Genomic DNA, 144,179 nt, shown 5'->3' on the forward strand with positions numbered 1-144,179 from the left:
TAGTTAAAACCGGTATAAAGGTTTCACTGGTGAAAAGTCAAAATAATACTTTAGAAGCTTCTAAATAAGACTATATCATGCAACTTCATCATTATTTTATATATTATCATTATTATTATCCCAGATGACTAAACAAAAGGTGTATGCGATTATCTAATGTGAGAAGATATTTGAGAAGATATGGGATCTATAGATTTATTTTTTAAAGTGTCTTCTTCAGATAGAGTTGTTTTTGCAAATCCTTAAACTCTCCTGTCCCAGGCACTAAGGCATTTGCATAATTTTCTCATTCCCACACTTATATTGTTGCATTTCTTATTTTGGTCTTTCCTCATCCTCATCTCACTTTACAGATAGGAAGTTCATTTCACTGTTCCTGTGGGTGTACCTTGTTCCTTCTGGTTTTGCATTCATAGTCCTGGGTATAGCACAAACTAATTATTGTTCATCTTTTTTCCTACAAAACATTGCCCCTGTTTTAAGAAATTGGGATTGCCATTATTATGCAGAATGAGAAGCACAAAAGTAAAAATATATTTTCACAGTAGGTGTGGCAGGAAGAAATATGTACTTCTCCATTTTCTTATGAGCAAATCTAATTCTCCATGACCAAAGAGGACTCCCAGTGCATGTTGCTGACTTTACCGGTTCAAGAATATTTCTTCACTTTCCTGATCTTTAATCAGCTACTTTAGTTTTGCACTCTTGCTTTGCTATTACTATTCCATAAACATGGCTTTGCATTTGTTTAAGTTTGCCATTGCTCTATAAAACTTTTTATATTCTATTGTTTATTGTAAAATGTTTGAGAACCTGAATATTAAAGCCTTTGGAACCCAAAACAGCTGCTGCTATTTCTTTTGCTGCATTAGGAAAGATAGGTCAGTTTAGGAAAGATGATAAATGGCATTTTTTCTCTGATTCAAAAACTTCTATAAAATATCTGGATAGAGGAAGAAAAATTTTAGTGATCTGCAAATACCAGAGACAGTCATGTAGCTGGATTGGAATTTGAGACTCCTTTCTTTCAAAAGAAAGTATTTATGACTTGGCAAATGAGCCACCTGCAAAGAAGGTTGAGGCAAATCCAGAGATGGCAAAATGTATGAAGTACAGGTCTAAGATGTCATTATGAAAGCTTAATTTTAGAAAAATATGAATATAATCTCCCACTGTGAAACAAGGAGCTGAAAATGAGACTGTGGAGCATTTAAGCATTTGAATTTTTCAAATTAAATATTAGTATAATTCTTACACATATGCAGTCCAACTGCAGTTCTCCTTTCATCTTTGAAAAAAATTTCAAGGAATGCATGACTTCTAAGAAATTGTTCACTAAGCTAGTCTAAATAATACTTTCAAATCCTTACACCATTTCTTGATGGTTTTCTACATCTGCTCTTTCCAAGATTTGAGAAATCAGCTACGATCTCTACAAGTGAGACTGGTTGCCAGTGAATTTATAGAAACACATCTTTTTCTCCACTGGTAGACTCCACCTAACTTTGGAGGCCCTGCTGCACGTCATTCATGCTGAGCACAGCAGCACCTGGGCACAACTCATGACGCCAAGCAAAGAAAGATGGCTACATAATGGATGTCTAGCAGGAGAGAACAAGAGGAGAGCTGTTGCTACCTTTTTTCTGAATGAGTAGTCAACTCCGTGAACTGTCAGCAGACACATCAGTAAGCTCCAGATTGTGGAGTGCTGGGGAACATCACGCTCAGGTAACTTGCATCAGTCTTGCTCAAGAAGCTCCAATTATCTAATGAGAGACAAGGCCAGTGGCTGCTGTCTTCCAGCTCTAACCTACACTGCTAAGTTGAAGCTTGCCAGGCCGGTTTCCCAAAGAACTCAAAGCTGCAGCGGAGGCAATACTAGAGTTTAGGCCGCCACACTTTCCTAATGAAAAAGGGAAAGAACAAAGTGCATGACTGATAATTTTGTTTTTAATGCATATCTTTGAGAATGTTCAAGCTATATGAATTGGTCAGAACCAGTTGTAATATAATTTCTAGATTAATATCAAAAGCACCATTAGAAAGGAATGAAAAAACCCAAACATCTAAAAACACGTATTAACAGCTAGTTATGGCTTTTCTTAGTAAGTACCAGTATTTCTAACCTTGTTGTATAAAAAAAGATTTGTAGAAATCATTTCCTGATCAATTAACATTCAGAAATGTGTTCAAACATTTTATTTTTTCTTGTGGATGTATGCAGTCAGATTTTGCTCACAAAGGGAACTTTCCTTCTGAAAGGCTCAGAATTGTTTACTACAAAGCTAGGTCTTTGGAAGTCATACTTTCTTTTCTCACAGATATGATATTGTCATTATACCTATTTCTAAGCACATCATAGCATCTGTTTTTGTGATGGCAAATATATTGATTTTTTCACTATTTCAATAGATACTCAAAATAGCAGCATGTCTGGTAAAATGAAAGTCCAATTAGTAAGAAACAGCTAAACAAGCTCGTCACAAAAGAGTAGCAATCAGAGACTCTCACTCACACTTAATGTTATAATTAACCATGGCAAAATAAAATATGAGTAAGTTAAAATAGCTACTAGTAAAATATTTCTAAGGAAGAGTAGCCACACAAAACCTTTTTAGTCTCATCTTCTACAAATGTATTTTCATCTAAAGCAGAATTGTAACAGCTTTCTACAAATAATAGGAAAAAATGCCAAAAAACATAGTTTCTTTGAAGTAGACACATATTAATGCACTGTTACATCCATTATCTGACAACAGCTCATTTTAAATCACAAGAGCTGTGGCAGAAACTAAATATACATGGCGCTACAAAAGATGTGACAAGACTGCAAAAGGAGATCTTATTGCAGTAATGATGAGATATAAACACTTTAGGAAGAAAAAAATTAATGCCATTAGAAATATTATTTTTCTTGCTCCCTACTTACATATTTCATGTTATTTCTTACCAGCAATTTCGCTAAAAGGTTACCATTCCTATACATACATACTCAAACACTCAAAATGTGTATTAGAGTTTACGACCACACTTTTTACTATTCCGAAAAAGAAGTTGAAACTGCCAGTAAGAAACATTTCAGTCCAATATTTAAACCATGTGACCAATGTTGTCTTGCTTTTTGAGAGTGTCTCTAAATCAGCAAAATCTACATCTGGTGATTCTTATCCAGAATAGATCTTGCTTTCTTCTCATCTATTCTGCACTGTATGGGTCAAGTAGGAGATAAAACCAGATTAACCAGTTCATCTCATTTCAGGCTTCACTTGGCTCTAGTGTTGGAGACTGTCCCACTATTGAGAATGAATTACTTAAAAAAAATGAAACGATCTATTTTTTTTTCCACTTAGACTAAGTCATTTTCCATGTTTCATTAGTTTTCTATTTCGAATTTGTATCACTTGGAAGTTTTGCTTCATATGTTAGTAGGCACCAATGGATTCTAATATGGCTAGATGGGAGTTTCTGAGTGTATATCAAGGAGCATAAAGCTATCTTTACACAATTGGACCAAAAATAATTTCTATTACACAGTATTCATTTTCAATTTTCTGATATTCATGTTCTTGACAGTAGAAGGAATAATTCATGTATTTGATAGGTGCTGCTTTTCTATCAGGAAAAGATTAGGATAATCCTGATCCTCTACTGATGTCTGCAGTACAGATGACACAACACATCTTTGTCCCATTTTCCTTACATGGGAGATTTAATGTGTTTTTTCTTTGAACACAAAGAAACAAAGCCTGCCTCTGAACCGGCAAAATACTGTAACTGCTGTTGTACCTTGATTGAAGATCCTTCTCCAAAAGCAGAGTATCTTCAATCTTGCCATAGGAGTTAGTTTCCTCCTTCAAATCTATCTCAAGGCACCTCCATAGCTTTCTAATGCACACACTCCCGAAGAGACGTACATGAACTCTTTTTCTCAAAATCCAGAAGACTAACTCCTTGCTTTCAAAACACAGCTACCAGAGGCTACAGCATCTTGGACTACATTTGTTATTTGACTCATTTTACTTAAGAAATATTAACAACATATATTCTATCCTAGTTAGAATAAGATTGTATCTTTGTCTTCTGGTAAGCTATACAGAGAGTTTTAACCTGTTGGAAATACAACTGCAATGGTTCTCATAGATAATCAGATCAATTGTATCATAGCACAAATAATGACTTTGACAATATGTGATTTTACAACAGAGAACAAAAGTCAGGGCAACCTGCTCTAGTACTTGAGCAGGAAGGCTGGACTAGATCATCTTTAGGGGTCCCTTCCAACCTCATCTGTTCTGTGTGATTTTGTGACAAAAATATTCTTATATGGATACTCTTTACAAAATACAGGATGAAAGAGAAGGAGAAGAAAATAGTTTTTATTTACAAGTGTAAACACAAGAGTGTTATCTCTAAAATAGCGCTCTCCAAATCTTGATTTATAGTTTGATTGTTCTTGCTTATCTAGAGAAGATGGCACAAGGCAGAACTTCAGTAAGCATTAACAACTATTTCATAAATCACACACTGTCTTATCTCATCACTTCATTAATACCAAATTACTAAATTCCATTCAATATTTATGTAGCCACCAATTTTTTGTATGTGTGTAATCTCTGTACATGTATTACATCCCTGGAACTATCAACTTTAAAATAAAACTGAAAGAAAACCATCTTCAAGGGAGAATCATTGCACATGAAGATCCCTGTGCACATATACGTAGCTTCTATATCTGAGACATTTGGAATAAAACCTTCCAAGCTGATTTGAAATCTTATTTACATCAGTAAAAGTGGGAAACTGCCGGATTACTGACAATGATCAAATGAATGAATGACCCGAATGACCCGAATGAGAAGCAAACAAACAAACAAACAAATTATTTTCTCCCTACCGAGACTGAGGCTAAGGCACCATCCCAGCGAGCCACACTGTGCTGGAGCCTGTGGGAGCTGCCCTGCTGCTGCTGTCATTTTGCTGCCTTTCTGCTGCCTGGTGCCTTAGGCAGCGGTTTGCTCGACCTGTGCCTAAGGCTGCCCCTGCCTTGGCACATATGCTCCATGCAAGTCTTATGCCAGGTTGAGAAATTTAACCAGTGTTGTCATCTCACTGGTAGTAATATTTTCAAGTGGTAATACAAATTTAAAATACTCTGTTATTTTGTAAGATTATCAAACCCAAAATACTCGCTTGTTGGTAAGATAAAGCATACAATCACTAATGTTTGCCTAAAAATACTTTACCATAAAAAATAGGAATTATAAGCAATTCCATATCAGAGCAGAGGATTTAAAAAAGAATATGCGCTGTTTATAAGCCACTCAATAAACACTAATTGAACTGGCCTTTTTTGTTAAGAATGTTAAGATGTTAAGAATGAAACAAATATTGTATAATTAATTGCTTTCAATTTCCCTGATTAATCATTTAACCTTTTTTCTTCGTTCTATGTTACTCATAGAAACACATAAATCTTTCATATAAAATTTCAGTAAAGGTATTAAAGATCAAAATCTAATCCCAGCTAGTAAGTCTGTAAGTCTATAACTTACATTCAGGTTCTTCAAAAGACATAATTATCATGGTCATTCTCTGCCACATCCCAGCAAATATTCTGCTTTCTCTGCACTAAAGACCTCCCAGTGGTGTTTTAGATTATATTCACAGCAGCAAAGCTGTCTCTGCTGTACATCCCTTGCTCTCTCCCTATATCTTGCAAATAAAAAACACACTTTCTTTAAACTATCTTTCCATTACTCTTGCTCGGATTGCATGAAATGGAACACAAATCTCTGTCATGTTTCATCATGCTACATGATTCAGTTCAGGTAGCTTTGCTATGTAATGGTTAATACAAATCCCATTGCAATATTCTGTAAACCTCTGTTCCCCAGGGAATGCCCATGAACATGAGCTCCCTGAGCTTGGCTCTGTCTTGTTTCCTGTGTATCTGGACCAAGGCAACAGGTTGTTAAGTTAATTCCAAAACATATAAATACCCACTGTGATTGGGCAGTTGGAATAGGAATTAATAAAAACTGTTTCTTTAGGAAACCATCATAACCAAAATGTGAGCCCACCGCAAAATTATTAATAGCCAAAACAATAAGTACCTTAGAAAGTAAGCAATAAATAAGCTCTCTAAATTGAAATACTGTGTATGCTGCAGGAAGAAAATGTGATTTTTAACAAGACCTCAGTCCTATTGAATAGATTTCACTCCACAGGCCAGATAGATAGATAAAAGTGTTGCGTAACAAGTGCAGTAATAGAGCTCGGTGACAGCAGATGACACTGCCAAATTGTTTGTACTTAGGAAGGTTTAAGGATAGAGCTGGACTCTGCTTCTTGAGAACAACCATGAAGATTATATATGGAGAATAAAGTTAAACACTATAACTTTTTTTCTTTTTTTTTTTCCAGAGTTGGGCATTATATAATGCAACAATTATAGACTTTATGTGCATAATAATCTAACTTATTAGAATAATATCAGCTTTGCTTTCATACTAGTATACTAAAACAGTTGTTTAAGTTAAGCAAATGGATGTGTTCTCAGGTCTTTCTTTAAATGAAGACTTGAGCATCTTCTATTATTTGGCTTTGTTCAATATTTCATCCCCAGTGATTTCCAACTCTACTGGAGATATATCCACTTACATGTCAGAATTTGACACTAGTTTCTCAGATTTATTTTATTACTCCTGGGCTTACAAGCCTTATTTTGTTTCACATTGGCCTTCCCCCAAGCACAGATTGAAATGGATTAAAATTGAATACCATCACTTGTGACAAATCCCCTGTTAAACATGCAAAAGAGCAATACACTTGGGATGACTGAGTTTGTTTCTAATAAAGTTATGGCTAAAGTGGTTTCTGAAAATAACATTTACTGATTTAAAACTTTTGGACAGAATTATATTAATTCATTTATCTCCAATTGCTCCTGATGAATGCTAATAATACCACACTGGGCTAAGTCGTGGGGGTTGCATGAACTTTCAGAGTTCACTCTGCTAAGACACTGCTTGTAGGGATGAGGTAATGTTCAGCTCCGTCAATTTTGCTAACAAACCTCATTATATTAGGAAATTGGTATCTCTAGGATTATTTTAAAGATCATAAAAAGCAAAGCTGCTGCTCTGGATTCTCTCTTGGACTCAGATCCTCTTTGCTCCAGGTACCCTGCAGGGCAGGCAGAGTCTGGGCCTCACCAGGAGGTGACGTGAGGTGAGGTGAGGTGAGGGGGCTCCCTTAGAGCTTTGAGCTTCCCTTTTTACAGAGTCACATACTTCAACCTGAGGATGCATAATCCTCTCACTGGCTTTGTATAACCTGTGTTTCCTCTACTGGCAGTGCAGCCTTACAAGCACTCTGTTTATTTTCACCAATTTTACACCTATAAGCGTATACTTTTTTAATTACTTTTTTTTCACTTGCCAGATTCATGAAATAGGACTTTGAGGCCTTCCATATCTAGCTGAAATTGCTCAAGAGTGTGAGAACATTGTCTAATTAAAACTGAGTATTCTCTGCTGCTGCTGCCAGAGGTCATCCCACATCACCACTATGTATGCAGTTGCCTTAATGTGCTTTTAAAAGAAAAAAAACAGAAGCAATTCATGATTTATATATAAATTGGTGTGATTTTTCCTATACAGATATAACTGATGCCTAAATAATTAATCTGTTAATTCATTTATAAGCATGTTACAAAACAATTCCTAGTATAAATTGTAATTGTTCAATTTCTTAAGGCCATTTATAAATATTAAAGTATGTAATGTATAGGAGAAAAATATCTTTAAATACTTTGAACATTCATCGTTTACATGGAAAATCTCTGTCCTCTCCAAATCACAGTTGTTATAGTGGTGCACAGAATAGAATTATTTTTATGTAAGAAATCTATTTTGTCATATTTCTGTGGCTAAATTAGCATTTCTTGTTCTTACAAAGGCAAAAGAGCTAAGTATTGCCATGAGTATAGGATGCATGATTTATTTTGAAATTAATACATAGTTTTCTAGTTTAAATCCCAAGAAAATATGGCCATTTCCAAAAGCATTAAAGGCCCAGTATACTCTTTAAAAGTCTCTTTATAATGGGGTCTTATGGTCAAATAAGAGGCAGGTATCTAATATGGCTGTTTAAATACTTGCTGTCAAACTTGGCATACTAAATTCCATGTGCTCTCTTTTCTGTCACAAGACTTGCCTCAGTTAGGCCAAGCCTTGACAAACATAAGTAACTGAGGGGATAACTCATATTTGAAACATAAGGGCATTTGTTGCTGAGTCTGTGGTCTCAAGCTTGTTGACTTTCCTGGGACTTGCTAGCTAATAAAATGACCAAGAAGGAGCCTGTGACATTTAACACATGTGCTGGGATCTGGTGTTTTCAGCTTCACATCCTCCTCCTGCTCGAACAGACTTGCCTCCGCATTTGTCTATGAGAGTAAAAATGACTTATATGCCAGGCTAGCAAGCCAAAAGATCACAGTTTCTCCTGGTAAGGATGTTCCATTTTGTATATAATAAATTGCATTGAAACAGTGACTGGGTGCTTCTGTCTCCTCCCTTCCAAGAGCCCTGGCTGATCCTACTGCCTTAAGAAATGGATCATACAAGTGGAGAGGAAAAAGAGCAGAGAACCAACCCTCATGCAGCTGACTCCTTCCCCTTCACCAGGCTGCAGGTGACTGTCCCTCTCACTCCAGCTGCCACTCTAGACTAGCAGGAATGTAGGCTAAAACAGACTTTGGTGGTAACGGATCTCTGGTCTCATCAGAAGACAATTTTATTTCACACCCCAGATGACTGATTTCCACTGAATCGCTTGTCAAGAGGAGGACAGTTGGTGAATTGGCTTCTTCTCCCTCGCCCGTAGTCAGGGAAGGCACAAATTCTGAATTTTGAGAATTTCTGAGAGTGATGAGAATTTCAAGCAGAGAAGTATTTAGTTTCCTGAGAGAAGTGAGGCTTCTACTCCGGGATTCAGCAACCCCTCCTGATGAATGGACTTGCTGTTTAAGAACCCATACTTAGGTACCTAACTTTGCATGAGTTGCTGTGCCTTGTGTAAGAGTCTGTATTTGGTCAGTCTTCTGTCATACTTTGCATTCCTGTGAGCTACACACGAAGTTTATAGCCACAGTCATAAGCCAAATTATAATTTTCTTTTATTTTTCTGTGAATACAGATTAGCTCAGTGAATTCTCCTAGACTTGAGACGAATTCACAGTAGAGCTCATACTGAAAAAAAAAAAATCATACCTAAAGTCCTATCTAGCTAAAAGGAGCTCTTCTTTAAATGTTCTTACTAATTTCAAGTGCAGTATTAATAAACAATGTGAAAATAGTCTGTAGACTATTTCTCATGCCTCCTATTATTAAACTGTATCTGAATTAAAACTTACTATGAAATTTCTAACTTTTTTTTGCATTGAATCATGCCAATTTAAATGGATATGTAAATTTTTATGCATATTTCAATTAAAAAACAAACTTCCAAAGTGACATCATCAACCTATTGAAATATTTTGAAGTAGAAATTCAAAAATATTTCTGAAATTAAAATAATAAGTTTAAACAAATGACAGTGGATAAGTGGATAAAAATATAAATAAAAATAAATTATGATGTTTAACTTACTAAAATAGTTTTCAGGTTTTAAAGTCATGAAAATCTAAAACATTGATTCTATCATCATTTAAGATTTATGTATCTATTTTCTAAAGTCTTGCCAAATTGACCAAATATGCAAGATTGTGCTTATATAAATATATAAATAGTTGTAGCTTATCTGATATCTTCCAAAACTGTGAGCTGAAAATCAAGACATTGATTTGCATCACAAAAATCTTTTCTCTGTTTAATTTACATTTCCAACTTTTTCTTCCAAATACCTCTGAAAAATGACATGTGTGCAATATGACATATCTTCTGTTTATCGTATATTATTTCTGTCCTTTGCACTTTGGGGGATGTTTTGCAATTGTTATATTCACAACATGAACACAGACCTGCAGTCTGGGAGTTTATAAATGTGCTTCTCTCTTGTAGCTCGTCTCTAACATTATGTTAGTAATGCACGAGAGGGCAGTATATCACAGGGAAATCTAGCATCGGATTTATAAAAGCACATGGCTGCTGGTTGAAGCATAGAAATGTTCTGGGGCTGATATATCAGCTCAGATTTTCTAAATTCCATCACTAAGCCAACTTAATGAGGCCAGAGAACAGCACAAATTAAACACGTTTTCCTGAATTTCTTTAGTCTTTACAACTTTGTTTACTATGTAGGCTTTTGCACGTGTTATTCCATAGTATGGCACATAGGGCAGCACACACATACAGCACAACATTAAAGCCTTGCCACGAGCTGCAGCCAATGCATGATGATGGCAAGAGTCGACTCAGCAGCCTGTGCTGGCTCTTGCCCTTCAAGGTCACCTTGCAGGAGCAGCAGACTGCCTTCCAGATGCAGGTGCTCAGCCTTCCAGTGGGGCTGGAGCTGAGCTTTTCCTCTTGAAATTCAAGAGACAGAGAGAGATTTGTGAGGAATATTCAAATCGAATATTTTATTTTTCCTAGCCATAAAACAATTTTGCATTGTGCCTGCAACCTAGTATGACAAGTTAATATACGCCTAACGAAATGTATAGGTCTCCTAAGATACCAAACCACATAATTATCACTGCATAGTCTACGCAGTATTTTACATATTGTGAACATTTGTGCAATATGGTAATGACTTGCTTAATATATCTGCTTTTATAATATGGAAGAGCTAGTGTTCACAATGAACGTGTTTATGCTGCAGGTCTGCTGAGCAATGTTCTGAAATTGTGCACGGGTTTAAAGCAGCTTGGCAAACTTTTGCTACATCATATAATAGCAAAGAACATCAACATTGCTTGTCCTGTCTTGAGGTCTGTTCTACAATGACCAGTGACAGGGATATTGCAAACTGGCATACAGATAAATCAAAACAGTAGAGAGAGGAAACTTATATACTATCTTCCTGCAGTGTCTGGCCCAAACTAACACTGTTATTTGTAGTACATTGAGCTTACTTCCAATTTAAAAACAAAGGAATATATATGCAAAGTGAACTAGGAGATGGGTCCATCTACTGGAAAACAAACACATAAACAAAACCAAAATTACAGAAGTATAGAGAATTTACATGTGACATAAAAACAAAACAAAAATAACAGAGAAATATCTTTGATGTATAGCTTATTTACTTTTAAAATATCATATTTCCTAGACTTCTCCCTTCATGGTATGTGGAATCCTGAGAATAAGAATGCTCCTAAGATTGCTCGAGCCATGCATAATTTCATACTCTGGAGTTCCAACTTGCACTTTGCAAAAGAGCATTGGCCCCAAGCTTTCAGCAGAGAGCAGGGCTGGGGAAAGAAAACCAACGTTCCAACATGTTTTGCTGTGTCTCAACTTTCTATGTCTATAGTCATATCTTCTATAACACAGCAGAGAGAGCACAGTCACAAAACATCCTTGCCAACCTCATAAGAGTATCCTATGGAATACTAACTTGAAAATATTTTCATTGAGCAAGAACCATCACTGGTGTAACTTTTCTCTTTTCCATTCAGCTCTTTCCAAAGGACAAAACCTCAGTACTGATAAATTTATTTTGCCATATACAAATACCTGAGTCAATGTTGTTCATATGATATCATAGCATCAAAAGTGTCCCCAACAATCAACAAAATGTGTGCTTAAAAGCACATTAAGCTTGCATTCTTAAGTACTACAAAACTGGAATGGCTTTTCTCTTAAATTTCCTAATTCAAGAGTTTTCTAGTCTGGTTGAAAAGGCTGTCCATACATATTTCATAAAATATTTCTGCCAACATTTTAACATCAGTGGGTTTTAAATAATTTGAGGTACACTGAAACTGTAGAAATGGAAGTCCCTGAATGATTAGAAATGTAGGTCAACCATTAAAAGAAACACAAGTCCAGTAAAGTAAAGGGATTTTAAGTTAAACTTAATATTTATATTTCTTTCTGCTTGCAATTAATTAATTTCATTGATGTTATTGTTTTGCAAATATTTTCAAACATAGTTCTGTGAGTTTTTGGGGGGGATATTCCTTTACTTAAGAAATAATTATAATTCTTACTCTATTTTTTTTACTTATTTTTTTACCTTTTTTTTTACCACGTGATACATAAACTGTCAGTTTCTTTCTTCATAACCTCAGCCAGAGACGTGATGAATCATAGAATCATGGAATCATAGAATACTTAAGGTTGGAAGGGACCTCTAGAGGTCATCTAGTCCAACCCCACCCTAGAGCATGTGGCACAGGACTGCATGCAAGCGGGTCTTGAAGATCTCCAGAGAAGGAGACTCCACAACCTCTCTGGGCAGCCGGTTCCAGTGCTCTGTCACCCTCACTGTTAAGAAATATTTCCTTAAGCTCCTGTGGCACTTTTGGTGCTTCAGTTTGTGGCCATTACCTCTAGTTCTGTCGGCGGCCACCAGTGAAAAGAGGCCAGCACCATCCTCCTCACTGCCTCCCTTGAGGTACTTATAGAGACTGATCAGATCCCCTCTCAGCCTTCCCTTCTCCAGCTGAACAGGTCCAGCTCCCTCAGTCTCTTCTCACAGGGCAGATGTTCCAGGCCCCTGATCATCCTTGTAGCCCTGCGCTGGACTCTCTCCAGCAGCTCCACATCCCTCTTGTACTGTGGAGCCCAGAACTGGACACAATACTCCAGATGCGGCCTCACCAGGGCTGAGTAGAGGAGCAGGATCACCTCCCTCGGCCTGCTGGAGACGCTCTTCTTAATGCACCCCAGGATCCCATTGGCCTTCTTGGTCACGAGGGCACACTGCTGCCTCATGGTCAACTTGTCGTCCACGATTACACCCAGGTCTTTCTCTGCAGAGCTGCTCTCCAGAAGGTCGGTCCCCAGCCTGTAGTGGTATCTGGGGTTATTCCTCCCCAGGTGCAAGACCTTGCACTTGGCCTTGTTGAATTTCATGAGGTTTTTCACCACTCAGTTGTCCAGTCTGTTCGGCTCCCTCTGGATGGCAGTGCACCCCTCTGGTGTATCAGCTACTCCTCCCAGTTTGGTATCATCAGCAAACTTGCTGAGGGAGCACTCTGTGCCTTCATCCAGGTCATTGATGAATAAATTGAACAGGACTGGACCAAGGACTGACCCCTGGGGGACACTGCTTGCTACAGGCCTCCAACTACAATCTACACTGCTGATCACCACTCTCTGGGCCCTGCCATCCAGCCAGTTCCTAATCCATCTCACTGTCCACTCATCTATCCCACACTTCCGGAGCTTGCCCAGGAGGATGTTGTGAGGGATGGCGTCAAAACCTTGGTGAAGTCGAGATAGGCAACATCCACTGCTCTCCTCTCATCTATGCAGCTGGTCATTCCATCATAGAAGGGTATCAGGTTAGCCAAGCAAGATTTCCCCTTGGTGAATCCATACTGACTACTCTTGAGCACCTTCTTGTCCTCCATGTGCCTGGAGACAACAGCCAGTATGAACCGTTCCATCACTTTTCGGGGGAGAGAGGTGAGGCTCACTGGCCTGTAGTTGCCTGGGTCCTCCTTCTTCCTTTTTTGAAGACTGGTGTGACATTGGCCTTCTTCCGGTCTTCCGGCACCTCCCCCGTTCTCCAGGATCTTTCCAAGATGATGGAGAGCGGCTTAGCTATGACCTCTGCCAGCCCACGCAGAACTCTGGGGTGCATCCCATCAGGGCCCATGGATTTGTGGGTATCGAGTTTCCTTAGGTGCTCTCTGACCCAATCTTCCTCTACCCAGGGCAAGTCTTCCTCTCTCCAGGCTTCTTCTCTTGTCCCTAGGGCCTGGGGCTCTAAAGGGCTGCCCTTGGTAAACACCAAAGAAAAGAAGGCATTCAGCAATTCTGCTTTTTCTGTGTTATTTGTAACCAGGGTGCCCACCCCATTCACCAAAGGGCCCACGTTTTCTCTGATCTTCCTTCTGCTGTTAATATATTTGAAGAATTTTTTCTTGTTATTTTTAACATCCCTTGTCAGATTGTGTTCCAAACGTGCCTTAGCTTTCCTTGTTGCATCTCTGCGTTCCCTGACTATGTTCCTGTATTTCTCCCAGGGGGCCTGTCCTTTTTTCCACATTCTGTATACCATCGCCTTCTGCTTGAGCATTGCCACAAGCTCCTTGCTCATCCACACAGGTCTCCTGCCCCCTCTGCCTGACTTCTTACAAACAGGGATGCACTGCTGCTGGGTGTGGAGGAAGTGCTGCTTGAAAACTAACCAGCTCTCTTGGGCCCCCCTTCCTTCTAGAGCTCTAGCCCATAGCATTCTTCCAAGAAGGTCTCTGAAGAGGCTAAAGTTGGCCCTCCTGAAGTCCATCGTTGCAAGGCTACTTACTTCCTCCTCCTCGTTGGATCGTGAACTCCACAAACTCACGGTCACTGCAGCCGAGGCTACCCCCCATCTTCACATCTCCTACAAGTCCCTCTCTATTTGATAGCACGAGGTCCAGTACCCCACCTCTCCTCGTTGGCTCCTCCACAACCTGCGTCAAAAAGTTATCATTGATGCTCTGCAGGAACCTCCAGGACTGTTTGTGCCTGGCTGTGTTGTCCTTCCAGTTGGTGTCGGGGTAATTGAAGACCCCCATGAGAACCAGGGCCTGTGACCGTGAGGCAACATCCAGCTGACTATAGAAGGCCTCATCAACTTCTTCATCCTGATCAGGTGGCCTGTAGCAGACACCCACCACAGTGTCTTCCACATTAGCCTGCCCTTTAACCCTTACCCATAAATGAAGATAATCTCAACATTCCTAATGATCTTAAAAAGTAGATCACCTCTAAACTTTCTTTTGAGTTTTGTCAGTTTTTAAGAACTGAACTTGAGCTGAAAGAAAATCAAATCAAAATGCAGATGCATGCAGCTCTTCCTTCACTTTTATTAATTCGTTATTTAAAATCAAATTTGGATGCAAATTTAACAGCATTTACCTCAGCTCCATCTACCACAATTTGTAATACAGATAAGTCTGGTATATATCTTATAGTGCGCTCATTGTGCAAAAATATTCAATACAAAATTTATTTTTACCCATTACTAGCAAATGCTTCATATAACTACAACGTAAATGTCAGTCAGTGAAGCTTCATAAAAATATTATTATATTCTGATTGAATAAAAGCTTGAGAACATATTTCTAGAGCAGTGATTCTTACAATTTACAGTGGATTTTTTCCTTTTGCATACATGCATTATAAAGCAACTATTGTTAGATAGGTAAAACATCTCACAGACCTTTTAAAACCTTTTCAAAAGCACTTTTAAACATCTATTATTTTAATTGGGAAAGTTTTATTGGAAAATATGTGTTTTCAATGTCAGGATTCATTTTTTTGTTCCAGGAATAAAAATCTTCTGACTTGAAATATTTCAGAAACACTGACACACTCCTACTGCCCCATTTCTGGATTCCTCCTACTGTCCTCCTCCTTCTCCCAGTTATCTGCATTGATAGCTCCAAGGTGGCAGGCCAACAGCAGCCTCCAAATCTTGGAAAGTGCGGGAGTGGTAGGATCTCCAAGGAGTCTCGGAGCTGAGACACTTGCTGGACGTGAGCCCAGCAGCACACCCATAAGAACTGAATGTGCCTGGTAAAACCAATGCTTCTCCAGAGACCAGCTCAATTCTGTGGATTTTTCTAATGTTTCTGATACATTGATGTGTTTTCAATTCTCTGTGCCTTTTGGATAAGGAAACAGCCATTTTGAATCCTACAGCCTAATTACCACATCAAGCTTGATTAAAACAGTTATTTGCTATGAGTTGATTTTGTAAGCACGATTCTTTGTTGCCTGACCTTGTTCTCAGTAGTAAAGTCAGAGATACTTGGAGTCAGGCCTTGTATCTCCAGTCTGTCCACTGGCATCACACTGGGTCCTGCACATCACAGTTTTCTGCATCATCCTTTGATTTGGTGATAGGTTAAGTCCAAAGATGTAGTGATGTATGATGAAATTATGAAATTATTTAAAGGTTATAAATCATAGATATATGTGCAAAAATCTTATTACTTTATTTTCCAAAATTTCATCTTTTTATATACAACTCAACCGCTTCAGAGGCAGTTTCCTTTAGTTTATCATTTTAGGCAGCACATTCCTGTTTGCTGACATTTAAGGCTTGAGCAATACTTCTTCCTCCAGTAATTGTTACCGATTTAAAAAGTATTCTTCACTATTATACTCATTATATCCAAGAAGTTAAAAAAAAGGAAAGAGCTTCAGACAAGAGCAACACATAACAACACATCACAGAAAATCTGCTGCAAAATCATGACAAATCTGTATTTACCATCTCTCCCACATAGAGAGTGGAATGGCTTAGGTACTGGTATGTTCAAAATCTGTATATCATGTGTTTGGTTCTCCTTGTCCTGTAAAAATGGTAAAAATTGCAGCTAGGTTAAGAGATACCAAATATTCCCTGTTCTATTCCCCAGTCTGGTTTGTGGTGAACTAAACTGGGTTCATTTGAAGGTTAGGACAGAACCAGTAATTCTGGAAAGTTCAGTTATCTTCAGCGTTTGCCTATTTCCAAAGCAAAAAAAACAAACTTGCTTGACCATTTGGATTTTCAGTTGTTTAGATCTGTGGATTCAAAACTACCAGACAGAAAATGCCTCAATCAAGGGTCACAGATATTTCATTAATTAGGGTTTAACAAAACGTGCTAAGCCATACAGTCACCTCAGCAAGTGCTTCTTGAAAATCTTGTGCTTCTTGAAAGTGCTTGAAAATCACTATGACCATGAAAATTTTAGTACAGTTTCTACAGGGCAATGGAAATCTTTCTTCATAGTTCTTTGGATATAGGATACTGCAAAACACTTTTGGCTTGTGTTTTCTTTACTTTTTTTCCCTCACCAATGAAATAGGAGTTTTGGCTCTCTGTAAGGCCATAAGGTTAGCAAAGCAAGCAAACTGGCTACAGGATTGACTTTGGTTGGCCAATACAAATCAAGACTGTGGTCCCTTTCTGCTTCTCCTTGTGAGCTTTAAATTGGAAGGTTCTGTGTTGATTCAGTCAGTGTGTCATCTACAAGACTGCACCTCTACCATAATAACATTATACACACTGACATATAAAACATGGTATGCTAATAGAAAAACAGGTCAAAATAAAGCTTTAATCACTTTTTCACTGTAGAAACCTGTATGACAGTGATGAGAAAATTGGCTGACAGTTAGGTTACATCATTTGTTATTTTCATCTCATTTTTTTCCACCAGGAAAGAGAAAAAAAAAGCCCACACTTTTCTTACATTTCTTAGCCTTACTTCTCAGAAAAGTACAGGCCCGTTTGAAACTGGAGGAGAATGGAGCCTGTTTTTTTTTTCCAGGAATATATAAAGTGTTTTTGTAATTTGTTCATTTTTCTCCTTCAGTTATATTTCAAAACACTACTCATTTACTTTCTTTTTTTTTCTATTTGATATTTTGTGGCTGTATTTATTTAGTGCCAGTTTATAGACAAACGGGCGATTCCCATGGTTTCTCCTGCAACTTTGCTGTCTCTTGTATTTATTCAGTTCACATCTCACTTTAAATGAAACTGACAAATTTAGAGTGAGAATAAAGACAACCAACTGTGACAAAGATGAAAATCAGGACATTCTGTACTGAAGCTGATCGTGTTACGTTTTAGTCTATCATTAACTCTTCAGTGATACAGAGGTAAAGCAGGAAGAGAGAAAGAAAGGGAGAAAAGAATGTGCAAGGACTCAGCTCGTATCAAGGAAGACAATTTAGGAGGTCACTCAAACAGGCTAACCATATGGGTAAAGTTGGAAAACATCCCTAGAGCCACTTTCTTAGAAAAAAAATGGGACTGAAAACTGAAAAGTCTATCTGTTATGAGTGCCTTGGGCAGTTAGCTATAGGACAGATCTGTATGTAATTATTTGTCTTGCCTTATTAATTGCTGAACAATCTGTAGTCTGGAATCGGGGATTCTCTTCTTCTTTAGGACTGACTTGGACCTCCCAACAAGTGGCTAGAACTTTTCATTTCATAGCTTTTTTTTCAGGATCCATCATCCAGCTGATTCTCAAGTGAAGAATAAACATGGGGACTAATGCACTTAGCACTACCTCAGACCTTGAAATGTCTGAGGTCACAGTGAAATTGTCTTTTACCCCAATGAAATAGTGAAAGACAGGACTCCTGCTATCTCAATGTCTTTAATATCTATTTCTTAAACCCTTATTTCTTAATTCCTATCCATTCAATACCTATTCCTTAGCAGTTCCATATTCCTTAATAATTCTTTCATGCCTACCCTGGACTTTCACTTCTGTCCCAAATTAGTCTACTATGCTCATGATGGCACTGACATCAGCTTTCACTCCTCAGTGTCTTCAGTTTCTCTAACCCCAGGCCTACAATGCCTCTTCCTTTTATCATCTTCCTTATTATCCCTTACTACTTATTAAACTCATAATTATGTCTTTTCTCCCCTGTCCCTGACTGGCACACTATTTTTCAGTCCAGGATTGAGAAGAATGAAGCATAACCTTTTTTATAGCATGGTTCCCACTCCTGTCATCCGTGCTACCTTCCCTCTCTAGATTACTGCCCTTGGCACTTTTATTATGCACAAGGAGACTCTGCAGGCAGGATATCCCTCAGAGGTTGAAAAAGCTGACTGATCAACAAGCATAAAAGACAGATAGGAGACGGGCTTGTAGACTAGACATTATTTTGCTCACCAGTCTTGAAAAGATACCTGAAGAGACTTTGCTGGTCAGGCTTGCAATATTTCTCTTAAGGAAACACTGAACTACTGACAATCTAGGACTCAACAAAATGGCTCTGCAGTTTTATCTTCCTTATCTTGCCTGACCATATGCTACAGCTCTTTGCCACAACTTGGCCATCTCTTCAGAAGCCTGAGCCAAGGGAACTCGGTGGGGCTGTGCCTGACCTCAGCCTTGGGCTCTTGGAGTGCAGGCAGAGCCCCCTCAGAAAAGGCTGAGAAGAATTTTAGCAAGAGAGTCAAGAAATATCAAACAAACAAGTAACTGCAAGTTAATGAAATGAATAGAAATTGTATATAAAGGAATCATGAAGTCTATTATTTCAGTTGGAAGTGCAATAAAAAAAATGTGGCTAAGTTTGAAGATCATAATTCATGTATTATAATGTTCTACTTTTTCTTCATATATTTTTTGTATTTGTTTATTTTGTATTTACAAAGGATGTGGTAATGTGCTTTCAGAAGACAATGAAATCTTCTGAATACTCTTTTGTAGAAAACAAAATGAAAAACTGCAGAGGATGGTTCATGAATTTCAAAAAGAGCTCATGAATTTGCAAATGTATCTGCTTAGTGCAGATAGTAGAAACACCTCCTCAGACATCATGCTTTATAATGCATTTCGACACGGTTGCTTGAGAGGTAGTAAATGAACTGCACCCTTGTCCAGAATGTTTGATCAAAAGGGAACGGTCACAATTCTGCCAAGCTTAATTTACAAAAAGGGCCAGAGCAAATTAATGCAAGTGCACCCAGCCTCTAAAAGGATTTCAGGAACCATTTGAGGACAGCAATCTTTGCAGAGCAAATAATCCAGAGCCTGAAAACCCATTTGAGAAAATAGGAGGCATCTATCGTTTGCAAGAGCTTGTCTGCAGTGAACTGGCACAAGAAAATTTTCAATTTGAACCACTATTAGCAGGATGTCAAAGTAGACTTTACTTCAGAATCTTCAAGACTTATGACTGTATTTTATCATAAGAAGTACAGTTAAAATTTGACCCTCTTCTCATACAGAGAGAGATTAATAACCCTATTCAGCTTGCCTTTTGCTTTGCCCATATTTTGATTAAATTAAATATTAACATACATAGCTCTATCTCAAGCTTTTCTGAGCTTCGACTCCAAAGCAGAAGAGAAAAAATTCTGAAGTGTCTCCCCTCAACTTCAATGAGAAGCAAACTCTACCTTTCCAATTATAATATTTGACTTTTAAGGTTAGCAGTTTCTCTTTTTATTTCTGAGCTCTGATTTTTTTTTTTATTTTTTATTTTTATATAAACAAACAAACAAACAAAAATCAGCTTAACGAGATGCAGAACAAAGAAGTAACTCAATGTTTTCAGAATTTGGATACCAATATAATACTTAAATGTAGGGAAAGTTCATAACGTGTATTCTGAAGATTGGTATGCAACTTGTTTTGTTTCAACATTTTATTTATTTATATGATTAAAGAGAAAAGGGAAGAACTGTATATGACATGATGAGAGTTTTGTTCATATCCACAGGGAAGAACGACAACTGCAGAAATCAGAGCAAGTCTGTCTGCTAAGAACATGAGGTAGAGGTGAGAAGTAGTAACAAGTCAGAAATCACGTAAAGATCTGCCTCACTCACTGGCTCTCCATAATTTATGTTAATCTTATTTCTAAATTTTGAACAGAGTTAAAAAATCAATGCCAACTTTTAATATACTGGTCCGAGTTTTGACACTACTAACCTCATGCTTCCTTGCAGGTGTCTAGCATGTCATTTTTAAGCTCATGCCATCTACAAGATAGCAATTCTGCAAGAATGAATTGAAGGTCACAGCTGGAAGATGATTGGGGTTCATGACCTCTCCTTTTGATCTCTGCAGCCATCTGAAGTTTCTCAGGCTTGCACTGCTTTTGCAGGTCCAATAAAAGGAGAGAGAGGCATGGAAATATTTGCTTTGATTTTCAAAGGGAAAGAAATTGCTTACTGCCCTATTGGGATTTGCAGTTTCACCTCAGTTTATCATTTTCAGCATCCATCAGGGCCAGTTTTGAGGTAGTAGCATCTGCTGTATTAAGGAGAATGCTTTCATTGCTGTCATTAATGAGTACATTCTTCTGGGGTTTTATTGCATTTGCCTCACAGATGGAAATTTCTGATTCAAAGAAAAATAGTACGGTGACAGCCAGAAGTGGCTAGCATCTAATTTGTGAAAGGGAGTTCCTAACATTTCTCAACATGTGAATTTGAAAACACCCAGTTGAGGTGAGGAATATAGGCAATTATTTCCTGTCATGTTATTTAATTTCCATTATAATTCTTAGCACTAAGGGAAAACACCAACTAATAAGCTGTGAGGTAGACTGTTATTTTGATTTTGATGCAAATGTTAAAAAATGGGGAGAGAATGATAGGTGATTTCAGTCAGTTTTAAGAAGGTATGCTTTCAAGTCTGACTTCCTTTCTGTCTTCACTATCTGATAAGGTCAGAATTATACTAGCATCTTTTCTAAATGTAAAATTTCAGATCACTAAGTTTTTTTCCATATCCTATTCTAAGAGATTTAAACTGTGTCCTTTTTACATGACAGTGTGTGCATTAGGGACTTTGATTTTAAAGGCATTTTGTGAAACAAGAGGAAATAGAACATACATGCTTCTTAAAGGATTTTCTTAAATTCTTTCTTTAGAATAAGTATTTTGTAGCTGAATGCATACAGCATCCACATAGAAAACCAGTGATGGCAAACCTAAGTAATACACATTACAGAAAAAAACCCACAGTTTAATCAATAAGCTTTCACTTGACCATTTTAAAGGCCAATCTTTGATGTATACATATATATATATACATATATATATATATATGTATTTAAACTAGACCTATGTTTTGTTCAGAAAATAAACATCATAGCAGCTTGGTTTTCAACTCGGTGTTCAGTGTGTCAGTCCATACCTTATATGTGATCCATCATCCAAACAGAATTCTGAACAGAGTGATGACTTTGGCTACAGCTTTTCTGCAGTGCTTACCCTTGTATACAATACAAATCCTTCACAAATACTTAATATTGATTTTCACAATACTTAAAACAGTGCAAAACATTATTCTTCACATTGGAGATAGGCACAAAAAACATGATTAGTTTTAGGTTCCCAAATTGGAACATTTATTGGAGCAGAATTTTTGAGCAGCTAGGCATTTTCCAACATCTGCTGTCAAAGCAGAGCAGTATCTGTAGAGAGCTGGGAAGGTTATTTATAGGCATCAGAAAGGAACACTTAGAGGATACAAGGACAAAATCCGACTCTCCAAGGAGATCTTCACCTGCCTCAACTCCATAACCACCTTTTCACATTCTCCAGCCACTGTATTTTTATCATGGCAAATTGATGAGGCTAGGTTCCAGAGAGCTTTTTCCTTCACCATATCAACAGCCTGGAAAGAAGACAGCAACTGGTGACATGATTGTAAAATCCTGAATTATAAACTGGACATCAGCAGCCTGATTCTCCTTAGAGCTGAAGTGCCTGATCTTGCGCATTTAGTGAGCATAGGTACATACAGTCTCTACATATCTATATCCAATCTCCATAGACATAAAAGCATCTCAAGCATAAAAATACCTGTAATAGTAAAAAAAGCCGAAGGTTTTAAAATAACTACTATTTTGTATAAAGCATGACTTTACATGGTTGAAGGTAGGAAGTGAAGAATACCATGTCCAATTATAGTTATAATTGGAAAAGGACAGACCAGAGAGAACATGAGGGTGAATTATGACCAGGGTTGTTGGAGAGGACAATCCTGCTTTTCCACAGGGATCCCAGGTGCATAAGGGTAGTGAGAATCTAGCTGGAACCTCCTGCCCAAATGTTTCTCACCATTAATACCTAGAACCATAGTGACATTTCTGAAGCATCTGAATGGAAGTATCCTTAGAAAAACAAGAGCAAACAAGAAAAATGATATCATTTATGTGCAACATTTCACCTTTAAGAGGAAATAATCTTTTGTTTGTTCTGTTGTCAGAATTTGTCTACAACAAACAAAATGGAATTGTTTATACATGATGCAATGTATATATCTGTTTCTATACAGACAGATAACTAGAAGGATGACATTCAGTTAATCAAGATGTTTTAAAACCAATTCACCTCTTACATACCTTAGCATAAATGGAGTCAATCCATCACTGAAGATGATGTGGAAGTGACTTTAATGATGTATACAGTTAATTAAAATGTCTGGCCTTAGCCCTAGGAATGCTGAGGCAATTTACTTCTTGAGGTTTGAATTACTGCCTTGTCCTAAAAAGCAGGATCTGCTTGCTGAAAACAGCAGGTTACCACTGACAAGCAAGGCACAGAAGAATTCATGAACTGAATTATTTGGAATTTAGGATTACCTGACTACATCGCCCATGACAAGCTACAGAGTTTTATCAGATAAAAAGGCGTTCTCTTAGGCGTACTTCCAAGACCAGCTTTAAGGTGTTATCCTATTAAGTTTGAACCCCATTGATAGAAAGGACACTTCTTTCTACTCCTATTTCTTTTTGATACATTCTAATAAAAAGAGGAAAAATAGATTGCAGCAAATGTACCCACTGTTCCAATTACTTGCAAAACAGTAGGAGCTATTTTAATGGATATCATTTAAACTAGACCTTACCAAGCATGGCCTTCTATTTAAACCTATAAAATAGAATGCAGGAAGTCATCTGTCAAAAAAAACTAAGTAAAATGGGGAAAAAAAGAGAAAAAAACAAACCCACCAAGTTAATTATTTAAATGCAAATGTGTATAATGCACTATTGTATTAATGCAATTAAACATATTTTGTCAGAAAGTGAAACATTATATATTATTAGCTCACTTATTTCTGTATGTTTACTTAAAAAACAAAACAAAACTAACAGTAATTGGACAAATGTTTTCAGTATAAACTTTTGATATATTGTAGCAGGTGGTAAATCAACACTTATTTCCCTTTGCTGGAGTTTAAGGAATGCCTTGATTATTTATCACTGATTAGAACAGCATGTTTCATTGCAGGATGAATTTACTTCAAATAAGAGTATACCTGGGGGTATTTTGGAGCATGAAGTACATATACATAGCTTTGTATTAAATACTGCAGGAAATAAATGTACCAAGTGTACACCAATGAGAAAAAGGGAAGACATAAGATTATTAAAACAATCAAGGACACTTACTAAGTAAAAATTATATGTGTGATTCAGAAAGGCTAAGTAATAGTTAAGATGTACCCATCAATAAAACAAAAACAACTATACAATTGTTTAGAATATAATCAAATCATTTTCAATTACCATTACAAACACAAAAACTAGGATATAAAACCCTCGAATGCCTGCAAAACTTGCAGCTTATTTTGCAGATTTGCCTAAAAAGGTGTGACTAGGATTGATTATATGGTATCAGATGGAAAATCTTTGAGATTAAAGTTTGTTTATTTGGCTAAAGAAAAGACAACGCATAAGCAATGGTAACTGAGGATTTCCTAACTTTTCACTGAACTCCTGAAGGCCTTTAACGTTATCAAGCTCTTTACCTTATGTATATTAGTTAAGATAACATGATCCCAGATTGAGAGGATAAAGTGGTTTTCAGATGCAGACAACCTTAAAGGAAGGAGGCCAACCTGTAAATGAGATGAGAAGGAATTTCTTGGCATTTCTGCTTCCACGTGAAGAAAAAAACAACAAAATTTCTGCCTTATTACTTCAGCCAAGTAGGCCACATCAGATGCTGATTTACAGAACTTGTATGTGAAATATCTCATTCAAATAAGAATCTTAGAACACTCTATTCCATGGACCATATTCCACTGCACAAAATTAGCCGTACTTAATATAAATGTACAAACAGCAGTAACTTCTGCCTTTTGCTCTTGATGGTGTGCAAGACAACCCGAGAATTATTTATCCAGAATTTCTGTAGGAAGTGTAGACCCAGTCTAATAATCCCTTTCTGGGAATATTTACATTTAAAACTTCTACCTTCAAGAAGATTAAATCACAACAAAATAAGAAGGCAAGGTACAGAGAAAAAAATCTATATGTTAACACAGCTAGACAGAAAGCTTTTTGGTTTCTGGAATGCAATCGTCTTGTTCTTTTGCAACATGCCTGTACATTTACATTTTACACTTTTAATCAAGACAACTGTGAACTTCAGTCTCTGCTTACAATGTTCAGCGATATGGCCCAAAATAATTCAGAACAGTGGCAAGCCAGTCAACATTACTTTTTTCTCTTTGATCTTTATACTTTGGACTTTTGCTAATTTCCAAAGGATATCAGAATTTCTCTGAGAAATATTTCAAAATAATCTGAATAAACCAGTGTTTTTTTTTTCTATTGTGCCTTGTACTAAACATTCTAAAAAGAGGTTCTCGAGAAAGGTTACTTACGATCTAATTTGATCTGTAATGTAATGAGTACATTTGGGGAGCCAAGATAATGATGACGTGAAATACAGTTTGACATGCTCTTCTTAAGTGAACTGCTAATAGAAAAGAGATCCAAAGCCACAGAGGCATTTAATGGTATGGATGAAAAGGGAATCGAGGTTACCTTCTCAAGAGAGGATAAACCACACCTCCATCACGTCTGGTCTTCAGAACACTCAGTGATGCAGCTTTCACTGTCATATCCCACTGTCTTTGCCACTAAAAAGTATTTTTCTAATGTCTAACTCACATCCTCTTTCCTGCAATTTTAATGCCACTGCTTCTTATCCTATCTAAGGTGCTATAACCTTCTTTAATCCTTGCTTTTATGGTCATATTTGTATATATTTGAAAGTCATCACCATTTATTCTCTCTTCTTACTGAGTCTCTCAAGACTCACACTTTCTAGATCTGAGATCACTCAGCTCTTCAGTTCTAGGCCACTTTCTGATCATGTCAAATCTATCTTTGGAGGAGGGCTAACAGGAATGCAAGCAAACTTGACATTTGTTACTTGTCCGTAAGAATATTTTAAATGAAAGCACGATGCCAAAGCTGAATTAAGTAAGACGTAAGAGCAAAAATAAGGCAGCAGCATGCTCCAACACTGAAAGTTTCAATGTTGCATACACTTGGATGCAAGAAACTGCCCCAGTATAACTGAAGTTTGTCAACTAAAATATAGGAAGAGGAACAATCAAAGCAGGTCAAAAAAATAGCCTGATAGCCAAAAAAACTCAGATAAAATGGTTTCTATCTAAAGCAATTTGTTGCTTTCTGCAGAAAATACCAGGTTTTGTTCAAAATGAAAAGAAAAAAAAAACCCACATAGCTTTTATTTCAAAATTTGTTGCTATAGTAAGACTTTATGTTATGGTGCTTTCTAGCCATGTTTTCCTCTTACAGTCTATCTCAGGCAGATTTTTAAACTTGCAATCCAACCTTGATTTCATTAAAATAAAACACTTACAGCAAGTTCCAGAAAAGTCATTTGATGGGGGCAAGGTGGCTGTTTGGGCGAATCTTAAAGAAGACTAATTTTGAAGAGCTGATATGCTTCAAACATCTTGAGGAAAGTCCCCTATCTAGTGTTCCCTTCTATGTGCACATTATTACAAATACAGAAGATGAAGAACTTCACTGGGTGACTTACTTTTGGCTTAGCAAATAATCTGCATGCATGTGATGGCTCTTGGATCAAGACGAAATTATTACAATACTCCTGCCTCCTCTGTACATTCACCAAATTGCTGCACTTTATGTTTTCTGAAACAGAAGAATAGCACTTTACAACAGCGTAACACCAGATGGTAATTGGCTTCTAATAATAGAAAAAAATACAGCTGCTTAGCTGTGCTTTACCTGATGCGACAGCAAAAATGCACGATCTGGTAAATACTGCAAGAGGGATAAGAGATAAATGCAGGCCACAAAGAATGACTGTCTATGCTCCAAGACCGTGATGTGGCTGCTTCAACCACAGTACGGAAATGAGGCTAAGGGAGAAGGAAGCAAGCATGCAGGAAACGATTCTACCTTGGTTGGTTAATTTAGTCAAACATATTCTCCACAGCATATAGAAAACAAGGACTCATTTCTAAAAAGTCAGTGAAACGATGTAAAGATGCAAATACAAGGAACTGGTCTTTTAGTTCCGGTCATATTTCTTGAAATCTGAGCTGAAATTCAAAGAATTCTAGGCATCAAATACATGTCAGCTAGTTCAGCATATACCTCAAGAGAACAAAGCAGCAGGAATTCTGGAATTTCTGATCAAGAATGAAGTGATCTCCACTCTTAATTTTCCACACCACTACTTGTACTTACCTCCAACTGCCTCTTCTCACTTGCAGCAATATCCTCCCAGCTCCCCTTCTGAGCGCTCAGATACGTCAGTTTTGAGGCTACCTGCCTCTCTCCACTAGACATCATTGCCCAGGGTATCTGGTGCATGACGGACACATGCAGTAAGAAGGACAATGTGGCCATACTGCTTCTTTCCTGGTATCAGCAAGAGCTTTCTGCTGAACTCACCCAGCTTTAAAGCAACACCAGATGTTCTCAAAGAAGAAAACAAACAGAGCAGAGAACAGAACCAGGGCAGAGGGAAGGATAATTTCCCCATCTGAAGACATCTTCCTTCTCTTCTGTATTCTGTAGTGATCCTCCTGCCTTTTGAAAGGTACAGCTTAAAGAGAATATAGGACAGGAAAACAAAAAAAGATTACTCTTTCCTCATTTGGGGAGCATTAGCAGAGAATAAGAGCTATGTTGGAGTCCTTGTATAGGACAGAGGATAAATTATGATAGGCATTATTCTTTGTAATAGCACCTTTTATTCTTTAATACACATCAACAGCAACAATAATCAGTATAAATATAAAAACAACAGACTCTAATATTCCCATTTGAATGAACTCAAGGAACCAGCATGCTTAAGGCTATAAGGCTATATATCTTATGAAAAGCCAGCATGACTACGGACCACTGCAAGCCAACATCTAAATCTTTCATTTGAAACAGAAAGACTCAGAAAACTGGGATTTTGACAGTCTTTTGCTCACAAATAGGTCTCAGCAACATCAAAAACTTATTATGCTTCCTGGATAGTGCATCAGCACACAGCAGATTCCAGCACCCAGACAAATCCAATCAGTTCCATCATTTTTCCTGACTCCTTTATTTATCAAAATGATAAAAAAAAAATCTACAGATGGCCCCTTCAAGTATTTTAGGATTGCCATATAAGAATAAATGGGGGAAAACTCTCAATGTCAAAATAGATATTATGAGCACAACAGCACTAACATTTTGAAACCTTTAGAGGTCTGGGATATAGCCATAACAGTGTAAGAATGAAAATGGACTTCTGTTTCAGTACTATTTTTTTTTTTTTTTTACATTGTATAAATCTTGCATCATTTCAATAGCAGCAAGCCTAGTACTCATTAATAAATTAAAGGTAATGGTGCTAAATTTATCTTAGTCTAGCTTTGGAAAAGACAGATTTTGCAGATTTTTCTTGTTTTGTTTTCTCTGAGGGACATAATTAAAATGCTGCTTCTATCTCCCCTCTTGGCAGAGTATTATAGTCAGTTACTACTCAAAAAATTACAGTCCCAGGTGAGAACATATCACTGTATAATAGAGAGAGTTCTCCTCTTTTTCGCATGAGAAGGGTATCAGTTGGCCAATCATCATTTTTCTATACTTTCTAAAGGAAGCTACAGACAATTCTCTTCCAGGTTTTGTCTTCCTTAGTCCGACACAGAGATCTAACACACTTCCAACATATTTGTAAGGCACAACTAAATTGCTTCCAAACAATTTTTATTGCTCCTTCTCAATATTCACACTTCCATGGCATGTAAGAATCAGTTGGCAACTGTCAAGTTAAATACCCCTGTGTGAATTCTCGTTTTGTCTTGCTGGATATATATCATTGAGCTCAATACTACATTTACCTTCAGTGTGCTGTGACTTTATTCAAGGTCTGCCCTTTATTCAAGCTATTTGGAAAGTGCTTTTAATATCTTCTGCTCGTGGGATTTTTAACTTACTTCACTTCCAAATTATTTTATCTTTTTGTCATTTTTCCTAATGTCATTTTTGGATTTTTCCTACTGAACTTTCTCCTAGGAGACAACAACTTTAATCTTTTCTTTCACTTCTTTAAATTAGGTGCCTTGTTTGCCAGAGACCAAATCAAGTTAATAACTTTGCTCATCCTTTGCAGTGTGTATCCTAGCAACTATATTTTTCAAAATAAAATCAGCCAGGTAATATTTTTATGGCCAGGTCTGTTTAACATCCTTTTATGTAACTTTGCCTACTGCTTATCTACACAGCTTCCATAAATGCCATATATAAATATGTCATATGTATATATAAATGCCATATATATGCCATATATATATAAAAAATGCCATATATATATTTCTCTAACTCTAAAGTTAGGGAAAATATCTATGTAATGATTTGGATAATTAAAGAACATAGCAACTTGGTTTGGCATCTCAGCTGAAGGTCAAAGCTATCATGGCATTAAACTGCATTCTACACATCCCGATCAAGCTGTCAGAGTTCCTTCTCTGCTGAACAGAAGCAGCAGCACTTAGGAGAGGGAAGACAATCAATAGTGGTTATGTACTGCAGCAGCATCTGTGAAGAATGTTTAGGGAAAATAGTTATACATTTCCTCTCTACTCTCACTGGCTACTTCAGTTTAAAGAACAACTAATGAAGCCTTGCAGCTCAGAAATACAACATCTGAAAGCGAAAATGAGAATTTGACAAAGAAACTGCTCTGCTTTTTTGCTTGTTTGTTCAGTAATAATGCACTAACTGTGTTCTAAGATTTCATACATTGCAAGAAAGAGTAAGATAAAATTTATAAAGTTTCACTTCAATTAAGTTTCATACCACTATAATAAGCCATTTCCTGAGAGTTAAGATTAACTAGCCAAAAGATACTCATTTTGTAGAGATACTCCACAGAAACAAGAAACTAGCCTAAGGGAGAAGAAAAAAAAAAAAAGAAAAAAGAAAAAAGCTCTAGTCTAAATTGCAGAGTATTATCAGAGGAACTGAAGAAAAAAAAAAGCCTATTTTATGGAGATGTCAGAGTATAAGCTAAAACAGAATTGAATTATCAGTGGTGATGTAAGGAATTCTATCTGAAACAAAACTACCATGAAATAAGAGGAAGTGATAACTACAACTCTAATAGCCAGCTGGCAGGATCATTAAAATTGGTGCCTGCTTGAATTTCTTTCTTTCTTTACTATTGTCCTTGTTACTTTCTTTATACTTTGTTCTTTTACAGACACCCTAATAGTTTATACACTGAATGTTAGGCTAAAGGGAGAAATTGTGATTTCAGAAGTGTACAGATGACAGTACAATCCTTCAGCACAGTTACAGTGATACTTTAAAGACCAGGCTAATTATCACTAACACAGATCAACTCTTTATCAATTTTAATTACTTTAGGAAATAGCTGTAAATAAATTAGCATATACTGATTAAAAATATAAGGATAATGTACCAGTATAGCTTTTTCTTTTTGGTTTGGCTGATTGATGAGAACAGTCCTCTCCTGGGTGTACCTCCATTTATGTACTTGAATTCATAACGGAACAAATGTTATGAAGGAGACTTGCACACTTTTTTCTTGTCTTTAGATTCCTGTAGCCAGCTTTTTTGGGATCATAAATCAGTTTTAAGTACCATGCTAAGAACTTTTATAACAATAAATTTCACCAGGAAATCTGTACTGCTTTTCTAATTCACAATGTTTAAGAGAAATTAGTATGAAGGTTAACTTTAATATCACTGCAAAAAACTCTTAATGTTACATAAAGGACTATCACAAAACTTTAAGTATTTTGCAAAATAGTTTGCCAGACCTAATGTGAAGCTTAACACAGATCACAACCATTTTTTTCATGAGGCATAAAATGTGTACCTGCAATGCCCAGTCATTAAGAAAGATAACCACGAAAGTTTACCTCATCTTTTTTCCCCTGTAGTTTTAGAAAAATAAAATTATGATAAGCAGGTTGACCAAACACATGAATTTGGGTCAAAAGAAACACCTTCAGACTGAAAATACTAACTTATCTGTTAACAACTAAAAATTTGGTTTAGTAGTATAGGATTTTGTTTCTCGTTTGCTGCTCGTTTTCATTCCAGTCTGACTACCTACCTTAATGTACATCCTGGCACATGCAAGCCAAACCGGACCTACTATCACCTCACGGAAAGTTCTCTGAGGCTCCTGAATCACTCAGTCTCTTAATTTCTTCCATTAAAAAAGTCCGTACCCCAGAAGCAAGCTCAGGAAGGAATTTGAAGAGTTTTAATTTTATTCAGTTGAGTCAAAAAAGCAGCCCAAGTTAGGCTGCCAGAAACACTGTTTATAATATGAACTGCTATAGCAAACATCAAAATATTGCAGAATGGGAATTTCCAAAGCTTTCCTGTGGTTTACATTCTTTCCCTTGAATTACAGTCAGGAGGACAGCTTAATGAAAGCACTGACCATACAGCCTCTGTGGCTCCGCAACTTTCAAGAATACCTAAGGGCGAAGGTGCTTAGCACTGTGGACATCTCTGAATTGTTAAATCTCACCTTCCTTTTCTGATGTGAAAAGTGCACTCAGGCAGCACCTGACAGCACGGCAGGGCACAACAGGAGCTATTCAAAAGCCAAGCATCGCATGCTGGGGACTAAAGAAGCCCTTCTTGATGGGCTTATAAAGAATGACAGTTTAGCTGTGGAGATGTCCCTTCGGATGAGGATTTTGCAAATGAGGTAAGAAGAGAGAATCTTGATATCCTGTATGAAAGACCACAAGAATTGGAACTAGAAAAGATTAAGTCAGGGGTACCGAGAAAAGGCATAAATAATCTTGTGCATCTACAGTGTCACACAGGGAGAAGAGGGAAGCTCACATTTCTGGTAATTAACAGTATCTGAGAGTCAGTGATTTTCTCCTCATGAAGGGATGCTAAGAATGATGACACTGCTCCTGGGAAATGAATGCTCCCTGTCTGAGCTGTGTGTCCTACAAATGATCTTGTATGTACAGCTATTACTCCAGTCAGACACCGGCAGTTCTGCTATTGCTCATGGTCTCCATGAAGAATAGCACTTGTCAGGAAGTCTGAGAATGCTACGACTTCTAACAGACCTGTTTTTAGCTTGTCTGAAAATGCTGAAGAACCGAACATGGAAGACAAAAGAAATGAATACGTAAGATTACAGCAAGGGTACTCATTTCTGTATACACAGCATTAAAACATCTGAGGACCACCCTGAACACAGTTTTCTAGAGCTGGCTGTTAAAATTGCAGCTAGTTCTCCAAACACTTGTGATAAAATACTAGCGACCTGCACTCCATCACTGCGGTCCTCTTCCCCGGGAGCTGCATCGTCACGCAGAGCTCACGTGGGAGCTGCATCGTCACGCAGAGCTCACGTGGGAGCTGTTTTAGTGCTTTTTCTGACTTGCTCAAGTGAAGCAGAAGCCTCCAACCCTTCTGCCTTCCCTCATCCTATCCACCTTCATCTCAGAATTAGGTGCTGCTGATTTGCGGCATGTAGATTACTTCTTATCTTTAAGAGCAATACTGAGATGCTTCAGGTTAAGCTAAACTCTCTCTTAAGAGGAAAGAATTGTTCCAAATTCCAGAGATGTCCAAATGTGTGGAACAAGATTATCCAAGATGAATGCCTTTTACCAGAGTGCCAGTCCTACCTACAGCACCAAGGATCTCAAATGGAAGGATTTGTGGAAACCCTAATTTTATGATCTCGCTAGTCAAAAGGGAGTCTCACTGCATCTTTACTGCACCCCTACTGCTATTTCCAAAATAGAAAATAATAATAATAATTAAAAAAACCAAAAGAATGTTATGTGCTAATCTGTCTGGATCTGTCTTTTTTCCATTCTTATAGGATAAATGTATGATAAGGATAGGAAAAGAAGTTTTATAAAAATGCTTTGTGTTAGTTAAATTAACATAGCCTTGCTACATACTATCCAATTACACCAAAATTCTATTCTGATCAAACACTGACTATTCATCAGAGATTTTTTTTTTTTTTTTTTTTTTAAATAAGAGCTTCACACAGTTTCAGAACTGGGCATGTATTCAACATCAGATCTAATAACATTAGGTCTAGTAAAATTTACAATATAATTTAACCGTAATATTTGTCACTGCTGCATTTTTCAGACAAAGATCTTTAGGACAAAAGTTAAGCCTGAAAACAGATTGCAGGATTAGCTCTTAATTTTATTCATCTAGATCAAAGATTCTTCCATATGCAGCTTCATTCAAATCTATAAAATTGAATCACTGAATATAGAATGTAAGAATTTAGCGTTTTTAGTTTTATTCCCAGGAGTCAATTAGGATTGTTTCCTCTTTTGACAAAAAAACACTATAAAAATTAGATCAACAGAAGAAAACAATAATTAGACAAAAATTATTTTATGGCATATCAAAAGCAAATTAACACAGAATATTCTGAACAGCACAACATTTAGAAAGACAACTTAAACTCTATATTAGCCATTGTCCAAAATCTGTTTTGACATGAAACCCTTCAAAGTATTTCCCATTATTTCTTTAAATATTGCACTGCATTCTTTCTAGAGGAAATTGTTATCATTCCGATGGAAGCTAATTTTTATTCAATTCTGTTAGAGTGAAATAGAAAAATGTTATTGATATAAACCCTTTATATATTTTGAAAATAATCCAAGGACAGTTTTCTTTGTTTCACAGTTAGAGTATTTAATGACAAAATCAGGGTTTCCAGTAAGACTTAACAGAGCAGGTCCCACTTTTTTTTCCCCCCAGAATGGCACAAATTTATTTCTACATTTTGAGAACTTCCAAGGAATTTGTTACAACAGATATCAGCAAGTATTACAATTGTGGCATATTATAGCAAACCTACCTACCTTTAAGATCACTTTTTAGAGAGCACGTTTGTTAATATTTCACATAATGCACAACTTTTGCTAGACACAAAAGTAGCCTTTTAAGACAGATTTTGCAGTACAGTAGTCTCAAGTCTAACAATGCATTTTTTTATTCTTTGCAGAACTTTAAAAAGATAAGGAAACTATTGATCTTGTTACAATTTACAAATACATTCTTTAATATGAAACACTAACCTGACTTATGCATATGTATGTTATGTACATGGATATCTAGTAATACTATGCTGTATACACTACAAGCTAAGTTCCAGAAGGAAATCACAATGCTGTAAGATTTACCTTTGGATAGATGTTAGTACACATCTTTGATTTTTTTCTAGAAAACACCGAGTCTTGTAGTCTAATGAATAGCAAGAAGAAAATAAAAACAAGTAAACTTGTTTTATTCATCCATATCCCTTGTTTACTCAAAATTCCTGTAGCATTTGGCTTTTGATGGTTGAAAAAAAGTCCTGAGTTACGATATGCAATACCTTAAACTCAAATAGGAAGATATGTAAAACCAATGTGGCAAAACTGTCAATGGGACTAAAAATGTTTTTAAGATAGTTGAGTCCACAAAAGGTCTGGAACTTAGCAGTGCAACTGTGAACTGGACTGGTCCAGCTGATATTAAAACATGTAAACACATGAAAATCTAGGCCTTTTTATCTGAATTTAGACAACTAATTCTTTCAAGGTTTACCTATCTGGAGTTTAGTTATTTCTCCTAAATTATTGACAATCTTAAAGGACCAGCTAGATGGCAGCAGTTCAAAGCCTGTTCTATCTTTCTCTCAACAGAATCATTTAGATGGGGTTAGCAGCAGAATCACAAATAATTCAGCCAAAAACTACTTAGAGCAGAAAAAGTGACAACAGAAGACAGTTCTGTGATCAAAAATGCACCTGAGTTCTAACACGCCTCTTTTTGTTTTCAAACAGACTAACGTTTTGTCTCTAGCAGAAATGTAGTTTCTAATAATAGACTTTTACTTCTAAATTTGCAAATATCCACATTCATTACAATAGTTCTCAGAAAGCTACTGACATTTCCAGGACAAGCATTAATCATAAGTAGATCGACTAATTGTTCAGCTTAAAAAACATTGTTCCCACTTGTAATGCGTAGGTGTCCAAATTCCTTTTCAGTTGTCAGTGCAGGTCGAAAAAATTGCTAAAGGTGACCCTGAAATGATTGTATGGTCCTACCTAGAGGAGAGATTTCCTCTTCCTCTCAATCCCAGTGTGAAATAAGAAAAAAATATTGGCACAAAATAATTTAAGTTACAGAAAAAAAAAAAAGCAAAATTTGAATGCACCACTCATGTTCCACTCAGTTCATGTATTTTGTTTCATTATTTTCCAAAAGCCAAGAATTATCTTACCATATAGATATTTCCATGAGAGATTTTCAGTTATTTCATCTTGCAGTAATTATTCTCAGTTACTACAAAAGATTTCATCTCTACTCCAAGCACAGCTCTGAGGATTTTATACTGTTTAAAGTGTCATTAATAATGCAAAAATCTTAAGTCTACAATGAAAATGAAAACTACAGTACATTCAGATAATGCCAGATCTCTGGCTCTTCGGTTAGATGAGGACAGAAAATTCTGAAGTGCATTGATTTTAAAGAGCACACATCTTTAAAAGACAAAGGCTGAAATTTCTACCAGAATTTCTGCAGAATTCTGTTTTAGCTTCCTTTTTTTTTTTTTTTTTTAAAGTGCAACTTCTCTGTTTTTTGTCTTCTTTCTTTTTTTTTTTTATTTACTTTTAGAAGTAAATAAGAATGAATGCTAAAAATATAGCTGACATGGAAGAATATAGCTGTCATGGAACAATAACCATCTTATTTTTGTAAGAGAAACATCCGTAGGCAAGTTCTCTTCTAGCAATAATATATATTGAAAACTAATACACTAAGACATGCTTTTTCAAAATCCCAGTTTAAAATATCAGGACTAGCTAATAAAAGTCAGCTCATTTTCACCAGATAAATTTCTGAATTCTTCCTCCAAAATATTCTTACTGTAGAATTTATGCAGAACAGGTGACTCAAAATATGGTGCATTTTCATTTGTATAGGCTTTTAAAAGGCAGAGAATCACAGGTAAAAAGAAAATGAAATGTGTTTTTCTTTAATTAGATTGCTAAATTCTAGATTGAGTTGAGGTACAACTATGCGCACACAGATGTAAAATTCACATTTTCCCAGAACTTAAGCATACATTCTCTAAGTTTCTTTATACAATTCAAATAATCTGTCTGAAAGATAAAACATAAATATTCAAAATGCAGCAGAGTAACAGATTCCCCTATGTAATTCGGATATCCCTTACTGAAGGCTGGTAATGGCACATGAAAAACTTCCTACATTTGGAAGAAGAAATATCGCTTTCTTTCTCCCATAACAAAACAGTCTATTCTCCACTACACTTATGACCTCAGATGTTTCATTCCAACACTGGCATTCTGCTAACGCCAGAGGAAATGAAAAGAGCATAACCCTTCTTTGGATTTTATTTCCACAGCCAGTTAATTTTTTTTTCCTGTACAATACCAGGAAAAAGTACAGGGGAAGACTATGCCTAGTTTAATACTGATCAACCTATCATTTGGTCCAGCTTTCCCTGGTTGCTTTAGCTCCTGTAATACCTGAAATACAGGCTGGAAGTACTACTGCAGAATTGTGTAGCAATCTTACAAAAAATGAACAAAAATAAACCTAACAGGTAAAAAATACAATATTTTTTTCTGGCACAGAAACTGAAATAACTTATCTCCACTGAACTGGAAGGAAAAAGCTCGTGGAAGCCTGGATTCTCCTGTAAAAACTGGTGAACCTAGCTTTTCAGTTCCTCTTGGGTGGATTTTGACTTTGGGCAGCATCTCAACATTTGTGTTTCATGGCAAGCTGAGAAAGGAGAGAAAAAAAAAAAAAGAGAATTAGAAATACATCACATGTAACTACAGCTAAGCCAAGTTAATGCATCTACTCAGGATCATAAGAGTTCTGAAACTGAATTATCTAAAAGGTACCTGAAATAGGGAACTTCTTTGGAGACAGAATTTCTCTTTGCTATAATGGATATGCAAAGTCTCCCTTTGCTACGTGATATATATATTTACAATATATATTGAAGGTATCTGAAATATAGTCATTGGCAATAACTAACACAAAAGTGTTCTTTTTTTCATCTCATCTTCCCCATCTCCATTTTCTTCCCTTTAGTTAAACTGTAAGCTTTTATTTATCGAAGTCTGGGATTTCTTTTACTAATCTTTTGCCATCCAAAATAGCCTACTGCAGCAAATGAGAACTGCATACTTCAAGGAGGCCCCAGGCAGGAATACCAAAAATAGCAGAAACGAGGCAAGACACCATATATTCTCACTGCTAATTAGAATAATACTAATTTGATATTAATCTCCCCCAAACTGTTGTATTTCTTAGTTTAGCATGAGCGAGCACTGTGCTAGATAGATGAACATGACTGAGCTTTATCTCATGCTTTTTTATCAGTAGGGTGCAAATACACGGAACATTGGGATACATCTGCAGCCCTTTATCTTACATATGGTCTTGTCTCTTCTCCGGAGAGGAGTCTCTAGGACTTGATGTAATAAAATTACAATATCTTAAATTATTTACTGACACCACTGTTCATTTTTGCTGCAAGAGCATTTCTGAAATTTTATTTGGTAGCTGGCTTATAAAAAACTTAATCACACATAGGAATTCACCTTTGCCTTCTACAGTCAAATCACAACCTTTTTTCCCCACACACAAAAAAATCCCCGGGATTTCTGTTATAGGAAGATGAGGAACAACACTCCCAACACCTACACTACCTTAAGTTCTAATGGGGGTAATCTACACTGCATTTTGAGGTATCTATCCAAAAACACAGGACATATGAATTTGCAGGGAGAGAAAACACATGATTATTTTCAAATCAGCTGTAGATCAGATCAGGGTAACAGTGCATTAATCTCGATGCCAATCAGAGCCAAATGTTTCTAATATGCTTTTAGGGGGGTGTGGTTCCATGAAATTTATTACGAAATGCAGTTATCCGGAAGAGAAGCACATTTACAAGTGAATTTTACATGAAAATTGCAAAATATGAGTTTTTAAAGGAAAGGAATTATGAATTGAATACAGCTACTGCCAGGCTGATTCAGGAATGCATAAAACCTACTAAAGGGATTTGCTGCCAAAACATAATCAAATTGATCTAATTTTTTTTTTAATTTGTTTTCCATTAGCTAGATATTCACGTGTGGTGGAAATAACACACATTTGCCTTCATTTCAGGAACTCTTATATTATTTCAGTTCAAACTGAAAGGAAAAATAACAGCAAGAGTGTTTCCTGTTAAGATAAAAGATATATATTTATTGTTATTTTTTCTCACAGATTTACACTTTAACAGAAATTCAACAAGTACAGCAGTGTAGCTGAGGCCTGACTAGCTGCAAGGCTGTATATTGCACTTCTTTCTAGTGTAGTGGGATGATGAGTTTATTTGATTAGAAAGTAAATCAACGTTAATAAAGCCTGCTGACTTGCAAATGAATCCTAAGCCGATTTTGAATTGCTACACATGTCAGGAACTCACATACACAACTTACTTGTAACTGCCCTTTAAACACGTGCTTTAGAAAGGTACAGAAAAGTAACTACCTTTTTTACTACCCATACAAATGAAGTGCAAATGCAATCAATCTATGAACTGGAGATGTTATACAACATAAGTTATAAACCAAAAAAGAGGCAAATGAGGAACAGCTACCAGGGAAAGCGCAGGCTGCCTGTAAAGAGTGCCTGAGAGCAATTCTTCCTAGCGCTTATTCCCTTCAGAGCGAAGCACGGTACAGCCTGACCTACGGAGAGCCTTGCCCCACCAAAGCGTTACCTTGTGTGCAGTTTCTGCAAACTGCTGAGCGCTGTTTTTGAGCTCCTCTGACTTCTCTTCGGCTCGGCCTAACCTTTCGCCACGCTCGTTCAAAGCCTGGCTTGCCTTCTGCACCGCACTCGTCACGCTGTCCGCTGCCGAGTGGAGAATGCTGTTACCTGCAACGGCGGGAGAGACCGCTGGGACCCGCGGACAGAGCTTCCATTGCACTAGCAGCAACCATTTTCATTCATAGTGTTCTGAAGTTAATGTGTTATCCAACAGTTTGGAAGTTAATGTGTTATCCAACAGTTTGGAAGTTAATGTGTTATCCAACAGTTTGGAAGTTAATGTGTTATCCAACAGTTTGGAAGTTAATGTGTTATCCAACAGTTTATCTAGCTACATTTGGGGTAATGGAGCATGCTACTGTCTTCCCTCTCAATATTATTAACAGGTTGTAAGGAAGGACAGTATTGCAACATAATGCTCAGAAAATAAGGGAGCATTGGATAGGTGTTATTAGCATAGTGTCATCTTCTGAATCATAGAATCATTAAGGTTGGAAGGGAGCTCTAGAAATCATCTAGTCCAACCCCCTGCACACGCAGGGTCATCTACATAATAAAACAAATTACATTCTCAGTGAATTTTGCTGGTAAAGTTATAAACTAGTTTAACACAAAGCTGAACTGAGCACGACCCCGGTCTTCCTTTATTTGTTGTTCTTACTGGCATGCAAAGACGAATGAAAATATACACATTGCTTTTACTGTTAATTTTAAAGAAATAATAAAAGAAAAGAAAAAGAAAAAAGAAGTCTACCTTTTTTCATATTCTGAGGTAAAAAAAAACAAATCCCAAACTTTAATTTGATGGTTGATTTTTTAACAGTTCCTTAATGCAAAACAAGAACAAAAGACCCATTCAGGCTGTTTTTACAGTTAATAGTTCTTTCCTTGGATACTGCAAACAAATAATAGAGAATGAAACCAAAGTTAGCTCCAAGTAGCCTACAGAACAAAGCCACACGGGCAGGAGCTACCCTTACACACACATGCATGAATTCAAGATTAAAAAAAAAAAAAAAAAAAAACTAAAAAAAAAAAAACTACCAACTTCTTCTCAACAACTAGTATCAAACTACAGAGCTGGGCACCAGGGCGAGGATCTAAGAACCTACTTATATCTTGTATTAACTCACACAGAATGAGTCCACATAAGACATACCAAAGAATGCCTGATTTCATTGACACCAATAGTGTTACACTTCTCCCATTAGTGGAATGTATAGGATGCGAGACACCTACAGAATTTTGTTGTTGTCTGGAATGGAGGACTGCATTTATATTTTCCACATAAGTATTTTTAGCAGAGAAGAATGGACTTTAACACTGAAATCCATGCTTTTGTAGTCTACTGAATTCCATCTGTATTTGCAGAGGACTTGATATGGCTATGCCTAGTCCTTATAGTAGCATCCCTGCAAGCATATGTGCACCTGCTTGTACTAGATGTATTGGAGATGTACTTTTATTCCTATGGAAAAAGAAAGTAACATTTTTTCCTGCAGAATGTTTAAGCTACTCTTCAGGAAATAACCATTGTTATTCAAAATCTCCAAAACTACTTCCGTGACTGAATTATAGAAGTGCCTGAAATACATCCATCCTATCCCTTGCCATCAAGTGATAACCATCTTTAACTTTCCTCTTTTGTTTCCATGAAGAGTTTGATGTTACATATTCTGTCCATTTGTGAAATAATTTTCCAAGTTTCAATTAAGGGCAAGCACGCAGCATTTTCTGTCTGAGAGTATCTGTTTATCACAGGCTACGTGAAGGAAACACTACCAGATAACATGGGGGAAATACATATTTATATTGTGTTCAAGTATTACATTGCTATTAATGCTAGTATCAGCGAAACGTGTATGTTTGGGGCTATTTCAGTCTGAAATAAAACACATCAAAAAGGATGATGAGCTTGGTTCAGTGTCTTTCATTAGTTTAATTTTGTTTTGATGAAAACATACCAGTAATTTATTTCCAATAAATTTACCCAAGCAAGTGGCTTAACAACTGGTTGCTATTACAGCTTCTCCTGTGGTACTTTTGTGTTATTATCTGAAGTTGTCTGCCCAGAGAAAATCAATATTCACACTTCCAAATCAATTCAAACTGCTTAGCAGCAGCTGAGTCATTTTAGTTTATTTTTATAGTGAAATATAGACTCTTGGAATTAAACTGCCCTTTCCCCTTAGAAAATTAAATTAATGATCTGTATAATAATGCACAATGTGTCAGAATCCAAAGCAGCAAAAACAGTGGAAGAGCATCAGCGATCCTAAAGCTTTACTTGATAAGGGACACCAAACCTGAAGTAACAAGGCCTTGCAGAAGGCTCCTTCCAGGCTCATTTTTAACTTTTTGGTTAACATTCTTAACACAGCATACAGAGACTGCCATACACAAGAATACACAGAGACTGCCATAAATCAGGGACCAAGCTACTAGATAAATAAATTAATTGATCTCCAGAGAGATAATTGTTGCTCGTTTGAATGATCTGTTTTAACATACTTTCATAAAGGTTCATCACATTCTCTATTAGCTATGTCAAAAACACTTCAGTTCAACCCAGGGCTTTATCCGTACATCAGTGTTAAGACTTTACAGTGACTGATTTGTAAACACAGGCATTTGACTTTTAATTGTGTATATATTAACATAGCATTTAGCAACTCCCTGCTGCTGAGAAGCAAATTAATGTAATTAGCTATGAAAGTTAACGAGTTCTGCTTAACACATTTTTTTTAAAGGATATATTTATGGTTCCCCTTGAAATGCATAAAAACTGGACTTGTGTCACTGAATAAAGCAGGGTTAAACGCATGACCATCAGTTGAAATTCATCAGCAAAACCACCTATATCACAGCACATGTATTCTACATGTCTACACATACTATTCACGCTTAGATATACTGGTTCACTTTTAGTGAAAAGTTCAATAGATGTCAGGAAACAAGAATTGCGAACAAAAAATGCCTTTTTTTCTTGACTTCCATGCTTTTTTTACTGCATGTACTTTATTACTTCAGAGTCAAATGAACTGCACAATTAAAATATTAAAAAAAGCTAAAGGCCTCAAAAGAGAGGAGGAAGGTGTAGAATTATTAAGAATGAGCAGTTCCTTGAGAAAAGGGAAGCACTGCAGAGATGCTTTATAAAGTGGGAAAATGCTCTGAAAAAGTAAATAAAACTGTGCAGTATAGCATTATTTCTCCTCCTAAGTTGCGTCAAAACATTTATTGCAAAAACAGCTTAAGATTACGAAAGACAAATATTGAAAGCAGTAAAAAAAGAGAGACTAATGTTCTATGTTTCTTGTAAAACAGTAGCAAAAGAGACTTTAAGAGTTTTTCTGTTCTATTTCTAGTCACAGCTAGGTTTTAATACTGCTTGACAGTTTATCTATTGCATCCTTAAGCGGAACCACAGTGAGAACGTAGCTTCAGAAGGAACTTTTGAAAGTGAATCAGTGAATCGCCCTTCTTTTTGATTTCCATTTTATACTAATGAGGCTCCTTGTAACTTACAGAAGAGGTCACTTAAATTCTTTGCTTAGTTATAAGCAGCTTTATAATCCCTTACTAGCAAGTTAACTCAATATTGGGAAAACTTTCAGGATAAGCAGTAATTTTAGGTCAAGCTTGTGTGTTTTTTTTTTTTTATCTACCTATTCTTAACGCACCTCAGACGCACCACACAGAATCATCATTTTTCCATTCATTAAGTCTGTATTTTCCCAGGTCCACTAAAATGATGCTGTAGGAGACAATAAGGAACACTTTGCCAAAGCCAAGGAAAATAATAACAGCTCGACCTTCGTCCCGTGAGCCAGGCACTTCATCGCGGAAGGCAAATCTGTTCTACCTGTGGAATTTCTCCTCTATATAGGCAGCTAGAAAACAACTTTCACAAGGATTTGCTCCATAGCCTTCCTGAGGAAGCATGGACTGCCCTGCTGTCCTCCTCCCACCTTTGAAAGGCAGCAGGGTGCAATGCCACCGACCAGCTCCCTCAGCAACTTCACAACTGCTCCTGCTCCTCCTTTGCGACAGATATACTACTGCCTTCCCCACCACAGGCATCTATTCAATTATCTGTAATAAGAGCTCAGTAAAACAAAAGCTAAAGAACCCTTCTACTTTCTTAATATATTTTATCCAAAACAGATTAATTTTGTAATTCAAACTTGATTAGATATTTAATTAGTCTGAATGATTAATCTGAATTTCATTAAACAAGGGAAAATGTAATTTAAGACAATCAGTAATTAAAGTTTTTAAGGACAGAATTATTACTGGGTTCTTTCCATTATTAAATACTGAAGCTTCTCTATGTATGCAAATAGAATCCAAACCCAGGAGAGCACCACTTAATCTTCAACCTACACACAATATGACTTCTAGTACTGGATTTGGTTTTAGTTGTCAATCTCAAACAACAGTTTTCAAAATCCAAGTTTGATAAAAATTACTGTTGTCATGTGCCTGTTTCAAGATTTTATTTCTGTACGCGTTTATATATATTTGCTTGATGCTAACATTGGTTTACCATTTCCTCTAACTGTTCTGAGGACTTCCTCAAAAATCTACAAGTGTGACAGCTCTTTCCAGAATGAGACGTCTTCTACCTAATGTGCGCTGGTCACTGAAGGGCTGCTAATTTAGCATTCCTGTTTCTATTAGGTTAGAGGCAGAGATGAACATTTCCAAGTAGCTGTAAATGAAGGGAAAGGAACCCTCCAGTGTGGGCCAGCTAGTGCATGGGCACTTAGGAGCAACTGTGCTCATTCCAGCTACATATTTCCAGCAGCATCTGCAGAGCTTGGATGTAACTGAGCTCCACGTTCATCTGCCCATTATTAATGATTCATTTTCACTTTAATGAAGATATCTGCAGTTGCAAGTTAGATAGAAGCCAGATATTTGATCTTCAGACAACCATGCTTAACCTGTGGAATACTGCATCTAAAATTTTTATTTCTTCCCTTCCCTTACTGACTTCAGTCAGATTGAGAGATACTAACAACGACAATTAAGTTACTTCTATTTCTTACATACTTTACTCATCTATCATATGTGTAAGAAGCACAACAATTCTTTGAAATTCACAGTAAAAGTCAGAACAGTAAATTGATTGGAGGAGGACAACGAGGCTGATTCAGGCTGTGTAAAACCAGAATTGGGATTGCTTAAGAAAGATTTATGTATGTCACAAGTCTGGAAAAAATGCTTAGAATGAAACATATCTTTCCTAGTACAATCGCTTTTTCTTAGCAATTTATATATCAATTATATCTGAATGAATCTTATTTAAATCTGAGAGATGTGAATTTTTACCTCGATTTGCCTCATATCTTACATGAATACTCACGATACTTAAAAGCTCTAGCCAGCCAGGCAAAAAAAATCACTATAGTACAAGCATTTGTTCAGAGAAGAAAGGAAGGAAGATATGGAATTTCTACTTTTTCCTCTTCCAGAGAGGCACTTAGCCTGCAGTCTGATTACAGAGGGAAAGCTCAGGTTTTGCTCTCCCGATGACCTAGAAATGATATTTATTTATTTAATTTTTGAGTATTACATTTTGGAGCCAAACGAACCCTCCAAAGCATCTCTGCTGCTGAACAGCTCTTCCTTTTTTTTCCCTCCTTCACTCCCCCCAGTTCCAAGAACTTCTGGAACAGCAGATTATAGTTTAACTGGTGTTGTTTGCATCATCTTTATACAGGTTTATCTCAGACTCTTCCAACATTTACGTACTATGTTCCATTTCACTTTTGGGAAAATCTTGCACCTGAGAAGGTCACCCATGATCTACTTCGAGGTAGTCTGCACTGCAAGAACATGTATCAAAGAAAAAGCAATCCTGAATTTTTGGCCACAGTAGCAAGAGTTTTCTGTATAATGAATTCTAAAACACCAAGCTTACAGGAAGGCAAAACTTAGGCCATGGTCATGCAGAAAAAAATAAACTGCTCATGTACTACAAATGTTACAAATTAAAACATAATGTGTGTACAATCAGAAATAAGGCTAATAATAATGAGACTAGCCAAAACAACACAAAGTCTTCCATGCATTCTTACATCAATAGGAAAACTAAAAGCTGATGGACACACTAAAATCCTTCACAAGACCTTTGTTATTATGGTAGAATAAGTTAAAAACAAACAAACAAAAAAACCCCCAACAACAACCAAAAAACCTTGCTGTGAAGCCCAGGTGGTGGGGATATATACAGTGGTTACGATGTAAGGATGGCACTAAGTTTGGAACACTTTTTGCAAAGGAAACACTGATAGAATACAGCCACAAGATAGTCTGCACTTCATATATGCTTTAACGTGCAACAATATATTTTTATTGCCTTATTCATGACTTTGAATGGAAGTGTATATGAAAAAACCTGACATGTAGGATTTGACGCAGGTGAATGACTAGTGACTCCAGAGAGAGATCGAGACCTATTCTGACTGAAGCAGGAAAGAATCAAAAAACAATCAGAAAAGCAAAGATACCTCTGAAACTGTGCTCTGTCTCGTTAGCACCAGATGGCTCTGAGCAACGCACCTCAAATGACATTTTGGCACTTTCCAACAAGATGACTGGAGCACTGGCCTTTCAACAGCAACTGATATATAAAGCTTCATTTGAGTTGCCTTGTCTCAAATAACCTAAAAAATTACAAAAATTCCATCTCAAAGACTTAAATAGTTCATGTATATTAAAAAATAGGCTTGAATTCACAGGAACACGTCTCCAACAGAAGTTTTCAAAGCACTTATATTCAGTTACTACTTGTATCTTCTCTTTCCCGACAAGGAAAGGTAGCTGTATTAAGTAAAGTAACAGTAATCTAAAGAGGAAACTAAAAAGCTTTTTCTGGATTGCAGGAACACTAAGGCAGAATTTTAGACTTTTTTAAAAAAATGGTTGAACCTTCAGATGGCAGAGATTTTCTTCTTGAAGAGTCTATTTGGCTACCAAATACTACAAAATTGGTATCAATACTACAATACTATCAACACAGTACCATTATTTCTAATTATGTTCAAAATAAATAACTATTACACCTCATGGGCAAAACACACCTCAGTAGTTCTCAGTTAAGACTTACAGAAACAAGAGCTGAATAAGATACTGACTCATAAGATACCGGTTCTACTAAGAAGCCAAGAAATATATTAACTTCTTGTCAGCTAAATTGTCAGCAATTTCCTTTAAGGAAGCACAGCAAATTGACTCCTTGTAGGGAGCGTTTCAAAGATACTGAGAAATTCATTGGCCTCTATGCTAAATTTATTTTTACAAGTTACTCACTTTCACTTCTTTTCTTCACAAAACCTTTTTTTTTCCCCCCAAGGAGAACTTTCTTATGCACCAAAACCAACACTAACCCCTTGAGCCACAAACAACAACACATTCCATTTAAATGCAACTTCCAGGAAAATATTTATGCAGATGCATACACACAGTGAAAGAAAATATGCACAAGCATACAGCTTAAAGATGTTAGAACGTACCACAGTTACAACAGCAGCTCAGCACAAATGCATTACATACCAATTCTATGTTATTTAAAAAGAGAAAGAGAATGGCAAGTAAGTTAATAGACCTGCCAAATCGGATCAGACTAGGGGCCAATCTACTCCTGTATCTAGCAGCATGCATCACCACCTTGTTAAAGGAATGTAGTATTGCAATAGGCAAGCTGAAATAACTAACAACACGCTAATCGAACATCTTCTAAACCTTAAAAATTACTGGTTTCATTATTGATGAAAAGGAGAAAAAAAACGCATAATAGACTACTCTCAAATTTTGCTAATTAAAAATATTATGATTCCTTATAGTCAAAAATATACACAGTTAAGTATTAAATGATTTCCTATCAGCAGTACATTAAAGCAATGCCTTTTGCAATCCAAGCATATTTTCAGATTTGTTTCTTCCTAGCTTTGATATTTTTGTCTTGTTTTTATGATTAATAAATGTCCCTTAAAAGAGGATGAAATATTAGCTCTCTCTTTCAGGCCAATTACATTCACACACTTTATTTCCTTTTAGTGTTTCTCCTTACCATATAGTTCTGATGATTTTCAGCCTATAAGATATAGCAGCATTAGGGCTTAAAGTTTAGACAAAATTGCAGACATTAGAAATAAACAATTAAAATACAAAAAAATAAACTAAACAAAATGAAGACTAAGAGTCAATCTCACAGGTCATTTACATAATTCAGAAAATTCATTTTCTATACTTCATCTACTTAGTGATGTTTTTCAATGTTGTAATTGATGTTAGGATAGGTCTTCAACTGTATTTTGCTGATAAGCTATCAGTACAATAATCAACACAATCAATTCTTTATCAACATATTTTTTAAACCCTACAAACTGAGCAATTTACTTTAAATTTGAAACGTTTAAACACGAACCTGACAGGTACTTCAGTTGTACGAATAAATGCCACAAACTATTACCAGAAGCTTCTAAAATGAGACAATATCACAAAAACACCAACATCTGTTATGGCTTTCTAAACATCCAGACATGATAATCTGATACAAAACTTGTGCCCTAAAACTGGTAACTGGGATAATCTTGAATTCCTCTGACTTTTTCTAAAGGAGAAGGGAGAAAGGTCTACAAAAATATATTCCTTACTGATTTCTGAATATAATCTCGGTATTTTATAGATTAAAAAGAAATCAAACCTCATCTGCAATGATTAATGTCCCTTTTGATTTTAGGTACTCCTACAGTATACTCTTGTAAAAGTCGTATCTTCTTGCTCATTCACAGTTTTAGAAAGCTATTTTAGAGCTTTGATTGTATGCAATATTTCTACAGAACAAGCACTCAAATATTCATACCATCTAAATCTCGACACACTGCTTCTGTGTTAAGATAACCAAGACACTTTCCGCTAAATAAAAATGGTAAAGCTGAATGAATCTTGACTTGAATACACAGGGGAGAAAAGAAGGCACTTAAAATGGTTTTTGGCAGGAAAAAATCCATTTCTAATTTCATTCTGTAATGTGACAGTGATCTTAATTATTTCAAAGGAAAAAAAAATTTTTGGTTATAAATTGGCAAGAAATAAATCAACAAAATGCAAAGAAGTTTTCTCTATGGAAACTACAAAATAAGATTTATGTCATTAACTTTAAAATGGCAACATATCAAAATGAAGTGATACAGTACAGTCATCTGCATGAGAATTAACTTCCAATTAAACCATTTCAAGAATACACTCAACTGAGTGAGTGAAAGATAGGTAAAAATAACGAGCATTAGAAATATAAAAAGAAAAGCTAAAATCTGTTGTCTTTCTCTCCATCTTAATTCCAAGGTAAATTTTCATTCACTCAGTAAGATGTTTGCCTTTATATATATTTGAAAGAAAGATGCGATTTTTGACTTTCCAAAACGTTCTAAAAAAGCTGAACGTAAACTGGATTTTCCATATTGAAAATCCATCTTCAAATAAGCCCAGAAAATTATTGAAAACTCTATGAATGAATGTTTCTAGACAGTTTTTGGCTAAGATGAGCCAATACCTGATGAACCACCCTCACATTACCACTCTCACACTGGCAATGTATTCTTGGAAGAGAAAGGATGATCTATCAGCAACTCCTGCCAACTCTTTGGGAGAACAGGTTTTGTAGGCAAAGTAACATTTCTGCATACTCCTAAGACTATTTTAATTAAAGTGGCAGAATGATTCTTAAAACTAAAGTGTAAAGCACAAAACAAAGTTATAAGAAAATCATCATCATCCTGCAACTTGAGCTCTTGGTTCCTCTTCCAGAATTATGCATTTCTAGCATGCATCCAAAGGTGGCAGCAACTCTCTATTCATAAAGGCCCCACACTCTTGTTTAAGGGGTGCGAGACACTATCACAGGGATCTATCCAGAAATAGGAAGGTCAAGTCCTCAGCTCAAATGTTATGTGAAGAATTAGTCTGGGCTTGACTATATCTATATACTTGATCTATCTATACTTGATCTGCAGGTGGCAGAAATTTTCCGCTCACCTCCAACTGCCGGGCTAGCATATAGCTGCAGCCCTGCTGTGCCATAAACAACACGTGAAAGGCAGGCTGTTCCACAATCAGGAGGGGATATCCCAGCAAGTTTATCAAAAGCTAGTTGTTTTAGATGTGGCTTCACGATTAATAGCGGTAATACAGAAACTGACAAAGAACAATAATACAAAAAGAAAGAAATTAAAACATATATTTACTGATAGACATTTACAACAATTTTATCCTGTATTGGACTGAACATAAATGAAAACAGAAGCCAAATCTGTGTCCCTTTTTCCATGATTTTATTTCAGGTTGAATTTTGTGCATACTAGAGCAAAGATCTCTATTTCTAGAGAGGATAATGCATCCTTTTCTTTGATAAAAGGTTCATATGTGAGCTGAAATATTTGCTTTTTGGAAGATGATAGGAAGATTTCTATTAATGTCAGCATAAGTGGATTAAATAAGGTTGACATCAGATAAAGAAAACTGCATCCCTTCACTCAAAACCCACATATTTTCCCAAGATTATTGTAAACAGTTTAAAACAACAGTTTCCTCCCACATTCTTAACAGCTCTTTACTACCAACTAAAATAATCACATATAACTGCATAAACACAAATTCACTTACAGATAAATCTGACTGAAATTGCTAGCTTTTACTTCTAACAATGTAAGATTATGTAAGAATTATTATTATTATAATTATGCTCTCTTCAACTGTAATATTACAAGCCCACACAAGTTCTTTTGCTACTCCAGCCACACAGACAGTACACTGACTACAGCTACTAGGAGATACAGGCTATCATACACTAAATTACAAGGAACCTATAAACAGAACAGATTTTAAAATTTAATGTACAACCACATATATAAAAAAAGATGAAAATCAAAATAATAAAGAAACCTATAAAATTACTCCATATCAAAATCCTTAAACAAAAAGAGTACAAGCAAACCCTTATTTCGGAAGATCTTTTGCCAAACAAGTATACTGCTGTATTTCTTAATTCTGAAGCAAAAAGTGGAGAATTTTGTTCTCAATCAATACATAATAAGCAGAAAAGGTCTCTCCTGTGTGATGCCTCCAGGTGAAGCTGAAAAATTAGTGCCCTCGGAGACTTCTTTGGAATACCTGAGACTGATGTGCTGGGTCTATTTCAATGACAGCCACAAATTTATTGGAAATTTAATAAAATAAATACAATGAAGCTTTCATAGAAAGCAGCTGAGCTTTACATGATAGGTAAAGGATTCATTTCAATATTAGCCGCCTACTTTCTATTTTATTAATGACCTCCTAAATCCAGGAAAGCTATCAGCAGATGAATCCCCAGGAAGGAAATAAAGTCACTATAATCAGCAGATGAGCTAAAGGTAGAAGTCCGTATTTCACCTACAACAACATAAACTACTAATTCATTATATTTCAGGGAAATTCTTGATAACTTTTATGTCACAGATCTTCATAGTCTCTGTTTCCAAACATATCCTACATTTTTCCCTATATTTGATTATACTTATGTTAAAGCTTGCAAAGAGAATATTTTCCGCAACTAGCTATCTACATACTTCTGTTCTTGGCATTAATGAACTAACAGAAAAAAAAAAAACCTATATGGTTTCATACAACTTTGATGGGAACAAAGTTATTTTTTTCTTTTGAAAAAAAAAATCAACAAAACAAAAACTTTCCAAACTTTAGATGAGATCATACTAGGAGAGAAGGGACTTTGAAATGCAAATCATCATTTTCTGCTGCTTATGGGCAATGGATGCTACGTCCAGAGCTAAACGCATGGAAGGAGATACTGGAAGAACATGAGGTGGTGCTTGATGGCCAAATGCTGAAGCTTTACTGCTGCAAATTCTGCATACTCAGACCACAATTTCAAGCTGCAACTGTGGTGCCAGGGCACCTGAACACAGAATGGCTTGAAGAATCGAGTATCATATATATTACAGAATATATGCGCTGCATACAGCGGCGTTTCTGTCAGGTGTTTGAATAGCATCAATGAGTGATCAAAATAGCTTTGCCAGCATGTACTGTCGAACACTGCTTGGATCTCTGTCACTTTTTCACTTTTTCTGACATCTTCATTCATTTAATCTTGGCCACTGCCAAAAAATATTACACCATTATTCACTAACCAATCTGTGTTCAGTAATTATTTTTTCCCCAATGGGACAACTATTGAGGATGTTTAAAAATCTACTAAATGCCTTAGACAATGCCTGGAATTCTGGTAGAGAAAAACCTGTAAAAGGTCTTGGAAGACTTGCGTTTCAGCAAGTTCTGGAAACAATAATAAAAAGAATATGTGTCACCAAACTCTTGAGAAAAAAAAAAAAAAAAAAAAAAAAAGATCAGTGTCCCTTCCAATCCATATATAGACCAAGAAGCATAATCTGGTGACTGCAATGGTGTTACAAATACCAGATCAATTTATTCTGTTAATATATTCCTCATGGCTTTACTCAGAAAACTTTGCCTATTTCCTAGGTGAAATTATTACATACTCATTTTTGGTATTAATAAAATATCAACTGATCGAGTGACATTATCATGATGCTGATACTGCGTTAACAATATCAATTATAAGGTTATATAGTCTTTTATGAAAGGAAGTATGAAAGGTAACCAACATAACCTGAAATATTTGTTGTCATTAGAAGTGACATGAATAAACTAACATCACTTTTGGGAAAAAAAAGAAAAAAAAAAAATCACTTTGCAAGGCTAAAAAAGACCTTGACTAGGAAAGAGGAGGAAGGCAGAAAATGGGGAAAAAGCAGATACCCTGTTGAACTTAAAAATCTTATTCTGTTTTTTTTTTTTTTTTTTTTTTTTTTTTTTTTTTCAAACCATCATATTCAAAGTATTTGTGAAAAAGATACATATGTCTCAAAATTTTTATCAACTTTATGATATTTCCTTGATATAGAAATTCCTATTTTATACACAGATAATTCTTGAAATATACTACTTCAATAAGATTGAGACATTAGCTTGTTGCTGATAAAATAGCTGTAGTATCAATAACGATTGGCTCTTTTTGTGGTGGTGGTATTTGTCTATGCAGGGAGGGAGAGCATCAATGCTTGCTCAATAGGAAAGACCAAAATCAGTGGAGAATGAAAGGTAAAAATACACATACTATTTACGTGCTATACTTTTCAGAGAAAATAAAATAAAAACACGGGATCAGACAGGAAAGCTTTTTCCAGGGAAAATATTACGCTTAACTTATTAGACTGTTACAGCTATTCCATCTCTCAGCTGAATGACTGCTCATTCCTGTGACCAACCACGCTCATTCCCTTGAGCAAGCAGTTCTTTATATTTTTAATATAAATGCTTAATACAAGCATCCAGTAATGGGCTCAGAAATAAGCTGTCTACAGCAACTTCACTTTTTTCCTCCTCTGTACAAACACTAAGCGATTTCAGTTGCACTATATATACACACATATATGCGTATATAGGTGCATAATGTATGCTTCAACATATATCGACATATAATATGCAAAAGACAGATTTATAAGCTGAAAACTAATAGCAGTATTAACCAAAACATAAGACTGTGTATACTGTGTCACATCAAAGAACAAAATCAGTCTCCTACTTCTGACAGAAGTCAAAGTTGTCTATGGAAGAACACTGAGAAAATCGAGCACTAACACTTTCCTCAAATATTTTTCTCAGTCTCAGACAATTTACATTAAGTGAATATATGAACCACATCAAAGATCCCCACAGAATCCCACTGGTGATTTCATTCCTTTAAAAAGTTCTTTCCTAAAGAAGTGTGTCCTTGGATATACAATAAAAGTTATGTATGTACACACCTCCACATGTGTGGGAATCATCCCTCCATGGCCAACTGCACAAAGCATTGCAGCTTTATTTGACTTACCTCCCATAATTTTAGACTGACAATTGATAAATTCTGGCTTCTTGTCTGTAAGGTACCGCTGACAAGTGTGATGAAGAACCTGAAAGAATGTGCATTTTTCTGAGGCTGTGCTTGCTACCCATTGGTCAAAGGCATTTTCAAATAGTAAATCGAATTCTGGGGAATCCTGGAAGAAAACAAAACAAGACCAAAACTAGCATTCTAGTTTTATAAGTCATTTGAAGAAAGACCTAGAAAGACCTATTATTTTTCAAGGATTTTTGAAAAAAGTTCGAGATTACCCTGCAATAATTCTTCCTCTGTGGATTTTTTGATGGAAATTAGAGAGGAAAATTCTTATTTTTCTCAGATTTTTTTTTTTAATGAGAAATATTCAGCTCCACTGTGGAAAAAGAAACTCTAAACTTAAAACATGAATATTTTTGCCAAAAATTTAAAAAAATAGTTTAAAATTGGAATCTTATAAGAACACCTTGTTAGCTATTGCTAACTTTGTCCCTTCTACAACGGATTTTCTTTTCAGCCCATCAAAGCCTCTCAACACTTCCATGCTATCATACAGGTTCTGCTCTGGATACTCACCCAGAATAAGTGAAACCCAGAATCCTGTATATGTCTCATGGTAACATGAGCAACAAAAGCACTTCTAGAACAAAGTAACCCTGGTCCTGTATCCTGCATCAATCAAGAGACACACACACAATGCAAGTATTATTTGTATGGGTAGAAAATGCAGAAGGATCCAAGGAGAGGACTGTCCCCAAAAGATGCAAGGTTTACTGTGTGGCACAAAACTGAATCTCAGAAGCCTCTCCTCTCTATTTTTGCTTCTGTTTGCTGCTCTGCCTTACAACACAGCTCCATGGAGCTGAAGAGGACAGGGCAGATGGGACTCTTTAGTAAGAAGAGCAGGATGAAATATAGGGAAAGGCACAAAGAGAAAAAGAGGAAAATATGACGAGCTTTGCCTCCTCTGGCTTTTTCCAATGAAGTACTTCCAATGAAGTATACTTTGCATACTCCTTAAACTTCCTTTTTTTTTTTTTTTTTTTTTTTTTTTTTTTTTGAGAATTTGCACTTAAACCTATATATTTCCAGCTGCCTTTTGAATAGTGGAAAGACCGTCCGATTCGTAAATTCCAGAAATAAATTCTAGAAGAGCTCAGCTGCCCTGTTTGGGAACTGTTCAGCACACTCACCCGATTAGGGTCGATCCCATTGACCTGGCGAAGCTGCTCGAGCATCCACTGCGTTCTCCTGACGAAGGACGTGGAGCCTTCAAACTGCTTCACCTTCGTAATAGATGCCTGAGCTGGTTTCTTGTTCGTCACTGAACATATTTTAAAAAAAAAAAAAAAAAAAAGTCTTTTTATTTCAACAGTATTTAACAGTAAGGTATTTCCTACAATGTACTGCTGTAGCGCATGCATGAAAGCAAACACCTACCACTAATTCTGACATGAAAGACACTGAATCTGAACGATTCCCTTTCTCAGATAACAGTGCTTAAAAAGCACATTCAACATTGTCAAAACAGCGGTGCTACACCAAACGTGCATTATATTACTCAAAAACAGGTTTTTAAGCCATTAACAGGTTAAAGTTGCCAACATCTTGCAAAACAGAACCAGAACTAAAGTCTTTTCAGCTCCTTTTTCCACAAGCCCTTCAGTATTCTCTTTTCCCCACATCGATTACTTGAAGTCCTCATATCCAACCTCTTATTCGTTTTTTTCCTTTTTTAATCCTTTCAGAAAAGGAACAACATGACTAAAGATCTATGCCAGACGGCTTATGTACTATAGCCATATATGAACTCATTTTATTTAATGAAACCTGAACTGACTTCCACAGCGTCAACTGATTCATAAAACTACAGATTTCTCCATAAAACAATAGATTTCATAACGTGTCAAATATAGCTTAACATCTGATATTCAATTCCCAGTTTCTAGTGAACAAGCATAAACATATTGACTTACTGCATCAAGAAACCACAGGAAATACAGTCCATGAAAAAAGATAGACTTGTAAAATTTAGGAACTAGAATCCAGGAACTAGAATTCCTTTCCCTTCCCCCAAATATTACGTACAACAACCATAAATAATAACAATCTTACTTAAACAAAATAAAGACAGTTTAACACACACACATAGGGATAAGACTTACAAGATAACATAGATTTTGAAAAAAAATGCACTTTCAAAACAGTATTAAACTCATGATCAAGTTTTCAAAATGTACTTAAACATTAAAGTTAACTTTTCGACAACAGGAAAAACATGCTTCCTGTATTATACTCATTCTCTAAACAAAGATATTTCCTTTTCATCCATGTAACTGCATATACCTTAAAAATCTCCCCAAATAAGCTTTATAAGCAATTTTAATAGACATATTCAGTATATTACTTGCATATTCTTTTTCTGTTGCCATTTTTTCTTAAATCACTTCCAAAATACATTTTAGTTTTCAGAAATATTTTGTAGAACCACTGTGCTGCACAAGCTCTTAGAGCCGTTATGTTAATTATTCTTCTCTAAACTCTTTGTTTTCTGAAATCTTTTTATCCATAATGATCCTCCAAAACCAGCAGTATGGAAAGTCACTGTTCTCTGATTTCAGATGCTGGCTTTTAAAATAATTATGTCAATAGACAGATTGTGGTTTTTTTTGTGCACTCGGTTTACCCAAAATAATTAGGAAAGCCAAGAAGCCAATAGCCTGGTAGTTACATGCTGCTTTAGGATGAAAAATTATCATTTTCGCAGATCACTGTCTCTTGACGTTAAATGTACTGTGAAATCGAGTAGTAAACCTGGATTAATATACAAAAAGTTATTTTTGCTAACTCAGAACTATGTATTTCATTTTGGTGTGCATCTGAGCACATAAAAGTCCAATCTTCTCCCATTGGTAAGGGATTTTAATTTGATATTAACAGTAAAATAAATTCCAAAAAAATGGTAGTAGGCCATGAATTGTATTTAAACACACTACATAGTGGATAACTGCTTTTAAGAAATTACCTCAGAATAGAAAGCAGAGCTGGACTCAATATGTTGACTAGTTTATTGATAAGAATATAATAAACATGTTGCCAGAAATGTCTTAATTGTCAGCAGAAATACTGCAAATCAATTTGTTGTAGTATCTGATTCTGCATTGCATGTCAAATGCCACAAATCAGAGGAAATCAATGTCATGTCAGAAAGCTGACAGCAAATTTAGAGCAGAATAACTACTTAGATGTAAAGACTAAGTTTATTAAAAAAAATACAGTTGAAAAGATTCACTGACTTTACTAGTAGTATACAAAGGTTCTACCTGTAAATAAATTCAAGTCACACAAACAGACCAAAAATTTAGGAATTTGCCTTCACTCACATCCTTCCTCACAACTCAAATAGATTCTATAGCAGATTCTATAGCATCCTATTCAGATGGATATTTCTACAGAATAATAAAAAAGCAGTCTTTAGCAATGGCTCAAGTTTAAGCGCACACTATACACACACCACATTAGAATTAGAACTAATAATTTTGCAAAGCACCACATTTCAAACCAGGAAACAGGACATGGAATAATTATATGATTAATTGCTTTTTCCACAGGACCTTTACCATTTCTAATACGACAAATGGATAATAAGTTAATGAGATACACAGCCTTAAGTCTCATTTATAACAAACTTCTCATTGCCGTAAATACATGTTTTTCTCAGGCTTCTCAATAGCATACATTCTAGCGCTCTTGAAAATAAGAGTTGCAATTATTTTAAGTGAAAATATCAGATTGGGTAGTGAGGCCCAGAAGGATTAATCTCAAGATTTCCATAGCGTTTGTCCAGCTGGTTTGCTTTATTCTTATTTCTCTACATAGTACTACTTAAGACCAATGAGCAGCAATTTTGTTTTCAGCTACGCAAAAGAAGGTCACACTAAGTGCCTTAAGGCAGCAAACTCAGGAGTATTCCCTTTAGTGATCAACTATAAAGAGCTCCTGATTAGATGACTAGGTCAATATCACCACCCACCCCATAGTCATTCTGCCTAGCAGAGGCAGGGGGAGGCAGAGTCCTCATTTCCGTGGCAGCTTAGAATTGTCTGGAATATCTCAGTTGTTGTTTTGGAAATTCAGTTCACGTTACGTGATCAAGTGGTAAGATCTTGGAATCATGACAGTTCTTCCTTTAGGTCTCACACTCGTGGATTACTGCATGCAACTCAACCAGATATATTTAATTTTTTGCTTCTTAGTAGCTAAGGAAAATCCTAGCTGCAATTTCTAGAAGATTCAGAAACAGCTACCCACAACACGACCAATATGCTTTAAAACATTCATTTAACCCATGACAGCTTGACAGTGGCATGACAGTCATTATGAGCTTGCACAGACCTTCTGGCAGCTGGGAGCAGCATCCTCACTAGCTGCTCATTATGTTGCTTTGCAAATGAGAGCACTTGCAAAGGCACTGCGTAGGTGTTACTTGCAAACATGCAAAAGTATTTCTTAATCCAGGAAGAAAAAGAAAAAAAGAAAAAAAAAAGAAAAAAAAAGAAAAAAAAAAGGAAGCAGCTACATGCTCCTAACCACACTCCCTCTCTGAGAAGTTATTCGTATGCTTCAGCCAAAATCCTTCCGAATTTTTATCTACCTTAATAAAACACATGGGAAAGAAGTTATGCTTAAATTTTAGGGATTATTTTTGATAACAGAATTCACCGCTATGTCTTCAAAATAGGAAGCTTCAATAGCGTGAATAAAGCACATCCATTTGGAACCCAGTAGTAAATGGCAGGTCCATACAGTAGTTCTGCACTCCATCAGATTTAAATAAGTTATTAACAATTTAAAGAATATATAACACATATGTTAGCTTACAGATAATATACATAAACTTATAAACAAAAAACATAGAACAAGGAACAGCACGGGACTGAAGACATCAACCATTTTGCATCCTAAGTTACAGGACAAAAGTTGAGTCATACCATGAAATTTCAAGAAGGTTGTGAAAGTTTAAGTGTCAGGCACTTAAGATAAATATTTCTTCAAATGCAAATTAGAGAATAAGAGAAAAAATATTCATAGCAGAAATATTAGAGAGAAAGTCAGGTTACCAAATGTATGTGAATTTCAATCATAGATAAAATTCTAGATTATAAACTAGAATCTAGGTCCTCATTGATTTTTAAGCAGGAAACTGATAAACTCTTAAGGCTAAAGGATACAAAATTCACGGTTCCACTTCACCTGTGTGTGTATGTTTGTATATGTATGTATTTTCTGTAAAAGTGCAGTGGATGTCCATTCCTCAGCTCACATATAAAGTATGCGAGCTGTTAATAACCAAGTAGGGTGGGGGGAAGGAGGGTACTGTGATTGGATTCCACGGTCACTGTATCTAGAGTTTAATCATTTCTACATTCTTGTAGAAATATTGCCAGAAAGCAAAACTCAGTTTCTTTGTGACACTAAGCCTACAAACAGGTAAAAGTTTAAAGGTTTTCTAGATACCTTTTCCTTTACAGTAAAAATAAAATTAAAATGCAGCACATTTGTACTAAACATTATTTGATATCTAGTATAGTTTTATTTTGGAAGAGGTAATGTGATAATTGTATTACTAGCTGTGGTTGAAATGTATTTTTAAGACAGTCCTCAAAGAAAAAAAAATGCAGGTTCTGAACAGATTGTGAAAGAATTACTCCTCCATACTTTTCAGCTCTCCAGGGTTACATATTCAGAAGCTGTCTTTTCCCTGCAAACCTGTGTTTGTGCAACTAAATCTAATTCTCATTCAGCTAGACCCTTCACTCCCAGACTCCAGGGGAAAAAAATCCATATTTCACCAACTTTCAAAAACTCACGGACTAAACCTCTGACACGCACCTCCGGAATTCAAATAAGCTGCAGCTACCAATTAGTTTGAGAAACTGCTTTCTGACCTTCAAGAAACAGTGACCTTCTCACTTCCCTGTCCAATTATTACTCAATTCTATATTCACTTCCGGATTTTATATTCAGAGAACAAGATAAAAGCAGCTTGTCTTGTCTGAGGAAACCAAGTTTGAAGAAATTCAAGACAGATTTCTTTCTTGCAAATATTATAAAAATATAAAGTCTCAAACATACGACAACACCATCAGCTAGATTTCCACAATGCTTCTCTGTAAGGATTCGCCTCCATTTGCAATTCTCATCTCTCTCATCCCAATGTATCCCAAATCAGAAGACCAGAAATATTTCTCTATTCCCCTAAAATGAAGGGCTCTTTTTGACAACTTCAGTGCCATTAAACTCCTCCTTTAAAAGATATTTATATATTTATAATAATATTTATATAAATTGTTATATATAAATACAGAATTTATAACTTGATACATCTAAAACATAATATAACATATAATATGCATATTTATATTATATATATATATATATTTTATCCAATTTTCAATGAGGAACATTAAATCCATTCAAAATTAGCCTTTTGATCTGGCAGATGTTGCAAATTTTATAGGCCTTAATATCAGTATTTATAAAGCTCCAGTGATTATTTTTTAGCATTTAATGGAGATGAAACAAGCATATGATACAAGTGCCAATACTCTAAATAAAGCAGTATCCGTTTAAGAACCTTTGCTCTAAACTCTGAGCTTCTTTGGATTTTTCCTATGTTCTAGTTACTACCTACACAGTTGCTAGTTTAGCTTATTTATATGTAGAGCTAGTTAATTTATATTTATGCATTCATACAAAGATACAATACTAAGGTAAGAGCTATGAAGCAGGAAGGACAACAAAGCTTGCAGCATCAGGCACCTTTCACCATACGCATAGAGAGGAAGGAGAGGTATCTACAAAATGGTCTGAAAAATACGTAGAAATCTTTACTTCCCAGTAAAGTCTGACAATTAGTTTTATCCCTCTGTGCCCAAGAAAACCCCTTTGCTGCTAACTACTGAGCTGGGTTAGGGAGCAATCTGCATCAGCACAGCACACAAACAAAACAAAGAAACATGCTGCGACATGGAATGCCAGGAACAGCCCCAGCAATGCCAGCAAAAGAACCAACTTCCAAAGGAGATGCAGGAGACATTCAGCACCTTGTGCCACTTTTGGTAGTATCTATGGAGAGACACACAAATGTACAAGGCTGGAATGGAAGATCTTAAACTTGACTCCAGGGGTTTGGCACATACCCGTGCATCCGACCAACCAGACGCATACTCATCTATACAACTTAAAAGAAAACCATTTCCACCACTTGGAAGAAAAGTCCTGCTAAAGTTCAGACTTCTCATATTAGCCGTTAACAGGTAAATAAAGTTATATCACATTCATATTTATTTGATGCTGACAGCATGACAATTAAACACAGCAAGTTACATTAACATTAGATTAATTGCTAAATTTTTATTTAGGAGATCTTTTTGCTCAACAGAATTTGTATAATATTTAAATAGATTACCCAAAGCTATTGGAAAACACTTTGAAAATGTCACTTTACACTGTTCACTGCATAATTACACGACCACACCACAGAATTGCACTTTCTGGCTATTTTTTCGGTTAGTGTTTGTTATAATATGCTTTCATACTTAAATTTCTATGTTTGGCAACCTGTGTTTATCTGTTTCTCATCCTTCTACAATCTGTAGCATCCATGGCATACTCTGAAGAAAAACACTATGATAACAGATCAAACAAGGATTTTTGGGGAAAGGATTTATTTTTTGTGGCTAAAAATAGTCGATGGACCTCTCCTCCTCTTGAGCAACTGTATGCTGTATGCTCTACCCATATAAGCCGAGAACACCCCAGAGTCCTTATTTCACTGCAGTGTAGTAATTTTTCACACATATACAACAAATTCGTTCACACACTGTTCAAAATACAGTGTTGTTTAAATCTGTTTTCCTTCCACAAGTTGCCCTTTATTTATTGAACAGTAAAAGAAAATCCAGCAACATATAAAATCAGTTCCTCTGCAAATAAGACTGTTAAGAGCGGTAGTACCTTCTCAAGACAAAAACGAGACAAAGCAATTTGCGCAAGCCTTTGAACAGAAGAATTTTTCTGGCTAACCGTGGCAATGTCAGAACACTTGAGCAAAATATTTTTTGTTGTGCAAAAGACAGTAATGTTCCATAAGAGCAGACGGAGAGCCTATATTTTTTCCAAACATGGTGCAGAGTGAAGAACAAACCACTTTCGATAGGCAGAAGCCCCTTCCTTTCAGAGATTTGCAACTAATTTGCATTATCTTTATTTTTCATAGATTCACTTAAAAACATGTCCTGATAATAGGAACTACAGTTCTTCTAAGCCTATTCAAACATCTTATGCCTTCTCCTGTCAAAATCGAGGACAGGTTCAGTTTTCATTCCTTTTAACTTTTTAACATTAGAAAGCTAGAAGCATTGCAGTTATAAGTTAACACAGTGTTAAAACTGTTCTTCATATAGTGTAGCAATTATACTTTAGTTAATGTATTGATACCAAAGGAACTGTTATTCCTTTGGCATATTTTATATAAACAGATGCAGTTAACATTGGAAAGAACGTCAGGGTTCATCTTATAGCCTGAAAGACCCTTCTGCTTCACTGCAAATATTTGGAAAGGAATCTTGTTAAAAACATATTCGCTTCCAGAATGATGACTGAACTTCCAGGCTTTGTTGGAAGTCTTTTACTATTCCATACTGCAAAGCAGCCAACTTTCGAGTTTTTCCCACCTCCTTTTTCCTGCACAACAGATAGCTAACTGCATTTGAAGTCTCTTGAGATAGTTCCAGGAAAACATAGCAAATTTGAACATTCTATATGTTTTCATCTAAAACCTTATTAAGAGGAACAGGATGGTGCTCAGGCATCCAGCAAGACACCGCTGTGGGAGAAGAAAGGATCAGGTATTCGGGCAGGGCCCAGGAAAGAGCCGTGACCTCCTCAGAGCCAGCAACCAAAGTCATCAGCAGGGAGAGACCTCTCGGCCACCGCAGAGCTCCTATGCTCCAGAGCTAAAACATATGGGACTTCACCTTCTGGGATGTCTCACCTCATAACTAGGAGGTATCTTTCGCTGAGAATTTCAGCCTACTGCAGCATCTGCTCAGTTCACGTTTCCAGGGTAGTAAATCATTGTCACTTGCCTCAGTTTGGGCTGGAGCAACATCACAATGCTCAAATCATAACTTTCTTTCATATGCCTGTTCAGGTTTATTGAAACTGAACATCACTAAACATTTCAGAAAGTACATTCTTTAACCTTTTAAAGCGTCAGTACGTAAATCAAATTTCATTTTTAAAGCTGGCAAGGAAAGTTTTACACATGACCGTGGCTCGCTCTGTTCTGGGAGTCAGAATCAAACCAAAATATTCTACATCCCTGGGGAAAGAAGGGAAAAAATAAACCCAAAATATTCCTTCAAACTGCTCCACCTTCCACTGCCTTGATCACCAAACTACACACTATTCATCCAAAAAAAAGAATGAATTCTTATTTATTTCTCCAAGCTAAGGCTTGTTAGACCAGGTTACTGTGGTTCAAAGAGCATCAGTCTTCATCTTGAGAGCAGGCACACAGAAATAGTTTTGAACTCATCTTCAGATTACATCTCTTGCACTACTCTGCATCGTGTGCAATTTCGATCTTCTTATCTCTCTGTTCCTGAAAATGAAGACTGCATCCCACACAGCCTTTGCTGAACAGGATATCTTACATAAATAGCTCTTGCAGGCATTTGTGTGTGCTTAAGACAATCCAACTTCAATCTAGTTTAGAAATGAAGGCTCAAGATGTAGACCACAGCGACTGCCCATGTGGGTGGCTTAGGATATTGTTTTTCCTTTACCACATTCTAGTCACTTCAGCACCAGCCACTGCAGTGAACCAGTTAAAATCAACACCAGAGGAGTATTTCTGCTCTTAATAAGTGGGATTTGGCAAAGTTCCCACACAAGTTAACAGATGTGCATCCGATGCACAGAGTACACTAGGAATTACCTCACAAATCCTCTGAAAACAATGTTTGAACTTCACAGCACAAATCCCAAGAGGCAGGAGGAGGCTATGGAAAACTAAAGAAGTTCTACTTCATTACTCAGCATCTCACATTAAGAGTACTGTATGAGGAAATAATTAGCTTTCCATATATACATTTCATTAGATAACTTGGCAGTCTTCAGAATCTGGAACAAATTGACTTACTACTTTTCCAATCCTGCAGGGTAAAAGGAACTGTTGTAATGGAATAGACAGTCCTGAAGTGGCTTTCCCCCTTCTATAAAAAGTGTTTTACCAAATGGTGCTCTTTTGTTAATTTGATATTGAATCAACGACCTAGAATAAGGAGGAATCATCTTCAATGCTTGTTCTTGTACTCATGAAGTCGAACTTTTCAATGATCACCAAGCATTATAATCACATTTGAGATGAGTCACAAAATAAACAGAATTTATCAAATTCTTCACAAGAACTCCCTACAGCTTTAACTATCTGAAGAGATACAGTAAGGTTTCTTGCCAAGGTGCTCAGCAGTATTTCCAAGCGCTGCTCAACAGCAGCATATCAGTGCGAGAATTCATCTCTACTTGTTTACCTGTCGATCTGGTTTGCAAACCACTTTGACACCACGAGAGGGAAGGTAGAGCATAAGTAATAACTAAGATGGAAGTCATGAAAGAGTGATATGAAAACCAAATGAAATTGAAACCCTCATTGGGCTGACTTCAAAAGCATTAGAAAATCCATTTTACAGAAATAAGTAACTTGCTGGGCCCCTATAGTCAGGTTGTGTATTTAATCTCGCTACCCTTTCCTACTATATTTTATTCCCCTGATCTGGTTTAAATTTGTGCAATGACGACATTTCTGAAACTGCTTTTTTATTATTATTTTTTTCTTCTCCTTTCAACTACTGATTTGTTGCAGCTACACACAGACCTTGTTTCACCTTGTGAACAAGACACAGATAACTGAAGTAGCTAGAAACAAATTCAGCCATCACTTCAACAGCGGGAAACAGCCCTATACTTAGAATACTTTGCCAATGAGGAGCCCTCACAAATTAACACATCAAAAAGCCCTGCCATGATAAGCTGAGAACAACCAAACCTTTAGAAGAGTGACAAACACTGAACAATCAATTGTCACAGTATTAAAAAGACTGAAAAACTTGAAGAGGAAAAAAACAGCAGTGGAACAATTCAAACAATAAAAATGATATATTTGGTTCCCATTTCACCTGGTCAACAAAAATAACATGACCAAGCTTTCTCATGTCTCTGCTCTTGCTAAAGAGCATGTCTATACAGCTAGGATCGAGGGAAAGAAGTCCTCAAAATCTACTATGTTTCATGTCAGCAAATTAGATGATATACGTATCTATCTATGCTAAGCTAAAAGGTTGCAAAGCAACAGTGAAACAGAACTACTTCTGGTTAGAAACTACTAAGGAGAGGTAGCCTTCTACCACTGGTATGAAAATAAAACATCTCCCAAGCCATACAGCTTTTTATTTTTTCTTAAGCATTTGTGATCAACTCATGCAAAAGTGATGAAAGACACTACAAAGTCTCCTGTATGTCTGATTTTTATTTCAAAAAAGCCTTCTTCGCAGAACATCTGTAATGAGCTATGACTTAAGACAGAACTAGCCAACATTTAGTATTTTACGTGCACTGTAGTAACCAGTGACAACTGTCCTCTTACCAACATGCTATATCTATTCTTTCCATAAGTTAATGTTTCTTTCTGTATACTGGCGTAGTACCCGTACTGGAGTAGGAGAGTAAAGAAACTGTGGTGCTTCCAGTTTAAAGATTTAAATAAAAATATTTCATAGCTCAAAATATTTCACTTTAATGTACACAGTGAAATATGCACCCATCACTTCTTTTAACTCAAATAATTTCATTTCAACACATGTCATCGCAGAACTTTTCAATGATAGAACTGAAAATTTAACTGTCATTTTCTCGTATTTATTATTCTTTAGGAAAAACGTTCAGAAAATGGTTCCAAAGGTGTCAGTTAACCCTTATCTCCTAAGGATCAGTCTATCATTTCCTACAGAAGAGCCTTTCCATCTTTAAGGAGGAAAAAAAAAATATGGGTTTGTTGTAAACAGCAAGAATCAAAGGGGTGCAACAGAAGGGGAAGAGAAAGAAAGGAAGTATGGACATAATTATCAAATAACTTTGGCAGCTTTTATTTCTACAATGAGGCCCCAAGCAATCAAGGAATGCCACGTACCTCCTTACATAACAATTTTAGTGACTATCCCAACAAATAAAGGGCTATCATGGAAAATTTTTTGGAGAGAGAAAATTTTTACACAGGTCAGTCTCATTCTGATAATGCAGTTAGAGGACAGCTGAGGAAGCTCCCGTTAAGAGCTCCCATATCCCAGAATATGGATAGCAAAGATAATGCTAGCACAACTTAAGCTGAAGACTGTCATAAATTGACAGTCTGAGACATGCCTTTGAAAATTTACATAAACAGCTAGTATTTCAAGGTCACACAAACAAGTGCTTGATAAAGATATACTGCTTTAAAAAAAGTATTAAAAAAAGAGTATTTTAATAACGTATTTCTAAAGTTGCATGATTAGGCTGTTCAACTAAGAAAACAAAAGTGTGTCAAAAAAAAGCTCCAAAAACAGAAACATGTGCAACTATCTAACATGTTGTCAGAAAGGCAGAAACTGCTGTGGCTTGAACGTGGACTTCAGTAACTTCATGAACTTTCCCTAAAGTCCATTATATATTTTTTTTTTTCTTACAGTCACTACATTTGTGCTTCCCATCTGTAATACGTAATTATGGGCAACTTGTTTACAGTTCTCTTGATCAAGGATTTTACTGACTTCAAAGATTCCTAGCAACTTCATAAAATCTAGCAGATGAAACACGATAGTACATTATAATAAATAGCAGGTAAACAAACAGGTATTCAACTAATTTTGTATTTCCAGTTTCTAAAGTGTTCACTAAAGTAGGTCATTCCCTGGCAAACACAATTAGAAAAAAAAAATCTAAAGGATAAAGTTCACTATTTATTACAAAACTGGCGTATATCTAACTAAACTTCCTTCCCCATTAAGTGATCACATTTGCATGTGGGTGGACACAAAGGTACGACTGAAACATGCAATTCCACGACACCAGCACTTGCTCAGTTCGCATCCTTTTCCATTTAAAGGAAGAGTATTGATCCAAGCGAGAAAATACATAGCTCCTTACAGACCAGGAGTAATTATTTTTGTATACTGAATACTCCTTACAGGCTGCAGACCTTCTTTCTGTCTATCATTTATAAATGCCAACAGGAGAACATTACTAAGGTTGCACATTCTGATTACCCTCTACCAAAGACCAATTCTAATAAGACAAAAAACATGGCTTACAGAAAAAAAAATCCTATCAATACAGTAAATAAAATAGAAATGCAAAGACCTGGCTAAAAGAAATGTTGGAATTCTCAATATGAGATTTTTACATTTTGCATTAGTATTCACCCTCGAGCAACAAATTTAAGAAAAATAAGAAGCATGTGATACCTGCTAAATGCTGCAATGTGCTCTTCTTACAACTGACAAAGAAAATCTTAACAGGCTGTCAAGCAGACGTTACTGATATGCCTTTTTTTTTTTTTTATTAAAGGCCATAAACAACAATTGATGCTCTTTCTCTCTCCTCTCATAAACTGTAGCTATGTAAGTCTTTCTTCACTTCCACAGAGCAAGGAATTAGCCAACTTTCACCATTACACAGTGACTAAAATACTAGCCCTTGATTTTTAGGGGGCAAGATGAAACAAGGAGATCCACTGGTGAAGTGCGCACCTGAAGAGCTGCAAAAAGGAAATGCAGGTGCATGTGTTTTGTGAAATTAGTTGGCCTTCTGAAGGGCCAGCAAACATGCAAACCTAGGAGCACCTGGGCTCATGATTCAGGTCTTCTCAGGTAAGCTCTGCAGACCCAGAATGCATGCTAATACCAATGTCTGGTTTGCAACAGGGTGCTGGCACACTTCAGTGTTTGAATACAATCTCATTTGAACTTTGTCATCTGTAGCACATTCAATTAAAAAGAAAAAAAAATCTTTTCCATGGAAGAATGTGAAATACCCCCAAACTTTTGCACAAAGCAGCCCCCAGATTTACCCCATGTGTCTGGCTTGCAAAACAATTGTAATAAAACTGTTAAAAGCACAAGTGCTTCAGGTTTTTTACTGTCTGAACAATAGGACTTTTATCTGTCCAAGTTGATAAATTATTTGACTGAAAACTGTTACATGTTCCCTGACAGAACTGAATCAATTTCTGAGCAAAGAAAACAGCCAGTGAATAAAAAATGATTTGGCAGTACATAAAGAATACAATAAAAGAACATCATATAGAGAAAAATATTTTTAAAGCAATGCCTGTATGCTCCAGAAACAGTGCACTACTATCAGTCTTTGACTGGGGGCGGGGGAGACAGGGAGGGGGACGGACAGATTACTTTTTTTTTTTTTTTTTTTTTTTTTTTTTGCAATCTGTGCCTAAGAGTTATGTATTTATATTTATAGCTAAATTAAAGACAGGTGGAAGAAAAATCACTTATGATACTCTGATTTCATTAACCTTTAAAGGCTAAAGCTAAAGGTTTTTTTTTTTCTTGCCTTTTTTTTTCCCCTTTTTTTAAGCTGAAAAACCAAAATGTGAAATATTTCACAAGGAGAAAGAGTTTCCCATTCTCTGGACTATTTTGCAAAATTTACAAAACTAGGACACAGCAGCTCAAACCCGTGTCAGCAGGTAGGACTCCACAGGTGAGAGCCAAGCTGTGACTCCCGGTTTAAGAGCCATGAGTGAGAGGTCCCAAGACCAGTTGTGTTAGTCAGTGCTTAGAGAGGGCGCCAGCACTAATCCTGCTGCAAATAACCTCAGGAGGAGTTATCCCCACAAACAGTTACATTCTGGGAGAGGAAAAACAGAGCGCTACCACAGTGCAAAAAAGCCCTAATCCAGAACGGTATCTGGAGGACAACCATATTTCCCCATTGGAGAAGAAATATGACTGAAGGAGTTTAAGCGGGAAAAAAAAAAAAAGTCTGTAAGAAAAAATACTGAGGAGACAGAGAGAGACAGAGAGAAGAAAAGCAATCTGCATTCCAGCAGATTTCTCACGACAAACACACCAACTATCTGAGGAAAACTGTGGTAACAGCGTAATCTTATAGATGTGTGCCTAAGTCATATACCCAAGTCATATACTCTAATACACAGTATCAAAATGTTCTACTACTCCAAGCTGTATTGCTTGTAAATTCATTCCTAATAGCTTCTTCCTACTGCAGAATTTAGACTCCAAATCAACAGGAGTGTTGGCTTATTTGCTGTCTATTCTGTGAAGTCTATCCTGTAATTACCCTGTTAGAAGTGCCCATAAATACTCTTGGCATAAACCAGTTAAATGGTGCAGCAAAGAAGAAAATCTGTCTGCTCTCCTTACTGTAAATTGCTTGGTTTAAATGCATCACTGTGTTTCTCAAGGGCTTGAAATCACACTGAAATATATTATTAAAGATGTGAATGCAACAGAGAGGTCTTGAACCTGAACTACAAGAGCAACAATTGTAACTCCATATTTTTTTCAGTTGTCTTGCACAGTAATCCTGTATTACACAAAACACTATTATAGCTCACCGAAAGGCTTGCTGAAATACACGTATTAAACACTTATTCCAGTACCTAGAGACACCAATTGGTCACATCCACCCTAGCAAACAGACACCAGTTTGCCTTCTTAAAGCAAGCAAAAAGCCCATATAAAAATATTTTAAGAACTAGAAAACAAGAATAAAAAGTTAGCTGAATTCTTTAACTTATTAATAGCTGCAGATAACCCAGAAAGCAGGAATGTCTTCAGTGATGCATTAAGAAGTGTATCAGTAACACTGGAACACTTGTTATCAGGTTTGGTATTAAAGCATCTCCCTAAATAACAATCTTTAAAGTATTCTTGCTTACGTACCTAAGTTAAAAAGAAACTTAGAAAAAGACTTACAGATTTTAAAGTTTTATTATATATGCACATACTTACTAAGGTATACTTGCAATACACATGTACTTACACATACACATGTAGAGTTGGATGATTTCTCTCTCTCATAACAGATTTTCAGATTTCCCTAAGTCCAAAAATACCCTTTCTTATAGAAGGCAACAGAATTTAAACAATGATTACTTCCTTCACCTTCTAATACTAGCAGGGCATAATTTTATGATAGACAGATAAGAAAGAGATTTTTCTGGCAAACCAGTTAATGAAATAGGCCTTCTGTTTTTATAAGAAAATAAGTTACATTACAACAAGCTTTGCAATTATGTTTTCTATGAGAGACTAACCAAGCACAACTTAAATTATAACATTCAGAACATCATTTACAAGTATCTAGTTATTAGTTTCAAATCATTAAGAAAGAAAATGGTATACTTGCAAATCAATGATAGGCACAGCTACATTTCAGCATGATACCTGGACTCACTTATTTAAGGCAAAAGAAATCAAGCTCCTCCATGGACTATGGCATATTAGGCAAGACTGTCCAACAGGTCAAAAAAAGCTGCCAGAAAGGGATCAATGTGTCTTTCCCTCTTAATAAAGAGAATTAATGTTTAGCACATCATGCTCCACCTCAACTAGCAGTTTCATTATAAAAGAGCAGAAAAAACACACAGCACAAATTCCCAGTCCACTCTCAATTTAAACATATGGCCCTTAAAGCAACTCATCAGCAGAGGCGAATCAGTAGAGATCCTTTCAAGTCAGTTCATACTGAGTTTGTTCATATCAGATGTTTTGTAGATCTAATAAGTATGAGGATAAAAAACAACAAAGTTCTGCCAAAGCGATAAAAGAAGCAATTTAAGCATCACCAGCAGTTCCAACTAGCAGTTTCTTGTATTTATTAAAAGAAAAGGAGATTTTTTTCTAGCTTAGAAACAAGCCATGCTGGTAGATCTTTTCTGGACACCATATCAATCATCAGTACAACAGTAATAAATCAATACACCTCTACTCATCAAGTTGAAGTTTAAAAGAAAAGTCAGGATTACTAAGCTCGGTAAATCAAACAAAGTTTCTAAAGAATGTGTTATCAACAATTCCAAAAGGACTTACTGACCAGTACCACAAAATACGATGTTTACCTAAATTAAGCAGTCCAGTATTATAAAAAGGTTCAGCTGAAACACACAGGAGTAATACCCTCAAGTCTTTTATATTAACTCAGTATGTATTTTTATATTCTACATGTTTGTATTTAATATTTTTTACTTATTTAAAATGTAATTAAGATACCCATATATACTAAGAGGTATATTTGTCACCTTCCATCTCATAGAAGACAAAGTATGCCTAAAAATACAGAGTAATGTTAAAATAGGAATGCTCAAGAACTGTGTAGGGATTTCTTTTCAATGAGAGAAAAAAAATAAAAAAATATAAAAAAAAGGGAAGGGTGTAGACAGAGGAGGAATATGAAATCAATCCTAACTTTATTAACAGCACAAAGATGAGCAATAGAGAACATTTTTTCAGTACTTCTAATTTCATACAGTAAACATAAGGCACAAGTGAAGATAATTGAAAAGGAAATACTGCTTTTATATATGCAATTTATAATTAAACTGTGTACCTGTATAAAACAACAAACATACTAAAAAGACTAGATGGGTTAAAACAATCATTACAAATTCACACACACAAAAAGGATTCACAAAAGGCATTAAGCATAAACAAACAGTACCCAGGTTCAGTCAGTCTGAGGTTTAGAAAAGCTTTGGAGCTTCTATTGAGGGCTATAGTGGTGTGTGTTTGCCCTGCCCAAGCTTGTTCCCTCCAAGCACTCATTAGTGGCCAGTTCCCTCCAAGCATTCATTAGTGGCCAGTATCAAAGAAAAGAGGGCTTGATGGATATTTCTTGATATTATGTTCCAAACACTACAGACCAACCCATCAGTCACACCCTTGCTCAGGGACATGGAGTCCAGACTAAGCTATTCGGACAATCAAAAACCACCACAGAATACAGCCCAATTTTGTTAAATTATGTATTCCTCTGAAAATTATCAAACGCTTAACTGACTGTGTTAGGAAAAAAAAAATAGTGAGGGAAACTTTAGAGGTATTTTGTGAAGTAAGGTGCTGAACAATGGAAAAAAAGAATTTTTATCCAGTAGCCCAGCTTGCAGTATTTTAGAATATTTTCAGAAAAGGTCTTCAAGACTTTATGCATTTTCAAGTGAACAAAGCCTGAAATTCCTGCAGAATTTTCAGCTGACTGATCAAATCTGCTACAACTAAACGACTTCAAATTGTCTTTATACAAGACAAATTGCATTTTTTACTCACATTTAATTTCTAATGCATGCAGAGACATCATATAATTTGATATTTTAGTCTAAATTGAAAACAATCAGCAACAAAAAAGGTAAGCAACAGAGGCCTCAGTATATTATCAACCCATATAAAATTAAATTTCTTTCAGATTGAGGCCTGAAGGACTTGTTGATTTAAGAGGAGAGAAAATAGAAACAATACCCCCTCCAAAACCTCTTCCCTCCTGTCCCAAATTAATCTCCACTTCAGCAATAAATTTTATTAAGATATAAGGTGAAATATTTCCAGGAAAGCATGACTAAGCATTAAGAATCTCAGAAATACCTAAAGAAGAAATAGACCTTTAATCCAGCCCTCCTGTGACAAAACACGTGACTATCAAAATATCAGAAAGGCCCAAAATCTGAAAAACAAATCAAAAGCAACGTGCCTCTGCGGTTAGTTAGAGGATTTAGTGGTTTAAGCCATCAACACCTATCAACCTGGTAAAGCCAACATCAAACTTTGTATGTGAATGCACAGATAAGGATTGAAGCGCTCCACGCTGCAGTCACAGTACAGCATTCCCGTGGCATTCTGGAATGGCCTTGTTTAAGCACACTTAAGCACACTAATAGCACATTTGCAAAACAGGGGTCTAGGGAAAGCACATTTGACACCCATGTTGCTACTCACTGCTAACTCCCCTGCACTATGTGATCACATTGCTTCTTCTGCACAAATATTCTATCCAGAATTAGACATACCACGGTTCCACGCTCCTCTGAAAACCAAGCTTACAGGCTACAGAAACAACGGCACGCAGGGCAGTATCTCTGTAAGGACGGTGCAAAGATCTACCAACCCAAAGACACACTACTCCATTGCAATTCCTTGTTTTGCAGGATTTGATGACTTAACTGAGATCAAGGTACTCTGCAGCTATGGGCAATTACAACAAACATGGTATTATATTTTTGAACTTCCCGAAGTACTGAGTTAGAGCATTTAGCAAAAATGCTAATGCAGTCACAGCACCATCTGATTTTCCTGCTCAATCACTTAGAACAAAAACCTTCTCCCTCACTGTCTGGAAGACAGGGCAAATGGACAGTAAATGTCTCAAGGATGCTGCTTAACCAAGCAAAAGCATATCTCATACAGAACTAGAAGCTATTTTCCTGGGCTCAGATATGCTCAGTTTTAGGAAATGGAACTAGGAAACGCAGGATTGGACCCATACACTGCTGTTTCTCAACCGTACATTTGTATTACATGCTACTGTGGTCTGCAGAGGTCAGACTGGCGATGCTGCCTCTCAGAGCCTGTGACAGTGACATTACAGCCTGCCTGAGAAAAGGGGAGAGCAAGACAGGCACTGCTGGCACAATCCATTTGTCCCTAATGGTCCCCTCTGCCCCATTTCACAGCCAGCCATCGACTGCTAACTGCATCAGAGCTCTGCATCTTTACTTGATATTTCAGGAAGAAAACAGCACCGAGACACCGTGCTATGCATGTGGCCTAAGGATAATATTTCTTTTTGATTTAAATTGAGTAAAATTCCAGCCATACAATGTCAAACTGGGTGCTGCTTCAGTGGCATAGAATTACTTTGACTTGCTCAAGCTGGAAGGACTGATCATACTGTATCATGAGGTGTCTTATTACCATAGTTTACAGTTTCTCGTTGGCTGCGTAATATGAAGTATGTGTGTGTGTGCGCACACAAAAGGGCTCTGCACAATGAATCATATAACTACCTCTGTCCGCCTTCATCAGCTGAAAGAGCAGCGAGCTTCAGTACGATTTACTTCTAGAAATAACAGATACAGCATTTTTCATTTCAAAGGAATTTAATAAAGGCAAGATGTTTCTACAGAATTTCCATTACACAGAAAAATCACTGTATTTTTCCATAGAAACAACACAAATATTTTCCCAGATCAATCTCTGAACACTTACCTTATTTTTTATGGTACATAACAGAATTTGCCTTTAAAACCTTGTTGGCCAGATTAACTTAAATTTCAGAACAATGTTGTGAGCTGGACAGAACTGAAATGGAGGGGAAAAAAAAAAAGAAGTCTGAAGGCAAGATAAGATACCCCAGTACTAAAATTCTCAGACTGAAGTTCTCAGTGCATTCAGTTTTTAGCTTTACAGAAAAAAAAGTTATGGGCAGTACATTGTCAACAGCTACAATGACCCTCACAGGTCTGACCTTATCTCCTGCTAAAACTGAGTTAGAATCTCCTTGCCCCAAGACTATGTGAAAAAATGAGAAAGAAAAAAATATAGTAGTAAACCTCTGACAATACTAAAGTTGATTCAGACAAAGATTTGAGAGAAAACTCCACCAAAATCTCCTTGAAATGCAAGTTCTAAACATTTATCAGCATTTATTCATTTAAGTACACATTAAAAATAGCAGTTAGAGACACCACAGAAACAGTTGTTCATGATAACTATCTCTGTGAGAAACCTTTCACGCTTGTTCCACACAGGTCCATTTCTGTTGCCTTTTCCAGCTAGTAATTATTCAGTTAGCAGCTTGCTAGAAAGTAGCACAGCTTTCAGCTTCTGTTTGTCCAAAAAAGCATGGGGGTGCTGAGAAAGATGCTTCAACAAAACCAAAGTAATTTGAGATCCCTCTGAAATAAATAGCCAAAAGACTAACCCACAGAACCTCTTACTGCAAGCAATTTAACCCTCCTATCTTTTCACATTAACGTTAGCACAGGACTTTTCAAAAGAGAACAAGCAATCAGAGGTAATATTTAAATTACATATTAAAAAATTGCATCATTCTTCTTAACAGAGTCCTGCCTTGTCTAACGCCATTTCTCCATCACCAGCTTTTCAGTAAACAGCAGCTTTCTCTTCAAATTTTAGTCACTGTTCATGAAACAATAAACGAGACATCAGCGTATTTGGCAAACAGAGATATAGTCATTAGTACTTAAAACCAGATTTGCTCAACTACTGTGACAGCTGTTCACAATATTTGCTGAAAAATAATGTCATTGCACTGGTGAGGGACCGTCACTGAAGCCTTCTGTGCTTCTCTTAACTCAAAATGTACAAAAAAATCCCCACACCAACTAAGGAAAAAAAAAAAAAAAAAAAAAAAAAAAAAAAAGCTCAAACAGTTTGCTCTTCAATAAACCAGAACCTTAAACCCACAAAATTAGCCAACAACTTGAAAATGAGTTTTAGCTAGAAAGAGCTATACCATGTAAGTGGGAGCAACTGCTCTTCAGCAGATACATCTGCACTGCAGTTCCAGCGCTCCCCAGACTGGCTTCCATCACAGCTCTGATGGAGATGCTGAAGAAGGAGCACTACCCTTGAAAGCTCGTGCTGTGTAGGGACACATACTGCAACGCTATCAGGGCGGGATGAGTCCCGTTAGCATGGCAGAATGGAAACTGATAGCAATTAGCTACACATCAAGGGTTTTCTGGGAATCCATTTAGCCTGCTAGAAATTCTCTGAACACATTATTAGGGCAGAGAATGCCAACACAAGCTTGATGTGATCCAGAAGACAGAACCTAGCTATAGAAGCTACAGGTTTCAGGAAAAGAAAGCAAAGACATAAGGATTGAAAAGATAAAAAAGTTTGATGAAAATCATGATGATGTTGAAAAAGTTACAGGGGAAGGCAGCTGATCAGCCAGAAGTACCCAGTCTTGAAGGATTTATCTTGATCTGTCACTCTCCACAGTCAAAATCAGGCTGAAAGATAAAAATGCACCTATGATACTGACAAACAGATGGCTTAAAGAATCATCCCAATAGTTCTCAAGTGCTCAAGAATCACTGGAGGGGATCACAAGAATAGTAGAAGGTTTATTGTTTTAGTTATGTTTCAAAGAGAACTCTCATTCTAACTTCTTTGTGTGCTTTGTATTCTGGCCCATTTCCAGAATAACAGGTGTTATGACAGCAAGATTGAAAGACAGTAACCGCAACCAGATTATTTTAAAGGAAATAATCAAAGCACATTAATTTTCCCAAAGTCAAAATGCGTTATCAGTCAAGTGATGTTTTACATCAACCTCACCCATACACATTATCCATTTAAAGAGTGACCTAAATAAAAGGGCAGAAACTTTTAAAACTCCTGTTGTTTGTCAAATTGTCCAAATAGAAGGGCTATAAATTTCATTTTAAAAGCCTGATACCTTGCAGGAAGCTTCTCTGTGCAGTAATACAGACCTTCAAGGGACACAGCTTTTGCTCACGCTCATGGAGCGCACATGCATTAGCGACATTAGCACCATGCTCATATAAACGTCCTGAGAAGAGGGATGTTGCCTGATGTAATATTTACACTGCATAAGGAAGCAGTTCTTCACTGATCCCTTACTATGACATTCAGAATGAATGAAACTGAACAGGAAAACCAATAATGCTCCTGACTCTCCTGACAATGCCAATCATCAACAATATTTCTCCTGGAGAGGAAAAAAAAAAAGTGGGGGTGGGGGGGCAGGGAACAGGTCTATTCTGTACATTTTCCTTAAACAGCAAATAAATGTGATACATTTAGAAATGAAAATTTCATCTACAAACAGTAGTGATACCTAATAAATCAGTGGCAAATAAAGAGCTCTTATGAGCATACAAACATGCCAGAGACAAATGCCTATGTAACAGGCATCTGGGATGCAGAAAACCATCTTTGAGATGCTTGTGTGTCCAACCAAGTGGGAATAGTTATGCGGTTCGCAGTGTGGCTGGGAAATGCTGAGCAGCTTGCTAACATCTTCTTTATTTAAAGGGCAGCTGTGCCCCTTGGCTTCCTCTGAACATGAACATATACATGGCCAATTCTTTAGGGGGAAGTCTATGTAAACTACTGTTCCAGCCTTTGAAGAAAGCACATTTCTTGTAAATGTTGAGGAAACAGCAACAGCTGCTGTTTAGGAAAACTGCTTACATAATACCTCAGCCTCACTGTGCATTTTTTTGTTTTGATAATCTACACATTTTTATTTTAGTTTTAATAAATCCTTAGCTTAGTTTATCAAGTCTTGACTTGCTCTTACCTAGTTTGCATACAGCATGCACAAATTTGCACCACCAGCTCATTCAGAAGCTACCCAAGCACCCAGCAAGACCTGTGGGCAGCACAGGGACAGGAGCTCGGTGACAGCACAGCTCAAACCAGGTTCTGCCAGCAGATACTGTTTCTCTCTGCGTCTGCTTTTACTGTGTCCCCTTACTGGGGGTTCTGTGGTCACAGGAAAAAGAAAAAATAAAACAAACAAAACCCCCCCCAAAAGAGCCCAAGAAAATAAAATTATTTTCCAGTTGAATCAGTTCCTGACATGGAAGCTACACAGCTATATAAACAGCACAGCCAGCACAGAGGGAAGAGAATGGCAACCTAGGCTGGCACCAAAAGGTTGAAGATTGAAGACTGCTTTAGAGGTTCCTGACACATTCCCCAGTTCATTATTGAGCTAATTCCTCATCTTCCAAGATGTGGGCTGTCACAGGCCCACATTATACTGGATAAGGGACTTGACTTAATACCAACTCAACCTCAAGTCGTGTGGCAGTATTCTGTGAACTCTGCTATAGGAGATGGGTTAAAATTGAGCTTCAGGATCCTGTGTTCTATAAATTCTAGTTCAAGTTACAGCTTTCTCATTGATTCAATGTCTAGTTCGATCTATTTCAGGAAAGAGAAGTGCAGAACACCCAACAGGCCTGAAAAAAGCAAAATATCACAGCCTGAAAAGGAACCCATGAAATCCTCAATAGTTAAATGATAATAATTGATTTACATGACAGATACAGCTACTTGCTTTTTTAAAATGGTTTATTGACTAGCATTTCTTTTCTTTTTAAAATATTAAATGTCTTGAACTGTATCCTACAGAGTCTGATGAACTCGAGCTCTTTACTTGATGAGATCTGAAGTTATGACACCTTAAAATACGAGATTAAAAATGGACTGTATTTCAGCAAATAGATTCAGATATGTGACTATCAGACGCATTTCCTATGGGAATTTGATAACTTCATGTTTTCAGATGCGAACGCTCAATAATCATTATTGCTTTAAGAACCTTTCAAAGCAACTTTCAAATTCACCCACCATCAAAACAAGTATGTGCTATCATGAAATTAGAACTAATCTTCTTCTGGAGGAATATCTAACTTTCTTTTACTCTTTGACTAGCCACAAGTTTCTCTCCTTAGCAAAACCCTGCCCTCACTAGCATCGATAGCTGGAATTACTACAAGGGCAAAATTAAATGCACCACTAGCGCCTTATGAACAAACTGATTTTTCTCTTAATACGAAACTCCACTTCTGTATATCCAGATAAAACTATAAGCACAATCAGGAGACCACTGAGTAACACTCAACATATTATTAAACCCACCCATACAGTTACAGCTCACAGAAATGTAAATATATCAATATATACCCACATCAATGCTGTGGCAAGCTCGCTGGGCTTTGCTAGGAGAATGGAAAAATACAATTTTATGAAGCTGCTTAAGATACTGTGCACTTTAATCTTACATAAGAAGGAAAAGTGTCCTGTAGAAGTACCTGATTAAGTATATGGGGAAAGGCAAAACAAAAATATTCTAATCCAGAAAGTTAAAATGAAACTTGTTTTATACTTGGTCCCCAAATTTTAATACATATGAGTACAATAAGCTTTTAAAATTTTCTCCATAAGTATCCTTCATCTATTGTAGAGCAATTACCTTTAATATTACCAAACAAGTCTTTTATCTCAGCATTTTCTTTATATAGCAAGTTAATTTCCAGAAAGTTGAAAATAAACAGGCCTAGGAAACCAAATGGTCTTATGTTCAAGTTTTCTAAGATAAACGCTCTCTTGCCATCTGGAAACCTTCCCAAAACGTAACTTCTGAAGGACCTGCTTGAGATTGCCTGGAGTCCTTCTTGCCACCACAAAACTGCACTCGAGCACTCCTTCACTGAGGAGGTTTAATGAGCTATCAGAGTTGCATATATTTTCTCCCTAGAGCAAATAAATATAGATTCAAAAGCCCATAGACCTGAGATGATATCACCTTGTTCAAGCATTTAGAGTCAAGGCAAACTGGGACTTGTTTGATAATCCTTTGTTATTTTTCTTTTTGTAGCTCTTGGAGGAAAATCAACCAAACTCAATCACCACTTAAAAGTTCCCCAAATTCCTCAGCTTCCCAATGTACAGTACAGACCAACCTTGTGCTGAGAATTCTCAGAAAGGATCAGATCTTGAGATTAGGCCACACATGGTAGAGATTTACCATGGTGATTAGTAGATCTCCCATGAACATATAATAAAAACTACTACCTAGTACTAAAAAGTCACATTTTAAAATGAAAATCTTACTATCCCTACCACTACCCTTACATTAATGTTACTCTCAGAGGACTTTCTTTTGGCAGTACAGTATACTAGCTAGATAACATTAATTGGGATCCCAGCTTCTTATTAATCCATTTTACCAACCTAGGAAACTTCCTCAGCTTTAATTTTAGAAGCACTCTGCGGATTCATAGTGAATTCTTGGGAAATAATTAATGCTGTTGTAATTGAGGCTTGAACATAGTACTCTGCAATGCACACACAATATTCAAGTATTCATGCAAGATAAAACTATAGTAGTAGCATTTAATCTTCCACAGGGTATGTACATATTAACTTCCTTCTTCATTATATTTGCCAGTATTTCAAAACAATTTAGGCTGCTTTTGTTTCAGTGTTTATATTTAATAAAACTTATCAAGTCATATGATATAGTACTGACCTACAAAATTAATAGTATTTCAAACATGTAAGGCTGTTTGATTTTTGTTACAAGCCTTGGCACAACTGTACCAATGAAAATGGTTGATAACAACCTCCTCAGCTTCTGACTATTTATTTAGATTCTTTAGATTTTTAGCAGTCTTAGATGTTGACAAAATTGCTAAGCTATACCTAAACAAACAAAAGCTGTATTTTAGCAAGAAAGACCGAGTCTGACTCTGCAACTTACAACTGTATATCCCCAGACTTTAACAAGTTCTCTCACTGTTTTTACTTTATCTATTTCCCCATCTATAAGGAATATGTAATGAAAAATATTTAACGGCAGGGGAAGTAGCTGTATCTTGAAAGCTTGCACAAATACTGCTAGCAGAGAACCTGTGAATATACAGTGCGGATGAAAATTCTGCCAAGGAAGATTATCACATAGGTGACCCTGTAGAGCTAAGAAATACAGTAAGGCTTAAGTAGGAAATTATTGAATTTTATTACTGCATTATGACAAACAATGCGAATCTGCAGACTGAGGTTACTCATTACATAACTGATCTTCCCAATGATTGATTTAAAGTTACAGTACCACAGATGAAAGTTCCATATAACAGGATTCACGCTTGGTTGGTATTTTTTTCTTATTATTTTAATGTTTATATACAATGTACAACAAAGTAAACTGTCCTGAAATTCTATTCTAGTCAAACAGGAATCAGAACAGCAGGATATTGTCTTTGACCTTAAGAGACAAACTTTCAGTCTTTGAAGAAATGTTTTCCAGACAGAATTAGACAGTATTTCAGAATATACTGAAATACAGAATATACTGAATACTCATATTTGGGCAGAGTAGTAGCCGAGTTCTTAGGCCTAGGAAATACTGCTGGAAAAAAAAAATTAAGCGCCAGGTGTCTTGCAGTGTTTTAAAACATTTGCACAAGAGAGGTCAAAGTTTTCCAGGACAAAGATTAAAAAAAAAAAAAAAAAACCCACCACCATACCTCCCCACACCTAAAAGGGGTACAGTTATCCTCACTAGCACTTTTGTGGAAATATAAGATGTTAGCTCCAAAACAACCCAGAAAGCTGAACAAAAATAGACACCTATCCTACCCTGCAATAACTTTAATGATGTCCCAGACAAAGCCAGAACTATACATTAGACACAAAGTAAAATGAGACTTACTGGAACTGGACACATTATTAATCTGATTGTATAGATTAACTGCACCATCAACAGGGTGCAGTGCTGTAGACTGTACCTATGGTTCCTTTCCTTTCCTCCTCTCAGGGCTGCATGGGTCATGCTTCCTTACACCTCACCAATCACCTTGGAAAGTTCATCTTCAAACAGCTAACACTCCGAGGGCAGATGAAAACAACACAAGTCCTTCAGAAGTCACCGATACTGTCATGAACTGCACATCAACAACCACCAGTGCAACACATGATACGTGAATTTCAGAAAATTCACTGCATTTCAGAACAGTAAAACAAATCCTATAGGTGCTCATGTGTAAAGAAATGATACATATAACAGGAAGGTGTTCATGTGTAAAGAAATGATATATATAACAGGCATTCACAAAAAAAAAAGTCCTTTTTCTTAAAGATGTCCATAACAATGACTTTTTACTGCTCATATAACATCTGGAGGGAGCCATATTATATCTACCCCCATCGTGTTTGCATGTTTTGATATGCATTTGTAAATCCATCTTTTTTTTAACCTGTCTCAGTCTGCTAGTTAATGGACTGCAAGCTAAAACTTTATCACCATATTACATATCATATTACACCAGTGAAGAAAATCATGCGGACCCTTACAATATTTGAAATACCCGGAAAAGGAGCATCTTGCCACCTGACTCAACCTCATTTTGAACTTTATGCAGCCAACACCAGCCACAGTGATCACTTCTTGGGAGGATATTTTAGCCTGACTGCTGCTGCCTTAATTTAGATTCAGTTTCAATAAAATCATCACGAATACCATTAGCTAAAATACCAAAACCGTGATGATGCATCCCAGGGGTTCTTAAACTCACTCTTTTGGAGTTGGCAATACTGCACTTATTCCATAGCAATATAATTCTTGAAACACTAACAAGCATCCCTATTGCAGGGCAGAAGGCAAGCTCTTCGGGTAGTAAGGAGGCAGCATTTCTTGGTGAGTGGGCCAAGCTAAGCTTCGCTTAAATTATCTTTCAGTACTTATTGCCCAGTAAGATCACATTAATTTCCACACTAATTTCATCCATATCAGTATCTGTCAACAGAACAAACTTGAAAGTTTAGACAAAACTCCCAAGTTCTATACTACAAAATATTAAAAATGGGCTGTTCACTTCTAACACCTTATCTTTACAGCACTATTTATCTATTATGCAAGTTTATAGTTACTGAGCAACTTGGCGATAGCTACCTTTGTTTCAAGGATATTGGTAACTAGCGTCTTAAAATAAAGGACACGTCACTCATTCTTATTCTAAGAAATTCTATGTGAGCTCTGAGTCTGACTGCTTTGTCAGATAAAGCATATAGTCACAATATAACTTGACAAGGTTTCATGTACATCTCATTATTTTTTCTCAATTTCTTGAGTATCGATTCTATCTAATTCTTGCAGTATTTGCAAATGTACTCTGCTGAAAAAAATCATTTAAAAACATTTATATACTCAGAAAAAAATAATTTTACATAATTTTAATCAGCTTTGAAATTGATGCATTCCTGTCATAATTTAAGAGAAATGATTTTTGCCTTCTTAGGCAGCACTTTTCAAGACCTAAATAATTTACATTTCTTTTATTCTATTTTCTATATACTCACAGATGTTTGACAAACTGTATTATTAACATGTCACAGTATCAGAGATGAAGCATTTTATAGCAAAAAAAATTAAGTCACCACATTACACACAATCTCTATCTGCATTCTCTTGAAAGAAACACTAAGACAATTTATGACACAAATAGAACTAAAATATATGAGGATGGATGAATCATTTTCTGTGTTATTCACTAAGCTGAACACATATGGTTGTTTTACTATCTTTTCATGCATATTATGCATACATAGCATGTATTTCACATATATAGAGACTATACATATATTTATGTAAATAAAAGGATTTATGGAGAACAGTGAAAAAAGGGGTAGAAGGGGAGAAATTGTGAATTCTCCTTCTGTTATGATTAACATGCAAAAGAGAATGAAAGTCTGTACAGTAGAGGCACCAAAGCCATCGTTATGCTGCTGGATGGAAATGCTTTAACAGGTGAAAAGGAAGCCAGAGCAGAAGTAGCTGCACCAGAAGCGTGATAGCAGCATCCCAAACCTTTATGAGATGCTACACAACCATTTCCTATGGTCTGACTTCACCGCGGTGTCATAGTGAGCATTCATTCCAGAATGAATGGGGCGGGGGGAAAGTCTATAGGCTTCACTAACAGGCTTTACTCTCTCTATTTTTTTCAAATTTTTGCTTCTTTAGGCACCTTATTTTTTCCAAATAAAAAGTGCTTTTAAAGAGGGCTCTATAACCAAAACCAAAAGCATTTTTTTTCAGAAAAACAGTTTCTCTAACCCTTGACTCTAACCTTCCCATATACAGCTTGTGAGTAAGTGCTCACACACCAACCACCCAGTATCTTTCAGTCTTATTAGACACTGTAAGAGCAGAGAGGTCACAAAACCCCACGGAGCACCGCAAGCATCCTTTTGGGCTGAAGCCAGAGGAGGCTGCACAGGAAGATAAGAAATTGGAATTCTAAACTCGGAATGACTCCTCCTGAGCGGGGAATGAAGCCAAGTGATAGGATATCAAAATTTTCATAGACATAGTATACAGAAGGTTGGGTTTTCAGCTCTAGGAAGACTCTAGAAACAACAGGAAAAACAAAGCAAAACAAAAAATTCTCCATGGAGCGGTAGGGAAGACAAGAGCATGGCTATAAGATGGAAGACGACAAGAGGGGACTCCTTAAAAACAGCAAGGAGGTAAAAGCAGGTGGAATAATCAAAGGAGTGGAAAAGAAAAATCACTACTGCTTACGTGAGCTAGAAATGAAAGTGGTTGACAAAAGAAATGGGAAGAAGGTAGAAAGCAGGTTTTGAATAGGGTTGTTTTATTTGTTTAAAAAATTGGCAGGTTCTTCTGTAGAGCTAAACAGATGAAAATTAAGTTAAGGAGAAAGTTAAAAATAGAGGCAAGTGGACAATGGAAAGTTACTGGTGAATATTCCCATTCAGGAAGGAAGTGAGCAAAATTGAAGTGACAATTAGCTTGAAGTGAAGGAGCTATGCCTGGGCACAGAACTTTCTCCAAGAAAGTGCTGCAGTCTAAGATCACCAGAGAAAGACCCAGCAGTCTTTCTGAGAAAAAAGAGGAAATACAAACGGTCACACAAAAAATTCAATTAGCTAACCATAAAAAGGTGCAATTTGGAAGTGGGGGGGAGGGGGAAAGAAGAGAGAGAGAAGCCTTGCTACAGTAGTCTGCACAGAAACACTGAGAAAAGTTGACTACAAGAATCTTTATAGGAACTGCTTACATTAAAAAAAAGAAGAATAAAATAAAATAAAAGGTCATTTCAAGCATTTTTACCAGCCCTTTAAGGCATTTTAGAAGGGCAAAGAGTGGAAAAGACATCAAGAGATCAAATTCATTCCCCTAAATGAGATCAGTGGCTTTTGAAGTCAGGGAGGTTTTAAAAAGAGAAACACACAAATGTAAAGGATGAACAACCTTTAAAGGGTGCACAGTGAGCAAAGAGGAGAATAGCCCTTCAGAAATAAACTATTTACCAAGCGATCAAGGCAGAGCTGAAACAGTTTGTAACCACAAAGTAAGGTAAATGCTTACAGTAGGAAAAGCAGAGCTGTAGAGGGGCACAAAAATACGAGTAACACTTCCTTTTGAGTATAATGGTTAAGTTCACATCATTTCATCATCTCTTCCTAAACAGAGCCAAGGTTTTATATACTTTATTTCCATACACGCAGCCAGACTTGTATTGATCATCTATCTGTTCAAGTCTGCTGTAGTAGTGAGCTTTCCTGTGACCTTTCTAATAAATGCACTGGTAGAAGCTTGATATGAAGTGAAGGTCTGTTTTTTTCCCCTCAGAAATGTCAATGTCATTTTAACTCATATTCAAAGGGTTTCGGAAATCAATTTTTCCTAATATTTCTCCCCTCAAGAGTATACAATGGACTCCAGCAGTTCTGCAGCAAGAGCTGGTTTGATACACTCCAAATTACGGGTAGGAAGTTAGAAATAACCTCATACGCATGGAGAGCAAGTAACTTTTTTTTTTTTTTCTTTTCTTCCCCTTTCTTCCTCACCTGCCATAATTTGTCCTGCACCATCCCATTTCAATACCAACAGCTATGTTCTCATTTTCTGCTTTTTGTAAAGAGAAATGGGGTTTTCTTTTCAAAAAGTACTTTCAAAGTTAACCTAAATATTCAACATGAGCTCTGGATGCTTCACATCTACCTGCCAAGCAAAGCCAGAAAAGAAACAGTGATGGGGGGGGGGGGGAGGGGGGGCGAGAGAGAAACTGAATGAAAAACATTACAGAAAAAGCTAAAAAGTGCTACCTTGCAAAATGCTACCTTGCAAACATCTCTCCTCTCCTTCTTGCTTTAAGGGGTGGGGGGAAAGGACCTAGAGACCTAGACCCTCTACATTTGGGGTGAAGGAAACTATGCTGATGCACAATTTATTAAAAGCATATTAATAGATCACACAGATGCCAGTCTCCCTGCTCAGGGATGAATGCTAAAATACTCTTCTCAAATAAAAAGCATGGACTTAAAAGAAAATAGTATTTTATGCAACTGAAAGCTTGCTCTGAATAACACTGTGTTCCTGCACAACTCCCATACATGACAGTCAATATTCTTCTGGTTCAGTTCCTTAAGAACGACACTTCACATTAATCTTATGTCTCCAGTCTATAATAAATGTTAGTGGTAACTTTACCATACAAAAATGTTCTTGGAGGAGAAGATATATATATATATATATATATGTGTGTATATATATATATATATATATATATATATATGTATATATATTTGTCTCAGATTAAATAAGAGCTGTATGGCTTTCACATTTTCCAGATACCCTAACTAGTTCAGGCTCAGTCCCACAAGGGACAAACATCTACCAGTAGCTTGAACTCAACCCAGCATTCTCACTCAGAACCTGATTCTCCATGACCACTACCACCAGCTGTCATGGGATTTCTGAAAAACTTTTACTTGATTCAAAGTAATTCAAAGCCGTAGTAGACCTTTAACTAGTTGTGAATTTATAAGATTGTCCTAAGTACGCAAATATCTAAGTAAGTGCCTACTACAGTTCTTAATTTTACTGAATAATCCTACCAGATTGCCCAAGTGACACAATGGTCTCACTGAATAATATTTTTTTTTGATGGAGAACTAGTTTAACAAATACTGAAATACAAACTAAACAAAAATGTCAGTTTTTGTCACATCTAAATGGAAAATAGAACCTTTAATGAAGCTGATGTGTGTTTGTAGAAAAATAACCATTTGGTTAATCAGCTGCTATTAGAAACAACAAAAGAAAACAACAACAGCAACAATGCAAAAACCAGCGAACAGAGAAAGACATTTTTCTTTGGGGCATTATAGTTTGATTACTCTGGGTCATAATATCATCCTTCAAATTTGTAACACAGACTAGAGCTTCAATTCTAAACAAAAAATCCAAGACAAGGTTCATATTTCCAAAAATATCCAAGACAGATTCATGTTTTCATTCATGATATTTCATTAGCGAATTCCCTTATATTACAATCTACACTGCTTAAAAAAAAACAAAACGTGCAACTATAACTTTGTGCATGTTGGTTTTCCTTTACCTGCTGTTTCTCCCATAGGCATGAATTCACTTTCAGCTAGGAGCACAAAAACAACCATATGAAGAACTGACAACTAACCCAATCCTGTGGAAACCCAGCAAGAAACTTTGGAGAAATGTGGAGTTAGGCTTTCTGCTAAAAACAAAGATAGCCAAATTACGGCTCAAGTTAAATTACTACAAACATTTGGTTGCACAGAAAAATAAGTGACAATATCAAAGTACTGCAGTTCAAACTGTCATCTCGCCTTCTAACTCTATCTTAAACATATGCGTAATAAAAATACTGTTAAGAACACCTATCCATTTAATTTTAGTTCATGATTGGAAGAAACACCTATCAGAGAAATAGCTGGTCTCTGGAATGTATTTCCTCCTTACAAGTCACTTCATCCATGAAGCCTTCCTCTTCCTTGTCCATCTCTGATGGCTCTATGTCCTAAGGGAAGGAATAGAGAAGGAGACAAAGGTAGCACAGAAATCCACATGGTCAAAGATTAACCTGTGCTAGATTTACTGAATCCTTTTCCATGGCAGAGCAGTGGTTTTCTACACAGAAGTTTCTCTAGGTCTTCTGGTCTTTTGCCTTATTTTCTTAAAACAAATATATTGTTATTAGGCTTAAACTGGAGTTCATATCTGTTCATATAGGAGTTCATCATCTGAGTGAAAAAAGATACTTATCTACATATCAAAAATGACTAGAACTGCTGAACTGGTGCTATTTACTTCTCTCTTCAAATTCAGAAGAGATCACGGGAAAGCTGAAAGCTCAGGTTATTCCTGATTGGCTGGATAACAACAACAGAAAAAACAACCACTGAAGGTTAATGATAAAGTGCTTTAGTCTTCACAGTATCTCAGTATGGATTGGAAAAGCTACCTTTTCACCTGGCAGCAATATGCTGTATAGGATGCATATGTACTTAGACTTAAGAAAAAAAAACACAAGAACTCTACTGGTTTGTGGAGTTACCCATACTGATTGATTTCTTTTTTCCCCCCTCTTTTCTACATCTGTTCCCCTCACCCGGCCTCTGCCTCCAAGAAAAGAAGCTATTTGTCATTAGCTCCCTAAATGGTTTATTAGGCTATGCTAGCCTCTAACCCAGAAAGTAATAAACTTCATCTTTGTATGAAATAATAAATACATTAGTTGTCAACCACCTGCAATGCACAAAGAACAATACTTGCTTTTAAAATTTGGCACATCTAAAGACAAGTCTATTTTGCATTTCAGCTATATTTCAGAGAGGTATTTGGAACTGTTTTTTTTCCATAGCACAATGTGCTGTAAGCTTACAAAAAAATTTAGAATTGCATTTCAGAGTCCAGTTGAATCAGACAGTAATACTTAAGGGCTTTACTATTCAACAGATCCAGTGATCCATCTAGACAACAGTCTAGAATCCTTTGAAGCATGATGCAGGACATCCCTTTTTCAAGTCCTGAAGTAATTCTCCAGCTACCCCACAAGCCTTTTCTCAATCTGCCCTCCATAGGTAAAGGATGATTTTGCTCTTTTGCTGCCCAACTACTCTCTACTATGCTTACGCAGTGCTCAGTGCAAAGAGCATTCCCTCAGGCAGATGGGATAGCTGAGGGATGATTTTCCTGTACTTGCATGCTACATTTATATAAGCTATTCTTGAAACGATCAGTGAAACAAAAACAGTGATACAAAAATAAAACACAATTATTAGAACCTCAACAAAACCTCTATTGAGTTCTTGCTGTTTCACTTTTAAGTGGATCTAACAAATTTCATTTGCCAAAAATCACATAGGTTTTGGGACAATTAATTTTAGATGATCCTAGGCACTTATGCTGCCAAAATTTCTTTAGGCATCTGTCATTATTGCAGATGAACACACATACACACACACAGAGGCTACATGTTGAAAAACTTTTGTTTTCAATAGACTATTCCCAAGTATATGGTGTTTAAACACTTTGAAACTAAACCTTCCATGTAAGGATATTATTTTGGTTCAAAAGTTTGGCTTTCCTCCAAGCCGTTGATCTTACTCCCAGAAAACAGCTCTCACCATTACTTCACTGCTCCACACAGGGCAACAGAAGCAGAGGAGATGGAGAAAAGACATGCAGCAGGGTCTGATATGCTATCGTCTACAAAAAGCATTCAGTATTTACTGCATTCAGCAAGAAGTTTGTGTTGCACCTTTCCCTTCCACCTTCCCAAGAGGACAACACAGAAAGGCAACTAGTTTCTTGAAGCTGTTTTCCTAGCCACCTAGATTCAGAGGATATAAACCTGCTCTTCACTGTGTTCTGAACATATTCCACACTGCTACAATGGTATCTCAGACCAACCAAACCTTTTACACCTCTTAGACCTAATTAAGGCACTTTGCTAGACTAGATATATCTACAAAGAGAGTACTTACTCCTGTAAGTAGATCGAAAAACAGAAGTTTTGGACTTCTTAAAATAGCACAATTTGCATTTATCTTAAGATAAATATTTATCTAGATGCCTGTACAGTATAGGAAGATTTTATGGATTTGGTCATATTTACAAATGAAAGTTTCATAGCACTTATCTCAAAGAGAAGCTGCTTAGAGTTCATCTGTATCTCAGAAGGACCATCCAAAGATCTAGGCAGCTGCTTAAGCTGTTACCAAGAAAAATGAGGTTTAGATTTCACATAAATGAACTTCTCTTCAAAACATGACCATTAGAGAACTTGAGTTTCAGTACAGCTGTAGGTCCATCACTCCCTAAGCCAGCAGAAAGGGATTTTGTGCTGTTGGGCTCTAACAAACAAAGCAAAAGAACAACTGAAAGGGTGTGTCAGACTTTCCCTATGAAGTAGGGCCAGCTAAATTGTTGGAGATTGTTTTAACTTGGACAAATGGGTAGTTCTTCCTTGATACAAGGCCAACAAAACTTTGCATAGTTTATATTCCCTCAGCTTCCCCACCCTACATGTGCTGTTCTTCCGTCTTGTTAGGATATGCATAATCAGATTATGAAAACCAAGTTATATAAAAGTCTTAATAGAATGAGGCTGGAGGGAAAACGTTGCTTGCCATCAATGCAGAATAATTGATATACATACATATATGCACATCTGAGACCATGACCTTATTTTATCCCTGCATTCTCTCTGGTATTTGAGATGTTCAGATATTACACTAGTGAGGGAGTGCTCAAGAGAATTAGTTCAAGGTTCCTTAATTTTATAGGTAGTGCATTACTTGATTCGTATCTGAGCACCTATGATAGAGGTTCGGATGAATTACTGATACAGGCAAATCACAGTGTAAGATCAATATTGACTGCCATTTTCCTATTTAATTCACATAAACAAGTTTCTTCATAGATAAAAGTCACATAACAGCTAACATTCGAAGGTTATTCTTATTCAATGCATTATTCATCCATTTCTTTTACAAGACAAAAAAAAAAAAAAAAAAAAAACACTACCTAGAGACAGAGATGCTTGACGCAGATTCTAATTGGCTTAGGCATCCTTACCCAAAACATTCCTCATGTGTTGTTTGGTATTGAAAAATCATTTGATACTCCAGACTTCAAAGAACAGAAGTATGACAAAAGCTTGTAAGATTTGGTTCCTAAAGACACTTTGAGATACTATATGGAAAACGTGTTAAGGTGGCGTGTATCTACTAGAAGAGTTTGCATATAACAAGCAATTTCCAGGGAAAGGAGAATTCTATGTTTCTTTACAAGTTGGTACAACACTATTGATGAGTGAAAAACCCAGATTTTACTTTTTTCTTATTATTATTCAATACTATTCAGGTTTACAAAAGTATTGCAAATGCCACTCTGAAGCAACATGAAAACTAGAGGAAATACTCAAGCTGAATCTACCAATTTTAATCATGATAGAGTAAGAATAGTTCCCATCAGAACTAGAGAAAAAAGGACACTTTTGCTAACATAGGTCTCATGCACACAAGTGCTATACTTGAATTTTAAGAAGTAGGTACCACAAAATATCCGTTAGTAGTATACCTTTATTTCCAGTCTTGTATTTTTAATCACATATGAGATACCATGCCCTATAACTAACTTAAAATAAATTAACTCTTCCAAAATCAGCACGCCTTTCAAACAGAAACATTAACCTGACATTAAACTTACTGCAAGCATCTGTAATGTTCTGAGCAAAATGTTGTTGCAAAATATGCTGCACTTACTGAAGTCGATTTAGCTCTTTAGGAAGGTAAACCTTCAGAAACACAAACACAGCACAAACAGTTCTTAGCAATGAACAAAGGAATACAGAGTCTTCATCCTCTTCTGAGCAGGGAAGGAGGGGAACAGAACTCCAACTTACCTACTTTGTGTAAGACTTTCTAAGCCTTCAAGGAAAAGGCTTGAAATTCTAAGATTTATCTTCATTTAATATACATAGTGTAAGCTGTGTGTTGCACTCTTTACTCTTTCATTTGGTGCATAACAAATTACATCAACACAGACTTCATATTACAGAATATTTAATTTATCCCTTTTTATTGCAAAACAATGTTCCATTAAATAAAAAGATCAAATCCTTCACTTCAGCCATCAACTTTTTGTTTGTTTTTGGAGTAGGAGTAAGTTTAATATAATCTAGTTTGAGATTTTTGAAATCCTTTGGGGGAAGGAGGAGGTATATGTACACAAAAAGTAATTTGAAAAGATGGATTTTGAATAAAACAAGGACTGTATTACAACCACAAGTTCCCTAGATCAAAATATCACTTTAAAAAACTCAAAGTAATGTACAAAAGATAACTTCCGAGGTTTATCATTCTGCTACAATTCTATTCTGAAAAAAAATGTTGACATAGTGCAACCTGAGAATCTATGAAACATCAGGCATAAATAATGCACACAGTAGGCTTGCAAATTAGAAAATATTTTCCTCCACTTTGAGAAGGAGAAAGTCTTAGGCAAGAAGCTTTCAAAACCTGTGTTCTGTGGCTTTGCTATAGCAAGATCTCATACTATGCAAATGTAAGCAATATGTATTTTTCATGCTAAGCTGAACAGAACTCAGTAAGTGGGTATCAGAACATAAGCATATAATAAGGAACCATTCAGAGCAGGAACAGCAAGCAGAGTGTGGCTGCCAAGGAAATTAATTTTTTTCTCTCTTCTTTATTAATTACGAAACACAGAGGGGATCTGTAAGGAGGAGTAAGAAGCTAATCTAACTCCACGTCACCTGTTTTTAAAACACTCACATGTTTTAATCAGAGATAGAACTCTTCAGAGGTTCTTACTTGGCTTAGATTTTGAAGTTCCTTTTAGAAAATGGAACTGGGTGCATCGTAGCATTGAAACAAGTGATACCTAGACTCCTAAATCCCCTTGAGAGAGCTGTAGACTTAAAATACCCAGAACTACTTTCCAAATAAAAATATGTCCTGATATAGAAGAAAAAGGAGCTTGAAGAACTGTACTCCATATTAGAGAATCACCTATATAAGTAGATTAAGGTAACTGTCTTGACAAGTTCATATGAATGCTGCTGCTGACACGTCAACATTTGTGACCAATTCACTAAGCTGTGATGCAAGAGGGAAGCACTTGGGGAGCACCGTCCTTCTCTTTGCCATCCTCCGTCCAGGACACAACATTGGGTAGGTTTGACCACAACTAGTTATTTATGCCCACTACTACTGGAAGCAACAGCTGAGGTATCAGTGCTCTCCTTTAAGCAGATCAGCAGCCAACTCAGAACAACAAATGTAGATCATTGGACACAGCAGGAATAGGACAGGTAAACACCCCTTTACCCTATAAGGACTAGAATTATTATGCTTTCTTTCCCCTCCCCTACGTATGACAATAATTTCATTTCATTTAGGGATGGCAAAGAAAGAAGAAAGACTATTACAGCCCAAAAAAATAGGGGTATGGAGGGGAGGAGTTGCACTCAGTTTTAAAACCATTTTGGCTTCTAAAACTTGCACTCAAATTTTGTTCTTTGTGGCAGAAGGGCAAGAAAGGCTGGTGCAGCCAAGCTCAGTTTGACACACAGTAATTTAGGTTCAAAAGGAACCATCTGATTCATTCAATTCATTGAAAGTGTAGTTGTTTTTTAGTCCTTAAAGGTCAATGTCATACCTGTACATACAAAACAGAACAATTCCAATGCACTGTAACAAGAATTTTTAATATAAAAATGTACCTAAACACAATCAGAAGAGGAAACAACAACAGATTTGTGCACATGGATGTGAGAGAGAACAGCGTTCTGTATGCCTGAAGTGATCTTTTCAGTATTTTATATTTAGTTCAAAATTCTAAATAAGGCTAAAAGCTATTTTAAACAATTTTGTTACCATTATATAAGACAATGGAGGCAAAATTCAAACTCAGGTTTGATTCAATAACTGTCACCAGGTCTGCTAGTGTGGAGGAGGTGATAAATACCCACTTTCAGCTTTGAATTTCCTCCTTTTTTTCTGTGTCAGATCCTTTTCTATATTAAGGAAAAAAATAAAAATAAAAATAAAAACAAACACACACCCTCAGTTGTCATCCTCTCAGTTCTGCCTACAGCCACCCCACTTCTGTTTCCCATTTACCTACTGCTTGCTTGGCTGTTCTGCTTTGACTAAATCATTCCCCAAGAGATCTCTGAGGGCCATCATTGCCTGTCAGATGTCATCAGCCCTGTCACTGCAGGAGAGGGTGGCAGGTTGCAGGTAACCAGCCATCCACCTTTGCAGTAAGCAGTTTGCTGCAGTATTCTTACACTGACCAGCATCACTCGCAGATCACACATTTTTGGAGCACTAACAGATATTTCTAATAAACTATGTTTTATATTGTCAACTAAAAACTCATGCCTTTCAAGGCAATCTCTCCCTTATTCCCTCATTTTCCTCTGTTCAACACTTGATTTTGGCAATGCATTAGTATATCTCCCATCCATTACACTCTTATAAACCTAAAGACTTTAGGGAGGAAGACAGGCACTTCAGTGCTGCTGCTTCTCTCCCTGCACAGTGTCTCCATCCAGATGTCCCAAACTGCAAACAGACAGCAATTATCTGATCACATACTTTCAAGTCAACAAAGAAGAACAAACTCCAGTTTTAATTCATGCATTTTGTCAGTTACAAACTGTTTGGTAAATAAAAATGTCCATTACAACTGGTTGATGCTTGGATTTCTGTTCCCTCACTGAATGAAACTACAATGACAGGCCATTTTCTTTCCCCCCGAATTTATAACCTTAGCAACTCAGCTCCTACGGGTGTTGTTTCAGCTAACAAATTCAGCTCTCAACAGTAAATCATCAAAACACTTTCAGCAAAGGGCAAATGGAATCAGTGTGAGGAAACTCAGAGCACAAAACTATTCTAGTTGCTACATTTGTCAACACATAGCAAACTCAGGAAAAACTGTGTCCAGGTACATAGGCTGAAAGGGAAGGACCGATACGCTAGAAGCATAAGGGACCACTTAAAGCACCCTAGCATATCAAAGATACTTGCCCACACTTAGTTGGCAGGCATACGACAGACCACAGGAACTTCTGCCTTTCTGGAGATGTATCTGGAGGAGAGGCTTGACATAACTGGAAATCTAAAATCACACTGGATGCCAACCTCCTGGCAAATCAATTCTAAGCCAAGCTTGGAAATAGGTGTAAACAACATGTGAATCAGGATGATAAACTGTTCTCAAACTCCCTTCAGACAATCTTGGCTGAAATTAAGATAAATGCCACTACATATAACCAGCAAGTACTGAAAAGCAGAATCTTAATTAAAAAAGGGGGGGGGGGGGAGGTATAATCCTTGATATGGGCATTTAGCCATGAGAAAAAACACTGTAAGAAGTGATCACACACATACATAAACTATTTTAAGAAATACCACCTATTTCAGGATTTTTCCATCAGGTACAATATAGCTAAATGAATATGAATGGTATCAGCCTAGCATGATTTTGAAAAGAACTGCCTTTTTCTTTTCTTTTTTTTTTTTTTTTTTTCTTCCCCAACCTCCTCTCTCCAAAGATTTGCAAAGTGTTTAAAGATTAAATAACAGCAAATCCGAATGCAGGTCCTTGTTACACTTGTTGTTCAGGAGCAGGAAGCCAGAGGCAGAGCAGATGCTGTGGGCAGCATGGCCACCCTGCCGGACATGATCCCAGCAGCAGCAGCAGAGCAGCCAGCTGTGCCCAGCACCAGCCCGGCCGGCTGCACCCAACCGCACCGAGACCTCCCTCATGGCCTGGAATCTAGAGGGACGTCGCCACCTAAAACTTGCTCAAGTTGTAATGAGAGCCACCAGTTCAACCCAAAGACGCAGCATCACACTGCAGTAAGTCATGAATCACTTCGTGACAGCTCCGCTGCCTTCCTAAATTCAACTGTTCAAATAAATACATAAATAAAATATCCTGAAGATCACAGGGCAGCAGGAAAAAGCTGGTCTACTATTCTTTACTTAGGCTTGCCAAAAAACATTTCATAAATAGTTTATACTATTTGGCAGCACAGACAGGAGGGAGGAAGGAAAGAGATCAAATTCAACATGTGAAACTCAATTGACCAAATGCTTGTTTCCCTTGCTTCTTTTACAGGAAAGATTAAGAAACAAACAAACAAAAACAATGCCACACAATTCAACTCTACATTACTCTTTCTGGTAGGCTTTATTTTCCAAAATTACAAGAGAATATGTAAATAGTTAAAAGGGGAATAAAAAAAAAAAAAGGAAAAAAAAGAAAAAATACAAATCAACAACCACTCCCCCACACACTTTTTCAACTGTTCTAAATTTTCAACTGATATTCAGCATGGAAAATATTGTTTTATAGATTAACTTTGGATAATATTTAAAACTAGAGTAGATACCTTGGGTCAGGTATCCAAAATATCTTAAGTTACCCAGAGGTTTTCATTTACACATTTTAAAAAATTTTACTGGACCTTGAACCGAGAGTGTAAAAGAACAGAGACAACACAAAACAATTACTAGCTAATCGATTCAACAAAATTCAAACTCTTACTTGTATTTGTAAAACCATTCAATGATTTTCATCTGAACAGATCTCCCTGTTCCACTTTGAAGTCAAAGGGGGTCTTTACACTTCTGTTTCTCCTTCAACACAAATTTTTCTATCTTCTATTCCTTTTAAAGTCAGGCCATTGACACATAACAGTACTGCTTTGTTCAATGAACTGAAAATATTCCAGCTCAAAGTGTTATCAGTTCATTAAGTCCACAGATGTAATATACGGAGGCAAATGTAGAAAGGAAAACATATTTGCTTCAAACAAACAAGAAATTTAAGAGCACATATAAGCAAATATAATGTGAAGTTCATCCCTCCGAGACAGATCTCAACCTCAATTACCAAATATTTTATCTACTTGTGAACAATGAAGAGTTCTCTCCTAGCATAGCTGGGAAGTATGAACAACAACGCCACCCGTTTGATTTATTACATGGTATAAATATTAAGAAACCATGCACTCAAGGCTACCAAGATTAAAAATGCAACCATCATAATTCTAATCTTACGTTATTAACATTCAAGTCGTGCAACTCCTTAAAGCTATGGGTAACATCTGATCCGTTCATCAAACTTCAGATATAAACCACAAGAGACAGCTAGATGTCAAGATCATTTACCTTACCTGACAGGCAGATATATGTTAAGTATTCACCCTGACCTCCAGTAGCCAGGAAAGGAATCTTTTTCTTCGTTCTTCTTTTCACTTGAACAGCTCCCAACATCCTTTCATCATGGGGGGCAAAAATTTCCTTGCTGATTGCAGATTTGGCACTCATTGTAGATTATAGATAGAGCTGACCTCCAAAAAAAATCTAAAAATAAAATGAAAGACCAAAAACATTAGGAACTACCCCCAGATACAATTAACTTGCATAGGTATTAGCAATGCTGACCTCCAAATGAAGTCTTTAATGATTTAGAGTTGAGGGGAGATAATTTCATGCATTTAACTGGAGGCAGAATTTTCAAAGTATCTAAGAGCTTTCAAGCACTTACTAAGTTAAGCACACTTTGAAATCCCTCCAAAGCTAGGCTGGCTTATTTGGGGCAGGAGCAGCCCACCAGCACTTCAGCGTAATACTAAATCTTCTCAGAGACACCCCCTGTAATCTGTAGTTTTGCATGAAAGCCCCGTTTATTCTCCCCGAGGCACTGGAGGAAAACTCATCTGTCCCACCAGAGGGGCAACCCAAAGGAACACTCGAACTCGAGTCCATGCCCCCTCTACAGCTTCGTCCCATCTGCAGACAGCAAGTTGCCTTCACTGAAAATACGGGAAGGTTATATCTCTTCCAAAGCTACCGTTTGCAGAGCATTTCTCTGCTTAGCACCTCATCCACTCGGCAGTTTGCTGGACTGCATCTTACTGCACTTATTTCTGCACTAAGTCTGTTAACAAGTGTGCAAGTCCCACAGATAGAGGCTTACAGATCTGAAGGAACTCCCATGGCCAGAAACAAGCTCCTTTTTTGATCCTCATATCCTTTTAAAAAATCATTTGCCATGTAATGGTTTACTCTAGGAAATTTAAAATAAGCCAGGTGGCTTCCTGCCTGCTTTCTCAAGTCTCACTGCTTTTCTACTGCGAATATTTTCTACTTGCTCAGCATTAGCCTTAGCAAGCCTAAGATCCTCCCAGGAACCAGCTGCATCCTTTAGTCCACTCGGTTCATTCCCTTTAGCTTTCTCCTTAGTTAACCTTAAAATAGATCGCCTCCAAGTTCATTTATATGAAAGTCACAAAAATCTTTGAGCCCAGTTTTTCTACATATCACGTAAAGCACTCAGTACTTCACTGTGGGTTTACTTAGTACTGGGACCTGTCTCCAAGCCTGCGTCAGAAATTAATGAAATGTCTCCTGACATTTTTATCCTTTCTTATGTAAAAGTGGCCCAGGCATGATATCACTCAACCCACCCATTCCTGGGGAAAGGCACCAGAAGAAGCTTTCATTTGCCTGTGTCCAGCTAAAACAGAAGGCTGATAAAAACCTCCTTTCTTTCCAAATCCACCTGTCCTCATCCAACAAAAATCACGTATTTTCACAGAAAAACTCAGAGCTGAAAGACAAATGAACAGCAGTTTTATATCAGTATTTCATGAACTAGAGGCTATGAGTAAATTTAGCCATACTCTAGACTGACTTAAGCACCTCCCTTAACTTTCCCTTTCAGGAGCTTTATTTTCCCTCTCAAAAAGACCAAGATAATAATCTTACAGATATTCACAGAGACACTAAATGAACATAAGAAACTACTTTTTTGAAGTGATACAGATACACAGCTTTCAACTGCCTCAATATATTATTTTGTTCAAACCAATGCCACATATATCAAACAGTAAAACCTGAAAAGCGATTAGAAGGATAAAAAACAAAACGGGAGAGGTGAAAGACAGTATTAACAAGGAGTTTAAAAAATATATATATTAGGACTAAATAGATCTGTAAAGGTCTCTTCCAACCTCAACCATTCTGAGTCTGTATGTAAATATTTTACTGCTTTTAACCTTTTTTTTTTTTTTGAAAAAGCTACAAAAATTCTCCAAGTTGACCTGCTAATTAATTTACAAGCAATGAATTGTTAAATAGTCTCATTTCTGCTTCACTCACTGTTTTTTTTTTTTTTTTTTTTAAAAAAAAAGGAAAAGATAAGGCTGAGAAAATTACGAGAAAAAATTTCACCTATAGAAAAACCCCCTGCCATTTTACTTTAGGTTCAAGTGTTGTAAAAATAGTTTTATTCAGTTTTACTCAGTTAGCTTAATAAATATTAAAAATCAACAAATTTGTGTGTGTATGCACGTGTGTGTTATAAATTACAAGTTGTTACTTGCATGATCACTACTGATATTTGATAGGCCCTGTTTAACAGCAACTATAATTAATAGAAGCAACAGGTTAGCTTTCATGTGAATGTGACCACATACGGCTTTGCAGGGAATTTTATTAAAATAAAGCAAGAGCTTCTATTTAGCTCTGGGGTGGCATTGATAATAGGCAGTCTCATGTATCCTCTCTTGCTAAAGCAGTCCTAATTCCCCTTTCAGTGTTCAAATAACATGACACTAATACATTTACAAAAAATTCCACATCTCCAGATTATTACAATATGCAAGCTCACAGCTCTTTTTGACATCCTTAGTTTGCTTAGCACCAGTATGATCACATTCAATCTCAGCTAATGAGGCCAGAAATTCTGCTTATGCAGTCCAAATGACAGATGATACCTGCCATAGTTTAAATATTAGAAAACAACCGTCTTAGGCAATAAACTCAAGAAAAATATAAAAATCATATTTTAGTGGGTATACTATCAGCAAAGTAATTGTCTAAATATTTTCGGCCTCAACATTTTATTGGAGAATAATCTCTTTTTATATGATAATATGGTATAATAAATATATATGATAATATATTTAGAAGAAGAGTATCAACAAAAACATCCTAAATTTCTGAATTCCCACTGGTTACTAGAGCACACAGCAAAGCAAGCTTAAGATTTATTTTGGGATGCAAACAGAAACCTTTGCAAAAAAAATGCCTATAGTAATAATAAACCTGTTTCAAAATGCTTAGAGCTGTGCAAACACTAATGAGTTATAGTATGAGGTTGTTTTACATGCACCCCTGCAAAGATCGATGCAACTTAAAAGTGTGCCATTAAAAGAAAAATCCAGACCAATGTGAGTCAAGGCAAAGAAGCCACCTCACCTCATGAAAAAAAATGTTACTTCATACAAATCCTACCATGTAAGTTACCATATCCTTTAATAGCAAGTAGCTCAATGCAGAAAAATAATCAAGAAAACAAACAAACAAAAAAAGACAAAAAGATTTTCTAGCTAATTAGTAAAAGGGTTGCACAGTTGTTTTCACCGAGGTTTCCTCTTCTGTTTTTTCTGTAAAAGCTGCAGTGTATCACATAGCAGCATGAGACAGCTGCTGGCACATTCTGACTTTCATTTTTCCTTTTTTAATTCAAGGCCACTGTCAGTGGCTTTGGGTTTAGTCAAACAGTTTTTTTCTGACTGAGATAATCTTTCCAAAGGCAACTTTAGTCTTAGAACTTCACATACTTAAACAATTCTTAACAAACAGTTCCCTGGGAAAGGACCAGCACAATTTTTTTCTTGTAAAACATACTTCAGTTCCATTCAAGCCAGAAATTGTGCTCCAGCTAGCGCAAGTTGAGCTGTAGGTCTCTGTAGACATTTCCTCAAAGTTCATGCATTGAAAAATAAAGCATGAATTCATAAGTCTAATCTACAGACTTACGAAATGTGAGGTCTTCCTGGAAAACAGAGGATATATTCATGAAAAGAGGAGTCACCTCACTAAAACCAGTGCCCCTTGTTTTTAGGCTTTTATCTATGTTTTACTGAAGTACTGCATTTGATTTGCCTATAGCCTCAGAATTTTCATTCAAAATTTATTTTAAGGATTTATAACAAGTAATAGACCTCACTGCATACAGCTTTATTTGATAAGATTTTACTAAGCAAGAAGCAAACCAACGTGGAGATCATTTTGATTTATGATGCTTAACGTAACAGCATGAAACTAAAGCAGCTGCCACAAATGCAACCCAAAATAAAATCTAGCAGGTATAACTAATGCATTTCTCTGTGTGTACATAAACTTATCTCCTCATGGAAGTGTTTTTATGCACAAGTCATATACAAATCCAACTTCAAAGTCTGACTCTCTATGATATATGCAAGACAAAATAAATCTCCAGTTGCAGCAGGGTCACAGAAGGTAAGAAAGTGACAAAACCAGCTGGTTAGTGCTGTGTACAGTTATTTGCTTTGTGATTAGTGTGCTTTTAATATGCATCTCTTGCAGATTGTGCACAAAGGCAGCAGACATGAGCTCTATAAGCAGCACATCTGCCTAGCAGCCTGCACTTGCTGCCTAGGAGGTGGTGACCCTTCTTTTCCCAGTACTTGGCTCACAAGTCTCAAATGCCAGAATTATTAAGGGATTAATCTAATGCAGCGTACTGGACACGATTTCCAAATCTCATGTGAAAACCCATGCTAGTACAAGCGGCATAAGCCTGTTTTTTGTAAAGGAAAACAAAAGTAACTGTCCCTATGTACAAACAGGCTTCTGAGCACTGGCTGTCAGCGGAGTTTGGATGAAAGTGTTTTTTCATGAATCAAAAAAGCTGCAGCTAGATGTAACCAAACAAGTTTTTCCATATTCACTGGCACAGCTATACAAAAGACTTCTTGATACAACCTTTTCTCAAAATAAGGCATCCCAACATCTCCCTTTTTCAAGAGCACAAATAGTAAAGCTAACAGGAAGATTGCAGTAAAAAGTCAGAAGCCTTGCTCAAGGAACATGAATAAGTCTCAAATTTCCCCACACTCTAACAAAATAGTTCTTTTTCATCTAAGAGACTGGTTGTACTTGCAAGTTTTCATGTAGTACATGCAGACTTTTCCATACAAGAATGTCCTTGGCATAAGTTCCACGATGAATTCACACCATTACCAGCTTTCCATGACTGGCTCGTGTGAACTCACACACTCTGGAATGCAAACAGCTCCTTCCACACCTTTTCAATTATAAGTCCAATAACGGCTAAAGCTACCAGAGCCTTCATGAATCTACAGCACTACCCAGAAAAGCAATCTAAATAGTAACATTTTAACTGCTGAAACCAACCAACCAAATTTCTCGTAAGATACAGAAAAGACCACCAGAAAAGCAACTCACACTCAAACTGTGGTTGTTCTACTCAACACCAAAGTATTAAATCAAAATTAAGTAGAAAATGAGTGGAGAAATTTCGGCTTCTAAAAAAAGCCTGCTTCTTTCAGTTGCTATTTTTCTTGCCTTTATTTTTAGCTGTCTGTTCAAGTTCATTCTAACTCAGGGCTTCATATGTTTGTATGTTAAAAAGAATGTAAAAATTATTTACTGCATATTGATAATGACTTATTACCATTATCTGGCAGAAAAATGGAAAAAGGAAGGTAAGCAGTACTACCTGCATGTTTCCAAGTCAAACAGGACAGAAAAATTTAACATATTAAAGCAGAGATGATGCTATGTTCTCCTCAAATTCTCTACAATTAAGCTGTTTAGGCATTAACATTCTTCTCACTAACAATTAGATTAAGCAAATTGGTTTTAACTTCTAATTTGTTGTAGTTTTTACTATTTCTTTATATTTAGTGCTGCAGGGAAAAACTCCTAGACCAAGCAAATTAGCAAATTGTTGGCTAGAACTCAGCATCATTTTCTATTATCATCTGACATGCTAATGAGAAAGCAAAAGATGTTCATGATCTGGCGACGTTCAGGAGGAACCTCAATGTCAGGCTGTAGGGTACACGGTGATCGGTTTGCCACTTCACATGTATTATATGTTAGCTCTGTACAAATATTATACCAGATCAAGTAATCATTTGACCTTTCACAGGCAGTATAAAACTTGTGTTTAAAATGAAATCAGGAAATGGTTCTTAGAAAGCAAAATGTCTAAGTGAAGAGCAACAACGCACCAGTGAGGTTTCAGAGAACAGATTTTCTTGTCTCTGTTCCAGTAACTCCCCAAACACATTTCTAAATAAGGGATGCAAATATATCTCCACTCTAAGCCTCTCCCATCTCATAAGATTATTAGGGCTTGGGAAGTTGGGCATTTTATAAGGCCCCTGTTGTAATTAGTTGCAACAAAAGCTTAGAAGTATCAAACAAATAGTTAAAGGAAACTAAAACAGATATAAGAGTCACAAAACATACACACACACAAAATAGACTTTACCTTTCTGTGACCCAATTCAAAATTACCAAGCACTAGAAGCTGGCAAAGTAAAAGAAAAACATTTTATCCCTCCCATTTCAGCAAAAATAAGTGCTAAAAATATGTTTACAAAAGTCTGCTCAAGATGTGCCTTATTCCAAATTCCTAGTGTATTTAAAAAACATCTAGAGTATCAGTTTATAACTTTCCCCACCATCTAAGACAACCAAGAGGCAGCTACTGCAGCAAATACCTCAGTTTTGGGAACAGCTCTATGCAAATGTGGCCCAAAATGCTCCCAGGTGCCAGCAATTTGAGTAACAGGAGCCCAATTAAAGTCTACTCATCTGTTTGAAATAACTTGATTTTCACCCCCAGCTCATAAGCATCTCATTGGAGGAATGTAAGAGCCACAGGTTCATTAAAGGCTTGTTGATAGGTGCTTAACTCTGATGGCGTGCAGAAGTGCTTGCACCCAAGCTGGCTTTCTGGGTAGAATCAGAGAAATACATCAGTTCCTGCCCTAGGGAACATATCCAGATCTTATCGGGGGAGCACAAATTCTTATTATGTGTGTTTTAAGGTTCTCTGCCTCTAGTCATTGTAAACACATACCTTCCATGCCAAGCAGGAACAGGCACGAAAGAAAAGTATATGAGGGTCTCATATCCTAACAGCAACAAAATTCTCAGTCTATTATTTCTGAATTTAGTAAACTCTGCTATGGGGTATGGTATTTCTTCCTGGAACAGGTTACTCAGATTGGAGATGGTGGAGTCTCCTTCTCTGGAGATACTCAAAATTCACCTGGACGTGATCCTGTGCAACATGCTGTAGGCAACCCTGCCTGTGCACGGGGGTTGGACTAGACGAGCTCAAGAGGTCCCATCCAACCTCAACCACTCTGTGATTCCTCAACTCGCTCGTCACCCTCCTCCATTTAATCTAGGCTCACACTGAACTAAAACTCTGAAGGCCTCTTTTTATCTTGTGTGACACTTAAAGAGCAGAGGCTTCAGGAGTGAGGGTTGTTTGTGGCTGGCTTGTTGTCTGACAATAATTTGGCGAAGGGAGAACATCTGTCTTCCAGAAGCATGTCCCTCTCAGATGCTCACTTCTGTAAGTCACCAATTTCTTTAACAAGTTTTAGCTCTTGTTTTTCTTATATCAGAAGGCAGTATCAGTCAGAAGTGTATATAAAGATATGCTTCAGCTTTCCTGAATCCTCCCTGAATCCACATATCCAGACAATACTAATGAGGATCTTTTAGAATTGTTTGGGATCAAGTCTCAAACATCAGTTTTTCTTACTATTTGACTCAAAGGAGAATGAACTATTCTTTAAAACAACAACAACAAAAAACTCTATTATATTTGCTTGTATAAACAATACTATAAATTTTACAACTCACTAACCTTTATATCCTGAGCTTTCTTGAGCAGGCATTACATACATTTTGGGAGAAGGAGATTCTGCAAAATTGATTCTAAAATTAAACCCAAATCCCAATACTTTAACAAAATAACTATAAAATTAAAGCCACAAGATGTGGCCAACAACCTGTTTTTTAATGTTGTCATCAATTCTTGAATTTTTTTTGGGGGGGAGAGGGGGCATATTTTAGTATTTGTCAACATTTTATGGTTCTTTTCACTTGATGACCAAGGAGATTCAGGTTGCAACTCCGGGGGTTGGAAGCTATCATGACAACTTACTGATCTTGACTCCCTATGCATGTAGGCACAGAAAGATTTGGGCATCCAAAACATTTCATACGTATGCAGAAGATTCAAGATGCACCACTCTGAAACCTACCCGAATCAGGATTCCTCTCTTAAATCCTCCTCTCAGACAGCTTATTCAAGGCTGTCAACTGCAGCCTTTAACTTATGATGTTTCCTCTTAAGGAAAAGGCCTCATAGGCCTTATCTAACAGCACAGGGATCACGGTACCTACTCACCACATGGCAGATGCAAGAACAGTTGATGTTTTCTAGCAGAGGGATGGATTACTGTACCACTGACCTCTCTAGGCTGCACCTTAATCACTTGACTTTCTGGCATGAGAAATTCCATCTTTGCTGCTGAACTGTTCCCATTTCACGTATACACAGTTGTGATCTCACCGGCTTCACTCCTCACAGCCCAAAAAGATCTTCCCCCAAATATGTACTTTCCCAAGGTAAATGGCCATTTCCATTCTTAGACTTAAAAAAAAGTCTAGAAACAATCTCAAGTTAAAAATGCTTTAAAATAGAAAAGAATTTTATTGAAAGGGTTGCCAAGCTAAAGCCAGTGAGTTACTGCTTACAATGTTTCTGACAGACCCTGAATGATCTTCACATCTCTGGTGATTACAATGAGGCAAGAAGGATTAAACATTTCAATAAGCATCATGAAATCTTAAGAACCCAAATTACCCACCTCAAACTCCTTGTTCTACATAGTTAATCCTACTCAAATTATTAGAATTATACTTTTGGCTGCATAAGGAAAACTGCATTTTTCTCCTACAGATTTTCACTCTAGCCATCAGGAAAAGGATGATAGAATTTACACCTCAGCATTAAACAAAAACTGAGAAAGAAATGATTCCTGTGGGTATTTCACCTAGTGCCCGAAACACACTGCCTCTTTGCAACATCACCTTAAACCTCCCTCTGCTAGAATACATCTCTACGACATTCGCATCAATAAAAGCAGTAAAAACTACCCCTAGGAACAACCGACCATTCCATAATATATAGGAAAATATATATACATATATATTTATTTATTTTTATAAATTACCTTTAAACAAAACAAGTTACTTAAACTAAGGCCTAAACAAATCCCACAAATTCAACAACAGCCAACCAACTCAGACTATTTTCTGCTTAGCCAGCAAGAGCAGACCAACCAGCGAGCTGCTGACTCTATATCCAGATGTTTTACTGGGACACACAAATAAATGCAAACAAGATTTTTAGTGCCTCTTTTGGGCTATTGATCCACAGAAGAACAGAGGAAGCTAATCCTTGGCACGCAGAATTTAAACAGTAGTAAAACGACAGGAAGAAATGAAATAAGCAGCAAGGGAAGGAAGGAATTGAGCCATTTTCCAAAAGAAGGAAAAGGGTTCACTATGTTGGGTCTCACGGCTTACTACCCACAGCCAGGTTGGGCTCACAGGGCAAAATCATCTGAGCAACCCAGTGCTGGAGGCCACACCAACAGCCTCCAGCAAAGCCACCACCCTAGGACAGGGAGCTCCGCTTCAGGAAATCATGCTTAGACACCATTACCAAAAGCCCAGCCTCAGCAGTTTTGACAGTTCTCTGGTATTTATTGCTAGAAATGTTGAGGCTACCCTTTTGACCATTACAATCAAAACTGCTGTCTCAAACAGAGAGCTAATAAAGCTTCGGGGAAGCCCAGCATCACAGCTAAACCAAGACAAAAAAAAACAACCTACCACACACACAGTCTTCAAAGATCAATTATTAAAACATCCAATTGCTAGAGATGTTTTTATTGAGCTCTAACTTGAGCTGCATCTTTAAAATGCAATACAAAATTGAATTAGCTGGGCATGTGAAGGTTAAACCAATAGGTCAATTTACCTAAAACATTTGAGATGAAACCTTGAATTGGATGGAATCTAACAGAGATCTTTCATCCTTCTATCTGTGAAAACTAGCCATGCTTGAGAAATCTTAGCGGTCAATTAATATTAGGATAACAGCAAGCACTGTACAAGCCAGAAAGAAAAATAATAGGAGGTAATATAATTTAAGTATTTATTGGGGAAAAGGAAAAAAAATCACTCAAAAATTGTCCGAGTCACAATTTCTGCTTTTTTTTTTTAAAAAAAAAAAAACTCAGTGGTAATTGATTTGAATAAAATATTAATTCTAAAATATAAAAATTACAATATTGTGAATATCTATGTGCAATCAGAAGCTTCAGTCCCAATTTAAAAACACAAAAAACATGTTTTTGCATATCTTTAAAATATATAGCAAAATGGCCCAATTAACGTGAACTGACTTCAGAAACCAGGAGCTCTAAAATGCAATAGAGCCCTTCTGCAACCTTAAGAGAGTCCATGGGGACTTTGGGGAGTGGTCTACCGAACAACATCTGTTGTAATGTAGCTACTCCTATTTATTTTTTTCTCTTCACTAAGTTGTGGCTTGACTACTGGTATGCAAAAGTGTTTCAGCATTGTTCAGCATTTACCGATCCCTCAAAGAGGCCCAACACATTCTTATATCCTGGTTTCGAATGAGCTGTGCATCTGCCAGAAGACTCCTAGACAAAAAGGATGGAGAGGAAACGATACGTATCTTACTCTGTGGCCTCAGAAGATGTAATTTATTTATTATTTATTAAGAACAAAGAAAGGACAAAGAGCACAGCCACAACATGCTAGCGCCAGATAGAAACAATAAATTAGAGACTGAATATTAACGTTTCTCTCCCCAAGGCAAAAGATTCAGAGTCTGGGCATTTCACATAACCTTCTCTGCCAAGGAAGATAATCTGAGTTCCATTCAACTTGTGTGGATTTTCCTAACAAGATTTAAAGTGTGAAGAGGTCTAAATAGAATACGTATTTACAAATAAACCGTACAGAAGTTAGGATTGGAAAGGTACCTCTGGATTTACCACACGCGCCACCTCCCTCTGGCACACTGCAATATAATTGTTTTAGAAAGTTATGATCGAAGATCACGTTATCTTATCTTATGAGTTTTGTTTATCTCCCTATGTCACCCACTGCTCCTGCTTGACAATCACAGGGGTTAATAACTAACAGGCTTCAGGCATTAAGGCCAAACCTCAAACACCTGCTTAGAGGGATACGCTATCAGGGACAACATGGGATTTTCACACGTCGGTGAGAGGGGACCAGGCACTTTTATGGGCAGGACAGAACAGCTGTTTCTGTTACTGAGGTCTGCTCCAGTCCAGTGTTATCACTGCCTGAAAAGCTAAACAACTCCTGGTGCAAAGAGAAAGGGCACAGGAGCGAGCAAGCAGCAAGTAAGAAAAACTGAGTGAGCGAGACTAAGAGAGGAGAGCAAAAGAGCAAGCGTGGGAACGAGCAGCAGAGAAAGCAGAGCAATACAGCATCCGGGTGAGCACCAACACCCTTATTTCTGCAAGCTAGACAGCAGCAAAAGCAGGACATGCAGCATCGCTTGGTTCTTTCAAGGCTCTGGGCCTTCAGTTCTCAACGAAAGGTATAGGAAATTAAGTTGGAGGTTATAAAAGTGAGGGCTGAAGAAGAGGAATGTACATGGATGGACTCCTGCATTTTCCATATCAAATTATTTTTTATTGTTCTGCCAAAAAACGGCGATTCTGGATCAAAATTCCCCAGTATGTAACGTGGTGGGTCCCAGCCAACTTTTGCTCACAGGAAGATGGTGTCCTGACATGCTGGAAAAATCAAGTCAGAGAGGCATAAAATTTCTGCCCTGGAATACTCTGTGTGAGCGTCTGTGGATGGTTAGGAGCAGATTGCCTCAAACAGACATGGCGGGGGGAAGGGAGGGAACAAAGAAAACAACAAAAAAGAAAAAGACCAAGAAAACCCACAAACATGCATTCAAAAACTGCCGCCAAAAATATACGTCGCTGTTTTTGATTTCTTCTCAGCATTTTTGGGTCAGGACTACACTCCTAAAACTTAGCAAAATAATAATGCAAAATCAAACTGTAATTTGTCCTGAATATTTATGAGCATTCGCTCCTTAAGCACTTTCTTAGCAGCCAGGAGCAGTATTCTCTAAGGGTAATTCTCTTAGTACCTTTATGGACATACGGACCATACGGACAGCGAAGAGCTGCTTCCAGAAGATCCTTCAGGGAGATGAGGGCACCTCAGCAGGGCAGGGTACCAGCATCCCTCCCCGGGAAAAGCAGCAGTTGGGGATCCACTCAGGGAGGTTCTCACTGGCCGAGTCCCACACAGAACATGGTTATTGCTTCAGGGAGCACAAGACGGACAACGAGGGACTACGCGGACCAGCCGCACAAAGGGCTGGTTGAGGGAAGGGCAGCGAGGGCTGCCTTGGAACGCAGCCAGCGGAATCATCTTTTTGCAGTGGAAACATTTTTATCCTCACAAAGAGATTCACAAAGAATCTTAGGCACTGCCAGATGTTAGAACAAAGCCCTCGAGAGATCACATTTGCATTTGGGGAAAGTTATATTTATTACTTCAGGACACTGGGCCATTCAGAGCAGCAAGACCCAGCACTTTTGCAATGCAACAATGAAAATCACAGACCAAAGAATTAAGTTTAATATCTTAAAAAAGAAAGGTCATAAGAAATAAGACCAGTTATTACATCTGGCTTTAGATGTTTTCTTTTTTTTTGCCAGCTCAACTATCACAGTTTTGCACCTGACAGATGTACCCTCTGGCTTATTTCCTCTTGGCCTAAATCCTTCTTGAAATTTAGTGCCCAAATCTGGACTCTCTGATTCACTTAAGGCACCAAGTCAACTGGCAGGACTGCTTGGTAGATCTTATAGTTTATGTTGCAGTTTATACAGCAAGTGACATATGTGGATCTTTTCCAAGAGCTCAACAAAAGATGACAGCTTCAGTTTGTCATCTATTACATTCTTCATGTCCTTCAGGTAGGGAATTATACTATATGAGGTATACTTCACTCTCTACCTGAATACCTGGTCATTCTCACTGTATGAGGAATTTTTGAACCTACTCCTTCAATACTGTAAGATTATTCTAATTTCTAATCCTGTCTTTCAACATTCTTCAAGTCTCCAGACTGAGACCTATCATGTGCACTCTGTACCACTATTCCAGTCATTAACAGAGAGTTTAAGTTATTTGAGACCTAAAATTGCTGTCTTTCAAGCAGTTTTCAAGCTCTTCTATTTTAAACTAGAACGCCACAAACTCCTCTTAATACAGCTTTACAACTGTTTGTGTGTTTCTTGACCTCACATCACTTTCATGTACTTTGTTTGTAAGGAACTTTGCTTCCTTAGTTTACTCATGACTAATGTCACATGAGACAATATCAAAAGCATTATTAAAGTTGAGATATACTTATCAGTTGTGCCCTCTGTCTAATGCCTTATCACAACAGGAAACACATTATTCTGATATGATTTTTGGGCCAGTTGTTCTCCTGTCACCCTCTAGTTGCTTAAAAATGAATTTTGTATCAATATTCCTGCACAGAAAAATTAAGAAAATTGGAATTACAGAACCCTATTGAGAAAGAGCAGCCAAAATTCTCCAGAGAGAGGTGAATTAATCTGATGGACTGCGGTTTATAGCATGCAGAGTCTCTTTCAGCAATTTGCTTTGCAGCTTGCATGACAGCTTCACATCTAATCTATGCCCACACAGTCATCAGCACCCCTGGAAGCACCTGACGCCCCAGCACCCTTCTCTTCCCTACAACGGCACAAGTGCTTACGCGGTAGTGCAGTGAACTAGACCAAAAAAATAATCCAGCTTTAACCGCATTTAAAAGAAGAACAGATTAGTTTTCACTCAGGTCTGCTCCCCGATTCCGCTCCCTGCACAGCTGACTGTGCTGGCGCAGAGGAAGGAAGGAAGGAGGACAGGGATGAAAAGCGGTCAGCCTGTGGCACGAGCAGCACTGCTTTACACCGATCCTGCAACCGCAGTCAAAGACAGAGATCCTGCAGTGCCAGGAGCTTCCTGTCTTTCCTAAGATAGCGAAATTCACTGATTTAAGGCATGGGACAGAGCTGACATGCACAAGATTTTTCAGAATCAGAGCTTGCAACAAGGAAACAAGAGAACGGAACTGCGTGAACTGAACTGCGTGAACTGCTCCCTGCTGCAAAGAAGGCAAGATTCAAGGGGGAACTCTCCCTGCCAAGAAAAAACATGTCTCAAAATGGGAGCAAACTGCTCGGTTTATTCTCTTAGCTGCCTTTTGGGTAAAATGGAGGCCCAGCTGAAAGGCAAGACAGAAATTAGGCTATGATGGACAATATACCGATTGCAATTTCTACAGTCAAGCAAACTGAACCTGCTGCATATAGGAATTTACAAAGCCACTATGCTATGCAATTACTGTAGTATACTCTACATAACCATAACACATTAAGTCAGGGCAGCTACTTCAGCAAGATGTCTCACGGGAAAGCAATTTTGCCTTATTAGCATGAATAACCATCCCAGCTGCTCAAGAAGCACTAATTCTGCAAGTGCTAGGGAGCTAATCATTAAATAACCAGATGTTAAATGGATTTGAATCCAGTGCACAGGTTACCAAAGAAATAGAACATTACTGCAGCATTAACTGAAGATGTTATAGAAGAAACTGCTTCAGCTAACATATTGCCTTACTATTGAGAGGGGCCCTCCAACCTCCCTTACATCATGTTTTCCCAGTCATCACCTTTCCACTTCCATTCTCTCTCATGGCAATGGCACTGACACAAACTGCCGCTTTCCACACATCACAATTATCCGTTAAACATCACATATCCGAAAGGAGCGGAAACACACTTGGGCATCTCAGGCTGAAAGAAGATTCTCCATGTTTCCAAACTACAAAGCGTAGCACCCTCTTCTGAGAAAGCAGGGAAGTAAACTTTTTATGATTATGTCCCTTTATTTTAATTCTAGGAAATGGTACAAAAGCAGAGCAATATAATGGGATAATACATAACATCACACATAACACATAACATCAAGGAATTGTAGCATTCCAATTCATCCATCCAAGGTGAATCTGCTTTCTCCAGTAAGCACAAACACATTTAAACCACTCAAATGCATTGGCAATATCCCTAACAAAATGCATAATATTTTAAAGAAGGAATATATCAGTACCTATTTGCTGATGTCAAAAGAAGAGTTATTCCACTACTTATTTCTGGAGAGAGCAGTATGTTTCTAACTGCAAGGAGACCTTTTGTGAAATATTACACCACCATTTTACTCGAGGGAAACGAGAACTATATGAAAGAAGTAATTCTTCAGTTTGCAGGGTCCTGGTACTTTCTAGCAGTTAACTAGGGATGTTTTTCTTTCTGGTGACTAACGTAAACTGAATACATTTCTGACCAGCTGCATATATCTTCCAAGTAACCCACCATTAGCAAGAACCCAATAAACTGTATGCAGATGTAATCCTGCAAATTGAACACACTAAAAAAAATTGGGTCTGTTCCAGTGTTTTGTCCAAGGGCTGTTAATCCTGAAATTGGAACTACTGGCTTTCTCTTTCCCCTGATCTTTTTGTAACAATTTGTAATCACCGGGTGATCAGTAAAAGAATTATTTTGTCTTAACAAATAGAAAGTTTCCATTAAAGGTGGGGGAAGGAAGGGAAATTATCTTGTCTGCTAGTGGCCAGCTGGAAAACAGATGTAAAAAACACTGTTCTCCCTCCCCCACCTTTTGGTGACCAAGTGATTTCCTGAGGATGTGAAAAATTTATCATCAGGTTTACAAAATTACAAAATCTAATACCTTTAAAATGAAAAACTCTTACAAGCCAGTGCTGTAATAATAATGTCTTGGATGGCTATACAAATCACAGTGGCATCTTCCAATTCTACACTGATTTCTGAGGCCACAGTATTACAGCATAGTGGCAGATAAAAGAGGGAAGCCTATGCAGCCAAAATGAACAAAAATGTCATCCTCTTTTTTTTGTTTGTTTGTTTCCTTCTCCTCTCTCTCTGCTTTTAAGTGTGTTTATATATTTCCTGAAATAGCTGATGGGAATACTTTTCCCTTAATATTTTCACTTTACCTAATTATTTATGCTTTATAGGCAGAACTGAGATCTTAGAAGAAAAGGTGGACTAAACAGTGACACCTAAGCTTGGGCAAGAAACATCTTATCCAGATGAGCAGGCAGGCCCACAGAAGCACTGCAACATTAGTCTCTTAAGTGTAGGAATGATGCTATGCCTCTTACATAAAGCACCTACATTACATGGTTAGATGGCTAAGGCTTATAATGCATCTAAGCAGGCAGACCATTTAAAAGATCCATGCAACATATATTGTTCAGCAGCCTAACTGCAGAAGAGATGGGCTCAATAAACACATCAGAGAGCTTCCAACGCGAAGCATTTGTTCCCTCCCTCGCTCACAACTTGGCTGCAAGTAACAGACATTCCCTGTAACCCACGTGCACAGTTACAGACCCTGAAGTAACAACCTCTCCCTTCATAGCTTCCTGCGCTTTCAAAAAAAGAGAGCTACAGCAGCAGGTTTGCACTGAGTTTGGACATACTTCATCTGGACTAAAAATTGATCATCTGGTGATATTAAAAAAAAAAAAGACAGTTTCAGTTCTAAACCATCCACTGCCATAAAACTCTAAAACCACAAAAAGGTACGTTACATGGCAGTGTCATTAGCTAAAACTGCACCCAACTGAATGAATAAGCACATATCCACATATACATTCTGCCAGGAAAACAAGCAAACAAAACAAAAAACGCAGACCACATCTTTGAGTGAGACATTCAAATATAATCTAAGAGAAAACAACTGCCAGCTGCAATGGTGAGTTTAGCAATGGAGTCCAATATGAGGAGGACATATGTGGGCCTATCCCCAATGTAACACTCCAGTATCCCTCCTTTGATGCATCAGAACAGTCTTAAAAATAAATAAATAATAAAGTCCTCTGGTGTGCAAAACTGAAGCAGCACAGCAGCAATCCAACGGCTCAACGACTGAAATATCCAATTACGAGTAGGAAAATTGTTTCACAAAAAAAGTCAACTTAGTCCTACCCTTAGCCAAAGGATCCCTTTCAGCACTAGATTTGGCCACCTTCGATGTGAGATGGTGCCAAATGAAGTGGTCAACACCCTTCCTGGTGTTTTTTTGCTTAATTCATCTGAACACTAATCCTCTATTAAAATTTGCGCCCCTGTACACCATTAGTGTCAACACAGTGGGAGCAGCGGGAGCCTATGCTACTCCTGGCACAGCCATGAAATCATACCCGTACCTCTGCAAACACTCAGAAACAAGCCCGAGAACTGCACCCTTGAATTTCATTATTCTCGAAAGCTACACATCCAAGACACCAGTTTTGTGGCTCATTACAACGAATCTATAGATTTCTACCCTGTAGCTTTGATATTTTTTCTTGATCCACAGGACATGTCACCCCTTCGCATGCTACTACCATGCTTTATTTGAAGCTACTAGGCTGCTTTACCTTTCAAACAGTCTAATCAATTACTATAATTGGGTAAAAGCAAACAAGTCCAGCCTGTATTTAGCTGCTCATCCTACCATACATCCTGAAAACTTCACCACTTTTACAAGCATATCTCTTATTAGACCAAGCGATATCTCTTTGCAATAGGCTTTTTCTTACATATATTCCATGGAGATGAACAAACAAACACAAAATGTATAAAGGTAGTATTACTTCCAGAGTCATAACTCCCCCAAAGCGACGACCTGCAAAAGAAGTTATATTGGAAGAAAAAGGTTATTTAATAACATAACTTATTCAAATCACACTTCATAGACATATTTAGCTTTGACTTCTGACTTCACATGGTTGATGCATAAATGAATAAGGCTCCAGAGCCTGATGCTGCTCAGTCACAAGGCTAAACCACTATGACAATTTCTCTCTCCTAAGCTCACTTTGTAATGTCTAAGAGAGATTCAACAAGCAAGCTGTAGAACTTACTCAACTGGCTTAAATTCACAATACATTTACCAACTTCCATCATCTAAGGATATGTTGTACCCTTAAGGTAATTTATATTACTTTATGAATCCTTCTACAAGTAAGACAAAACACATTCTCTTAAGAATAACTTCAAGAAAATGGCATTCAGGATTACTATATCTGGTTCCCTTCACTGCCTTTAACAGACATGAACTTCAGGTAGTAAGTAGTAGTTATCCTGCACAAGTTGCATGGAAGAGATAGGGATGAACCAATTGCATGTATGTCAAAACATTACTGGTGCAGTAAAGAAACTTCCAGAAGAGAATAATCCCAGCTGCCAATGAATGGAAAAAGGAGACAGTAAACATTCATTCAAAACATGAAAAAAAGGAAAAAATATAGTAACTTTAAGTGCAAGAAGGCCTTCATTCAGAAGCTCCTGAGAGGTAGTCAGTTATGAAGTGCTTTACCACAAGACAGTAGAAAAAGTATTTTTCCCCACAGTTCAAGTAAAAAGGCAAAAGCTTGTTTTCTTCAATCTAGACAACATCACCATTTCCTAAACTAAAAGGGAGCAGAAGAGAGGAAATAAGCCATACTTCACTAAAAGAAACAAACTGACTGTGAGCTACAGAAAAGAAAGGCCAGAACCCTCTTTTCTGCACCCCATTCTTGACACTAACTCTTGAGATTTCTATTAGAAATTCTCACTATGGTGACAACAGAATAAATTGCACTAGACTTAATATAATTCCTCATTTTTCTCAGCTCTCCAGTTACTCACTGAGCAAGCTGTGCAATCAGAAAGGTAATCAGGTTGGTCAAGGATAATTTGCCCCAGTGAATCCACACTGGCTTGTTCTGTTCACCTTTTTATCCTTCCTGTGCCTAGAAGTAGCTTCCATGACAAAATGTAAGATCCTGCTATAAATTTTGTACAACAACAAAGGGGAAAATGCATGATAACGTATGAATACATGATATTTTTTTTCTGTACCCTGTCCCCCTTTCATGCTGCTGCTCAGCTCTGCTCTTTTGCATGCCCTAACAGCACTCTATCACTGACATCTCGCTTTTTCCAAGAATCAAAGTGTTCCTTAGATGTTACTATTTGCCTGTTTTATTAGGAACATGCTATTGTCAACAGAATGACTCAGCCCAAAAGGGAAAAAAAAAGGATGGTGTATCAGTCAGTTAAGAAAGTCGGAGCTGGAACTTACCAAAGGAGGGGAAGGAGGTCAGATCTGCTTGCTGCATCCCATGCTTGACCATGCCTGCAGGACATGGTGCATTTGGGTCTGAAACCAGAGGACCTTCTATAAACGACTCTGGGAACTCTTCCACTTCTGCTAGACTCCTGTACAGTACGTTGCAACCCCTAGAATTAGCGGTTATCCTCAGAGAGGGGTATTCTGCAGGAAGGGATCAACCAACAAATGCTGGTGACGCTTCTGTGAGTCAGGCTGTGTGCAGTTATTGGCACTGTTTCAATTTGTAAACATCACTTTGTCATTTACAGGTAACAGAGGCTGCCAAGTGGAGGACTTCATTACAGGTTATCCCCACTGAATGCCTCTCCTGGGGAAAGAGCAGCTGTTTCAAGACCACTAACCTTGAATGGACCCTACAAAAAAACTTTCCTTTTGGCCAGGAGAATGGAGAATAAACGTCCCCCCTTTCCCTGCATCAAAACAGCATAAGACTACGAAAATAATTTATTCTCATTCCACGTGGCCCCCAGGCTAAATTAATCTGAAGAGGTATAAACCCAAAGAGGGTGAAGTCTTTGATGCTCAGAACTGAGGAAAAAAAAAAGGGGGGGGGGGGGGGGACTCTTCCTAAGGACACAGGCAAAGCTCAGGCTCAGACTTTCTGCAAAGGCCGAAGATCACACCATGGAGTGTCTATGCAGGATACTGCTACTTTTCATAGCGTGCTGACCATGACAGTCTGAGGTCACATCAGATTTCAGCATAGCCTACTGGCTATGGACACCTACTTCATTCATGTCTGGGCATGGATAAGGAAGGGGGTTGCTGGAAGAAGAGGGCACTGACCATGGCCCTGACTGAGCTGAAACTAAAATGCTGAACCTTGACTTTTTGAGCCTAAGAATTATCTTTTGTACATGTGATATCTAAATGAGACCAAACTATTACTTCAGAAGCTGCCTTGTTTGTTTTTCACTTCTGAAACCCGGATGCTAGTAGAGTTTGACTCCCTGTTTGGAGGCCCTGAAGCAGCTCCACAAAGGCTGTATTGCGGAATGTGGTCAGGGTGAGATGAAATCCGGGTTTGTGTTTCCCACCTTGAACTGCAGCTATGCCAGTGGCTGGCCAGGCAAGGGAATAACACTGAAAGTCTTGGGAAGCCAATGACAGTTTCTCATGTGCTAAGGGTCCTGCAAGAAGACATATACATGCAAGATACCCAGATACATGTGAAAAGCCCAGAAATTGGGACACTGACACCTGGGTAACAGAGGAGCTGAGGAAGCACACGGAATCCAGGAGGTCACCCACAACAGCTTGCAGTCTAAGGGGCTTCAAGGGACTAGGGCTGAATCAGTTTCTATATAAATCTAGGGATTATACCTAACATGTCTAAAAAGAAAGCTGAAGTGCAAGGCGATTTCACCAAGTGCAACCATTCACACTCTTGTCAGCAGAAGAGTTGCTGTTTTCTCCTTATGAACTACAGCGCCAGAGCTGAAGAATATAGTTAGGCCATAGCCTCGTTAGCCAGCTTCTCAAAACCCACCACGTCTTCTACAAGAGATACCAAAAGGGTTTGAAGTATTTAAAGAGGCACTGGGGAGGTGGGGAGGTTTTGTGATTTTTTTTCTGTTGTGTTTTTTTTTTCCACCTCCGTTCATCAGAGAACACTGATGAAGTCTTTAAATTTCTGTAAAAGTCTCTAAACTACTGTGTCATGTGGCTGATATGACTCAGTTGGACCTACTTTAAAATAGCTTGGCCCAAGATAACTGGTCAAAGACACCAAACTACACCAACTAAGTCCTCACTATTATTTCAAGATCTAATATTCACACAGAACAACTGCTGTAAAAATGATTATATTGCTAAAGGCCCTCATGTAAATAAGTCAGTAACTCAAAATAATAATCTAAGACATAACCTAAGATTTCACAAACAAAACTTCAGAAAAAGGAAGAGCTTAATTTTCAGCAATTATTTTCATGCCACAAGCTACAAGCCTGCTTTTCAAACAGCTTTTGTTTAAAAGATGGTTTTATTTGACAAAACTAGCGCAGAAGTTTCATTTTTTTAAATCCCTTTCAGTGTTGTTTTATCCATGTTTGTAAGTTGCATCAAAGTTGAACTGTCAATGGTGTCTGTTCCTCGCCACCCTTTTGTCATATTATCCATTCCTCTTTACTGCATTCAGATTCACACTCTTATCAGCACAAGATTTTGTCCAACTCTCTCTGTCCTTTTATAGGGGAAGACAAGGAAACCTCTCTCCCAAGGGAGAATCAGTATCACTGTAAAGGTTTAAAAGTAGAATGCCATGTTTAAGGGCAAAAAGAAAGCAAATTTTACTGACTTCACAATATAATTTTTCTATTTGTGGAAAAACCTCATGTCGTTAGTTCATCTCACTGCACTGAGACCAGCACAGTTCCCAAAAGTGTGACTCATATGCAAGCCGGCAAAAAGTTGCTGGGGAGACAGTTGTTTGGTTTAAGGAGACATACTGAAGCAATTAATTCATGGTACAAAATATCAGGCTTCGCTTTGTATACAGAAGAGAAAGCAGGGCAGAAAGCTCAGCCGTGGTCCTGCCTTTCCCCTTCTAAACACCAATATCTGAAAGCTGAAATGGCAGTAGATGTTGCAGACATTTGATCAATTCATCACGGGACAGGAGGAAGAGGATACGCTTGTCTTGCCAATAAAGTATTAATGTCCCAATAAAATATTAATTAATAAAGTATTAACTGCTGTCTGTAAAAATGTTTAACTCTCCCTTTAAAGCAAGAAATCTTTAATTTGCTTCTCTAGGCCTTATGCTAGTATTTATTCCCTGTGAAATAGAGTTCAAGCATAAATTCTTAGCAGATAAAGGCAACAAAGTGATCTGAACAACATTGCTTATTTTTTATATATATACTTTCTTTTTTTAGAAAAACTTCTTAGTTAATAAGAAACATTTAAAAATATATTATTACACACTGAAATGAAGCAAATGGAGCTACCCTATCTTAAGGGGAGTAACCCTTCCATGACATGTGCTTCTTTCCTCTGCAAAGAAAGTTTTTTTTCTGTCGAATCCCGCAACACAAATCAGTGCCAATATCAACCGGTTCGACACAGATAAACACACTCTTATGCCCTCTCCACCCCCATCTGCCACCACTGGATCCTCCGCAGCACGCGGCTCATCGCTCCGTCACATAACATTTCCTCCCTTCCATCCTGTTTCTTTTGTAAAACACCTAAGGTGCTTCTAACCTGCTTCACCATGAAGGAAATGTGGCACATTAATGGAAGTTCACTACTCACGTCAAAAAGAAATCCATGGCCCTGGAAAACAACTCCTAATCCTTTAGAAGCCTCTCGCTTCAATCTGTTTATTTGTGCTCACTAAATTATGCTTCATAAGCATTTAGTGGGGTCTCTGGTTTCTGTTCATTAACTAATATAATATTTAATAGCGAGGAAAAAAAAAGAATTTTCTGACAGCTTTTGTATCAAAAGCAAGAAGAGACAGAGAGATGTTAACTGTCTGGAATGCACTTTGGCAGTTAAGCTGCACATACAGGCCTTTCCATATCTGTGCCATACATACAGGCCTTTCCATATCTACAGAAGCAGCCCAAGCCAAAACTTTAATATCCCTGAGAAAGAAGTGAAAGCTGGGCCAATGACCTAATTAAAGTCACCTTAACTTTAAAAACTTAAGGCATGATGAAGGCAACCAGTTCATCAGCAAAATGCACACGCACACATACAAACATATATATATGCATTTATATATATATATATAATACTTCATGTTCATCCTTAATTTTCTACATTTGCAGCAAAGTAAACAACATGTAACTGTTAAGTTCAGATCTAATGACTGCATATTGGCAGGTTTCCCATGGAAATGCAAGGTAGAGAACATAATGACTAGAATCCAGTTATGGGAATCGAGACCAAGTTCAATATATCACTGTTTCCAACAGTTGATCAGTGGTCAGCTGTTAAGAAGAGAACTGCCTAGTTCAGAGAAGTAATTTTGTCATGTTCCCACTGCATTCTCCTTTGAATTCTTTCAAATAAGCTCATAATGAACTTAACTTTAAGGAAAAAAAAATCTAGTTCTGAGAAAAGCAATGTTAGACTTATGCGAGATGTTATGCTAAATGTCCGAATTATGTCACTTTTTATCTATGCCCCCTCTTAAATAAAATGTATCAGCAAGCAAGTTTCTCCCATACGGCATAAGCTACTCATCAGAGAATATACTCTCTAAAGCATTTTCTTGGCACAGTTCCCATAATAAGATAAACATATAGCACTATTAACTTATATGCTGCCTTAAACAGAAAACAAGTCTTACTATGCCACACAGAGTTAAATTGTTGAGGAAAAGTCCTCAGACTTCTTGTTAGCTAAATGATCTTTGGCACATTGATTAAGTGAACAAACTTCGGTCTTCGCAGATGAGCGGACACTACTGCTCATTTAGCATGAGCAGGTGAAAAACTTGGCATGAAGGCGAATAAAATGTAAATGGAGAAGGGAATTTTGAAACTAGCCTTCCTTTCTCAGACAAGGTTTTAATATTGATTACTATTCTGCAAGAAGATATTTGCAAACCAGAGATGACAAGCTGTTATTTAGAAACATTCAATCTAACCAAAACCCCCAAAATATATGTTGGAAGTATCAGCATGCATATGTTACAAGGAACACTAAAACTATACAGCTTTTTTAAAATGCTATAGGAAAATAGTAATTGAATACAGGCAATATCAAGCAAATTACTAGTCAAGTTCTTAAACCCATGGTTTATACTGCCAAAAGCAATAGCCAATACGTTCATAGTGTTTCTATGCTGAAAAATAAAGAAAAATTCTTATAACCTTAAGTATGACTGAACAGGAAAAAGTTGTTTCTCCTGGCACTGTTATTTCACATGTGATACAGTAAAATTAATATTTTACCAGGCTTGAGCAATTTATGCAGCTGTTGCTCAGAAAAAGAACAGTTTCAGAGACCACTAATTAGTGAAATTGTCCATAAGACACGAGTTGCAAATTGGGCAGTAGCAGTTCCAGCTCTAATGCCGTTGGCTTTAATAGCTGAAGACTGCTTTTTAAGAGATACTAATTCTCTCCAAAATGCAGGTTATAAGAGGTTATATTATATGCAGGTTATATTATTTTAACAAGCAATCAGAGTGCAACATCTCCCGAAACAGTCATGAGAAATTTGAGGTCGTATTTCACAGTGACCCATGGTGCATTTCAAAGATTTCATTAGTTCCCCACGGTCTCCTCCATTCTCAGTCAGGGCACGTATGAAATCAATAGCATAGCTGCCCATCATAAACAAGTGATGTTACATCCACTTGCCAACAGAATAAATTGACTCTCCTCAGTCTTCTCTGTTACATAAAGAGGTGAACTTTTGAGATTTATGTTTTATCATTTATTTTCTTTTTTAAAAAATACACTAACAGCTATTCCTCACCACTGGCACACTAGCTAAGATATTCTTATAGGAAGAAACCACCAAAAACTACAGAGAAACTTATCACTGGGAGGTAGGACTACAGAGCGCAGAGAGTTTTCCTACTGGCAGGAAGGAAAGCACAATTCACCCAGAAACACACGGAATAGGACTAGAAAGCATTTCAAAAGATACAGTCCCTTGTGAGGACTGCTCTCCAGCACATATTAGCAAGAGATATTTGTCTAAGTTGCATTTAATCTCCAAAATGCCGCACAAAGGCAATCTCCTTCCAGAGGTATTTTTTCTCCCAGCAAATGAAAATAGGAAATATCATTCCTAAATATCACCAACTGAAAAGAAACCCATCACTTCATGCCTCTGAGTGATAAAAAAGGGAACAAGATATTCCTCAACCTGTTCTAGCATCCCTTTATCTCCACTTCCCCAACGCTGCTGTGTCTTTTATACCACTCTGAAGCCCTAACTGCTCAAAAACACAAACAGCACCAAGCCACCTATCTAGGCTGAGTATAAGTATTATTCAGTATTTTAAAATGCCAGAAACCATTTCTTTGAGTAAATATAAAATTAGTTTCAACAGCACCAACTCCACATTTAGAAGAAAAGCATTCAAAATATCGAGATTTAGATTTTAGAGAGCTTTAATATCTAATTATCATGTCAATAGCATTTAACAGATCAAAATGAGACATCTGCCAGTCTAAAAGACCCCCATTTGCACTAGCTAAGGTTCCTGTCTCACACACAGGAGCTTCCTATTCCCACCACACATCTCCATTGCTGCACACAGTGCTCCCCTGCTCCCTCAGCACTCTGCATTTCACAGCAGGTTACAGCACATCCCTGGGACACTGGAGCACAAGGTAACTGCAGCGCTTACGGCAAGGACACCGGAACGCAGCGGGCTCTAGGTCACACACACACCATGTAGAATAGCCGAGCGCTTCTGCAGCAAGAAGCGGCCGGGTGCTGCGCCAGCTACGGATGGCGACGCTGGCAGGGGCTGCGAGTCAGACTGGCACAGAAACAGCTAAACACCGTGCAAGAGGATTAACGGAATCCAGACACTGGCCACAATTCCTAAGCGCCTGCTTCAAAAGGCGGGTGAAAACTGCTTCATCTATACCTGTCATTCACATATAAAGAAAAATCCACAGATGATGAGAGTCATCTGCACCCAAACGGAGAAAGAGACTGAGAACATACCTAAAACATACCCACAAACAGAGGTTAACTGAAGCGTACGATGAACTCGATCCCTCTTCAATAACAGCAGAAACCAATTGAGAAATGTAAGATTCCCGCTTCAGAGTCATGTTTTCCTTATGGCTATTTTAAAGTGTTCCAGAAACAAAAAAAAGCGCTCCAAAAATATAAAACATATAAAGTGCTCCAAAACCAAAAAAGAAACTTGAACAAATAAATAAATAAAATATTGATAGCTCAGTCAAAGATTGGTGACACTTCTGCTTAAAGTAGGAGGCTCCTAACAGGAGGCTCCTTTCCTTACTCTGCTTTATTTCAAAAGGGTCTCTGTGAGTATCTTCATGAAAGTGTTTTGGGAGACTGGAAATAATCCTTGTGTGTGTGTTTTTTTTTTTTTCTCCCCCATCAGTAGCCAAGTGGATGCTCTTTACTTAAAGTGAAATTAGGATATGAAAATCCCATGCCATGCAGAGGGCAGAACCACTTCGATTTTCAGAAGATTATTTAAGTATCTGGCCTACTAAAGGAGTCCAGTGTTTAACTAGTTCATAGAAATAATCTGCACTAAGCAACCACTAAAGGGATTATACAAACTTCCATATGATACCAATGTTCCCCTTTTAAAACTCAGACACTTGTGAACCTGAATCACTGAGCAGGATCGATGTCTACCAACTTGTGGATCAAGAGATTAAAAAACCGCTTGCAGTGAAGCATTTAGTTGCCTTGAGATAGCATTTTTTGAAAAACATTTCCCTGCAGTCTCACTGCAGATTGCAGGACTCCTTTTCTGAAAGGAACCTTCACCCTCACTTCAAAGAGGAAAAAAAAAATCATGCAACCCCTTTATCAACACAGTCTTCCCAGTGTCTACTACAAATTGTTTATCTCTTAGAAGTTAGTACAATATTGTCCCTTATTATGCAAGTTAAGAAAATAAGAAAAAATGTTGTCTCAATATTAAGTCAGAACCATTATCCTTTACCTTTTAACACAACATGACTTAAGGGAATTATGCAGTACTGTGGTGAAAAAATAGTATGTTCAACAGTTCTCTACTCCAGCTGGATCTAACTGTAACTCCTCTCCTGTGCTTACCATTTGGGTACATTTTTGAGGAACGTCCTGAGCAAATCTATAGTCTTGAGGAAAACCTAAGCATGTCAGCTGGATTTCTGACTCCTTTGATGACATTTTTTCAGCAGACCCCGTTCTTTATGGGACCACTTGTTCCCTGCACTTCAGTACAATTCAAATTCCAAAATTTCATTCCTTAACCTGAATATGCGGAAAGGAACATAATAATAAGATGATACATGAAAAAAAGAAGTCATTTATTAAATTTCCCAATGTACAGATTCATTACATAACAAATAATCTTTATTTTGGCAGCACTGTGCAGGTAGCAACAGAGGAAACGCAATTATCAGGCAAGTATTTGATCTGAAAGCCTGGAACATTTCCCACCCAATCCACAGTAGTCCGAGTTTATTGACTTTCTGGGTGTGCCCCATGAAAAAGGAGAGGTAATAGAGAAGCAACCCAACTTGCATAACTTCAATTCCAAAAAAATGCTTAAACTAACCAGCCCTTTGAGCTTATTTCTTCCAAATCAAATATCTAATAGCAGACCACATTAATACTTCTTGTTTTGTAAAATCAGAAGCAAAAGTTCATTTCCTTTGAAGAACGATACTTTGATGAGGCAGCAATCTAGAATACTTTGAAAGTGTAAGTAAAAAGACTTTGTTGCTATTACTGTGTAATGATTTCAACAATTGGAATAATTGCCTTATTTTCCTTAACTTTATTTAAAGAGAGAGGGCAGGGAAAAGCTTAATGCACTTCAATCGCATATGAACGAAGCTAGCAACATAATCCAAGTATAACAGGTATCACAGAAAGAGGGACAAAGAGAGAGAGAGAGAAAAACAGAACAAGGTCCCATGTGGAACAGATAACCACAGTCTCTACAACTTCTAAACAAAATTACTGCGATTCTAGATCCTTTGGAGCTTTTAAATCTTACAGAAAACAGTTTTCTTGAAAACAACAGAAAGGCAGTTCTGGCTGCTACTGCCACCCTTAAAATTGCGGAATCATATGAATTTCATATTCCCCTCACGCCCATGTAATTTGTTTTTTTCATTTTCAGATTTGTTAACAACCAAAACCCAGACTAAGAGTGCACTTCAGCCCTTTTCCCTGGCTGCACTATCATGGGGCTACCTGACCACAGGATTTTCCAAGTAATGCCCCTCAAGTCCTGTCAAGGTGGACTCTCAAACTCCCACCGAAAAGTTGCCTGATTCTCTCTTCTCCTTTCTTGTATCGCAAGGACGACACTAGTTACGTCTCACAGAGGAAGAACAAAGGCCTTCTAACAGAGCTGGGTTTTTCCTCCCTTTGGTTGTAGGAAACCCTTCCCTCAGGGGTTCCCCCAGGAAAAAAATGTTTCTTCTCAGTAGTCAAAATGCCAGGGGAATGTGCCTATCCTGACTCTCTCAGTAGTTCAAGCTGAGCTGCATTCCCTGCTTTCCAGAGAATGGGGGTACTGCCTCAGCATTCATGAGCTTCAACAAGAAACAGAACTTACTAACCTCCTAAAAATTGCCTATAACTACATTCAGTGAGACACATCAAAAACATCAGAGAAAGAGCTTTACTGAGGGAAAGATTATGGAGTCTCCATCCTCAGGGATATTCAGAAGCTACCAGGACATGGACCTGGGCAACCTGCCCTAGGAGTCCCTGCTTGAGCAAGGGGCTGGACTAGATGATCTCCAGAAGCCCCTTCCAACCTCAGTCATTCTGGGATTTCTGTAATGCTTTCCATATACCAACATATTTGGGGCCTTCTGTGTTTACATGGATTCCTAGGGGCTGGCCTAAAGACAAGGACAAATGTTTGTTAAGGGTTCACCTGCACGCAGGGTATCTTCTACCCCTGCAAACTTGTTAACTCCTTTGAAGTATTTTACTATCCATAGGCGCTAGGGAACAAAAAGGAAGCCAGGCATACAGGTAAATTCAAATTACGTTATAATTGCCCCATGTTCCTGCTGCTCTGCCATTAAAGGCATATAGCCCTGTTAAGTAAACTATGTAAATCGGGCTCTGGATCAACGCCAGCTTACTATCCTTTAGCTGTCTTTACAGCTCCACAATAGAGCTGTTTACTGCTTTGATGCCTTCTCACAACCACAGCAGGAGCAAACAACCCAGATCTGAATTTCTTTGTATGCAGTACTAGAGCTCAATTGTATTCACTAGAAATGTAATTGTGTCTTCCTTTCATTTCTGAGAGAGAAGAAAAATGGCTCTTAAGGCAGTGTTTTTGAGCCTATTGTGCTACAATGGGAAGGGCGAGGAGCTGTAAAAATGTAAGTGGAAGTCAAAAGAAAAATATTTTTAAACAACTTTATGTCAATTAAGAACTTGTCTTGGAATTGTAGAAAGACAGAGATCACTATATTAATATTCTTGTAATGTGTACAATATTCTATACCATGGTGAATATCAAGGTTTTATATGTCTGTGCTGGTAGCTTAAATCATTCTTCTTTCTTTAGAGTCTTGTGCTTTTCATATAGAACTTTCAGATCTTCTGATATAGTTTTTAATCATATTCTAGTTATACATAAAATCATGTAACTTCAAAACAACAAACTATTTGTTCCAAGTTTATGTCACTTGGAACAAAGATACAAGCAAATCCAACACAGTTTTTCCACTATTCAGCTACTCCCTATGCACATATACTTTGATTAAACATTTTTAGAAGCATAAACCTGTTAAGTGGACTAAAATGTCGTCTTTTCCCTTTCCATTCCCCAAAGCAAGGGAAAAGAAAAAAAAAAAAGAAAAAAAAAAGAGCAATAGTGTCTTCTCTATAGTTACAAATAACCAATACCTACTGGTTACTAATACCTAGTACCTCCTCAGTCATCACTCAGGAATGAGGAGCGATACAGACCATAGGGCATGACTCTACTCCTGAGAGCACAGGAAATGTTAAATATACTTCAAGGCAGGTATTAGAGTTCACATAAGCCATGGGAGGGGAAAAAAACCATTCAAGGTTTTGAAGCTGCAGGAACGTTTTCGCAAGACTTCAAAAATATTCTCAAGGCTCTCCCTACTACACAGGGCAGCAGTTAGAATCAAGAGTTACCAGGTCTGTCAGAAATTCCTATTCTCACACAAAGGCTGCTGCAATCTGGACAGATCTCCTGCTGGAACTGTCTTTTTTACCATTCTTATCAATGCAAAAATTGGGAGGGGGAAATCAATTCAAGTCTATGACTCCAGGCTGAAGAGAAGAAAAAAAGAAAAGGGGAAAAGAAGAAAAAAAGAAAAAGGAGGAAAGGAAAAGAACCCTTAAAATGTTCATAGGAAGAACTGCCTGAAATAGGAACAGGACAGACTTAAAGGAGAAATTTCTTCTGAAAGGAAGAAAACCTAAATGCCCTGCACGTGCACCCTGCAGTGAGACAGGATACTCTTCTATTCCACACTATCTTAATGGTTAACGACGTCCTGTGTCCACTCTGTTCAACAGCTGGAGGAGTCTCTGTGAGAGATAGGACAGGTACTTCAGGCCTCACAAAAAATCCTTTATACTTAAAAGATCTTCCTATTAGATATCGCATTATGCAGGAAGGATTTTATCACAGACATTATCAATACATTAAAATCAGTGCAAACAAGAAGCAAAAGCAAATAAATTCAATCAAAAGATTATCTGTACTCCACAAAGACTATGAGGCAGATCCATTTGATTTTGCATGAGGATGTGCTTCACAAATCAAATTTTCATCCCTATTCTTGTAAGAATCAGTTATTACATTAAAAATCACAGCTCAGACTTTCTGAGATTTGTGGAATACTGCAAATTTTAGAAACAGAATGACTCTTCAAGTCTTTAAAACAGACTACTTGGCTTTCACTATCACCAGCAATACCTCAGAACAAGGCAGGACCTTCATTTCTCATAGAATTATCACAATTAATATTCCACAAGTTACAGCAAAACAAATAAACAAAAAAGCTCAAGGGTTCAAATTCAAGCCTCAACATAAAGATTACAAATAAATATGTAAAAGTCATTTAATGTAAATGTCCAAAACATATTTCAGAAATGCTTCAGAATCAAAATATAAATGAATAGACTATATCCAGCATCAGATATAACGAGGCCACAGGTGATTCACACCACAAAATCTCAAAAAGAGAATCAATGCACAACACCCTTAAGCAGATCTGATGACACATCAGATATATGGATATATCTGTGCATCTTGTCGTTCTCTGTTTTGGTAGCTCAACGTACCTTTCCAGAAGTTCAGATGCCTTATTTTAGTTTCTAAAAGAACTGAATGCTTTAAAACACTAAACACTACAACCCTGGTAGTGTCCCAATCTTTTAAATTACTGTTAATATGTTAAAGAACATTTAAAAACAGAAAAGAATAGTCATTTGAATTACCCAGGTTAATTTCCTGAAACCTCTGGGTAGAAGGAAAAAACAACAACAAACAAGACAAAGAAAACAACAAGAAAAAAAAAAGAATAACTTAGAATATTATTATTTAAACTCTTAAAACAAAAGTTTGCCTCATTTGCTTCAAAAAAGAACCAGGTGCCTTCTTTCACATGCAAAACACACATATCAAGGGCTACAGAACCAGACTATTTGAATACCTTCCCTCACTGCAGGGGAATTTCACACAAAATGTATTGCAAGAAGAGATAGGCAATCCTGGGAAAAATCAACATCTATAATGTATGGCCTAGGAGCGCTAGCACACAGCACGATACAAATGCTGTTCTCACACAACTTTTTTTTCTTTTTAAGTTTTCTTTTCATTTTTACAAAGATAACAATTTGCCGAAAGATCCAATCCACAGGATACGCCTGAGAAGGACAGAGTCAAATGCATTCTGTGCTTTCAGCTCCTGTGCCCAGCAAAGCCTCCTTCCCCCCTCAAAGAGAAGTCTTGTGCAGGGCCACCTGCACAGCTAGGGAGGAGAGACACATTTCTGAATCAAGGATGATAACCGAGAAGTGCGGGTCCAGCCCAAACAGCCAGATACTTACTCCGAATTCCTTGTAACTCATTATTTTAAGGTGCCCACTCAACTTGACAATTTTCTTACTGAAGGACAGTAATTACAAAGAGAAATTCCAAATGGAACTTAAAGATTTCAATCTGGGATGAGGCAAGAATACAGAGTTATTAAACCTTCTAAAATAAATCTTCCAAAAATGCTTTTGGCTCAGCTTTCTATTCAAACCAGAGATAATATATGCACAAACACACACACACATATATATATATGTGCACAAATATCTAAACTACAGTAGACCAATCAATAAATCAGTTACCAGGATTCATATAGTTAATCAAAAACAATTTTGCTCAAATTATTTCACTTCATCTATAACCTATTCTGTTCACTCTAAAAAAAACCACAGTCGAAGAAACTGTGCAAACAGATCATTGGCTCTGTTTAGCTTCATTCTCTGTAAAGAAGCAGATTTCGAAGTAAAGGCAATTCATATTTGCTTTAAGGCTTTTGTTTTCAAACCAACCCAAACATCAAATCAAAACATGATTATTACACGTCACATACGTGCAAAAATAAGAGTTCATCTCTAAAAAGCAGAGAACACATGGTCTTGGGGATAATGTATAGTAAAATAATTTGGCATGAGGGATAAAGCTAACTAGAACAACGTGCAGTCCTTCAGTTTCTTCCCACGCTGTACTACCCTTTACTACCTACTCCAAAATCAACAGTTCTTTCCCAGTGAAAGATCAAAAGATAACTAATCTATTTATTTAGAAACTAATTTCTCTTGCCTTTGAATCTACAGTATTCCAATTTTAAAATTCACAGAAACAAGGTACTCTCCATGATTTTCAGAGACATATGTAATATCAAACTCATCAGCACTCTATTCTGAGGCAAACAAAAAATCCCCAACCCAAATTCATCCTCATTTACTTATTTGTTAATGACCATTCATTACTATTTTCCCCTTTCAGAAACAGAATTGTTCTCTTTTGCTCCAGTGCTGCTCTATATCTAACATAATTCTGGGGCCCTCCTCAGTTCTGCATTCCCATTCTGCATTAACCTAAACACTTATGCACCCACTTGATTATTTTATCAACCAATTTTTACATGCATTTAAGAACACCAGAAATTTTAGCTTCTCTTCATGTTAACGCATTCTTCTATCAGCTTTCTTCTCCAGAATATGATTTGGAAATAAGTTGGCCCAGACTACCAGCCTACAACCTGCTGAGATCATTCCTGCTCCCCCTTCTTGAATGGTGGTACCACAAAACTGCTCCCTTTTCTAGAATGCTCTCTGTACGCTACAGTTTCATATTTATGGAACTGAGACAGGATTTTTTTTGAAGCTTTTCTTTTTAGGATTTTTTTTCAATAAGTTAACCAACTCTGCCAATTTAGATGTGTTTATTCCTAACATGTTATTTACTCAGGGATTGTGAAATTAGGTCATATAAAGTAAGGCATCTGGAAAGACGCAGAATGCAGAGCAGCAGGGCTTACAGAACACTTAGCTTTCATCCCTTATCACCAACAACATCCTTGTTTCATCTTAAGTATGAAACTGTCACAGGAGTAGAAAAGAAAGTTTGCAAAAGGGAAAGGAAAGGAGAAGAAGAAACAGTAGCTGGAAGTCAGTCATATCCTACCTTCCCCAAAAGGTACCTTATTTCTATGATAAACTGGAGAAGTTTGATTTTTTAGATAAGGTAGGGGAGAAATAACCTGTAGGTGGAGGGGATCAATCTCTGCTCACAAATTCTCCTCCTGAAGTGCAAAGTTAATGCTTAAGGCAGGACAGGGAAAAGCACACCTACACGTCCGCTGAAGAAGCCACAGGAGACCACCAAAGGTGGTGTGAAAAACACCAATCTCATGATTAAACACTCATATACAGTGCTCAAAGATGAGGAGGTAATGAAATTATGCAAAATACTGCAAAAGATGACAAAATTACAAGGATAGAAAATATCAAAGGAAAGATTAGGCATGAAGACAGTCCAGGTCAGGTCATAGAAATACGATTAGGACAGCTGAACCAGTGCTACTGGTTCAAAGAGGTGGAAAGAAACACGTGATTCATCCTTCCCCATGCATAGTGAGATGAGCAGCTGTCACAGCTCCCATACCCCAACGATGGCCACGTTACTCACTGCATTCGTTGCATTTTGGTGCTACCGGAGTCTCACTTCCACCAGATCACAAGCACATCTATGATGGGACTGCTGAACTTCTTTGTACAGTCTTCAAAAATCTCTTTTCTACATAAACAATTTTGAATTAAATATTCTTAATTATATTTGCATGGTTTGGGATATACCTTTCTAATCCTCATTCCCCTCAGAGTAGCTCACAAATAGAAAGAAGGGCATTTCTCTTTCACTGACAGCAAAATTATTTATATATGCATTCCTCTATATTTTCCCCCTTTCCTGATCAGAGGAATAAGGTTTCCCTTCCAAACATAACAGAAATTGTCACCTCCACTTCATACTCCCTTTCAGAGGTGTTGATGGCAGGGGACGGTGGGGTGATTGTAAATGAAAAGGTGCCAAAAAATATGAACATTTGTGTCAAAAATAAGTAGGTCTTGAAGTTCAGAAAATTCTATGTAGGAAGAAAAATGAAATTAAGCCATACAGTGATGGGAATGTACAGAAAACGAGCACTGGATTTACTGCTTTGTCAACAGCAGGAAGTGAGCAAACACAGACACGTAGCTCCGGCTCCAAATCGGGATCAGGTCCATATGAAACACCCACACGCTAAATGTTCACGTGGCTTTTATTGCTCCATCTGGGCAAGTTTATTTCCTTCTTGCGCAGAGATGGGGTGTGTACACTTACATACATACATATATTAGACTGCAGAGTAAGACCGAACACACAAACAGTCAGCAAATGTAGTAGTCCTTACACATCATCTCTCTTACTCTAGAAACCTGGGTGACTATTTTATTATAAATTGGAAATATACATTTTATTACAAATTGCAAATGGGAGGAAATTTGTGTTATCAACTAGACAAAGTTCTATCTAGGATAAATGCATAGATTCAATTACAACAGGCCCTAAAATACACACAGAGTGGGATTTCCTATTTTTTTACTGAATTACTTGAAGATCTAAATGAAATCTGATGCACTGAGAAGAGCAACACTGTAGAGCCATGGAAATGGAGATAGTAGAACAGATTATAATTCCATTTTTAACACTCGAGTACCTCATGATCCTGAATAGCTCATTTCCTTCAACCACAAATTAGGAATGACCACACCTAGCTCCCAGGTGTCAGGTGCTGCTGAATCTCAGGTGACAGGCACTACTGAACCCCATGACAGGGTTATGGGTGCTGCACAGCTGCATTCCCCACACCAATTACTTCCCTGAAAGCAGCGGTAAAACACCCAGTATTCAAAGTGTTACCTGGAACCCTGGCCAAGACAACCCATTCCTGCACTTTTCCCATGAGCTAAATGAGAAACAATGAACAAACTCCATAACATACACAATTAATGTCTGAATGAATAGCAAGACTACTTGTACACGGACACACACACAAAACAAAACAAACAAAAAAAAAAAAACAGCATTTACAGTTGCTCCAAGGTTTTGGGCAAATAATATGCAGGCTGCATATCATTCCCACCAGCCATTTCTGTTTGAAGGAAGCACCTAGTCACAAGATACTTCAGCTCCTTGGTCAGATGCTGAATTTCTCCAAGTTCCACTGGACATGAACACAAAATATTGTGTAAGGTGGGGACAATGAACAGAGCTGCAAGTATATTCTTGTTGACACCTACTAACTTACGTATACGCATTGCAGTGACTGCAGGACCATGGCTCGCCCAAGCCTAGGTCTGCGCTCTCCCATCCCTCAGCAGTCATTTCTATCGGCAGAATGAGTACAACTACACACAAGTAACTAAGACCCACGGTAAGCACTTTACTCACACTCTAAAACATTTATCTCTTTCAGAAGAAAGAAACACCACGAACAAGACTTATTTTATCTGACATGACCAAATCTGATATATATATATATTGGTATTTAATTGTTTTTAATGGACACAAGTGAACACCCTCTCGCCTGTTATCTATTATTTTTTTCCCCTTTCTCTACTAGGGGGTTAAGAAGCACCTTTGCCAAAAAAAAAAAAATAAATAAAATAAATTTTAGAAGTTCACTTAAAGTTATTCCTGCCCCTGCTTTCTAATGCTCCTTTTGAGCAACTGCATTACTGTTTCACGAAGCACTGCCACGCTCAGGTTCATGCCCTTAAGGCTTCCAGTTCTTTCCAGTGATGAGGCAGGAAGCGGCTCCACCACACGCGGGTAACGAGGGCCTCGCGCACTGCGTAACGAGGAGCCTCGGGCACCCGCTGCTGACTCGTGAGAGCTACTGCCAGGCCCAACGCTGAGACCGGAGTGCGAGCCCAGCTCATTCCTAACTGCGGGTTCGCAAATAGCTTCATAAAATACAGTTGTCCATCATAAAAAAAAAGAAGCTTCAATCTTAAATTTAGGTATTTCGAGAACAGCTTGAGTATTACAACAATTTAGCTTTTGAAAAACGTGTCAGATACCTTTCTCATATGCAACTGTGGGACTATCTGAAACCTACCTGAATACATAGGAGACAGCAAAGTGAAGTAACTCCACCAGAAAAAGCTCTGATGAAGGCTCACTGAAATCAGCTACAGGAGTTCCTTTAATTCCCACAGGAGCTAAATAAACTTAAAACTTTAAAAACAGATGGTTACATGAATTTCTGAATATACACTTCAGGCTCTGGTAAACTGAAAGTGATTTGAATACTTTGCCTCAAAGCAACCTTGCTAACACAACATACTCGAATTGCTTTGACAGTACCAAGATATTAAAAGCACGTAGATATTTTGTCTCAAGTGCATTTTTCAAATACTTTATCTTACTATTTCACCAGTGATGTAGGAAGAAGCTGCTACTTTATACACTCCTGATCCATCCACTGCTCCTGTGATTTTCATTTTTGAACAACTGAAAGAGTACATAGACTAGGTGGGAATTGGTGTTGACGTTAAATGTGAAGTAGTCAGTCAGCTGTTCTTTTCCTACCTTGGAGTTTTATTAAAAATGGTCAAGAATAAACCTTCCCCAACAACATACTGAAAGTGTATTTTTAGTAAAATTGAACTTCTGTTTTAAACAAGACATAAAAAAATGCGACGGGTACAACTGCGAAGTATTCTAGTCTAATAACCAAGATCTCTGTTCCTTCTGCCTAGGAATGACATTTCTGATAGAGCAGAGACTGCTAGTACAACATGCTACTCATATGAGACTAGAAAAAGCACCAAAGCAATACAGAAGCAGGAGAGAATATCAATGTTTCTGAAGGATACTGAAGACACAAAAAAACACTGAAAAGGCCCAATTTTACATGGCTTAGAAGAGAGGTGACTTTAGACCCCCTTATTTAATTCTTACATCAACATTTTTCAAAAACAAAGAATATATACATCATACATTTTAAGTTTGTACATTTACCAACAAATATACTTCATACATAAAAAAACATGCACTGCAAAGATATACAATGAGAAAAAAAATACTTTTTTGCTAGCTCATTTTAAATCTCAATGGAACTGTAGCATAAAGATACCAAGTATTCCCTCCCAAAATATGCCTTTACAGTTCATCATTAAATTATGCGACTGTGCATGCATCCCTGACCCTACTCAAGAGCCTGCTTACAAATCAAAGGGAAAACAATAAATAAATAAATAAAGTCTGAATTTGGTATTTTCTTCTAACTAGCAAAGATCAAAGTTTACTAGCAGTAATTTCCTTTTTATATTTCAGGCAATCACTTCTGCTTGGCTACCGATTTAAAAACAACAAAACCAATCTGTGAATTCCGACATTCAGTCTCTAACAGCAAACTCCTGTTTGCTGTTAGAGAACAGAACAGTTTGCTCACCTCCCGTGAACAAGTTCCCCCTGCACAAAACCAACGGAAATCCTACATGAAGTATACATAAAGGTGCTAACAGACCTGCCTTACAGCGTATCAGAACATTTAGACCCTTTTTTGTTACTGTTAGGAAACTGCCTTGGATGCTCAAGAAAAATAAGCAAGCTAAAATAAGCAAACTAAAACAAATAAAGCAACAGAAACTCATTAACTAATCAAAACTAAACTAAAAATTGATTAAGACTAAACTAACAACTGATACTTTTTTCTTTCTATATGTAACTAACAACGATGAGAGTTTAAACTAAGTGGGAAAGCGACACAGTTTTGCATGGTCACCAACCAAGGCAAACAATTTTAGAGGAAGCTCCTTGGCATCTGCAACTTCTTGTAGTTACCAAGAGGGAGTTACCCCATGCGGATTGCAGATGGCCCGTTGTTTGCTCTTCCCTCCTCAAAAATACACCAGCAAGGGAAAAGGCAGAAATGGAACCAAAGCACCTCCGTTTTGCAGCTTAAAAATCCTGAAACGACCTGTGAGCAAGCTGGGGGAATTCCTGGGTTGGGTTCTTTGGGCAAGCAGCTGCAAGACGTAAAACAGTGTTCTGCAAAACAGGCTGTGTGCATATCAAAAAAACATCTGTGAAAGAGACTCAAGAGCAAAGTGTGTAATTAAAACTTTTTGGCCAGCATAGGTACCAAGAGGAAATGAGAAACAGGCCCTTCTCACAGATTAATTAAAGGCAAGCAACAACAATTACATTTCTATTTTTAACTTAGGATGGTACTCTAAGCAAACTGTTTTTGTTCCACAGCAGCATAGTTTTATTCTTCTTTTAACTAGGTTAATTTTAATTCAAGTTTAAGTGAAGTAGGAGGAGGTTAACTGCTCCTGTTGAAATCAGAGTCATAACAAATTGATTAATTTATTCCTGAAACAGGTTGAGCTGAACTGCTTTGTATGCAGACAAGACAAATGATCTATCTAGGATCCTGTCTTGCAGTTTTAGTCTGAACTGCTTCATGGAAACGTATTTAATTATTTTGATTATTTCTCTATTGTTAACAAATCTGGCTGCAATTTTGCCACTTGAGTATTATGCTCCTTGGAAACTCTGCAGATGTAGAGCCACCTGCAAGTTCTAAAAAGGAGATAAGGAAGGGAAGGTATCTGAAGTCTATCACACAAAATATTCAATCAAGCAGGCACAAAACCAGGCTCTTGTAACTGGCTCTTATGTCCACAGCAAGAACAGAACCTCCTTTAAAGAGTGAGAAATAAAGATACATCTGAGTGAATTTTAAGTGCTACACTTCAGTCCATATTAGCACACAACACTAAAGCTTTTCATAACTTATATTCATTACTGCTGGTATAAATTGCATAGCTGAGCAATCTTAAACCCTCGTAATTCTTGTTTTATTACAGAAATCAAAATGTTAAAATCAGAACTGTCTGATTTTTTTTTTCCCTGAGGACTACTATAGTTTCATTACGATTATCTGAAATCGGCCCATAAAACTAAATTCAGCAGCTTACAAGGTTAAAACAAACATATGTAAGATCTTCCGAGTACCAAATTTGGTATAAATGAAACCTTCCAAAGAATATAGCCCTTCCAGGAACATCACAGTCCAAACTGCTCCCAGATCTGCTCCCAGGCCAAGAATCCTTTTCTAACACTATCTGCCTTAAAAAAAAAAGAGAGAGAGAGAGAGGGGAGAAAGGAGATTATTTGGGAGCTAACCTACAATCATGGGATCCTAATAGCAAAGCAATTAGGATCCTTGACACTTGTCACAAAGAAGCCCCATGGCATCCTCTGTGTCTCAGTGTGAGAGAGCAGAGCTGCAGCTAAGGACCTTCACCTAGGATTGGGCGAGGGGGTAAGAAGCATCTGAGATTTACTTTAAGGTTCAGCCATGAGCTGTAGAGCATTACATTCAAGAAGTCATGTCAAAAGTTAACTGGGCCCAGAAAATGTGTATCAGAGAAAGAAAGCAGACTGCCAGAAAGGAAGACCTTTGGGGAGGGATGGGAAAAGGGGTTTGAAAACGTTTGAATACAAGAATTTTATAAACCAGTCTCTTTTCCTCCCCTTACTATCCTTATGAGTACTCTCCATAACTTTATTTCTGCTATATATAGCCTTACAAATACATTTGCTTCCTCTGAAACCATCACTCACTTCTGTGGCAGCAGTGTGCTCAGAAGGAGGGGAGGTGGGAGAGGTGGGAAAACGGGAGGCAATTCCTTCTCCTCTCCCCTGCCTCCCCCAGCCCGATCCAGAGCCACCCTATCTACTCTAAATAAAGCTGTCTAAATGCTTTCTGGCATCATTTGGACAGAAAGGTTTTTCATTGCCTTTTCCTTCTCCTTGTTAAATATTTTGAATTCATTTTGAATGATTGTTACCATTTTGTTCTCCTTTCTCCAAGCTTAAGAAATTTGTCTGAGATACAAGCACGCATTGTCAAAATGTAGTTATTCATTACCAAAGAATTGTGCATCCCACAGGTTTTATAAAGCAGGACGAGCAAGCATCAGGTGATGCTCGTCAGCACAGCCATAGCGTTGGATGTAGCCTGGTCTGTTCACCCTGACTCAGAACAGCAACACACAGAGCATCCAGACACCTACATTTAAACATGTTACACAGCTGGCACAATACTGCATGCTGCAGTCATACAAAAATGTGTATTCATGAAGTCACAGGAGTATCTCTCCACAGTACAAAAAATTAACTAAAAACTTCAGAATTAATTTAACTCCAACACTACTAGAGACTGTGAATCAAGGACCAAGAAAACTAAGCATTCCCTTGGAGGACTTCATTTGTCTCTATATTAATATTAGCTACAGAATTCCTCTGTTGCGATCAATATGTCTTAGCATCACATTATTCAAACACAGGCTTTCAAAACTGGGATTAAAACATGCCTGCGCATCCTTGACAAATGTTAGTTTACAAGCTGCACACTGGGAAGGTGCATTAGGTTACTAAGGAATAAAAGAAAAAAAAATCCACTTTTGTTTTTACACTCTCCCACAAAACCAGACCAACAGCTGCACCTTTCCAGAAGCAGCATTTTACAGGATTTTATTCATAACACTCTGCAGATTTTCTAACCTTAAAAAGTGTCAAATTTTAGATAGAAGTTTTATTTTTTCCTGACTCCGTGAATCTTAAGCTCAAATCCACTAACAATAGTGCAAACATCAGAAATATCTACTGGGGACTTCATCTACCTAAAAACTAAAGTTTATATATAAGCAGCCTGAAGTATTGTTTAAAAAAAGAAAAAATAAATCAACTGCGAAGGGAAAAAAACCTTCATATTGAGGATTAAGTAAATAGCTTTTATTTTCACATCACACCTACTTTTTAAGGACACACATGCACAAAAGCAAACTGATCTGAATCTACACCTGGAAGAAAAACAGTAGAATATTTCTCTTTGGGCCTTCCGTAGCAGTCGTGCTTCCCTGCCGCTATGTGTTCAGCTCCAGCACAAATCCTGCGAAGGGCAAGAGCATATCTAGAGGGGACACTCAGGAGGAATCAAATGAAGATGAGAAATGAATGTGCGTGGATTAAAGCAAGTTCAATCCCCATGGCAAACACTCTCACACAGGAGTAAAACTGCCCTCGTTTGCCACGTAACAGCTCTTAACAAAATCTTCTTCACCAGGAAATTCCTTCACTCGGGGAAGCTCTCGCAAACAGCGATTGAGCTATTTCCCAAAACAGTGCTCTTAGTGCACTCCAAAAGTGGCAGAATACTTTTCTTCCCTGATTTAGCTCATTGCCTCTTTAAAGGTGGCATCCCACTGTTAAAACATAATGAAATTCCAAAACAGGCACAAGGGAAAATAGCATGGTATGACTGTATCGCTACTGCATTCTGCAAGATATCGCGGCCCCAAAATATTTTGCTGAAACAGGCCTATTTTTCAAGTAATTTCACAAGCAGGCTACTGTCAAATTCGGGGACCGGGGGAATGGGGAAGGGAAATCATTCCTCCCAGGGGCCAAAAGCTGAAAAATTGCCCTTCACAGGGCGTGAGCGACAGAAAACCCCACCACCACACTCATTGATAAGCTATCCCAAATATTTATTTTGTGCTCATTCCTTCAAAACCCAAAATCTGCTTGACATTTTTTAGACTCAGTGAAACAGCTAGCACAGAAAGCCTCAAGAGTCACGAGGATGCTTAGTAACCACAGATGTGGGAAAGAAATCTCTGGGCTGTTAATTCAGTGCATAAAAGTGGGACTTGGATGCCCTGTGGCTGCTCCTCTCCTGCAGGAGAGGAAAGGGACGGCAGGGCACAGGGAACCTCCTCTATGGGCACATGCTGCAGCCTGGAGGTCACCACCGTGGAAAAGCCAGGACACTGCTGCAGTGCCCAGAACGGGAAAGGACCTGGTCCCATCCTTCTCCGTGATGCTAAACATGAAGAGATGCTAGGTTATTCCCACCACAGGAGCAGGGACTCTTAACACTCTTGGAAGAGGTGTCCCCAGAGAGCGAAGTGCATTCAAGTCACTGCAGAATGCAAGCAGTGCAAAGCAACAGCAGTACTTCTGACTTTAAAAAAGCTCGGTGGAAGATGCCCAAAAAGATAGCTTATACTTACAGATAGAGATGAAAGCCGAATTTACAAACTGATGTAATTCATAAAGCATAAACTCTGTTTTTACAATAGGTGACAAAAAGAGGAAGGTACCCGAGAACTGCATCTTTCCCTAAATAACGTTAGATTTTCACTTGGACCACTGCAGACTTCAGCGGTACCAGTGCCCCGGGACAAGCCACAGACATCGGACACCAAGTTTTACTTCTCCACGAGACGAGCCACGCTGGTAACACCAGGAAGCCGCGGAGGCAGCGGCGGCCGCAGCACGGGAGCGCCGCGGGCCCCCGGACCCGCCGTCGAGGGCGGCCCGAGCCGCCCGCTCCGCGCCCTCCCGCAGCCGCTCCGCGCTGCTCCGCGCCCCGGGCAGCCCGCGCGGGAGGCAGCGCCCGGCGCTCCGGCCGCTCCGCGGGCTGCGCGTCCCCCGCAGCGGCGCCGCCACCTGCCCGCAGAGCCCGACGGCGCCGCGGACACGGCGCTCCCGGCCCGCGGCGGCGCCCGCTCCCGCGGCGGCGGCTCGTTGGCTCCCGCCGCCCTCCTCCCCGACGGAGCCCCCGCCGCCGCCCCGCTCACCCGCGCGCGCTGCCCCCGCGGCAGCGCCCCCGCGCCCCGCTCCTACCTCCTCGGCTCCCCGCAGCGCTGCGCGCAGGGGTGCGGAGTGTCCGCGCCGCCCGCACGGAGCCCGCGGCGGCGGCGCTCGCAGCGCCGAGGCGTGAGGGCGGCGCCAGGCGCGCGGGCTGCGCCAATGGCGGCGGCGGCCGCCGCGGGCCGCCCCGCCGCCCGCCCCGCCGCCGTCCCGGGGCCGCCGCCGCCGCCGGGAGCCGCGGCCGCCCCGCCGAGGCGGGAGCGGCGCCGCGCGGGAGTTTGGGCGCGCGGGGAACAAAGGCAGCGGCCCCGGCGGCCGCCCGGAGGTGCCGGCGACACCGCGCGGGGGGCTGGATTTGTAGAACGGGGCGAACGGCAGCCTAATCCCGCCCCGCTCTCCGGAAAGGCAGAGCCACCCCTAGAGCCTCCCTCGGCCTTCTGCCCCGAATGGGGCTCGAGAAGCATCGCAGCGGAGGGCTTAGCCCCCGTCGGTGCTTCCCGAGACGGGCCGGAGGCGGACATCGCTTCCCCGCTCACCCAGCCTCCCCGGCAGCCCGAACGGGTGTCCGGGCCCCCCGTGGCCCTGCTGAGAGCGCCCTGCTCCAATACAGTGATGAAAATACACATTCCCAACACGTCAAAAATACTTCTGTGCCACGTTTTAAGATGTTTAATTTAGCACGCCGCATTTTTGTGTGCGTGCCAGCGCGGGCTGTGGTTAGTCTTTATAAAAATGTTAGCTGGCTCTTTGCTCAGTGTGTGCCTGCATTTTCATCTCATCATTTAGTTTAATGGCTATTGGTGCTGCACAATAAAAACTGTTCATTCTGGCCTCAGTTTTTCAGTGCATTACACTATTTTATGTGGTTGTTCTGTTAGACCTCTCTTAAAATGCTCTGAAATCCCAGGGAAAACTCACAATACGTTTTGCATGGGTGTCCTGGAAACAGGCCAATCTACTTGTGTTGTAGGCAGCAGAGCCTCTAACAAACACCTTGCTGCTTCCCCAGCTAACCTGGGAAGAAGTTCAGCCACTAGTGGCCTCTGGGTTTTGCTGTAAATGTCCAAAAGATCGGCCCTTTTTGTGTGCAAATCTGACTGCCTGTAAAGTCGGCTGCCTCCAGCATCCCTGGAATTTGGCTGGATGCTTCTCCATGGAAGGAGTGAGGAACACATGCCACTGAGTCTGTGCTTACAAGCAGGATTACTTTTTAAGGTAGCAGTAGGAGCAGTCGAAAGCAAAGTGATAGGTTCTTCAAAGGTTTCGCAGTTTTTTTCTTAGAAGGATCAGCTTGGGACTATGCTGATATGATCCATTTCTCCCTACCATCTACAAACTTCGACAATGTGTCAAGATGTTCAGTTGCCATTCTCTAGCTTCTGTGCAACCATATAGGCCAGGAGCATTAAAGCTGAGAAGGTCCTCTCCTCTCCTCTCCTCTCCTCTCCTCTCCTCTCCTCTCCTCTCCTCTCCTCTCCTCTCCTCTCCTCTCCTCTCCTCTCCTCTCCTCTCCTCTCCTCTCCTCTCCTCTCCTCTCCTCTCCTCTCCTCTCCTCTCCTCTCCTCTCCTCTCCTCTCCTCTCCTCTCCTCCTCTTTTCCTTTCTTTTCCTTTCTTCTTTTTTCTTTTCCTTCTCCTGTAGTTTCTCTGTAGCTGATATATTCCAGTGTGGAAATAGAGCTGGGGGTTCAGCTTTTGTTTTAGAAGCTACCAGTCATACTGCCCTTTCAAATGTTTCTCATTTTTCTCTCCATTGCCTTTGGATCTGATGGGGCTTAATTTTCATAAACTAATTTTTACTACTAGAAAATTATTTTTTACTACTAGAAAAGCTAAATTGTATTGATGAACTTCTACAATTTGATTTGAATATGCAGCCCATCAATTACGGTGACTTGTAGTGTTCTTGTAGAATGCCTCTCTGGATGTCCGTGGACCGTGTCAGGATGAGTGACGTGCCTGTGCTCAGCCCTTCTCCTCAGCCTTCCGTTGGCTAGGTTTGTCAGATGGACAGATCTAGCACAAAAACTGCTACCCATACTCCAGCCCTCATGCCAAACAGGTCTAGTGAAGTAGGTTTATACGTGTAAGTAAACCTAAAAAAAAAAAAAAAAAAAAAAACTCTCAAATCTCCTTGTAAGTTGTCTGTGTGTGTGCCAGTGATATCTAGATGAATAAATTTGGGAGATTAATGCCTCCAGCAGCGCACCCCATCCCTCTCCCACAGCTTACTGTCTTCGTAGTAGAACAGAACCTACGTTTGACTCTCTCCTACCCCAATTCATTTGGTAGCTTAGTGCAAACTAAGAAAGCCTCTGACTTAACTATCCTTTGCAGCAAACTCCAGCTGCAAGGAAGAGCAGACAGCTGGGAGGTGGCACTGCCTCAAACCGTGACACTAATTCTACCCAGGCTCGTTTCTGCGAGCCATGAGCATTGCTTCTCTTATGCTTGTCGTCCTGCAGGATTAGAAGTAGATCCAGGTTCTGTAACAATCAATTTCCACAGGTTTCCTTGGAATTGAAGCATTGAGGCATTGATAGGGAGCTGGGTCTAAGTCTGTTAGCAGTATGCAAAAGCAAAACCTAATCTTCACTCCAGAAGCAGATGAGATTGTGGAAAGGGCTTGTACACACAATAAACATGGTTACAAGGATAGCTGCACAGAATGTTCAAACACAAGATTTAAACATCTACATTTAAACATCTACATTTAAAGATACATAGCGTAGAGTGAATATATGAAACTGCTAATGAGAAGTGCATAGGTAAAGTCATTCACTGCTTTCAGTGCATGACAGCTGCAAGAGAGAGATAGTAACTCATAAAAAAAGCACGTGATATGAGGTACTGGTTAACTTTATTGAGAGGAGCTGTATCCTGGACTTTGGGTTTTGCAGGCTGCAGTGCTGTTGGAGCCCAGAGCAGACTCCGCTGTCACCTGCACACTGTGCTATGCCGGCCAATTATTGCAGCCAAAAGCAACATGTGACAAATCCAGGCCTGTGATTAAAAGTAATTGTCTGGGACAGGGTCCTTGGCAGAGGCTCTAGAGCAGAGCATGTTCCTGATGCCCACTGGGAAAGGAGCCTGTTTAGAAGAGGGGGGATCTGTTGGGAGATGAGAATGAGAGGTAGGGACACTGGAGGAAGTACATAATGAATGTGTACCACAAAGTTACAGTATATCCCCAATGTGTCTTTTTCTTCTGGAAGTGTGCAGCATGAGCAAGCGCTGCTTAACAGAAAGAAATTTGATGCATTCTGGTCTATAGAACTAATAAGAAGTAATAACATGTGCAAGAAAGCAGTATACATCCACACATTGCAGAATCAATAACTCAATATATCAAATTGATCCTTCGGATGAGAATAAGGTCATTTAAAAAAATGTTCCTACCCCCTTTTTACGCAGAGAGGGGCTATATTCAAGAAATTCTGTGCTCCTTCCGATAGCAGAAGTACTGTCAGGCAGCTAGGGAGCCGTTCCTTCTCTCCACCTGTGGGCTATCTCCCTTTCCCTCAAATATCTTCTTAAAAGCACTCCTTTTACAAGGCTGAAAGAGCATCAAAAAGAATTGAGGCCAAGAAGCAGGTCAGATTGAAGCAGTCTGTAGAAAACCACTTAGGCACTAGTGATATTCCAGAGCAGCGTCTATTGGATATGTAAAACAAAGCAAATATTTCTTCAAGGGAATCTCATCTGACAGCACCATAAAAGAAGAGCAGGAATTTTCAGCACTTCAGAATGTCAAGAAGAGCCCAGAATGCAGAGGATGCCCTTGTTCTACAAGGTTGTCTTATCTGTGTTTAAAAGATGGACAAAATGAAAGGAAAAGAAAGAATAATATTTAATCATCGTTTTTTGTTCACTTATATCTTCTGATGTATATGCATTTCCTGTTAATATTCAAGTTAATACCCCTGACTGAAAATTCAGGCTCCTTCTAAGCATTATCTCCATGTGAAAATTAAAATGTTTATGTATGAAGACTGTCTTAGGAGAAACAGGCCTCAGTTCAAATCTATTTAAAATAATGTACACGCATATGTTTGTATGTAAAATCTAAAAGCCAATTTGGTAGGATACATTAAGATACATGCTGTCCAGCTGCCTAGCATGAGGGCTAGGGCTTGTTGTCACAGCATGTGCATGGACTGGTTTAAACAATGCAAGAAAGATGGTTGTGGGTCTGCCCATGGATCTCAGAAATTTTCAGGCATAAAACAAGGCAGGGGACAAGTGGCCCTCAGAGGCCTGGGAAGAGCTTGTGGGGGTTTCCTAGATTGGACAAAAAGATCTTCTTTAAAAAAACATGCTGTGATTTAGGCAATAGTAGGAGCTTTAAAGGTTTTTCTTTAGTGTGTGTTAATAGGATTTGGAAGGCCATGCCATTTTATTAGATCTGATTGGCTGAACCACTAATTAAAAATTTCTCTTAAACTACAGGCAAGATATACGTGTAATGGTTATGACTGATAGGGAAGTGTATGGCATAAGGCAGTGATGTCAGATGCTGCCTGGCCTGGCAACATGCGTGACCTGACCACAGAAATTCTCATGTGATTTGTAATATGGTCTTGGGAATGCAACATGCAATTATATATCATTTGCATGGTGTGCCTTTCTGTTCATCATCACTAGAAGACTGCTACTATCATAGCCCTGTGGAGACTTTGTGTGGGTGATCATGAATTCAGTATGAAATTTAAGGAATTTAGGAAGATTAGAAACATGCTTTCAGAAGAATTATTATTTTTTACAGGTATAGACTTTTTGCTTTGAGACCAAAAGAACTGAGGATATTCATAGCAATCTTTTGAATTATTTGAAAAATCCTTAATGATAGAGTGGAGAAAAAGTCCACAGCACTAGTTAATTTACTGCAAGGGGTGTACTAATTACTAAGGTAATGTTTTATTGTCTCTACAGTACTCTTTCCTAAATCATTTCCCAGAGTAGCTGATACAGCTATGTTTCTTTCTCAGAAATACCTTTCTTGTTTAAGTTTCAGCTGTGGAAAAAAGAAAAAACTTACTGGTTTTAGAATATTCTATACCCTCAGAAAACTTTTTATTTAATTTAATTTTTGCAGTGATTATAGTCTCTAATTTTGTTTAAAATATATATAAAATTGTTTTTTATATGTAAAATATAAATCATAGTAAACAGGAAACAACTTCTCAGAATTAAAGAACATAATAGTAACAGCTTGATAATGAGGAGGAGGAAGAGGAGGCTTAATGGCCCTATAAGTAGGTAATGGAAGGTGCAGTGAGAAGAAAAAACTGAAAGCAGATTTTTGAAAATCATATTCTTTATCAGTATTATATTTTTGTCTTCTCTACTCTTTCTGAAGACACAAAGTTTTGGAACGCTCCTCGGTCTGACTTCTATTTTTGCATATACAAATGACAAAATTAAGTGATCAAGCGAACTTTTTGGTTGCCTGTGGAAGATATCTGAATGCTGTCACTTTTGTGTGGGTCCACTGCCTGGACCCATAGCTTACTGTGAGTGTGCCCACATGGACATGCAGGTACACACACGGATACACACGTACACACACACGTACACAGACTCATCCTGGGTTCCAGTTTTCTACAAACCTTGGTTAGCCACAGCTTGAGAAGTGGCTGCTTTTACAGGATAGTTAGGCTCATTTGATAAAATCCCAGCCATAACCTGAAAGGTACAGGATACATTGCCCATGTCAGTGCCAATAAAC

General features: G+C 37.7%; 1 protein-coding gene across 3 annotated transcripts; it reads right to left on the minus strand.

The window, feature by feature from the left end:
* Positions 1-35,751: 35,751 nt before the first annotated feature.
* Positions 35,752-95,625, minus strand: STXBP6 (syntaxin binding protein 6). 3 transcript variants are annotated; one of them, XM_088529275.1, is made up of 5 exons: positions 95,459-95,625; positions 53,940-54,070; positions 52,741-52,819; positions 38,725-38,882; positions 35,752-36,719 (listed from the first exon to the last, which is right to left on the minus strand). In XM_088529275.1, exons 1-5 carry the CDS (start codon positions 95,610-95,612, stop codon positions 36,696-36,698), a joined length of 546 nt encoding a protein of 181 aa, XP_088385401.1. In that variant the 5' UTR covers positions 95,613-95,625; the 3' UTR covers positions 35,752-36,695. The 3 variants fall into 3 exon arrangements, with proteins under 3 accessions (XP_088385401.1, XP_010214618.1, XP_088385402.1); XM_010216316.2 differs by having other exon boundaries at positions 52,741-52,906; XM_088529276.1 differs by lacking the exons at positions 52,741-52,819; positions 53,940-54,070.
* Positions 95,626-144,179: the final 48,554 nt, after the last annotated feature.

This window comes from Tinamus guttatus, unplaced genomic scaffold (assembly GCF_059628265.1).
Source record: "Tinamus guttatus ecotype Peru unplaced genomic scaffold, ASM5962826v1 Tinamus_guttatus_pri_ptg000327l, whole genome shotgun sequence".
NCBI lineage: Eukaryota > Metazoa > Chordata > Aves > Tinamiformes > Tinamidae > Tinamus > Tinamus guttatus.

Bases quoted from the DNA above. Each gene is read 5' to 3' on its own strand.
- STXBP6 (XM_010216316.2), bottom strand. From the start codon at position 95,612: ATGAGTGCCAAATCTGCAATCAGCAAGGAAATTTTTGCCCCCCATGAT. The intron at 54,071-95,458 runs GTAAGGTAAATG...AAATATGTTCAG, and splicing joins AACATATATCTGCCTGTCAG to TGACGAACAAGAAACCAGCT. The intron at 52,907-53,939 runs GTGAGTGTGCTG...GTTTTCTTCCAG, and splicing joins ATGGGATCGACCCTAATCGG to GATTCCCCAGAATTCGATTT.